The 122,400-nt window shown below is 44.0% G+C and overlaps 14 protein-coding genes across 14 annotated transcripts; 7 read left to right on the top strand and 7 right to left on the bottom strand.

The window, feature by feature from the left end:
- Nucleotides 1-28,987: 28,987 nt before the first annotated feature.
- LOC128718560 (histone H1-like) lies at nt 28,988-29,725 on the top strand. Its single transcript, XM_053812182.1, has one exon. It carries the CDS (start codon nt 28,988-28,990, stop codon nt 29,723-29,725), a length of 738 nt encoding a protein of 245 aa, XP_053668157.1.
- A 4,461-nt stretch (nt 29,726-34,186) lies between these two features.
- Nucleotides 34,187-34,924, top strand: LOC128718558 (histone H1-like). The gene has a single exon (XM_053812181.1). The coding sequence runs from the start codon at nt 34,187-34,189 to the stop codon at nt 34,922-34,924; it is 738 nt and encodes a 245-aa protein (XP_053668156.1).
- Nucleotides 34,925-40,059: 5,135 nt separating this feature from the next.
- LOC128718557 (histone H1-like) lies at nt 40,060-40,797 on the top strand. Its single transcript, XM_053812180.1, has one exon. It carries the CDS (start codon nt 40,060-40,062, stop codon nt 40,795-40,797), a length of 738 nt encoding a protein of 245 aa, XP_053668155.1.
- A 1,659-nt stretch (nt 40,798-42,456) lies between these two features.
- On the top strand, nt 42,457-43,037 carry LOC128718556 (uncharacterized). Its single transcript, XM_053812179.1, has 3 exons — nt 42,457-42,461; nt 42,526-42,643; nt 42,717-43,037. The coding sequence occupies exons 1-3, from the start codon at nt 42,457-42,459 to the stop codon at nt 43,035-43,037; spliced, it is 444 nt and encodes a 147-aa protein (XP_053668154.1).
- Nucleotides 43,038-44,683: 1,646 nt separating this feature from the next.
- Nucleotides 44,684-45,264, bottom strand: LOC128718555 (uncharacterized). Its single transcript, XM_053812178.1, has 3 exons — nt 45,260-45,264; nt 45,078-45,195; nt 44,684-45,004 (listed from the first exon to the last, which is right to left on the bottom strand). Exons 1-3 carry the CDS (start codon nt 45,262-45,264, stop codon nt 44,684-44,686), a joined length of 444 nt encoding a protein of 147 aa, XP_053668153.1.
- A 2,989-nt stretch (nt 45,265-48,253) lies between these two features.
- LOC128718554 (histone H1-like) lies at nt 48,254-48,991 on the bottom strand. Its single transcript, XM_053812177.1, has one exon. The coding sequence runs from the start codon at nt 48,989-48,991 to the stop codon at nt 48,254-48,256; it is 738 nt and encodes a 245-aa protein (XP_053668152.1).
- A 4,432-nt stretch (nt 48,992-53,423) lies between these two features.
- Nucleotides 53,424-54,161, bottom strand: LOC128718553 (histone H1-like). The gene has a single exon (XM_053812176.1). It carries the CDS (start codon nt 54,159-54,161, stop codon nt 53,424-53,426), a length of 738 nt encoding a protein of 245 aa, XP_053668151.1.
- Nucleotides 54,162-58,589: 4,428 nt separating this feature from the next.
- LOC128718552 (histone H1-like) lies at nt 58,590-59,327 on the bottom strand. The gene has a single exon (XM_053812175.1). It carries the CDS (start codon nt 59,325-59,327, stop codon nt 58,590-58,592), a length of 738 nt encoding a protein of 245 aa, XP_053668150.1.
- Nucleotides 59,328-63,755: 4,428 nt separating this feature from the next.
- On the bottom strand, nt 63,756-64,493 carry LOC128718551 (histone H1-like). The gene has a single exon (XM_053812173.1). The coding sequence runs from the start codon at nt 64,491-64,493 to the stop codon at nt 63,756-63,758; it is 738 nt and encodes a 245-aa protein (XP_053668148.1).
- Nucleotides 64,494-68,043: 3,550 nt separating this feature from the next.
- On the top strand, nt 68,044-68,781 carry LOC128718550 (histone H1-like). The gene has a single exon (XM_053812172.1). The coding sequence runs from the start codon at nt 68,044-68,046 to the stop codon at nt 68,779-68,781; it is 738 nt and encodes a 245-aa protein (XP_053668147.1).
- A 2,188-nt stretch (nt 68,782-70,969) lies between these two features.
- LOC128718549 (histone-lysine N-methyltransferase 2D-like) lies at nt 70,970-101,419 on the bottom strand. Its single transcript, XM_053812171.1, has 17 exons — nt 101,308-101,419; nt 99,510-100,176; nt 98,788-99,432; nt 98,458-98,701; nt 94,240-97,422; nt 93,421-94,139; nt 92,812-93,074; nt 92,498-92,700; nt 90,348-90,701; nt 86,977-87,118; nt 84,636-86,902; nt 84,203-84,309; nt 83,704-84,124; nt 82,148-82,258; nt 72,662-82,084; nt 71,329-72,048; nt 70,970-71,245 (listed from the first exon to the last, which is right to left on the bottom strand). The coding sequence occupies exons 1-17, from the start codon at nt 101,417-101,419 to the stop codon at nt 70,970-70,972; spliced, it is 19,857 nt and encodes a 6,618-aa protein (XP_053668146.1).
- Nucleotides 101,420-103,221: 1,802 nt separating this feature from the next.
- On the top strand, nt 103,222-104,736 carry LOC128709127 (serine/threonine-protein kinase haspin homolog). Its single transcript, XM_053804112.1, has one exon. It carries the CDS (start codon nt 103,222-103,224, stop codon nt 104,734-104,736), a length of 1,515 nt encoding a protein of 504 aa, XP_053660087.1.
- A 1,115-nt stretch (nt 104,737-105,851) lies between these two features.
- LOC128710246 (eukaryotic translation initiation factor 2 subunit 1) lies at nt 105,852-107,028 on the top strand. The gene is made up of 3 exons (XM_053805292.1): nt 105,852-106,315; nt 106,401-106,633; nt 106,703-107,028. Exons 1-3 carry the CDS (start codon nt 105,852-105,854, stop codon nt 107,026-107,028), a joined length of 1,023 nt encoding a protein of 340 aa, XP_053661267.1.
- Nucleotides 107,029-107,589: 561 nt separating this feature from the next.
- LOC128707832 (reticulon-4-interacting protein 1, mitochondrial-like) lies at nt 107,590-110,433 on the bottom strand. The gene is made up of 7 exons (XM_053802790.1): nt 110,386-110,433; nt 109,881-109,961; nt 109,636-109,789; nt 108,856-109,569; nt 108,747-108,755; nt 107,770-108,164; nt 107,590-107,676 (listed from the first exon to the last, which is right to left on the bottom strand). The coding sequence occupies exons 1-7, from the start codon at nt 110,431-110,433 to the stop codon at nt 107,590-107,592; spliced, it is 1,488 nt and encodes a 495-aa protein (XP_053658765.1).
- Nucleotides 110,434-122,400: the final 11,967 nt, after the last annotated feature.

Raw genomic sequence — 122,400 nt, 5'->3', positions numbered from 1 at the left:
CGCGCAAACGCGCACTATTTGCTATTTGCTGGCGTACGAACTGAACAGATTTTAAATTAAACGTCAATGCCTAGCCCAGCTGCCTTTGGCAGTTCACCTGTGCTGAAACGATTCCTGCGATTTTATGCGCCCGACGCTTGAGGAACGGAAGAATGGGAACCGAATGCATCGAGCATTCTCTGGAATGCATAAACATGTCTCGTGTCAATAGCAGCTGCCACGGTGCTGCAGTGGTTGAAATGCGCGAACAAAACGGTTTTGCAATATTTACACATGAATGGATATTTTACCATTTTAAGCACCATTTGTGTGTGTGTGTGTTTTTTTTTTCACCCTGGCTCATCGCATTGCTTCATAATTATGTTGCTCATTGTTTTGTTTTCCTTTTACTACAACGTGGCAAGCGTAACATTTCTATAGAACTCGTAAAAAACCTTTAATTAAATGTGTTTTTGCTACTAATTGTACGTGGAAATCCTTTCCAAGCAGCTTCGGTAATATTTTCTAAGAAAAATATTATCAACTTTAGGTATCTGCTTGTAACGATATTTTGACACGCTATTAAAGTTTAACTGTTTTAATTTTAAATATTCATGTTTTGTTTCATCAATCAAAACTGCATTGTCTCATTCCATCACTGGAATAATGCATGAACTGAAGAATTCACAGGACGTCGAAGTATTTGAGCATTATTTTTATTTGCATACTTTCCGGCGTTTTTACTTACCACAAATGCAGGCAACAGTGTAGTGTTAAACATTTATAACTAACTACAACTACAAATTACTACATCTTAAATCGTTATTGATTTTCATATGTATTAGTGTTGGGAGCTAGTTCTTGGTTCTGATTTTTACTGGATTAATTAAAAAAAACTCCAAAATCCACAGCCTGTTAGTTATAATTACAAATATATTGCATACTGTCAGGCGCAGACAGTTTAAACGCTTCCTGGAGACAATTATCGCAATTAAGGAGTAACATTTTGATAAAAAATTTTAAAAATAATGTTAATTTCTGTATCAACTTATCTGTTTCTCAATTTGAGTATACAGTTTCAAAACATGTCAAAGCGGCGATACATTTCTACTCCGTGAAGTTGTGCAGTAATCAAACGTCACTTCCACGGAATCTTGAAATGGGCTTAACGACTTGTAAAATCAACAGTACTTTTATCTTTGCCCGAAAATACTGCACACCGCTCTCGAACGATCACACCGACCGCCGAACATTTAAATCCTGCCCAAGGAAAAACTGTCAACCTGAACAAGTAGCGCGCTACGACGTACCGAAACCCATCATCATCATCCGCTGACGAGGTAATCTTCCTTAAGGCGAACGGGCAACCAACGGCGTACGCGCCACGCTTTACACCATCATTAATAACGACGCCCCGGGCGACATCTCATCGAGCATCTGCCTGACAGGCGCGTAAGCGCATGAGATGTTTTGCATCTGCATGCCGCAAAAGAAGATGAATGATCGGCGGTCTTCCGTGTGTAATTCCCCCCTGCACAGGTAGAATCACACACCGTTCGACGCAGCATCCAAGCACCACAGCGCACAAGAAACGAAAAGAAAGCGGTGTTTATGTGAAGCGTAGAAAGCAAACCATTCGATCGATAAACATTTAGCACAATATTTTTACAACCGTACCCTGTCATCGCACCGTTCCTCCGACGCTGGGCGTCCGTGAGAAGAAGTCATCGTTAGGGGAAATACCGCGCCGATAGATTATGTTTGCAGAGAACACAATAAGCCAACCCGTCAAACGGAAACCGAGCGACCGAGAAATGGAGAGCACCAAGACAACATCGAGGGACATCGAAAACAACCCAATCATTCGCCTGGTGACGTTACCAAATGACGTTTGCCGATATTTGCGTAAGAAGACGATCGGTTTTCGATGAAGTTTTCCATTTCCTCTCCAATGCGCCACGGCAAGAAAAGCTATCGGGCAACATGGCAGCACCAAACGCACATCATACATGCGATGGTGGTGAGATTTTTTCACCCATCCTTCCGTGCGGAATGTTCAAAAGGTTTCCATAACAGCTTCACGTACCCGCGCGCCCTTCGGTGGTGGTTTAGCGGAAAGATGCCCGGACACACGGAACGTGTGGGGTAAAGAGATAAAATTGTGTATCCTTCCGGCTGCTGCAGGATACGGTCGTGTCGCTAACAGTAGATTGACTTAGGCGTAACAACATCACTCATGGAAATCCCGCTATCCACTACAAAGACACCCACAAACATTGTTACCCACCCGTCGGGTGGTGGAAAGCAGCAGCAAAAAAAAAAGCAGGAAAACACAACATACAAGGGTAAATCAAGCGAAGGCATTCGTCATTGTACTTATGTCGTTCTGTTACCACTTTCTCGGAATGTGAATAGTGCCGCAGGAAGTGTTCACCATTTCTCCGTGTGGCATTCGGGAGTAAACTTTCGTAAAGACCTACATCGTTATCTTGTCGAACGATTAACGAACCGTGTTCGATACTGTGGCCAATTTAAAAACAGTTTTATTGACTGCTTCTCAAGTTGTCAGTGCCCGAAGAAATATGTTTTGCTAAATATCACTCGCCGGATAATTTTTATTTGGAGGTATGCAATTGAAGAATTTATAAAATTTGCCAAACATCTTTTACCTTTTGTGTTTGTATAGTAGTTATTTAAATGAAAATGTATTCGTAGTCGAGAATTTCTTTGGACCCGGTGGTATATTTAGCATTACCATTCGGACCTATTCAAACTCAAGGAAAGACATAGATGGCAGGCCCCTTTAGGTTGTTGTACCACTAAAGAAGATGAAGTTGACCATTTCGTTCGCCAAAAAATTGAGCCAAAAATTCGCCAAAAAACCCAAGTGAAGGACCATATCGCAAATGCAAGTAGTAAATATAGTAAATATAGTATTGATGCGAACAATAGCGATTTGCTGATTTTCCGTGTATTCTGAATAAGGAGAATAGTAAAGTTACTCCACTTCGATATTTTAGATTCGTCTCATTAAGAGTAATTTGCAAGAAGTCTCATAGAAGAATAACAAAACGATCAAATAAGATTGTATTATCAACGAATTTATAGTTTAATGTCTCAAGAACCACTTACTTACTGACGTACTTATCAACTCATAGCGTTCTTCAAAACGCTCACGTTCTGGAGCTATTCTTTTTGGCGAATGCGTCTACGACATCTTACTTACTTTCCCACTTACGCATCAGGCGCTACAACAACTTTGCTCAACAACATTACTCCACCTGAATTTGGGTCTAGTAAGCTTCCCCTGTCCATTTGTATAATAGCCCAATGAGTATAATAGTAGTTTTATACGATGTCAATAGTCAGTACTCACGGGGACAATAGTCAATAACCTGAAACCATACACGTATAATTCCAACTTCATCTGTCGTGAGAGTTATTTTGTGAGAAGTTTGTCTAAAACTGTCACACTGGCAACCAGTATCAACCACGTCTTCCAACCAACCAAGTAGTCAGCCGAAACCGACCCTAAAACCGTCAAGCTTAAACAGAATGGCACCCGGATTCGACTACGCGGTGACTACCTCGAACTTATAACAACGAGAAAAGAAAGAAAATTCTCTAATCCCACACCTTTTTATACACCCAAAAGAGAAGGGAAAAACTTTCAACAATTTTCCCATCTTTGGCACTGCGGTTGATACGGAAAAAGGCGATGCAATTACGCTGACCAACCGCAACCCATTATTTATCATTTCCCTACCAAAAGATGGGTACCATTCGAATTGTCTTCTGCGTACCAGTACCTGAGCAAGCAAAGCCATTGAGCACACACACAAATCGGTAAAAGTTCAAACACAAAGACTGCCCTAAAAACCCTCATCCGGCCATTGTAAGCCGGTAAAGAGCACGAGAAAAAGCTGCCAAGAAACGATGCAACTGCCAGCAAGCAATCGCCGGGGTACTTTGCAATCCACCGGGCGAAAATTGAAATGCATTGAAATCACAAACACACCGTGCAGCTGCCGGGTGGACGAAAGTGAATGCGCTTGTGCAATGAAATGTCGAAAACTTTCATCCATCAGCACACCGAGCTGAAACAATTACAATTAATTGGTACTTTTAAATTCTAGTAATAGCAAATACATACCATCCGCATTCACGGTACCGGGCACGGTTTCAATGTGCCTGCCGATGGATGGATGATGGTCGGGATGGCACTGATGACGAGGTTGGTCGTGTTCCAGCTGCCGCTGTTGCCAGTGTGTGTGTGTGGGGATGGGCGAAAGAGCGTCAAAGAAAGCGGAAATGGACCATAATGCCTCTACGGTGTGGTGTTGCGATGCATTCGAATGGATGCGGCAGCGTATTGGCGCTAACGAACAGCATTTCGATGTGGTGCAAGGGATGCAAATTATTCAATTAACTCTTAATTGCTCTTTGTAGCATGGCTTTGAAACTTCCCTACCATTCGCACAAACCATTTTAAAATCTTCGTACTGTTTTGTTTTTTTTTTATTTCTGCTCTCAATTGAATCCCGTACACCGTTCGGTGGCCGCCACTCCGTTCGGAATGTAATTTCTTTGCTGTTCACACGATAAAAGCAGCGCCATACAGTTGTATAATGTACGGTGTGCGATCGGTGGCTAACAAAAACCGAGCAAAGAAGTAGGGAAAATGGCGCAAAACCTCGAAAGCAAATCAATATTGACGGGGTACGATTTTATTTCATTCGTTACGTATTAGGAACGTAGAGAAAATAAATGCATTATTTTGTGCCATTTTATTTCGATAATGCTCACTTTTCGGTTTTGATATCTTTGAGCAGTGGTTACTGCTGTGCCAAATGACCAGAAGTCTGCTGGAAGAAAGTTTAAAAAACTGGGGCTTTCTTTTTTTCTTCGTGGCTAAAATCGATTAATGCAGGGTTTTCCACCAAACAATTTCTTTCGTCAACATCGACAAAAACAAATTGGATGTCTATATTGACAAAACTTGTTAAAAGGCCTCACTAAATTGTCATTATGTATAAAAAAGGATAACACCTAAATGACCATGACGGGCCAAGCAACGCCGATATTTTAAAATGTTCATCAGAAGGGCTAAATTTTTCCAGAGACTGACGTATACGTATACGCCTCGTCGATTGGCTGAATAATGCCCTTAAGAAACCCGATGGATCTGTACCCTTACGTTGTTAAGTGAGGCTCAAAGCACATCGCAAATAGTTCTCTTTACAGGACAATTTTTGTCTCCGTACAGTGGACGAAGGACTGTAAACGCTACACGTTTAGATAACGCCACTTTATTTATTATTTATTTATTTATTCCATAATGACGGCATTTGCCGTATTATCAACATAGTGTTGAGTTTTTACAAATATTTCAAATTTTACCATGCGCTTTCTCCTTGCGAATTGCCCTTTAGAAAACCCTTTAGCTCATCAGCCGTTTGACCGTTTTCAATGAAGAAAAACATGCGTGATACTGTTAAGCTTGTTTTAATCGGTTTAGTAAAATAATGTAAAATCCCTTATTAAGCTATATTCTCCGGAATTCTTCTACGTTTTTTTTTAACTGATTGTTCATTCAGAAGTATTCCTATTATTTTCCCAGTATCTTCCGGTTTGCTTCAGCATTGCTGTACAAAAATATTGATATGCACCGTGCACAGTGCCACTACCCATTCATACGATATACTTTCGGACAGTTTATTACTACCCAGCTACGTGTCGTATTACGAATCGAAAAACGTCTTCCGCAACGCCACCTTGGGCGGCATGCTTACATTTACAGTACGATAAAATAAACAACCCCCACTTGGAAATATAAAAAATCAACCTTTGAAAAACCTTTCCCCTCTCAACGAACACCGGAATACGACAGACTAAATAAAAAGCAGCAATAATTTCACCAAACAAAATGTTTTCGTTATTATTTTGGAAATTGAAAATATGGCTCAGCAAATCGTGGCACGTAAAACCTCACATCAAGGGGGTAGTTTTCAGGCTTTGGAATGCTGGTTTTTTTTTTTTTGCTAAAAGCAAAACAATTTTATTTTCCATAGTTAGTACTTACAGGTCCCATGGGATCGGTCGTTTTTTCGTTCGAATCGGAGTTTTTTTTTCCGCCCTACGTACAAAATTCTGCCGCCCGGTGTACTACCATTCGCAAAATGAGTTCCTCTTAACGGGGCATGAAACACATATTGCCCGAAGTCACCGGAATGATTCACCAAAGCGGCCAGGATGAGTGTCTTCGGTTCGAGCAGGCTGAAAGGAAGCAACAACGAGCAAAAAAAAAACATAAATAAAACCATCCTCACCCGAAAAACATCCGCCCACCCCCGGGGACATACACACGGCTGGCGCGCTGGCAAGGGTAGCTTCAGGCCAAATCCGAGCATAAATTGAATGAAAGCAGAGATTGATTACTTTAGATAATGAGACGCAATTTTCTTTTTCATTTGCTGTAACGAATCTTTCGCCCAGACATTCCATCCCAACCTGCCCACTTCCCACTGTTGTAACATCCTCTCCTGTTCGATGTAACCGCATAATTCGTACCGCGCTACCAAAAAGGGCCGCACGCACCGACGGCTTAACTTTCCAATCCCTCTTATTTTCACCCTTGCCTTTGTTTGAGCTCATTTAATTATCAAATCCGACGCACTGGGCTGTACCCGAATTGAGCCAACGTATATCCCGATAACGCTGCCAAACCGTCAGTGTTTCGAATGATTTCCGCTTCCCAGCTCCGTACACCACGCGGCCAGTGGGCGACGGAAAAGCATTAACACGTCGGAATTGTTCAGCCCAAACATTTATTTACGCTCAAGTGAAGGGGGGTTCCATTTTAAAAAATCGAAACTTCCTCCGCAAACGAGATGGGCTGTGTTAATACTTTTCATTGAACCTGCCGACCCTCGGGATTGTTGACAGCATTTGATTGGTGAGTACTAAATGAAATGGTGACAGCGGCGATGATGTGGCATCGGAATGGTTTAGGCCAGTTTTTGTCAATGGATGCAGTTGAACGATGCCACCAGTGTTATGTGTCACTTTGACGGGTAGGATTATTGAGCGAGAGCATTTCCCGCACGGTGGATGGCCTGACATGTGGATGATAACCTTTTCCAGGGGTGGATAAAGTGCATCACAAAGTGGAAGGTAATTTTTATTGCCTGTTCGGGGTTTAGAAATAAAAAAAAAATCCTCCTACGAAACACGAACACACCAAATAAAGTCAAAATTGCAATGCAACAAAAGGGGATAGAAAAGGAAAATCATATGGACGTATGAATTACAGATGAATCTCAGATCACTTGAGACATGGAAAAAACAAATGAATTCAACAAAGAGGTCATACGTCTATTAATGGGATTAAAGTCCGCTGACGATGCTAATGTCATCATTTGGCTCCGGTTTTTCGATGCCTTGGTCATCAATTATCTCATCGTTGTGGTCTCTATTTTATAGGATACGTTCCGGCATTTGATGTTTTCCAAAAAAAGTCACAGCTCAGTGACATTGAGAGAGATTGAAAGAATTCTTCGGTGTAACTATAGCCAGTCCATCTCATCAAATAATCAGTTGGAACGATGGTCCGAGGCACACCTTCCTATGCACTTCATATGATTCTTTGTAGAACAAAGATATCTTCTTCCAGAACATGATGCACTAGTTGCTAACGTTCTTTGTAGACGACATGCCACCTCTACCATGTCGTTGTCATCAACTGTCAAGAAGATCTCGTCGTCCATTACAACCGCGACATAGCGCTTCATCGGAATGTTTATTTTAAGCAGTAGCTTTAACCGTTCTTTTTGGATGACAATCACGAATCTTGTTGGGCTGTCCTTTATTGACACTTTCGTAAAAGAATGTCTATCTTGTCTAGGAACTTCTTCATAGTTCAAAGTCGGTAACTCCGACATCCCGATGGAAGAGGTTAAGATCTTCATTTTTCTGCTGCATACTTAGCCCTAGTCATCTCAAATTTGGAATTGATACGAGATTACCTGCAAAATTTCGTACATGGAATGAGGAGATGTAATAGAGAGCTACTAGGTTGAAATAGAAATTTAAGCTGATTGGGAGATACTAATTGAAACAACGATAATAGATTTTTTGGAGTTTTAGAAGGTTTCACACGCGGAGCAAGGTTTTTTCGTTGTTTATCGATTCTTCACTCTCCTCTGACAGTTACTCTGTCAGAGTTACTGGTTAAGGTATATGCGTTATTTTCTTTGACAAGATTTACAATTTTCAAAACGTATTCAATATTTAAATCTTAAAAATTTGCTAGCGATTTAAATTTGTTGTCTAAGAGTATTATGTAGAAGTAAAAAAAAAAAAATAAATGTCGTGAAAATTGTCCATCAGTTATAATATAAAAGTTTTGAAAAATGAATGTATAACACAAATATAATTAGTATATATAGTCTGCAAAAAAAACATATATAGTCTGCAAAACTGAGCTGCGGAAATAACTGATACTGATAATGCGGAACCATTTCACTGGACCTGAATGATGTCAAATAAATAATACGACTCCAAGAAGTTGAAGTAGGCATAGTCTGCGGGGTCTTTTTTTCGTTAGTACGGCCTTGGCCGTATCGACTTTATTTTACCACATAGCCGGATAGTCAGTCCTTGCTACGGGGGATTGGCCCGGATGGGATTTTGGTCCAGTCCGTTCGTGTGAAGACCGGCGCTGCTACCATCATGCCACCGGCCGCCCCTGAGTCTGCGGGGTCTAAAAATAAAAATAATGAATAACAGGCTGCATGCTATACTCATGTTATACGAACGGGAAGAATTAGTTTATTCAATTATCCCCTCAAAAAGTGATCTTGAAATAGCGTTCACAAACATGAAAACATGTTGTGATTGTTCAATCATAACAAAAATGCATCCAACTGGCAGTAGTTGTCTGAAGAACGGCTGTTTTTTTCCAAACAATCCAAAACTGAACCGAACAACATTACATGTGAGCCATGTAAAACGGATCTGCACTGGAGCTGGTATACGGTTGCTAAAGTTTAACATTGTCCGACAAACCAAAACAAAAACCGAATTGAACGTTGAACAACTCACTATTCACTCGGTTGTTCGGTTTGTTAAGAAACACTCACCATTCGTGTATGCACTTGTTGTTGCTGTACCACACCGCTGTCCTGTTCTTTCCTCGTGCTTGCAAACGAAAACATTTTCCTTCGAGCGCATTCTTTCATGTGAGAATTTTAAATATTTACCCAACAACGTGCATTGGAAGACACTTGGTATGAAGAAGTATTCCGGTTTTACTAGCCCTTCCATCGAGTGCTACCTTTTCGAGCCTTTCGCTTCTAGTGAGCGGCGATTGGTCTGTACAATGCTGGGTGCTGCATGAAGGACTCGACCTCGACCCAAGAAAGTCTGCCGGGTGTACGGTGTTACTACAAGTGTGACCTACCCGAACAACAGTAACCCTGCAAAGCGTACCAAGCCCAACATGGAATTGAATCCAATGGATCGGAAAATAAACCACCCGAACACCACCACCTTCCTTCGGTGCGATTCCCTTTAGGGCCCGGAAGTATGCGTTCTCCAACGCTTCGTCCCGCCAACCAGCACGGACCAGCCCTAGGGGACCCCATCGTGATGTGAAGGAATTTTGGTCGATTTACTATCAGTGTTTACATAAATATGAAGCATGTGTTGTTGTGGGTGCCGTCGTGCAGGAACGGATATTTGCATTTTTGCCGGCTTTTGCCGGGCATAGTCAAGAGCTGTCGAAACGAGCTGGTGAAGCAGTGGAAGGGGACTTCCTTCCTTCTGGGTTGGGTTGAATGAGTATTTAACCTATTCAACGATGAAGATAAGGAAAACCAACACACACGTTTTTGTTTCCCGGCAGCCACTCAGTAACTTCATCAGGGTTTGAATCGTTGCACAATCGCAAGAGAGTGAACCATTCAACGAGCATTATCTTCGAGATGCCGAACGATAGGATTGTTGCCGAGCAGAACAAACCGTAAGGCACACATAATGAAGCACAACATCCCTAATGCTGGCTCAATGTGGTAGGTGTGGTGGGTGGCATTGAATCGATAGGTTAAGTTTACTTTACCACTTCACTTTTCGATAAGAAAATCCTCCATACCACGGTTCCAATAGTTTCCATTTTAAAACATTTTTTTTATTTTAAAGCTTCTGCTACAGCTACGGGAAAAGTACCGCGTCACGACCGTAAAGCATGGCCCGAATGATGATTGGGCAAAGATCGGTTGACGGTAAAAATTGTGCAAAGTTATCGCTTTTTGCTTTCTCCCCCACAGCTCCACAGTTAAGTGACCGCTCGGTGGAAAAGTTTAACCAACTCCCTGGACGATGGAAGATCAGAAAAAATACACTCACACACACAAAAGGGGCACCGACCAGCGGACCGCTAACGAACACTTGTTTCCTTGTTGACGAACGGGAAGAAGACCAACTTTCTAACTTCGGCCGTACTGTGGCCGGACCTAATGAATATCTGTGACAGGACACAATTAGTGACTTTTTCCCCTTCCCGGGCCCGGAAGAAACTTTTGCTCAAAAAGGATATATTTCCTTACCGGGACGAGCTGGGTACCGCATGAACATACGTATTTATTGAGTAGAAAAATAAAGTTACGATTTGTTGGCAGGACAAATGTGCCGGGTTTCATTTTTAGACATATCAATAACCAACTAAGGAATATTTTTAATGAGAAAACTTGTTGGAAATTGTAGAAAATTTGACGGAAAAGCTAACATTACACATACCACATATTAAACCACTGGCATATTTTTTTCGACATCTCTTTCGATTGAAATCTGATCAGCAGAGTGTTTTGTAATAATCACTTTGAAATATAAAAAATTATTATTGTTTTCCACACAGAGTTTTTAAGTATTTTTTTTTTTTTCATTGCATAGTATTATATTGGTTTTGCTGTTGAATCGTACATTAATGATATTGATTATTTATGTGTCTTTATAATCATAAGCCGGGAGTCACAAAGGATCATTTTTCTTCATAGTAATTATAGCACTATGCAGCCATTACCGGCATTCATAGTAATATGTTGATCAGCGTTTGATACATAAATTGGCATAATGATTGGTTCGTATCAATCCTCGAACACTATGGGATGTCGGTGGTCATATATAAGAAAGTACATTAACAAAAACAAAAGCTTAAATATAATTTTAAATATTTAACAGACGTGTGAAGCGCATAGGTAAACGTAAAAGAAATCATTGAAAGCACTTATTATTATTATTTATTTTACGGTAAAAAATTAGCTATACTAAATTAGCAAAAAGTACAAAACAGTAAATTATTCCAACCACATAGAGCAGTTATAATTAAACCGAACAAAAAATACTGCACTTTCTCATTGTTTTATTTTTCGCTTCTTATTACGATCGATCGAATCGATCGATGGAGGCGCCCGGTAGCTCGTCAATCGAGAACCAATCGATGGAGACGCCCAGTAGTTGAGCAATCTTCAGCAAGTGAATGGAGGCGCCCGGTAGCTGCGAATTAGAATTAGAAATTATAATCACAACACTACTACAATATACAAACAATGCAAACTAAATTGCAATGAAATATAAAAAAAAGGTTTGTTCCTAGCAGACGCTTAGTGCGTTATCATTATTCATCATCGGTTAAAATAAGCCAAAATCAACCTTCTCTATCTCTCGTTCGCTCCCGCATCACCTTTTGTGTCATGTATTTTAATTTTATAAATGTTCTCGACATGCGGGATCATAATTACGCATGCATAATCAACTCGGAGCAGTTAATTTCCGCATCGGTTTTCTCCCCTAGATGGCGCAACGATGTCAATTGTTTATTAATATATTCTGTCGTAAATTCTCATACTATGTCGCACCCAGTACTGTGAGAAACCCGTCATATGTTGCATAGAGCATATTATCTCATTGTTGAAACTCTTCCCGTGGATAGGTCGGTCGGTGCAAAATTCACAACCTATTTAGCCTGTATCTGTTTAGCTGCACGGCAATTACTGAACACATCGGTAAAAAAGTAACGCATTCCTTACTGCTCGCATCCCGCCATACACGCCTAAAAACCAGTAACAATTCTGTGAATCCTCACAAATTGCGAACGTTTATTGCTTTTATTTACACCAAACAAGCAATCATCGTCGGAGGCCGGTGGTTAGTTATGAAGCGTACGAGTTGTTCTTTGTTACGAGTTGTACGAGTGTCTTTTTTTTTTGCTGATGTTTGCTTTCTCCCACACGGCGCGTACTGTTTTAATATTCAGTTTTCAACACAACCTCCACCCGGCACGATGGCTAGTTGGTCGTCCGATAATAATCACATTTACCTTCATTTGCTAAATGTAACATCAGTAAAAAAAAGGCACAAAACCACACCATATCGAACGACGGCGAAAACGATGTTTTGCAAACTAAATTGCTTGTTTTTGCTACAGATATCCTTTCATCTGAAACAGGACAGAACAAAAAACAAACATACTGGACGTTTCATTGACACCGCTGACATAATGTGCGATCCCTTTCCCCTTACTCTGCTCACACAGCCGTGTGAAAAACGATCGTTTCAGCGAACAGGCGCGTCGAAAACGAAATACAAAAGGATCGTTAGTGGTGTAATATGAGCAAAAAGACAAACACGCACACACACACACACACACACGCGTACACAAAAATGGACAAACAACGTATAATTTTTCGCATAGCCTCGCGATGAATGAAAAATCCGGAAAAGTGCCGTAAAAAGTGAGTGTGCAGTAAATTGGAAGTATTAAAGAAAAGGGAACGCTAAAGCTACTGTCGCATTCACGCAACCAGTGTGGACCCAGCACGGGCACTGGTGGCCGGTGGGTGACACTCATAAACTTAACAAATTTCCCGCTCTTATCTCGTCTGCCTGCAAAAGGTGGAGCCATTCGTTTTGTTTCCTCTTTCGCTTCCCTCCCTGTCACACCGCGGCCACCTGCGGCTACCTCACGTGCTCAGCTGCTTTCGCGTGAGAATGGTGTGCAACGTGCAGAGGCAAAGAATGGATCACACTTACAGCACGCATCAGTGCCATCTATGAACACCCGACTACCGGCTCGTGACGGGGATCGTGCACGTGCTGGGAAAAAGTCAACTTGTGCTTCCAACTTCCACTTTCTCGAAGCGCCATATTACTATGACCACGGCCATAGCCCCGATGTCAATATCAAGATTTACTACTTCGTGCTGGTTCCACTTTTACCATTTCATTCATGTACACTTCTGAAGGTGTGCGTGCCTCTGTAACGATCCGATGCTACAAACCTGCCAGCATGAACGGTCACTAACTATTCTCTCATGTATGCATGCTTTGCCGTATCCACCCGCTTCACACGAAGCGCCAATTCACGGGTATCCTTCGTTTAGAATACTTTGTGTTTTAACATCGACACAGAATGGAACCAGCTATCACCGCTATGACGTCCCACGCTCCAACGCGCAACTTGTAGCCATCATTGAAGCGTACAGTAGACTGCGCATTTTTTCTGCTTTCTCCTGAATGCCGTAAAATGCAGAAAATGCGGGAGTCATAAACTGTGTCAAAATTGAGAATCAATCTTACCGTGCAGCTCGATCACTGTTTGTGAAGAAATTCTTTATTCGTGCTCTTAAAAATGCATACCACGGCCAGAAGTGCACTGTGAAACTTTCCCAGGGTTTTACTTATGAGTGAGGACGATATTTCCACGTTTAGTTGCTTTAAAAAGGGCGATATAAAGTTGGAACGAAATAATAGAATAAATTAATAAATTGGTTTTGCGCATCTTTGCATAATTTCTTAAATCTTTTGATGATATTCAGGGTGTGTGTACACAGCAATGAACGAAGAAAATGGGATTAAAAAGGGATGGCCAATCAATAAATTATTTGCATTTTCAAGAGATTACTTCAAAATCAAGGCTGTAACTCAAAATGCGAATGATCTTATTTTAAACGTTACTTAAACGTGACAATTTACGAGTGCTTTCGAATCAAGTTGTTATGATGGCGATCAAAACACGTTTGTTTACATTGCAGGGTTAGTAATATAGAAATCTCCCTACGACAGTCTTGCTGTTGCAGGGTTTCAATAGCAGGATAATGGGTTAGATCACGTCCTAAGCCAGTTTTTTGTATGCGTTTTTACGTTTCCAGGCTTATCCGCTTACAGCTCGCCATACAAATGGCAAGCCAAGTTAAGCCTAGGAAAGAAGGATTAGATTGGTTTCTCAATGAAAGTACCCAAGTACCCAAAACCCAAACTCGACAAATGTCAAAACAAAGAATTTTGCTAGCTGGTCTGAGCCAGGTTAGGCCATGTTTCCCGAGTGCGAAAATGGTAAACAATTTTTTTTTAACGAAAACAACTAAAAAAAGATTATTTTAATAATCAGACTTGTATATTATTTCATTGCATTGAAATTAAAATTAAATTACTAAACTTAATTGACTCAAATTGTAGTTTACAAAAATGATCCCTTGTGTCATTCTTTATGTCAAAATGCTATGTCCTTTACGAATCTGTACAGAATGATACAGCCCGGTACCTGGAATATTTGGCAGATAGAGGCTTAAAGCTTAAGCTTTCTAACTTTTGGGATGATCTACCCCAATGTTAGGACAAGGTACACCATGATTGTTGCTATGGTCGCAAACATTATTATTGCATGGCAAATAAAGATGAGAAGTTCTGAACAGCACTGAAGAACGTTCCTTCAGCCTTTTTATTTAATTGCAAGCCGTTTAATAAATGCACTAATTTTGAGATCAATCCAATTTGAAAATTCAGACATTATTATATTCACTACGAGAAGCGAAAACAATTGGCTCATTGTGAGAAACAATTTAGCCGAGTGTGTGAAAGAATTTGACAGCTGCAACAAGATTTGTTGCTGACCAAATTTGATGTAATTTGTTTTAGCTCAATCTACTGACACCTACCATGACATAAGACATAAGACGTTTAAAGACGTTTCAGTACTGGTGTTTATTGAACTCTGGCATAATGTAATATTGTGGAGAAAAATATGTAACATATTTTATCCGAAAAAGCTCATTTAACCGGAAAACGTTGCTTTCCTTCTGCAATGGTTCCGCATTATGGATCGAATTTTATAAAAATACCACATTTTGTTTAGTTTTGAAACGTGCACCTTTTACCTTTTTTACAAACCCCATTTTTTACATGAGGAAAAACAAGTATCTCTGCAGTCTCTCTGCGATACAATTTTATTTTACTTCATTTTAACCAAATCAATCTTCTAATGGTGACAGAAATAAGGCACTCCGGTAATATTTCTCCAAACAATCGAAAACAGATAGGGGATATTCAACTGCAATAAAACACATGCAATTTGCATATCCTGTTTCTGCAAAACTTCAAATAAAAGGAAGATAAAAAAAAAAACAATTTACCACCCAGCAAAAACAGCAAGTGTCCCTCAAATATGAAAAACAAAAAAATTCTAAAACATCGGTAAACTGCACCAGCATAATAAATGGAACCGATAGGGTTGCTGCTTGTCTATTTGCCATCTTTTCGGAACGGTTTTGTCGAGCGATCGGGACCAAATCTCGTACCACCGGAGGCAAAACAAAAACGGGGTGACACTTTTGCTTCGCAAGTGTTTTGTCACCGGTACCCTCAAACCAATGCCCGACCAAACCGTACCAACCAAACGATTGACCGTACCGATTCGGTCGATTCGCTTCTGTTCGCACCCTGCCGAGCAAGGCGAATGCATTGCCGGCGTAGCGAGAAAACGGTCCGTGCTTTACGCCCGACAGAGACAAAGTGCACATGTAAATATCTTCAAATCAGAAGACAATCCACTGTGCTCCACTGCTTGCGATGGAAGATAGTGGTGGTCTCGGTGAAATTCCAAATGTGAATTGCCCATTGTGTGCTGTTCTGGGGGCCAATTCCAACAGTGTGCTCTACTCGGATTAAGCGACATGCCGATATCGTCTGCCCTGTGTGTGTGTGTGTGTTGGTACGATTTTAGAGCGTCTTAAAGGATTCCCGGGACTATCCCTTAAACACCACCACAAAAGGGTAGTCAAACTCGTACGCTCCGTTGCGCTATGCTTTGTGGCCTTGTTAAGGATTGTAAGAAGCAAACAGTGAGCACAAAAATAATGATGCTACCACGCTTGGAATGCACCGTACTATCGTAAATAGCTTGGTCAAGTGCAGGTACAGGCAGTTTTTAGCTTTGAATAGCAGTTGTTTAGTGTCTGACCCAGTCCATACTTGGGTTGGTATTCAACGTTGCCTTTTTTAAGTATTGCATAAAATAAAACTCGTAAGTTAAGAAAAATTTCTTACACAAATTTTTAAAATTCTCATAAAACCAAAATATAAAGACTTCTAACTCAATTACTACTTACTTCATTTTTCCAAACCCAAATGTTTCATGGCATATTCCGTCAAATTTTGAAAACACTCACCACGCTAACAACAACATTAACCTGCAACGAAACCGGTGTGCCCCTTGTATCAGCACGCCTGTACACCCTGATGCACTATGTATGAAGAGCCTCAATACGGCCATCACAACCCAAACCACACATGGAACAAAGGTTCTCCGTAGCAATATGGGGCACTCGGGCGAAGAAATTGAATCATATCCTACGGGCTACGGTAAAGAATATATCCTGATCTTATGGATCATTCCGTTACCGGGTCGGTATGTGATGCACCACCACCATCCGGACTCGATCCCATTGCCCCACCACTTTTCACAAACGTGGTCCAGGGTAATGGTCCGGTGTATCTTTTCCTATGTATGTCGACACCAACACAAGAACCAGCAGTAAGATAACTAAGCAAAGCGAAAGAACCCCGCAAAAAAAACCCCCGAACGAGCACCCAACAAAACACCCAACGAACACAGCAAGATAGTACTACGGACCCACCAATCGCTCCTCCTTTCTACCCGCTGCGCTGTGGTCGGTTCTGTGTGCGGTTTTGTCAATAAAATTTATCATCCACTGTAAAAATGACTTTTCTTCGCGTGGTTTTTGGCGTGGTGAAGACAACAGAAACACGAAAGTTCCTCTCCCTTGTTTTTTTTTACGTGCGTACACCGCGTGAGTGGAGGAAAATTTCTGGTCATAAGTACCTTGCTCCCGGTGAGGGTGGTATTTGTTGGTTGGATGCGCACGAAAGATGACACAAAACCCCCACGGTGCTAGTGATGAGAAAACTCCGTTTCATGTAGGGAGGGACCGACCGATTCGGATCCGGATCGTCGAGATCTGTTCTTCGAATCTGATCCGAATCTCTTTTCGGAAACAACTGAAAAATTGAAACTGGATTGTTGTTAAAGTTAATGGAAGCGAGACATATTTAATTTATTGTAGATTAATAATACATGTTATATTCGCTAAATGATTTTTTTTGTCCTATTATTTCTAAAAATTCTCCATAGTGTTTTTTATGTAAGCATAAGTTGCATAGATTTATATTGAAACGTCACAATTTAAACATAATAAATTTATTCAAATAATATATATTGTGGCTCACAATTAACATGTTGAACACCGTGTCCAAAGAAGTTACCAACAATAGTTACCATGGAGACACTTTCAAAGCTTACTCTTTAATAATCACATCACCCGATTTCGAGTATTCCGGCCAGGCGGTAACCATTGGTTACCAGGTTCCAATCAGGTCCGGATTCCGAAAAAAAATTGCATATGGATTCAACCTTTGGATTCCTATACCGGATTGGCATGCAGTATCTTGATCCTGGAAGATTCGAATCCGCACGCTTGGTTTTCATCCCAAATCCGGACTTGAAATCGAAACGAGCCTAGATTTAAGATTGAATCCGAACTGATCCGATCCGATCCGGATTCCATTGCCCAACACTACTACACGGTACCTCAACCCCTTGGTTTTACGACCTCCCGGATACCTTACACCCCAAACCCAATTCCTGCATCCCCCACCCCACCTTCTATCCTTCGCCCACTCCACCTCCTTAGACCTTTATTTCCACCATTGGTGAAAGCAAGGTGAAAGTAAAGTTTTATTGTTTTCTCGTAATTTTTATGCGTTTCTAGATAATTTCGCACATCATGGAAGCTGCGTACGGACCATCCGGACCACACGGTCAATAATTGATGCATTCGGTTCATGTTGCATGGTGTAGCTTGCCATTTTCTTTCCACGCGCTCTCGCCTACAACAAACCCCTATTTTCAGGAATCATCATCGCGCATAGTAAAGAGTCTTTGTTTACTACAAAAGCGCAAATGAGTTTCCCATTTTCCGGATTTATCCGTTTTTTTTTCTTCTTTTTCTTTCTGGCCAGCAAGTCCGGTACTGTGGTTTTGCGTGACGCCGATGCTTTCCCCTTTCCCGGCTATAAACCGCACCGGTCACGATCGGGATGAAACGTTCGTCGAAGGTGGGCCCCACTGTTTGGGTTGGGTACGTAAACCGCGAGGTTTTGTGAAAATCGTTTTCGTGACCGGAGTGTACTACAGGTATTCGCAGGCGGAATATGTGCCCAGGTACGGAAGAAACTCCAACCCAAACCGACCGACCGACACCGTGCACCCGAATACGATATTGTAAAGTATCGTTTACGACCGACCAGACTTCAATGTATTTTTGTGTCGTTTTTTGCTCTACCTTTTCCATGCAATTGCCGTTCTTTTTCCCGTGCATCATTTGCATTCGATGTCCATTCCGCTTTCGCAGTGTCTATTTCGCCGACGTTTTTCTCTGGCCCCTCATTCGCTATCACCACCATACATCGAAATGTATAAATGTTGAAATATTAAAAAAACAAAACCCCATTCCAGTAAAACAAAACAAAAAAAGAACACACGATCCGCATTCCACCAAGACCTGTACGGTGACAATTTATTTCGAACACGTAATGCACATAAACTCAATGTTGCATTGCAAAACCGCTCGATGGTGCCTTCCGCGTTTGAGGCGTGACGGTGGCAACCGAATGGGGAACCAGCGTTCCATAAATGCATTTCCATAAATGCAGTTCCATAAGTTCCATAAATGCATCGAAATAACTATCGGTCCAACACCTCTCGCTGTGCCACTGATTTTCTACTCTATTGTAATGAAATACGAGCATATCTTGGGTTATGCCAGAAGAAGGACCCTGACATGCCGATCTTTCTGATCTTAATCATCTTCACGATGTTTACTCCGTCAAACAGCTCAGCTAACTCGTGGTTCATTATCGTTCTCTACAAGCCCTGCTCACAAATATCACTAAAAATGTTCCATGGGACCCATTTGCTAGTGATTGGCATCCCGGAGAAGAACATCAGAGTGAAGTTTAAGTCTCAATTCATGTCTTGATCGAGTCTTCTATATCGAAGGAGTTTTGTGGAGTCCATGGTAACCGCGATTCACGATTCCATCACAATGCGCCTCCGGATTTCGTCGTTAAGATTGCTATCCGAGTTCGCGATCATGCCAAAGTAGAAGAAATCCTCTTCTTTCTCCAGATAATTGATATTCTGCTCCCATGGCGAGACTATTTAGTCTCCATCGCACTGATCATCCTCCCAATCCTTAAATTCTTAAGATACGCTTCACACACTGCCACAGATGTACGTCCGTCCGTGTCGAAGTTATCCATGAGAATAAATGATTTGTAGTGAATAGATCTAAATCGTGCCTCGGAAGTAGAAGTCTGCACTTCACATAATACCTTCCAGCACTAGGTACATTAACAAATAAGGGTGTAAAAAAAAGGAATCGAAAAGATTTAATTAGGGACGCTCACGCGAACCAAAAAATTAGTCCCTTTATTCCTTCTCGTATTTTACATGTGAATGCCGTTCTTGTTCGTTGTCGCCGTTTTTATAAGGTCGCTCTCTCTCTCCACATTTACTAACTCACCACGATTCTCACTTATGCCGATCGCAAACCCGACGACTATCAAGGTTCATACACATAATCCTTGACGGCCTGGTCGATCAGTCGATATAAGGAGCCGCAGTGACAGCGACGGTCGGTGTAAACACGTTTTGTTTACAACAAAGGGAGTACGTCTCCTTGTCTCGATCTTCGGTGAGATGCCTGTTCTCTCACCCTCTCTCACCCTGCTCTACACTCGTTCCAGCTACACAGGGAATCCATATTGCTGCACGTAATTCCATGGTACAGTCAAACGATGGTGAATACCCCAGCTTCTAGTATGTGTCATTAGAACTATAACGACCCAGCTTCCACTTAACAGATATTTCTTCCCGTTCCCAAATCTTTACAATCAGCCTGTGGCATGATAGTGGCAAAATGTGCCAGGCCCATCTTGAACAGATATATTATAGTAGTTATAGAACAAAGACTTATAAATGGTCTGTATTTATTTGCATTTGTAAAACATGGAAAGCATGAACGAACCAAACGAACAACGTTGAACATTGTTTTATTTAGCTACACCAATTTATTCGGAAGCTTGCAATGTTTTATCATCGATATTTTAAGTTTTAATACGAATAGAAACGTGGTTGAAGGTTTTATTAACGTGCATTTTAGTTATTTGCTCGTGATTCTTTGGATAACGAAAACATCACACTGGTCTTTATCCGTAGTGAGAACCATTTCCAAAAACTGATCATCAGCTAGTGCTGAAAATCTCCCTTCAAATCCGATTCGTTAGCCGGCTACACTATATATCAACGAGAACGATTCTATTTTTCATGAACTTTAATTAAATCAATGAAACCTGCAACGCCACAAAAAAACCCTCCAACGCTTCGTAACAGCGTAACGTCCACTGTTCCACGGATGGATGCAACATTCACTTCACTGTTCGGCACCTGGGCATCGGGCATGGTCGTACCGTGCCGCTATCGGCACGATTGCATCAGCACCTAGCCCACCCCGGCTATCCGGTCACTTGTTCATCTAAACAATCCGAAAAACATTGACCCACGTTGTCGAATCGAAACCGTTTGCTGCTAGATTTATGCGGCCCGCGCATCCCACCCATGGGATGTGCCCGGTGTGCCGTCCCGGGTGACAGTCGGCAACAATGCGAACGCCCGGTAATAAATTCAGCTCGATGAAGAAAACCCGGAAGTCTGTACGGCGTCTCGGGATGTATCACCGCGAGTTGCTTCGCGCCCATGCAAACCCAGGTCGCATAAAAAATGCGCATTTTCAGTGCGTCCTAGCGTCCTACTGATCCTTTCGGCGGGTAAATAAATGTAACAAGCGCAAGCGAACGGATGATCGGTAACGGACGGTGGGTGAAAAAATTTGCAATTCAATACTATGCCAACCCCACGAATGGAATCGCGAGCAGGCACGATCGCTCGGACACTGTTACGGACCGTAACGACAGCTAGACAACAGCGGTGAGTAGCGTTTTTTTTTTTTTGCTAGCCAATAGTGCCGAGACACCGCTGGGTTGTTTCGTCTAGCTCCCCGGGGAAATTGGGTACGCGCTGATCCTTGGGACAACCCCGGCCAGGAAACAGCACTGTCGATGCTGGGAACTACGATTCGTTACGTCCAATTGAGTGACGCTGGTCACCTTTGGGAAGGGAGTGGCGCAACTCGCAGCTGCACCGCGCCCGGGTGCTAACTCACCTTTTATTCTCCCCTATAAATGATGCTCTAGCTTTGCTTATGTGCACAGTCTAATGGCGGTCTAGACGACCCTTCGACCCGAGCGTATTTACAAGACTGCGAAGAATCGTAAACATGCAGCTAACGATGAAGCGATTAATGTTATCTATTTCCATTCTATGCTTTACGCCGCTGATTGCCTACCGAATGCCAATAAAAAGTTTGACAAACTACGACCTGCACATGCTCTGCAACACATCAATGTACAGTGCGCAATATTCATTGCTAACTCCACGCAACAAAACACACACATGACCCTAGCGTCCCGACCGAATGAGCTTCCAGCGAGCTGTTTGCCGACAACGATCTCCACAAGGAAACAAGCGCAACACAGTGGATCAGTGTCCATCCTTGAGCAGCCCTCTCATGGGTGGGGGAAAAAGGACCAACTTTCGATTAGAATGATGAGGAAACTTTGTCTGCAAACAGTACCGCTACACTACCACGCCACCGGTATCACTACAGGCAGTTTTTGGTAGCAAAATTTTCCTCCAACTGGACACGTCGAACGATAGCAAGTGAGCGTTCCGTTTGGTTTTAGTGCGCTTTTTGTTTGCAATTTATTTCATTATTATTACACCCAGCCACTACGGTGTAGGACCGAGCCGCAAGTAGCTTTAACGAAATTTCCCCGAACCCAGCCAATGCACTTCCGACCCCATCCCAGTAAGGAACCAGCGGAGGTGTATTCGATGTTGACAGGAAACTTTCTCCTCTACATCGCTCGTTTCAATTTCACAGACAAATAGAGCGCATAATGCTACCCTGTTTTGGAAGGTAATCGGAGATACATTTCTAATTGATTACTTTAAAAACATAAAAATAAAGCATGGGTTTGTTATGTTTATTTTTTCGCACACAAAAACATTCGATGGTAGTTTTACGTAACTCGAAACCCAGCAAAAAAAAACATGCCCAAAGAATCGTTAAGCTCGAAGCAACAAACCGCTTTGCCGAAGCTTTGCGCCTTCCCAGCGTTGCATGTACCGAGCAAACTAGTTTCCTGCGAAATACTTTCCACTCATTGCTTTGCATCATGAGGCCAAAAATCTTCCGGGACCCATAGCGAGTGGAATTCATTCATCATCATAACGAGTGTGTAAGAAGCATCAATGAAGTAGCCCGCCTTAAGCTTCTGCCCGGCTAGCGTTTTCTTAAGCAAGAGTCATAGCACGTGAATGCCGGGCAGGCACACCGGTGGGAATTTTCGACTGATAATATCCTCTGTTCGCTGTTGATGCCCTTACCGAACCGGGCAACCATTCCAACCGATTGCCTTCAACGCTAGCGATGAACGATTATTCCTATCGTGGTGCGATGAGTAACCATCTGCCTGATAGCAGCCTGCACCCGGACCGGTATCTCAATTCCCAGACTCGTTTAACGTCAAAGAAGCTTTCCGGGTGGTATCGCAGACGCCGATTGTGCAGCCGTATCTTCCGAAATTCCCGGTAGAGTTCCCGTTTATCGATGTTCGGTCGGTTGTACGTGGCAGGGATTTTAGGGTCAGAAATATCGAGGTAAAAGTAGCTCCAGTCTGCTAGAACTAGAATTGTTAAAATTTTCACTTAAAAAAGCGTTTTTTTTAATGCACAACAACAATTAAAGCAAGTAAAGTACTAATCCTTCTAACGCTTAGTACAAACAACAAAATGGTTTCATCCACTGAGTACCACAACCGGCTGCTAGGTGGTAAAGCTTTAAACGAACAAAACCACACATTAAAAAAGCAAACACAACCACTGTTCCAGCACAACAGTGCGCCAGCAACTGTGTCTACGGGAACCTGGTCAGCCAAATTAACTGTCAGAATTGGTTTCAATGGTATTCTATCTGCACGCCAGCGGTAACAGAGCTGGGATCAAAACGGGGATAGAAAATGCTAACCCAACCCCGTAAAGCCCGTTAGCCAGGGACGAACGTTAAGCAGAAACGAGGTCATGATGTGCTATGATGAGTTCTGGTTTTTGGGGAGATGATTTATTTTTCATGCAACATCAACGTTTCACGTGGACAGTTTAATTCACTTCAAGTTTGTGTGTTAAGAAATGCTTTACCCCAAAAAAAAAGGGGAGGAATAAATAACTTTCATTTTGGTACATTTCACTCTGTCGAGCAAATAACAATGGTAAAAGGAACCCGAAATCGTTTAAAATTGAAACATAACAATGGCTTAAAACCATGCCTTCCCGTCGGATCGGATAAAAAGAGAATCACCGGTACGGTACGTTCGACAGGCTCACGTTTCAGTGATTTAATTCTTTCGCTTCATGCCACCGCCGTACGCTCGGGTTGTTGCAGTGTTGCTGGCACACTGCATGCCAATGCCATCGATAAACTGCACATCATCTACGATGCGTTGATCTGTGATGAACTGCTGCGTACCGTGTCACTAGCACCGTCCGCTACGGTACGACATTGCGCTTAACCCAACCTGCATGCGATCTATTTTTGTTTCATTTGATTAAAATGTGTCCCAACGCCTTTTTTATGGCACGCGAAAGATGATTCGAACTTTCGCAACTTTTGTTTCTGTTTCACGAAAGGCTAAAACAAATGTGATAAATTGTTCTACTGGACTGAAATAATATTATATTCACTTTTTGTATTGTAATGTATTTAGTTATTTATTTATTCATTTATTTTTATAATTATTTATTTCCGGCTATTTATGCACGCATTGCAGAAAGTTTTTTTGCCTCCCTTGTACTAACCACTATTGGACGACTTTACCGACCTCCTGGACAAAAGCCTACACGAGAATGAATTCTATTCACTTTTTGCTTGGTCCTACAAGATTTCGATTCTCAGCTAAATCAATATTTTATTTCTAAAATAGAGTTATTTATTTATAAATTAAATCAATATTGTTTGCCTCGAGGGCTGTAGGTAATTAAGTACTTTATGGTTTAAATACATTTTACTTCATTTTATTCTCTTAATTAACACAAATCTCGTAAGAAATTCTAGCCATCTGTGTCGCGTTCGAGAAATGTTTGAAGCTCACAATAGTCTGCGAGTTTGCTAATACAAATTCTTTGAACGATCCTCTCAATCATAGCCTTTGATACCCCAAACATAAAAACAATAATTGCTAGTTTTTAATCATACAGGAAGTGCCCGGGATACACGGTATATCTTATCTATTGAACAAAATTCAAGCATATGACTTAAAAGTTGTTGATTGGGTCTTACCATTTGATGGAATGAATTTGTTTTAAATTTTGTTAATATTTGCTATAATAAAAGTCGATAGATCTGCTGAATATATTACAAGCGAAGCAGGAAGTCCACTTTATAACTTACAGGTATAAACGGTATTACACTCGGATTCGACATACGCGACGAAATAGGAGATATGCGGATCGCTCGTAGATTACATCAATCCCCAAAAAAAGTGCATCTAGGAGGCGCCATAATTCGCGAGAGTTCTATCGAAATGATGGCACGTGATGGCTTCTGTATGCATGTAGTGCTGCTGTTCAGTCGACTTTTTGAACGAAACCCATTTAACGAAATCGAAATCAAATTGATTACAGCGAATAAGAAGGCTTTATCAACCAATTTATAGACCTTTGAGCTTGAACGCTGTGCTATAAACTAACTCACTTGTCAAATTAAAAAAAAAAAGGTATCTCCGAACCCGCGTATAAGAGGTACCGCGTATCTCGCGAACTGCCTGTTTTGTAAATGCATCGGAATGTATTGAACACCCTAAGTACATCGCTATACATCCATCTAGCATGGGTAAACTTGCCACTTTCAGTGACCGTTTTATGGCAAAAGGGTTTTAATTAGAGAAAGAGGCAAAAACTCAAAATGAAACCAAAATGATTTCACCCAACTTGCAAGCAAAAATCTTTTCATCTTTTCAACGAAGTAAACCGCCGCTGATGTACATATTGCTGAAAGAACATATTGCTCGTGTATCATCATCCTCAGTCAGTAATCTATGGTGCACTGCAGTGTATAACACGAAATATTGGTTACCAATATGCTCTATCAAAGAGAAAACCATTTTTTTGGGTGTGAATGCAGCAAATGTAACAAATAAAAAAAATCACCCTAACATACAGTCGTAACATGCGGGAAGAATCATGAGAAATAAAAGTTTGTTTTTTATTTCTCGAATCTAAAAAATCTGAAGAAGATCCATCCACACATTCTGCAGTGTTTTGGTGTTATTTTTTCGTTTAATACCAGACTATGGTGAATATCTTCCTCCATTCTTTGAACTAAATAACAATCGCAATCAAATTGTTAATCCAACCAGAATATTATCCAACAGTAAAGAATACTGTCCGCCCAAACTTCCACATCGACCCTTCCCCGTGAATGGTTTAAATTATGCAAATCAATCCAAAACCACAGCGCACGTAAATGAGCAGAGATTTTGTGGCAACGGTTTGACCAACAGCAACTCCACCAATGTCCCACGGTAAAACCGCGTCCACCTCAGCTGCCGGATTAGGCAAGCGGTGCGGTGATAGTTACCCGGTTGTTCGGGCTGTAAATTAACTAAACCATCGAACATCATATATCCTTCGTGAATCGATGCTTTCGGATGGCGTGCCGCGGCATGCTCCATTTGACACCGTTAGCAAGCGTTACGATCACTGAATCAACCGTACGGATTTGAAAGAAAGCACCATGCTGCGAGTATGCCAAAGTAGTTGACGAAAAGTGCATGCGATATCACGCGTTCCACGCCCTCAACCAGCCCCATGCCAGCAATGGAATCAAACAAAACCACCCAACACATCAGTTGACACGCTCGTCTTCCTTTCGGTGAGTGCCTGCGCCCAACGTTTTGCCGCGCCCATCCCACACAGAAGGTTATAACGCTGTGCATTCACCGTAACGAGGGCGGAAAACATAAATATTTCAAGAGCTTATCCCAAAACATAATTACTAGCTATGAGTTTTCGAATATGGTTTTCGGCCACGCTGTGTGCTACCCCGCCGGTGCACTAACTAACTCCACTGCAGCTGGACCGCAACAACAAAAAAAAACGATCGCGGGGGAAATGGTTGGTTGAAGTGATACAAGGAATTGACCGCAATCCGGCAGATTCGCTCTTCATTTTAATTATTCGTTATTCTCGATGGCTCGACTCAGACGGTTGCTGCTCAGTGACCGCTACCACCCAGCGAGCTACCTGTGCTTCATGATCCGAAACGCTGGTTTCGCTTGTTGGAGATTACGCTACACTCTATGTACCGCCAGTAGTGTACCCCTGGTTCCCCTCGTGACAGGAAGCACACCTATGCTGCGATGAACTATTGCTGGGGCAATGGGTTCGATCGATTCCCAAATTTGCGTCTGGTTTAATCAAATCGATCGTTCGTTGAAAAATAAATTGGATACAAACATTGGCAATTACCGGTCGTTGTAATTAATTTACAATCGAATGAAATGAAATTATTACGCCGAGATCATGCGTTGAAAACCATCGATATGTTTTGATGGTGTTCTAAACAGGCAACGGCCAAAACAATGCGTTGACTATGTTTGGCCTCAGGTATTATAATAACATATAAACTAATCCGTTTTAAATGAACTTTATATCAATCAGGTCTGTATGTGCTCAACTAAAGATATAGTGATAATCAAACCATACTTGCTAATTATCAACATTATTCTGTAGGAAGCAATAGCTACGAAACAATTGTTCAATAAAGCCTTGAACATCTCATGATTATTATGTAAATCACATAGATAGAAATATAGATAGAGCGATAAACAAAAACAAAAGAAACGTTTCTGTGTGGAACGATTTACGTGAATACATGTGAGTATGTATAAAATATATAGAATAAGAAGAGAAAAAATTCCAAAAATTATGATAAAGCATAAACATTATAAAAACATTTTACAATATTCGCCTCCGGAGGTAACCACCTAAAGTGAAAGCTTAAGTACAGCAGCGCACTCTGTTGGATTGTCTGTGAACTACAAGAACTTTTTTCAAACGCACCAGTACACAATCTTTGCTTTGTACAAGGATCATGCCATGACACGGTCGCACATGCTGTGTAATATTCGTCCAGTGCTAATTTTACACACATAAGCTCCTTCCTCAATCATGATTACATTTTAATTTGACAAAATAGAATTGCTGTAGATTTTTGGGCTTCATATCAATCGAAATTTCGCCCCAGTTGACCACCCGAACAAAGGACACGCGTGCAGGATAACAGCAAAGGTTAAACGGAAAAGGACGATTAAATCGAATTAAACTTTACGAAACACTTTACTACACAAAGTTGATGGTTGAAATGTTTAGAAATCTTCTCCAAACTAAACTTGTATTTGCATGTCATTTACACAGACCACTCGTAATTCGAATGTTTTTCCAATAACTTGTGTCCAATTAGTTGTAGCGAAAGAATAAAGTGCTTGTTGGTGTGAGCATGGATTTTGCAATATCGGCTGCATTTTGAAAATTCCTTGATTGTGTTGTTCTACTTATCTAAATAAATTGCTATTTCGTAAAACCCTTTCATTCCAATAACTATCCCATTACCAAACGTTAAAGGCTTCTCGTCTGTCACAAGCCTCTCGTAGACTGTACGTCTTTCCCGCACAGCTGTCAGTCGGCTTGTAGAACAAACTTTCACAGGCCTGTACGATGCATTCTATCTCAATATACATTATTGGAATGTCGAAATCACTTAACTAACCTATTTTTAACTTAATGTTGCACATGTTCTGCACTAGAATGCATAACATTCTCCAAAATTATCATTACTTTTGCACACAAGACCAACCCAAACAATCAAATGTCATTCCGGTTTGGATCGATCTGACGCACCAGAGTTGCCTTTTGTTTTACGATTTTTATGTACTTTTCTCTTATCAATTATCGCTCGTAAGCCGCGATGAGTGAGAAAACATGTTAAACTAGTGATTTAATATCAAAAACATGCATTTACAACTGTCTGATATTAATTATGCCTCATAATGTCTCAATGCACATCATCAGCATCGCATACATTCGCACTTCCATCGCGATTATCTTTTTCCATAGAAACATTTCATAGACGATGAATACATTTTTGGATAGCTCAACATTTTTACTACGCGTTGCAATTATCATATCATGGGGTTCAGAACAAATTACCAGAGAATTCGGGCAAAAGTGGAACAGTATTTTTGCAACTCTCTTTGACATGAGCGTTGAAAACTTGACGTAAGCGCTTGGGGTAGTTTCCCGTCGGGATTTATAAAACGAGGGACCATAGAGCGAAAGCGAATGGTAGCATAAGCATAAACATAAACACAGTTGTGTCAGTGTGTGAGTGAAAGCATAGCAAAGAAGCGCGAAAGTAACACGATGGCCGATACCGTAACGACCGAAGTAGCTGCTGCAGCCGCCGCCCCAGCAACCGTGGCCAAGTCGCCGAAGAAGCCGAAGGCCGCCGCTGGTCCCAAGAAGCCGAAGCAACCGGCAGCGCATCCTCCAGTGAACGAGATGGTGCTGGCCGCTGTGAAGGCTCTGAACGAGCGCAACGGTTCGTCGCTGCAGGCGATCAAGAAGTACGTGGCGGCCAACTACAAGGCCGACGTGACCAAGCTGGCCACCTTCTTCAAGAAGGCGCTCAAGAGTGCGGTCGCCAGCGGCAAGCTGGTCCAGACCAAGGGAACCGGAGCGTCGGGTTCGTTCAAGCTGTCAGCCGCCGCCAAGAAGCCGGCCGTAGAGAAGAAGAAGGCAGCAGCCCCGAAGAAGTCCGCATCGGCCGCAGACAAGAAGAAGAAGGTCGCTGCCAAGAAGCCGGCCGGAGAGAAGAAGGCCGCCGCCAAGAAGTCCACCAAGAAGGCAGAGACTGGCAAGAAGCCGAAGACAGCCGCCACCAAGAAGCCGAAGGCCGCCGATGGTGCGAAGAAGGCCGCCAAGAAGCCAGCTGCACCCAAGCAGAAGTCCACGAAGCCATCCAAGGTCGCGGCTGCCAAGCCGAAGGCACCGAAGCCAAAGAAGGCCGCAGCTCCCGCCAAGAAGGCTGCAGCCCCGAAGAAAGCCGCCGCCCCAAAGAAGGCAGCCGCTCCGAAGAAGGCCGCAGCAGCCAAGAAGTAAAGGGCTTCTTCTTCCCACGACACATCCTCAAACAACAGTCCTTCTCAGGACTACAATTCGATTTGTAAAAGGATTCGTTTCTTGACTACCTTCTACTATCCCGAAGCTATCCACGTTTCGGAACAAATGGCACTCTTTTTCATTTTAGGTTATGGAATGGCATGCTGAATTTCAAACCCTCACCAAACCAATTACCACAAGACCTTCTGCTGATTAGGTCAGCGTCCCTGTTATCAACAAACACCTACAATAGATTGGGACCTTAAACACTAACTAAAAGCAGGAAAATGTTTCTTCACGTAACAGCCCAAGTGTACAGACGTATTTTTGAGCTCTTCTTTGCTTCGCGTGCTGCCAAAGTGCAAACTTTTGCCACTGTAACGGTTTTGTGTAAGCAATTCCCGTAATTTTAGTGGTGAAGTGGAGTGATTTGTCGCACAGTTTAAAAATAATTTATTTAACCACATTACATGCAATAACCGTTCAAATAGAATCTCACCTCCCAGCCTTCGTTCTTTGTTTGTATCAACCCCCTGGTCTTACATTTCCAGTTCTAAACAGGTAACTTACCCAGCTAATCCTCCAAATATCCAATCCTCCCATTATCCTTGGTGATCTTACTGCACAACATAGTTCCTGGGGCTGTTCTATAACGAACAATCGTGGCGACAACATAGGCAACATTTTTTAATTCTTTCTCCGTGAACTCCTTTTCGACCGAACTCCCACCCGCATGTCTCCCACAAATGGCACAGGCTCAATCAATAGGTACTGCACCATCTCATACTCTACTCTTTCTCAATTCCAGACCCAAATTATTAACGATACCCACAATAACGACCACTATCCCATATTCATCCCCAGTAGCTATCCTCCTCATCGACCACTTCGACCATCCCAAGGGCAAATATGACGTCGAGCCACAATTGTGTAACACCCATGTTAGCTGAACATTATCGTGAAGCTAACCGTCTTGGCAAGGAAGCTGTGCGTCTCCAAAGAGGACAGTTGGAAAAGAATCGATAACAACATCGATCCCAACCTCTACCTGTAAAGACATTTGGGAGAGAATGAGTGTCCTCTCAGATAGAAATCAACAAGCTGCTTCTCCGATTACCCCAAACTCGGCACCACCTTCCCTCTAAAATCCCTGAACCCTTCACTAAACACTTCGCCAACACCTCTGCAACTGAAAACATCCCCCACCTAATTTTTCGACTACCTTAACAAACTCAAAATCCATACCCAGTCCTTAAATTAACGCTACCCACCATAGCTACAATAGACTATTCTCAACAGAAGAACTAAACTGGGCCCTTTAACAAAGTAAAGGTTCCTCCTCCGGCCCAGACAATGTTGGTCCTCTGTTTGAAAACTTCCTTTCGCAAGCCAAACAAAACCACTATCAGAACAGCTATCCAGACGGGGCCTCGGTGGACGTCTCACAAACTTCATCGAGAGCTTTCTTACTGACCGCACCTTTAGAGTTCTCCTTGGTGCCGACATTTCCTATCTCCACACTTGAAAATGGCGTCCCACAATGGGCCATTCTCTCACTTACCCTCTTCCTTATCAGCATTGAATCATTATTCTGCTCCATTCTTACACAATCAAAATCTTTCGTATACGCAGGCGATTTATTTCTTCATTTTTATTTACTTAACAACAGTTCCATTATGTGAACGTTAGCCTATGTCTGGTTAGCATAGTTTTAGTTAGCCTATGTATAGTTAGTTTAGCTATATGTAAACCGTCTGGCCGATTTGACATTCATTAAATTTACTGGTACGCGATACCAAATCCACTTTTGCCAATTAAGTTCAGTTTTTCATGTTCCACTATTAATCAAGTCAGGTAATAAGCTTAGCCAAATACAGATGAACTACTTCGAGGATTTGATATCCTCTCCTTCTACCTGTTTAAACAGACGCTGCAAGGTGCAACTAGAGTCTACTGTTATCTTAATTATGAGTGTTGACTTTGAGTTTAAGTTCAGATCGCACACAAAGGGGCTGATCTTTAAATTGTATACCCCGCCCAATAGGTGCAGTTACCCACCATCTTACAAACAGTTTGGGTTCGATATGTTTACTGACTATGTTTAAGAAACTGGACTAATGGACTTCATGCAGAAATTGTCTAAGGTAGTGAGAAAATGGGAGCCATTCATGGAATTGAACAAGGTTATCCGAAGTTTGGGTAACAATTATTTGCCGTGAGCTTGATGGTTGTAGGAAAACAGCGATCGTATGAGACCTGATAGTTCAATTTGATCCAAAGCATACTTGCCCTAGGTACTGTCGCAAACGAGAGAATCATTAGATCTTAGGAACAATAGCAGGTGAGGGATTGGTTGTTGGAGCTGGATTTGGAGGTAATATTGGGACTTGAGGTCCCCCGAATGCTGCTATCTGTTGTGTTGGTTGATCATCACTTAAGTGGTTGAATATCGCAGAAGTATGTTTTCAAGTCAATTGTATTAGTAAGTATCAATTTATAGGTCGTACATATCCATAGAAACATCGATTACATACAACCAAACTGTAAGCTAAAATGCGAAATAAATCGTCTACATAAGGTGTAAGATGTTTTTCGTAATTACAAAAAAGGGATAACTGCACTGAAATAAGCACCAACATCGAAATTCATCTCTTAACCTCTCACATTGTGTTTAGGCGTTAACAAGCATAGCTGTAAAGAAATGTAACAATAGAACCACCAAGAATTTTAAGCGTTTTTCATTGTTGGTCACTTTGTAAACAATTTCGCTGTCCTGCATTACGTTTGAATACGTTTTTGAGTTCATACTACAGAAAAGATACGTAAAAGTCATGCATCAGCTATGGTGCAATTGTTTTATCTCATAAATTATTGTAATGAGAATGAAGCGTTCCACTCAAAATGATTGGTTCGGTAATTCCAGTGTTAAACAAATGTCTCTATGACCTCATCAAAAACAAACTGTACGGTTTAATTTCTAACCTGCAAGCACCTTGATTGATTTAAATGATTCGAATTTGCGATGTTTTGAGCTATTTTAAACTCAACGCAGCGCACTCTGTTGGCTTGTCTGTGAACTACAAGTCCTTTTTTCAAACGCACCAGTACACAATCTTTGCTTTGTACAAGGATCATGCCATGACACGGTCGCACATGCTGTGTAATATTCGTCCAGTGCTAATTTTACATACATAAGCTCCTTCCTCAGTCAGGATTACATTTTAATTTGACAAAATAGAATTGCTGTAGATTTGTGGGCTTCATATCAATCGAAATTTCGCCCTAGTTGACCACCCGAACAAAGGACACGCGAGCAGGATAACAGCAAAGGATAAACGGAAAAGGACGATTAAATCGAATTAAACTTTACGAAACACTTTACTACACAAAGTTGATGGTTGAAATGTTTAGAAATCTTCTCCAAACTAAACTTGTATTTGCATGTCATTTACACAGACCACTCGTAATTCGAATGTTTTTCCAATAACTTGTGTCCAATTAGTTGTAGCGGAAGAATAAAGTGCTTGTTGGTGTGAACATGGATTTTGCAATATCGGCTGCATTTTGAAAATTCCTTGATTGTTTTGTTCTTTTTATCTACATAAATTGCTATTTCATAAAACCTTTTCATTCCAATAACTATCTCATTACCAAACGTTAAAGACTTCTTGTCTGCCACAAGCCTCTCGTAGACTGTACGTCTTTCCCGCACAGCTGTCAGTCGGCTTGTAGAACAAACTTTCACAGGCCTGTACGATGCATTCTATCTCAATATACATTATTGGAATGTCGAAATCACTTAACTAACCTATTTTTAACTTAATGTTGCACATGTTCTGCACTAGAATGCATAACATTCTCCAAAATTATCATTACTTTTGCACACAAGACCAACCCAAACAATCAAATGTCATTCCGGTTTGGATCGATCTGACGCACCAGAGTTGCCTTTTGTTTTACGATTTTTATGTACTTTTCTCTTATCAATTATCACCCGTAAGCCGCGATGAGTGAGAAAACATGTTGAACTAGTGATTTAATATCAAAAACATGCATTTACAACTGTCTGATATTAATTATGCCTCATAATGTCTCAATGCACATCATCAGCATCGCATACATTCGCACTTCCATCGCGATTATCTTTTTCCACAGAAACATTTCATAGACGATGCATACATTTTTGGATAGCTCAACATTTTTAATACGCGTTGCAATTATCATATCATGGGGTTCAGAACAAATTACCAGAGAATTCGGTCAAAAGTGGAACAGTATTTTTGCAACTCTCTTTGACATGAGCGTTGAAAACTTGACGTAAGCGATTGGGGAAGTTCCCCGTCGGGACTTATAAATCGAGGGACCATAGAGCGAAAGCGAATGGTAGCATAAGCATAAACATAAACACAGTTGTGTCAGTGTGTGAGTGAAAGCATAGCAAAGAAGCGCGAAAGTAACACGATGGCCGATACCGTAACGACCGAAGTAGCTGCTGCAGCCGCCGCCCCAGCAACCGTGGCCAAGTCGCCGAAGAAGCCGAAGGCCGCCGCTGGTCCCAAGAAGCCGAAGCAACCGGCAGCGCATCCTCCAGTGAACGAGATGATGCTGGCCGCTGTGAAGGCTCTGAACGAGCGCAACGGTTCGTCGCTGCAGGCGATCAAGAAGTACGTGGCGGCCAACTACAAGGCCGACGTGACCAAGCTGGCCACCTTCTTCAAGAAGGCGCTCAAGAGTGCGGTCGCCAGCGGCAAGCTGGTCCAGACCAAGGGAACCGGAGCGTCGGGTTCGTTCAAGCTGTCAGCCGCCGCCAAGAAGCCGGCCGTAGAGAAGAAGAAGGCAGCAGCCCCGAAGAAGTCCGCATCGGCCGCAGACAAGAAGAAGAAGGTCGCTGCCAAGAAGCCGGCCGGAGAGAAGAAGGCCGCCGCCAAGAAGTCCACCAAGAAGGCAGAGACTGGCAAGAAGCCGAAGACAGCCGCCGCCAAGAAGCCGAAGGCCGCCGATGGTGCGAAGAAGGCCGCCAAGAAGCCAGCTGCACCCAAGCAGAAGTCCACGAAGCCATCCAAGGTCGCGGCCGCCAAGCCGAAGGCACCGAAGCCAAAGAAGGCCGCAGCTCCCGCCAAGAAGGCTGCAGCCCCGAAGAAAGCCGCCGCCCCAAAGAAGGCAGCCGCTCCGAAGAAGGCCGCAGCAGCCAAGAAGTAAAGGGCTTCTTCTTCCCACGACACATCCTCAAACAACAGTCCTTCTCAGGACTACAATTCGATTTGTAAAAGGATTCGTTTCTTGACTACCTTCTACTATCCCGAAGCTATCCACGTTTCGGAACAAATGGCACTCTTTTTCATTTTAGGTTATGGAATGGCATGCTGAATTTCAAACCCTCACCAAACCAATTACCACAAGACCTTCTGCTGATTAGGTCAGCGTCCCTGTTATCAACAAACACCTACAATAGATTGGGACCTTAAACACTAACTAAAAGCAGGAAAATGTTTCTTCACGTAACAGCCCAAGTGTACAGACGTATTTTTGAGCTCTTCTTTGCTTCGCGTGTTGCCAAAGTGCAAACTTTTGCCACTGTAACGGTTTTGTGTAAGCAATTCCCGTAATTTTAGTGGTGAAGTGGAGTGATTTGTTCCACAGTTTAAAAATAATTTATTTAACCACATTACATGCAATAGCCGTTAAAATTGAATCTCTTCTTCCAGCCACTGTTCAGTGAGCATCAGTGCGTGAATTGAGGTAAAATGGCCCCGAAAACCAGTGGAGAAGCTGCGGTTTAGCGAGAGACACTTGTCCAGTTAAAACTAACCTGTGCGCCTAAGAGCAACCTGTGCTGTGTAGTGCATTTCATTCAGAGAATTTTTCATTCATAAAGCGAGAGGAACTACTAACGTGTGAGAGTCAGTGATGAAGAAGAGGGGCAAAAAGAGAGAAAGAGGGCGTGGCCGCTCTCGTACCAACAGTTTGAGCTCTACGGAGTCTAAACGTACCAAAGCAAGCATTCCACCGCGAAGTGCCGTTATGGATGTTGCAAGTGTCAGTGATGAAAATGATTCTGAAGGTGGAAGCTTCATTGAAGTGCCTATCAAGAAAGCCGGGGGCAAAACCGGACAGAATGGAGTTGCCATGGCAACGGACAAAAAGCAGGTCCAACCTGCAATTAAAAGATTTCCACCGATTGTTGTGAAATCCATGCCGCTCTTCGTGCTCCGACCGGAGCTCCAAGCTAGAGGAGTATCAGTCGAATACCAACTAAGCGGTATCGGAACAAAAGTGTTTGTTCATTCGAGTACGGACAGGCAAACTGTGATCCAGTTTCTGGAAACGAAGAAGGTCGAGTTCTTCACACACGACCTAAAAGAAGATCGACCTTTTAAGGCAATCATTCGCGGTCTCCCACTGATGGAGACCATCGACATCTTAAACGAGCTGAAAGCATCGTATCAGCTAGATGTCCTTGAAGTGCATCGCATTAAGCGACGCAATGAAGAAAGTGTGAGCTATCACCAACAGCTCTACCTCGTGCACTTCAAACGAGGTTCATGCTCCTTGAGCAAACTAAATTCTGTTCTAACAATCCAACACATCATCATCCGTTGGGAAAACTATCGAGGAGGTAACAAAGGCCCAACTCAGTGTCTCCGATGCCAAGCCTTTGGCCACGGTACCCGCCACTGTCGAATCCAGCCTCGCTGCGCGGTTTGTGCGGAGCCGCATCTGACTGATGCGTGCAATTCAAACAGCTCTCAAGGAGCAACAGTTAAATGTGCAAATTGTGGCAGTAACCATCGTGCGCGAGACATTGAATGTCCACAACGTGCAAAATACAGTGAAATCCGCAAAATTGTGAATGAGCGCAATCGAAAGCCGCAAATGGGACGTAACACCACTGCACGAGTCCCGCCGCCGGCATTATCATCATTGGAGCACTTCCCTCCGCCTACCTCGGGCATGCCGTCCTCTGCTCCACGCAGTACCGCATGGCCAGCCAAACCCATTGCTCCAGTGATCCCTCCTGGCTTCGAACGCAATCTGGCTCAGCGTCTCATTAACGCCCAAGCCGAACCATCACCTCCAGCTTCCGATGAACTTCACGATGCGACTACCCTCTTGGGGATTTTCCGAGAAATGGCTGTCAAAATGCGAAATTGCCGCACCAAGGTAGACCAGATCACCGTACTTGGGGAATTATTAATCCAGTATGGATAAACTAAAAATATTGTTCTGGAATGCAAACTCCCTCAAGCCAAAGATCATCCTGCTAGCTGACTTCCTACAACAATACGATATTGATGTTGCCCTCATTGCGGAGACACATCTTAAGCCAGATGTCAACGTTTATTTACAAGGCTACGTCATCCACAGGCTTGATCGCTCTGGTTCTCGAAGACGTGGAGGAGTGGCCATAGCAATCAAGCTCAACATTAATCATTTGCTTCTCCCGCACTTCAATACTAACATCATTGAAGTTCTTGGTGTGAGTATACCATCTGCTTCTGGCCCTCTCCATCTTATAAGCGCCTACTGCCCAAACCAATGTCAAACGAAAAATCTGGCCATCATGTTCAAGCAAGACCTAGTAAAAATTACTAGTACCAAAAGCCGGCTGATAATTGGTGCAGATCTTAACGCTCGTCATAACTTGTGGGGAAATTCAAAAAATAACAAAAATGGCACTCTGCTGGCCCAACAACTCCTCAATGGCAGCGCGAAAATAGAATATCCCGATCAAGCCACCTTCATACCGCTTAATGGCAATCGACCAACGACACTGGATTTGTTCCTGACTAACATCTCTTTGAGCAAACCTCAAGTCATTGATGGCCTTACCTCGGACCACTTCCCAGTAATAACATCAGTCGATCTGAATACTAACCGTTTGCCTCCATCTAAACGCCGGAACTACAAGCTCGTAGATTGGGAAAAGTTCGGTCAAGTTGTCGATCTCAACATCACCAGCACAGAAGTCTACACAACATCGGACATTGACTGTGCAATAGACAATCTGGAGCATGCCATCAAAACAGCAGAATCCGAATGTGTACCAGAAGTAATTACAAGGAGACCCGTAATTACTCTCGACCCTCTCACCAAAAAACTCATCACAGATAGAAACACGTTCAGGCGCCAATTCCAACGTACCCGAGATTCAGCAACGAAGCATCGAGCTGCTATGTTGGGCCGAATCATCAGAGATCGAGTAAATATGATTCGCAACAACAATTTCTCAGACATGGTTGAGAAATTAGAACCCAGTTCTAATGCATTCTGGAAACTCTCCAAAGTTCTTCGAAAAAGACCCAGACCTATTCCACCTCTTAACGTCAACGGGAAAATCATCATAACAACGTCCGGAAAAGCTGCAACGATTGGTGAGCAATTTGCTCAAGCTCATCTCATTGGAAACAACATGCACAGCCGACATGAGTCTTCTGTAGCTGCCACCCTGCAGAAACTGGATGACCCAAGAAATCCGAACTCTTCTGATACCATCGTTACAGTAGAAGACATCAAAGCATCTTTAAAAACCATGGCCAACATGAAAGCTCCTGGATCCGACGCCATATTCAATCTGCTGATAAAACGTCTGTCTCCTCGTGCCCTCGAGTTGCTATCAAACATCTTCTCCAGATGTTTGCAATTGGGCTATTTCCCGAGCTGCTGGAAATGCGCCAAGGTCATCCCGATCTTGAAACCAGGGAAAGATCCAACACTGTCTTCAAGCTTCCGGCCGATCAGCCTACTTGCGGCATTAGGGAAGCTGTTTGAGAAACAAATACATAGGAGGCTAAGGGATGCAGTTCATGAGCTGAATCTTCTCCCTCCTGAGCAATTTGGCTTTCGAGTTGGTCACTCCACGACTCATCAACTGCTTCGACTGCACAACACCATCATGAGGAACAAACGAGTATCGAAGTCCACCGGAGTCATCATGTTGGACTTTGAAAAAGCGTTCGACAACGTCTGGCATGACGGCCTGCTGCACAAGATGTTCATCATGGGTCTACCCATCTCGCTCGTGCGTATCGTACGAAGTTATCTGCAACAACGATCATTTCGAGTTCACCTAGGAGAAACATCGTCCGACATCTTTAATATCCCGGCCGGAGTCCCACAAGGAAGCGTTCTCGGTCCCCTGCTTTTCACCATCTTCTTGGCAGACCTACCATCTCTACCGAATGGCTGCGATCTTTTTCTGTTTGCAGACGATACAGCTATAGCTGTAAAAGGAAGAACTCTTACTGAAATCAGGAACAGTGCCCAGCGATGTCTGGATATCATTTTAAGCTTCATTAAAGACTGGAAACTCAAGCTTAATGAGAGTAAAACTCAGGCCATCATCTTCCCCCATAAGAAGAAACAATCACTCCTCAACCCATCTGGGATCAGTGTTAAGGTAGGAGACACTACTATTACCTGGTTAAAAACAGTAAAATACTTAGGAGTCACTTTTGACCAAAAACTTCTTTTCAAAGATCAAATCAACTCTCTGGTACAGAAAAATATAATCTTAACAACAAGACTTTTTCCACTGATAAACAGAAGATCAAAGCTCTCAAGAAAAAACAAAATTATTATATTTAAAGCCATAATTTTTCCGGCAATCACTTATGGCATAAACATCTGGTGGAATTGCGCAACTGTTCACCGCAAAAAAATACAAGTTAGTCTAAATCGTACTTTAAGATTAATTCTCAATAGGCCCTACAAAACTAAAAGAACTGATCTCTATAGGTTAGCAAACACTATGTCACTCGATGACTTTGAATATACCTCTAGACAAGCACTAAAGGTTAAATGTAGTGCATCAGATGATCTCCTTATCAAACAGTTATTCATGGTATGAATACAAATCTTTTGTAAATATTAGTTATTAAGTTAGTTAAGTTTAGTTTTAAGATAGGTTAAGGTTTCATATAATTTTCACTTACAACCACTCCTTATATAGAAAAACAAAACATAACTGCCAAACAAAGGCAACAAAAACTTTCTACGTTGAAAAGCGACCTGTACGCTGTATCTCGTATTATAAAACTATCTCTGTACAAATAAATTGAAATAAACACACTTTGAAAAAAAAAAAAAAAAAAAATCATATCATGGGGTTCAGAACAAATTACCAGAGAATTCGGTCAAAAGTGGAACAGTATTTTTGCAACTCTCTTTGACATGAGCGTTGAAAACTTGACGTAAGCGCTTGGGGTAGTTTCCCGTCGGGACTTAACAATCGAGGGACCATAGAGCGAAACCGAATGGTAGCATAAGCATAAACATAAACACAGTTGTGTCAGTGTGTGAGTGAAAGCATAGCAAAGAAGCGCGAAAGTAACACGATGGCCGATACCGTAACGACCGAAGTAGCTGCTGCAGCCGCCGCCCCAGCAACCGTGGCCAAGTCGCCGAAGAAGCCGAAGGCCGCCGCTGGTCCCAAGAAGCCGAAGCAACCGGCAGCGCATCCTCCAGTGAACGAGATGGTGCTGGCCGCTGTGAAGGCTCTGAACGAGCGCAACGGTTCGTCGCTGCAGGCGATCAAGAAGTACGTGGCGGCCAACTACAAGGCCGACGTGACCAAGCTGGCCACCTTCTTCAAGAAGGCGCTCAAGAGTGCCGTCGCCAGCGGCAAGCTGGTCCAGACCAAGGGAACCGGAGCGTCGGGTTCGTTCAAGCTGTCAGCCGCCGCCAAGAAGCCGGCCGTAGAGAAGAAGAAGGCAGCAGCCCCGAAGAAGTCCGCATCGGCCGCAGACAAGAAGAAGAAGGTCGCTGCCAAGAAGCCGGCCGGAGAGAAGAAGGCCGCCGCCAAGAAGTCCACCAAGAAGGCAGAGACTGGCAAGAAGCCGAAGACAGCCGCCGCCAAGAAGCCGAAGGCCGCCGATGGTGCGAAGAAGGCCGCCAAGAAGCCAGCTGCACCCAAGCAGAAGTCCACGAAGCCATCCAAGGTCGCGGCTGCCAAGCCGAAGGCACCGAAGCCAAAGAAGGGCGCAGCTCCCGCCAAGAAGGCTGCAGCCCCGAAGAAAGCCGCCGCACCAAAGAAGGCAGCCGCTCCGAAGAAGGCCGCAGCAGCCAAGAAGTAAAGGGCTTCTTCTTCCCACGACACATCCTCAAACAACAGTCCTTCTCAGGACTACAATTCGATTTGTAAAAGGATTCGTTTCTTGACTACCTTCTGCTATACCGAAGCTATCCACGTTTCGGAACCAATGGCACTCTTTTTCATTTTAGGCTATGGAAAACATTGAGTTTTGCTGAAATTCCGAGCTCACGCGGTACAGATGATATCCTAAAGGGCGTCAAACGCGACATCTGGAATAAGTATTCTTATTTCAACACAACCACCATATTTTCAGCTTTTTTCTATACCGGTCCGCCGGATACCGAATGCACTCCGACCTCGTTATCAGTGCCATAAAATTTCCTAACAACACTCCATATTTTCCGCATAAGCAATAGTCATGCTTATCGCCGCCGACGAAAACCTTGGCAGTGATAAGCCATATTTCATTTTCATCAACAGCGCCGCCCATTACTAGCCGTCCAAGAACTTGGCGCTGTCCGAGTCCCACTCATGTAACTCCTTGATCAATTTCCCACAACACCTTAAATACACTTTCTGCTGAATTGCTGATCATTCAGGAATCTACGAAAACGAAAGAGCTGACCCTCTAGCCAACCAAGGTAGATTCCGACCTCCAGAATCCGGCAACCCCAAACCTTCCAGAGAATTCTTTCCCGACTCCGCCTTGGGCACACCAGACTAACTCATTCCAGCACTATGCAGCTTTTGTGGTGTCGACATCACCATTCCCCACATAATTACTAACCGCCACGGCTTCGCCAACCACTGAATTCCTTCCAGCCTGACGCAAACATCACGAACATCCTTTCACCGAACTCGAATCGTCGGAAATTCCTCCGCATTAGTTAGCTGTACAAAGAAATATAACCATCTATAGCCATGCAGACCACCACCACCTACAGCAAAGAGGCGAATGAATCTAGCTAGCTTAAAGTATCTATAAAAAAATAATCAGGAGCAGATAACTAAAGCGCGATAATATGTTGCGATGACGGTTCCTGTTTGATGTACACACTGATTTGCTTTTTAATGATGATGTGCTGCAGAAATTCTCGAGGCTATTCGGTGTTCCGGCTGAATTCGCTTCTGCTGTAATCTTACTGGGGATCGTTGCTGCCTGATGATTTTGCCTCTTAAACTTTAACCAACTTTTATTAAAACACAATACATTTCTTAACGCTAGTTAGATTACATTTTTAAAAAGTAATGTACGTAGCTCCATTAACCGTAGACATCGTTCCGTTACCCTTAAGAGATAAAACACGATTAACCCGGCAGCGTCATCGGGACAACTGGTCGCAATAATCGTACATTCTAGAGTTGTACTAATTGTTTTCTTTATCGTGATGAAGGTTTAGATTTTATTTATCGTTATCCAATTAATCCGCTCGGGGTGCGCGGGGTCTTCCTCCATCGAAAAATTATGTTAGATTAGAATTCGATTTATTATCCAGAACTGGTGTAAGTTCGTCGAACTCGTCCGTATCGTTAATCCCTTCCGAATTCAGCCAAAAATTGTCACTGGATTTACGAGACTCAGTTTGAACAATAATGACCAGCTAATGACCAGGTAGCTCTACTGTAGCGAATATAAGGAGTTGTACTTCCATAAGCAATTATTAATTGTCTTAGGCTCGGCAGAAGCACCACACCAAAGATGAGGTAAGTTAGAAGTAAAGCAACTGACATTTTCCGATTCCAATTCCAACACATTCATTTCTCGCAGTTACACCGCATTTCAATTGGCAGTTCTCGAACGCCACAACAAGCTACGTCCCAAGCACTCGGCCGCACCTTTGCAGCTCGATGCTGGTATGTGTCAATATGCACAACAATGGGCTAATGTAAGTGATCGTGCTTGTGTTTACAAGTCTCACTGTGATCATATTACATCTTTTATAATTGTATCATTCACAGTACATTGCAAGTCGGAATGTCATGCAACATCGCTCTAATAACAAATACGGAGAAAATATCTACGCTGCTTTTGGGAAAAGTAACGTCACTGGCACCGAAGTAGTGAACGCGTGGTATAACGAGATCAAGTATTACAGATTTGGAGCTCCAAACCCGTCAAACTTTATGCAGGTAGGCCACTTCACGCAGGTGGTGTGGAAGAAATCACGCAAAATAGGGGTTGGAATCGCTTTTCAGGGAAGAAACACTTACGTAGTTTGCAATTACGACCCTCCCGGCAACTATGGAGGCCAGTATCCCGCCAATGTAACTAGATCGTGATCGTGCTAGAAAGACCAAAGTGTCACAATAAATGTTTGTAAATCAATGTTTCGGAATGTATAAAATAATGTGGATGATTCACAGTCTTTCGAAACACCTTACACACTTTAGACCTGTTATCAATGAATGGTGTGTTAGGCGGAAAAGATATCAGAATTTATGATGGGCACAATAAGGTGCTATCTTTATAGTACTGATGCACCTACGAATGTTAATATGAGACTACAGTGAGTAACTTGAGGACAGACACGATATCACTAGGTTTAGAACTGAGCTGAACGTTTATTTAACTTCAGGAAGTGTTTTTGTTTTGTTTGTGTTCTTCATTAAGCGATAACGAGAGTATTGAGTCTAAAGTCGCAATTGAACGCGCTCCTCTTCACTTCAATAGAGAATTACACGTTTTTGCAAAACATCACAAAATACAATGCATTCCGATCGTGATTGTCGACCGCGCAGTGCTACTCGACTTTGCAACCAGATGACCCCATTACCCCTCGAAAAGTTTAGAATGCACTGGAGATCATCAGGATCATGAAGGTTTCTGGCTTTGGCGTACTCGTTTCCCTGTCACCTGATGTTTTTTTTTTTTTATTTCATTTAATTTATAATGTGTAATTCTCCATAAGTCAAAAACACACGTTTGCCAACCGAATCGTCGAAACAGTTTGATTTTATTTTTTTTACTTAACCATGACATTTCCATCGTGACATCCACGATAAATACAAACTGCAGTAAATATACATTGAAATCAAGGTCTACAAATTCACGATTTTAAGGTTACTACAAGTTCAATCAAAAATGAAATAATCTACATTTTTTTTCCTTTCGTTAGTACGGCCTGGCCGTATCGACTTATTTTACCACATAGCCGGATAGTCAGTTCTTGATACGGGGGGTTTGGCCCGGACGGGATTTTGGTCCGGTCCGTTCATGTGAAGACCGGCGCCGCTACCATCATGCCACCGGGCCGCCCCAAGTAATCTACAATTAAAACCATTTAAAAAATACCTGTAAAGGTGTTCTGGCGATAATTTTTCAACACTATATACAAATAATAAAGTTATGTACGCAAATATTTAAACGTTTAAAAGGCCGCAGCGGTTTTATTCTCTTGTACGACACACGATAAAAAGCGTCCATCGTGTGCGAGCGGTATTGTCCCATTTGGGCCATGCGGAAATATTGCAAAACCTGGGCCAATCATTTACCGATAACGGCAAGATGACGGTGAGTGCCCTGCCCTCGGTTTCAGGTGTGCACAACACAACAAATAATATTCAAATCAAGTTGATTTTAGGCAAAGAGGCAAGAACAGAGATTGAAACAACGACTATAACGCTGCACCGCACTAAATAATCAGTAAAGTTAGATAAACAAATCGACTTACAACTTAGTCGTAAGTATGACACACTGAGACTGATACACAGTCCATTCTCAAGTAACTTTTTTTGTTTCTGTGCACACCTGATGACACTTTACTGTGCTCATCATAAATTCTGATATCTTTTCCGCCCAACAACACACCAATCATTGATAACAGGTCTAAAGTGTGTAGGGTGCTTCGAAAGATTTTAAACGTTCTGAACCATTCATCCACAAACGTTTATTACGACAGTTTCGTCTTTCTAGCAGCCTTTGTTATTCACGATCTTGTCACATTGGCGGAATACTGGCCTCCATAGTTGCCGGGAGGGTCGTAGTTGCAAACGACGTAAATGTTTTTCCCCTGTGCAGCAATTCCAACCCCTATTTTGCGTGATTTCTTCCACACCACCTGCGTGAAGTGGCCCACTTGCGAGAAGTTTGACGGGTTCGCCGCCCCGAATGTATAATCCTTGATCTCGTTATACCACGCATCCACGGCTTCGGTGCCAGTGACATTACTTTTCCCAAAAGCAGCGTAGATATTTTCTCCGTATTTGTTATTAGAGCGATGTTGCATGACATTCCGACTTGCAATGTACTGTGAATGATACAATTATAAAAGATGTAATATGATCACAGTGAGACTTGTAAACACAAGCACGATCACTTACATTAGCCCATTGTTGTGCATATTGACACATACCAGCATCGAGCTGCAAAGGTGAGGCCGAGTGCTTGGGACGTAGCTGGTTGTGGCGTTCGAGAACTTCCAATTGAAATGCGGTGTAACTGCGAGAAATGAACGTGTTGGAATTGGAATCGGAAAATGTCAGTTGCTTTACTTCTAACTTACCTCATCTTTGGTGTGGTGCTTCTTCCGAGCCTAAGACAACTGATGATTGCATAGGGGAGCAAAGCTTCTTATATTCGTCACATTGAATCTGTTACAGTGCTATGATTGTGTTTATCATCGATTAAGTTTATGGGAATGGGTATCGTTTTGCGGAGAACCTACACATATGTAGCCGATTTATTTGCTATTCTAACGATTCATAAAATCGCACTCCAAAGAAGTGTGTAATGTAAAGCGCGGGGCTTAATAATCATGACGCTATTCGGGGACGCCATTTTCGAGTGTGTGTGTGTGTGGATTGGAGAGGTCGGTACCAATGAGGACTCGGAAGGTGCGGTCAGTAAGGAAGCTCTCGATGAAGTGTGTGAGACGTCCACCGAGGCCCCGAGTTAACCATGCGTTCTAGGACTTTCATTATACAGCTGAGAAGAGAAATGGGGCGGTAGCTATCTACATCAGTGCTAGGTTTGTTAGGCTTAGGGATGGGGATGGTGAGTGTTGATACAAATCAACGGTCCGATTAAAATTAGAACAGCTAGGAACCAGCGTCATAGATAAACGACATGTAGATGGCGTTGGCGTCGTCGCCCAGTACGAAGTGGAGTCGATCGGGCCGAAATGACGTTTCGATTAGGGGTCATTGGCTGGCCAGGACGAGAAAAAGGCATAAAGGGGACTGACGAAGGGAAAAAAGCGCTCATTTGTTAATTGCGAAACGATAGTGAATTTTTTAGCCCTCTCTCGAGGAAAATAAAGCTATTAAAAACTACACCGCGTTTTATGAGCCTTTCTGTTACGATAACGTTCGTAACAGTGAGGCTGGATTTCCATTCCTTAGGAATGTTACCTGTGGACCAGATGTCGTTATAAATGTTGAGGATTTTTTGTTTGGCTTGGTTTTTAAGGAGAGGATAACCAATATTTGGGTAGATCATCCCAAAAGTTACAAAGCTTAAGCTTTAAGCCTGTATCTGTCAAATAATCCAGGTACCGGGCTGTATCATTCTGTACAGATTCGTAAAGGACATAGCATTTTGACATAAAGAATAACACAAGGGATCATTTTTATAAACTACAATTTGAGGAAAATCGATTTAAGTTTAGTAATTTAATTTTAATTTCAATGCAATGAAATAATATACAAGTCTGATTATTAAAATAATCTTTTTTTAGTTGTTTTCGTTAAAAAAAATTTGTTTACCTTTTTTGCACACGGGAAACATGGCCTAACCTGGCTCAGACCAACTAGCAAAATTCTTTGTTTTGACATTTGTCGAGTTTGGGTTTTGGGTACTTTCATTGAGAAACCAATCTAATCCTTCTTTCCTAGGCTTAACTTGGCTTGCCATTTGTATGGCGAGCTGTAAGCGGATAAGCCTGGAAACGTCAAAACGCATAAAAAAAACTGGCTTAGAGCGTGATCTACCCCATTATCAGGACCGGAGGAGTAACCTTTACATTTTCTAAGAGCCCAGTTTAGTTCTTCTGTTGAGAATAGTCTATTGTATCTATGGTGGGTAGCGTTTGTTTTACGGACGGGTATGGATTCTGAGTTTGTTTTGTGTTTTAGAAAATTGGGCGGAAAATTTTCAGTTGCAGAGGTGTTGGCAAAGTGTCTGGCGAAGGTTTCAGGGATTTCGGAGGGAGGGACAGTTGTGCCGGAGAAGTGCAGGGAAATTGGAGAAGCTTGCGGTTTTCTACCCGAAAGGACACTCACCCTCCTCTAAATTTCTTTAGAGGTAGAGTTGGGATTGCTATCGCTAACGAATCTTTTCCATGTGTCCGCACAGCACAGCTCCCTTGGCAAGACGGTTATCTTCACGATATTGTTCAGCCAACACGGGTGTAAAAAAATTATCGGTGGTGTTGCTGGCTCGACGGAATTTCCGTAAGGCAATACGCCTGGCTTTAATAGTCTGAGCGACTGTTTCGTTCCACCAGGGTACTTTTCTTTTGGAACGAGTGCCTTTGGTACGGGGGATGCTAAGGGAAGCTGCATTTTCTATGGCGTGAAGGAATCGTGGGAAGTTCTTCTAAGGGAAGGTTGAAAGTGATTTCTGTTTGGTATTTTTCCCAATCGGCCTCTTCATATTTCCACTTGGGACGTTGAAGTGGTCGATAAGTGGGAAAACTGCTGGAGAAGAACATGGGATAATGGTCACCACTGTGGGTATCGTTACTGATTTGGATTTGGAATTGAGGTGCAATGGAGGATGAGATGGTGCTGTGGTCAATGATTGACCCTGAGCCATTTGTGGGAGGTATGCGGGTGGGGGTTTGGTTGAAAAGGACTTGACGAAGGATTCAAAAATGTTGCCAATATTGTTCCCTCGATTGTTCGTTATGGAACAGCCCCAGGAGCAATGTTGTGCGTTTAGGTCACCAAGGATAATGAGAGGATTGAGTAATTGGTGTATTAATTGGGTAAGTTCACTATTTATAATCGGAATTGTGAGAGTATGTGGTAGATAGAGACAAAGAACAGTGGCTGGAAGAAGAGATTCAATTTTAATGGCTATTGCATATAATGTGGTTAAATAAATTATTTTTAAACTGTGCGACAAATCACTCCACTTCACCACTAAAATTACGAGAATTGCTTACACAAAACCGTTACAGTGGCAAAAGTTTGCACTTTGGCAACACGCGAAGCAAAGAAGAGCTCAAAAATACGTCTGTACACTTCGGCTGTTACGTTAAGAAACATTTTCCTGCTTTTAGTTAGTGTTTAAGGTCCCAATCTATTGTAGGTGTATGTTGATAACAGGGACGCTGAACTAATGAGCAGAAGGTCTTGTGGTAATTGGTTTGGTGAGGGTTTGAAATTCAGCATGCCATTCCATAACCTAAAATGAAAAAGAGTGCCATTGGTTCCGAAACGTGGATAGCTTCGGTATAGCAGAAGGTAGTCAAGAAACGAATCCTTTTACAAATCGAATTGTAGTCCTGAGAAGGACTGTTGTTTGAGGATGTGTCGTGGGAAGAAGAAGCCCTTTACTTCTTGGCTGCTGCGGCCTTCTTCGGAGCGGCTGCCTTCTTCGGTGCGGCGGCTTTCTTCGGGGCTGCAGCCTTCTTGGCGGGAGCTGCGGCCTTCTTTGGCTTCGGTGCCTTCGGCTTGGCAGCCGCGACCTTGGATGGCTTCGTGGACTTCTGCTTGGGTGCAGTTGGCTTCTTGGCGGCCTTCTTCGCACCATCGGCGGCCTTCGGCTTCTTGGCGGCGGCTGTCTTCGGCTTCTTGCCAGTCTCTGCCTTCTTGGTGGACTTCTTGGCGGCGGCCTTCTTCTCTCCGGCCGGCTTCTTGGCAGCGACCTTCTTCTTCTTGTCTGCGGCCGATGCGGACTTCTTCGGGGCTGCTGCCTTCTTCTTCTCTACGGCCGGCTTCTTGGCGGCGGCTGACAGCTTGAACGAACCCGACGCTCCGGTTCCCTTGGTCTGGACCAGCTTGCCGCTGGCGACCGCACTCTTGAGCGCCTTCTTGAAGAAGGTGGCCAGCTTGGTCACGTCGGCCTTGTAGTTGGCCGCCACGTACTTCTTGATCGCCTGCAGCGACGAACCGTTGCGCTCGTTCAGAGCCTTCACAGCGGCCAGCACCATCTCGTTCACTGGAGGATGCGCTGCCGGTTGCTTCGGCTTCTTGGGACCAGCGGCGGCCTTCGGCTTCTTCGGCGACTTGGCCACGGTTGCTGGGGCGGCGGCTGCAGCAGCTACTTCGGTCGTTACGGTATCGGCCATCGTGTTACTTTCGCGCTTCTTTGCTATGCTTTCACTCACACACTGACACAGCTGTGTTTATGTTTATGCTTATGCTACCATTCGCTTTCGCTCTATGGTCCCTCGATTTATAAGTCCCGACGGGAAACTACCCCAAGCGCTTACGTCAAGTTTTCAACGCTCATGTCAAAGAGAGTTGCAAAAATACTGTTCCACTTTTGACCGAATTCTCTGGTAATTTGTTCTGAACCCCATGATATGATAATTGCAACGCGTAGTAAAAATGTTGAGCTATCCAAAAATGTATGCATCGTCTATGAAATGTTTCTGTGGAAAAAGATAATCGCGATGGAAGTGCGAATGTATGCGATGCTGATGATGTGCAGTGAGACATTATGAGGCATAATTAATATCAGACAGTTGTAAATGTATGTTTTTGATATTAAATCACTAGTTCAACATGTTTTCTCACTCATCGCGGCTTACGAGCGATAATTGATAAGAGAAAAGTACATTAAAATCGTAAAACAAAAGGCAACTCTGGTGCGTCAGATCGATCCAAACCGGAATGACATTTGATTGTTTGGGTTGGTCTTGTGTGCAAAAGTAATGATAATTTTGGAGAATGTTATGCATTCTAGTGCAGAACATGTGCAAAATTAAGTTAAAAATAGGTTAGTTAAGTGATTTCGACATTCCAATAATGTATATTGAGATAGAATGCATCGTACAGGCCTGTGAAAGTTTGTTCTACAAGCCGACTGACAGCTGTGCGGGAAAGACGTACAGTCTACGAGAGGCTTGTGGCAGACAAGAAGTCTTTAACGTTTGGTAATGAGATAGTTATTGGAATGAAAAGGTTTTATGAAATAGCAATTTATGTAGATAAAAAGAACAAAACAATCAAGGAATTTTCAAAATGCAGCCGATATTGCAAAATCCATGTTCACACCAACAAGCACTTTATTCTTCCGCTACAACTAATTGGACACAAGTTATTGGAAAAACATTCGAATTACGAGTGGTCTGTGTAAATGACATGCAAATACAAGTTTAGTTTGGAGAAGATTTCTAAACATTTCAACCATCAACTTTGTGTAGTAAAGTGTTTCGTAAAGTTTAATTCGATTTAATCGTCCTTTTCCGTTTATCCTTTGCTGTTATCCTGCTCGCGTGTCCTTTGTTCGGGTGGTCAACTAGGGCGAAATTTCGATTGATATGAAGCCCACAAATCTACAGCAATTCTATTTTGTCAAATTAAAATGTAATCCTGACTGAGGAAGGAGCTTATGTATGTAAAATTAGCACTGGACGAATATTACACAGCATGTGCGACCGTGTCATGGCATGATCCTTGTACAAAGCAAAGATTGTGTACTGGTGCGTTTGAAAAAAGGACTTGTAGTTCACAGACAAGCCAACAGAGTGCGCTGCGTTGAGTTTAAAATTGCTCAAAACATCGCAAATTCGAATCATTTAAATCAATCAAGGTGCTTGCAGGTTAGAAATTAAACCGCACAGTTTGTTTTTGATGAGATCATAGAGACATTTGTTTAACACCAGAATTACCAGACCAATCATTTTGAGTGGAACGCTTCATTCTCATTACAATAATTTATGAGATAAAACAATTGCACCATAGCTGATGCATGACTTTTACGTATCTTTTCTGTAGTATGAACTCAAAAACGTATTCAAACGTAATGCAGGACAGCGAAATTGTTTACAAAGTGACCAACAATGAAAAACGCTTAAAATTCTTGGTGGTTCTATTGTTACATTTCTTTACAGCTATGCTTGTTAACGCCTAAACACAATGTGAGAGGTTAAGAGATGAATTTCGATGTTGGTGCTTATTTCAGTGCAGTTATCCCTTTTTTGTAATTACGAAAAACATCTTACACCTTATGTAGACGATTTATTTCGCATTTTAGCTTACAGTTTGTATGTATGTAATCGATGTTTCTATGGATATGTACGACCTATAAATTGATACTTACTAATACAATTGACTTGAAAACATACTTCTGCGATATTCAACCACTTAAGTGATGATCAACCAACACAACAGATAGCAGCATTCGGGGGACCTCAAGTCCCAATATTACCTCCAAAACCAGCTCCAACAACCAATCCCTCACCTGCTATTGTTCCTAAGATCTAATGATTCTCTCGTTTGCGACAGTACCTAGGGCCAGAATGTTTTGGATCAAATTGAACTATCAGGTCTCATACGATCGCTGTTTTCCTACAACCATCAAGCTCACGGCAAATAATTGTTACTCAAACTTCGGATAACCTTGTTCAATTCCATGAATGGCTCCCATTTTCTCACAACCTTAGCCAATTTCTGCATGAAGTCCATTAGTCCAGTTTCTTAAACATAGTCAGTAAACATATCGAACCCAAACTGTTTGTAAGATGGTGGGTAACTGCACCTATTAGGCGGGGTATACAATTTGAAGATCAGCACCTTTGTGTGCGACCTGAACTCAAACTCAAAGTCAACACTCATAATTAAGATAACAGCAGACTCTAGTTGCACCTTGAAACGTCAGTTTAAACAGGTAGAGGGAGAAGATATCAGATCCTCGAACTAGTTCATCTGTATTTGGCTAACCTTATTACCTGACTTGATTAATAGTGGAACATGAAAAACTGAACTGAATTGGCAAAAGTGGATTTGGTATCGCGTACCAGTAAATTCAATGAATGTCAAATCGGCCAGACGGTTTACATATAGCTAAACTAACTATACATAGGCTAACTAAAACTATGCTAACCAGACATAGGCTAACGTTCACATAATGGAACTGTTGTTAAGTAAATAAAAATGAAGAAATAAATCGCCTGCGTATACGAAAGATTTTGATTGTGTAAGAATGGAGCAAAATAATGATTCAATGCTGATAAGGAAGAGGGTAAGTGAGAGAATAGTCCTTTGTGGGACGCCATTTTCAAGTGTGGAGATAGGAAATGTCGGCACCAAGGAGAACTCTAAAGGTGCTGTCAGAAAGAAAGCTCTCGATGAAGTTGGTGAGACGTCCACCGAGGCCCCGTCTGGATAGCTGTTCTGATAGTGGTTTTGTTTGGCTTGTGAAAGGAAGTTTTCAAACACCTTTACTTTGTTAAAGGACCCAGTTTAGTTCTTCTGTTTGAGAATAGTCTATTATAGCTATGGTGGGTAGCGTTAATTTTAGGGCTGGGTATGGATTTTGAGTTTGTTAAGGTAGTCGAAAAATTAGGTGGGGGATGTTTTCAGTTGCAGAGGTGTTGGCGAAGTGTTTAGTGAAGGGTTCAGGGATTTTAGAGGGAGGGTGGTGCCGAGTTTGGAGTAATCAGAGAAGCAGCTTGTTGATTTCTACCTGAGAGGACACTCATTCTCCCCCAAATTTCTTTGCAGGTAGAGGTTGGGATCGATGTTGTTACCGATTCTTTTCCAACTGTCCTCTTTGGAGAGACGCATAGCTTCCTTGGCAAGACGGTTAGCTTCACGATAATGTTCAGCTAACATGGGTGTTAGACAATTGTGGCTCAACGTCATATTTGCCTTTGGGATGGTAGAAGTGGTCGATGAGGAGGATAGCTACTGGGGATGAATATGGGATAGTGGTCGTTATTGTGGGTATCGTTACTAATTTGGGTTTGGAATTGAGGAAGAATAGAGTATGAGATGGTGCAGTACCTATTGATTGAGCCTGTGCCATTTGTGGGAGACATGCGGGTGGGAGTTCGGTCGAAAAGGAGTTCACGGAGAAAGAATTAAAAAATGTTGCCTATGTTGTCGCCACGATTGTTCGTTATAGAACAGCCCCAGGAACTATGTTTTGCAGTAAGATCACCAAGGATAATGGGAGGATTGGATATTTGGAGGATTAGCTGGGTAAGTTACCTGTTTAGAACTGGAAATGTAAGACCAGGGGGTTGATACAAACAAAGAACGAAGGCTGGGAGGTGTGATTCTATTTGAACGGCTATTGCATGTAATGTGGTTAAATAAATTATTTTTAAACTGTGGAACAAATCACTCCACTTCACCACTAAAATTACGGGAATTGCTTACACAAAACCGTTACAGTGGCAAAAGTTTGCACTTTGGCAGCACGCGAAGCAAAGAAGAGCTCAAAAATACGTCTGTACACTTCGGCTGTTACGTTAAGAAACATTTTCCTGCTTTTAGTTAGTGTTTAAGGTCCCAATCTATTGTAGGTGTATGTTGATAACAGGGACGCTGAACTAATGAGCAGAAGGTCTTGTGGTAATTGGTTTGGTGAGGGTTTGAAATTCAGCATGCCATTCCATAACCTAAAATGAAAAAGAGTGCCATTTGTTCCGAAACGTGGATAGCTTCGGGATAGTAGAAGGTAGTCAAGAAACGAATCCTTTTACAAATCGAATTGTAGTCCTGAGAAGGACTGTTGTTTGAGGATGTGTCGTGGGAAGAAGAAGCCCTTTACTTCTTGGCTGCTGCGGCCTTCTTCGGAGCGGCTGCCTTCTTTGGGGCGGCGGCTTTCTTCGGGGCTGCAGCCTTCTTGGCGGGAGCTGCGGCCTTCTTTGGCTTCGGTGCCTTCGGCTTGGCGGCCGCGACCTTGGATGGCTTCGTGGACTTCTGCTTGGGTGCAGCTGGCTTCTTGGCGGCCTTCTTCGCACCATCGGCGGCCTTCGGCTTCTTGGCGGCGGCTGTCTTCGGCTTCTTGCCAGTCTCTGCCTTCTTGGTGGACTTCTTGGCGGCGATCTTCTTCTCTCCGGCCGGCTTCTTGGCAGCGACCTTCTTCTTCTTGTCTGCGGCCGATGCGGACTTCTTCGGGGCTGCTGCCTTCTTCTTCTCTACGGCCGGCTTCTTGGCGGCGGCTGACAGCTTGAACGAACCCGACGCTCCGGTTCCCTTGGTCTGGACCAGCTTGCCGCTGGCGACCGCACTCTTGAGCGCCTTCTTGAAGAAGGTGGCCAGCTTGGTCACGTCGGCCTTGTAGTTGGCCGCCACGTACTTCTTGATCGCCTGCAGCGACGAACCGTTGCGCTCGTTCAGAGCCTTCACAGCGGCCAGCATCATCTCGTTCACTGGAGGATGCGCTGCCGGTTGCTTCGGCTTCTTGGGACCAGCGGCGGCCTTCGGCTTCTTCGGCGACTTGGCCACGGTTGCTGGGGCGGCGGCTGCAGCAGCTACTTCGGTCGTTACGGTATCGGCCATCGTGTTACTTTCGCGCTTCTTTGCTATGCTTTCACTCACACACTGACACAACTGTGTTTATGTTTATGCTTATGCTACCATTCGCTTTCGCTCTATGGTCCCTCGATTTATAAGTCCCGACGGGGAACTACCCCAAGCGCTTACGTCAAGTTTTCAACGCTCATGTCAAAGAGAGTTGCAAAAATACTGTTCCACTTTTGACCGAATTCTCTGGTAATTTGTTCTGAACCCCATGATATGATAATTGCAACGCGTAGTAAAAATGTTGAGCTATCCAAAAATGTATTCATCGTCTATGAAATGTTTCTGTGGAAAAAGATAATCGCGATGGAAGTGCGAATGTATGCGATGCTGATGATGTGCAGTGAGACATTATGAGGCATAATTAATACCAGACAGTTGTAAATGCATGTTTTTGATATTAAATCACTAGTTCAACATGTTTTCTCACTCATCGTGGCTTACGAGCGATAATTGATAAGAGAAAAGTACATAAAAATCGTAAAACAAAAGGCAACTCTGGTGCGTCAGATCGATCCAAACCGGAATGACATTTGATTGTTTGGGTTGGTCTTGTGTGCAAAAGTAATGATAATTTTGGAGAATGTTATGCATTCTAGTGCAGAACATGTGCAAAATTAAGTTAAAAATAGGTTAGTTAAGTGATTTCGACATTCCAATAATGTATATTGAGATAGAATGCATCGTACAGGCCTGTGAAAGTTTGTTCTACAAGCCGATTGACAGCTGTGCGGGAAAGACGTACAGTCTACGAGAGGCTTGTGACAGACGAGAAGCCTTTAATGTTTGGTAATGAGATAGTTATTGGAATGAAAAGGTTTTACGAAATAGCAATTTATTCAGATAAGTAGAACAACACAATCAAGGAATTTTCAAAATGCAGCCGATATTGCAAAATCCATGCTCACACCAACAAGCACTTTATTCTTTCGCTACAACTAATTGGGCACAAGTATTGGAAAAACATTCGGATGGTCTGTGTAAATGACATGCAAATACAAGTTTAGTTCGGAGAAGATCTCTAAACTTTTCAACCATCAACTTTGTGTAGTAAAGTGTTTCGTAAAGTTTAATTCGATTTAATCGTCCTTTTCCGTTTATCCTTTGCTGTTATCCTGCATGAGTGTCCTTCGTTTGGATGGTCAACTAGGGCGAAATTTCGATTGATATGAAGCCCACAAATCTACAGCAATTCTATTTTGTCAAATTAAAATGTAATCATGATTGAGGAAGGAGCTTATGAGTGTTTCATTGCTGCAAAATTAGCACTGGACGAATATTACACAGTATGTGCGACCGTGTCATGGCATGATCCTTGTACAAAGCAAAGATTGTGTACTGGTGCGTTTGAAAAAAGGACTTGTAGTTCACAGACAAGCCAACAGAGTGCGCTGCGTTGAGTTCAAAATTGCTGAAAACATCGCAAATTCGAATCATTTAAATCAATCAAGGTGCTTGCAGGTTAGAAATTAAACCGTACAGTTTGTTTTTGATGAGATCATAGAGACATTTTTTTAACAATGGAATTACCGAACCAATCATTTTGAGTGGAACGCTTCATTCTCATTACAATAATTTATGAGATAAAACAATTGCACCATAGCTGATGCATGACTTTTACGAATCTTTTCTGTAGTATGAACTCAAAAACGTATTCAAACATAATGCAGGACAGCGAAATTGTTTACAAAGTGACCAACAAAGCAAAACGCTTAAAATTCTTGGTGGTTCTATTGTTACATTTCTTTACAGCTATGCTTGTTAACGCCTAAACACAATGTGAGAGGTTAAGAGATGAATTTCGATGTTGGTGCTTATTTCAGTGCAGTTATCCCTTTTTTGTAATTACGAAAAACATCTTACACCTTATGTAGACGATTTATTTCGCATTTTAGCTTACAGTTTGTATGTATGTAATCGATGTTTCTATGGATATGTACGACCTATAAATTGATACTTACTAATACAATTGACTTGAAAACATACTTCTGCGATATTCAACCACTTAAGTGATGATCAACCAAAACAACAGATAGCAGCATTCGGGGGATCTCAAGTCCCAATTTTCCTCCAAAACCAGCTCCAACAACCAATCCCTCACCTGCTAATGTTCCTAAGATCTAATGATTCTCTCGTTTGGGACAGTACCTAGGGCCAGTATGCTTTGGATCAAATTGAACTATCAGGTCTCATACGATCCCTGTTTTCCCCCAACCATCAAGCTCACGACAAATAATTGTTACCCAAACTTCGGATAACCTTGTTCAATTCCATGAATGGCTCCCATTTTCTCACAACCTTAGCCAATTTCTGCATGAAGTCCATTAGTCCAGTTTCTTAAACATAGTCAGTAAACATATCGAACCCAAACTGTTTGTAAGATGGTGGGTAACTGCACCTATTGGGCGGGGTATACAATTTGAAGACCAGCCCCTTTGTGTGTGACCTGAACTCAAAGTCAACACTCATAATTAAGATAACAGCAGACTCTAGTTGCACCTTGAAGCGTCAGTTTAAACAGGTAGAGGGAGAAGATATCAGATCCTCGAACTAGTTCATCTGTATTTGGCTAAGCTTATTACCTGACTTGATTAATAGTGAAACATGAAAAACTGAACTGAATTGGCAAAAGTGGATTTGGTATCGCGTACCAGTAAATTCAATGAATGTCAAATCGGCCAGACGGTTTACATATAGCTAAACTAACTATACATAGGCTAACTAAAACTATGCTAACCAGACATAGGCTAACGTTCACATAATGGAACTGTTGTTAAGTAAATAAAAATGAAGAAATAAATCGCCTGCGTATACGAAAGATTTTGATTGTGTAAGAATGGAGCAAAATAATGATTCAATGCTGATAAGGAAGAGGGTAAGTGAGAGAATAGTCCTTTGTGGGACGCCATTTTCAAGTGTGGAGATAGGAAATGTCGGCACCAAGGAGAACTCTAAAGGTGCTGTCAGAAAGAAAGCTCTCGATGAAGTTGGTGAGACGTCCACCGAGGCCCCGTCTGGATAGCTGTTCTGATAGTGGTTTTGTTTGGCTTGTGAAAGGAAGTTTTCAAACACCTTTACTTTGTTAAAGGACCCAGTTTAGTTCTTCTGTTTGAGAATAGTCTATTATAGCTATGGTGGGTAGCGTTAATTTTAGGGCTGGGTATGGATTTTGAGTTTGTTAAGGTAGTCGAAAAATTAGGTGGGGGATGTTTTCAGTTGCAGAGGTGTTGGCGAAGTGTTTAGTGAAGGGTTCAGGGATTTTAGAGGGAGGGTGGTGCCGAGTTTGGGGTAATCGGAGAAGCAGCTTGTTGATTTCTACCTGAGAGGACACTCATTCTCCCCCAAATTTCTTTGCAGGTAGAGGTTGGGATCGATGTTGTTACCGATTCTTTTCCAACTGTCCTCTTTGGAGAGACGCATAGCTTCCTTGGCAAGACGGTTAGCTTCACGATAATGTTCAGCTAACATGGGTGTTACACAATTGTGGCTCAACGTCATATTTGCCTTTGGGATGGTAGAAGTGGTCGATGAGGAGGATAGCTACTGGGGATGAATATGGGATAGTGGTCGTTATTGTGGGTATCGTTACTAATTTGGGTTTGGAATTGAGGAAGAATAGAGTATGAGATGGTGCAGTACCTATTGATTGAGCCTGTGCCATTTGTGGGAGACATGCGGGTGGGAGTTCGGTCGAAAAGGAGTTCACGGAGAAAGAATTAAAAAATGTTGCCTATGTTGTCGCCACGATTGTTCGTTATAGAACAGCCCCAGGAACTATGTTGTGCAGTAAGATCACCAAGGATAATGGGAGGATTGGATATTTGGAGGATTAGCTGGGTAAGTTACCTTTTTAGAACTGGAAATGTAAGACCAGGGGGTAGATAGAAACAAAGAACGAAGGCTGGGAGGGAAAATTCTACTTGAACGGCTATTGCATGTAATGTGGTTAAATAAATTATTTTTAAACTGTGGAACAAATCACTCCACTTCACCACTAAAATTACGGGAATTGCTTACACAAAACCGTTACAGTGGCAAAAGTTTGCACTTTGGCAGCACGCGAAGCAAAGAAGAGCTCAAAAATACGTCTGTACACTTCGGCTGTTACGTTAAGAAACATTTTCCTGCTTTTAGTTAGTGTTTAAGGTCCCAATCTATTGTAGGTGTTTGTTGATAACAGGGACGCTGACCTAATCAGCAGAAGGTCTTGTGGTAATTGGTTTGGTGAGGGTTTGAAATTCAGCATGCCATTCCATAACCTAAAATGAAAAAGAGTGCCATTTGTTCCGAAACGTGGATAGCTTCGGGATAGTAGAAGGTAGTCAAGAAACGAATCCTTTTACAAATCGAATTGTAGTCCTGAGAAGGACTGTTGTTTGAGGATGTGTCGTGGGAAGAAGAAGCCCTTTACTTCTTGGCTGCTGCGGCCTTCTTCGGAGCGGCTGCCTTCTTTGGGGCGGCGGCTTTCTTCGGGGCTGCAGCCTTCTTGGCGGGAGCTGCGGCCTTCTTTGGTTTCGGTGCCTTCGGCTTGGCGGCCGCGACCTTGGATGGCTTCGTGGACTTCTGCTTGGGTGCAGCTGGCTTCTTGGCGGCCTTCTTCGCACCATCGGCGGCCTTCGGCTTCTTGGCGGCGGCTGTCTTCGGCTTCTTGCCAGTCTCTGCCTTCTTGGTGGACTTCTTGGCGGCGGCCTTCTTCTCTCCGGCCGGCTTCTTGGCAGCGACCTTCTTCTTCTTGTCTGCGGCCGATGCGGACTTCTTCGGGGCTGCTGCCTTCTTCTTCTCTACGGCCGGCTTCTTGGCGGCGGCTGACAGCTTGAACGAACCCGACGCTCCGGTTCCCTTGGTCTGGACCAGCTTGCCGCTGGCGACCGCACTCTTGAGCGCCTTCTTGAAGAAGGTGGCCAGCTTGGTCACGTCGGCCTTGTAGTTGGCCGCCACGTACTTCTTGATCGCCTGCAGCGACGAACCGTTGCGCTCGTTCAGAGCCTTCACAGCGGCCAGCACCATCTCGTTCACTGGAGGATGCGCTGCCGGTTGCTTCGGCTTCTTGGGACCAGCGGCGGCCTTCGGCTTCTTCGGCGACTTGGCCACGGTTGCTGGGGCGGCGGCTGCAGCAGCTACTTCGGTCGTTACGGTATCGGCCATCGTGTTACTTTCGCGCTTCTTTGCTATGCTTTCACTCACACACTGACACAACTGTGTTTATGTTTATGCTTATGCTACCATTCGCTTTCGCTCTATGGTCCCTCGATTGTTAAGTCCCGACGGGGAACTACCCCAAGCGCTTACGTCAAGTTTTCAACGCTCATGTCAAAGAGAGTTGCAAAAATACTGTTCCACTTTTTACCGAATTCTCTGGTAATTTGTTCTGAACCCCATGATATGATAATTGCAATGCGTAGTAAAAATGTTGAGCTATTCAAAAATGTATTCATCGTCTATGAAATATTTCTGTGGAAAAAGATAATCGCGATGGAAGTGCGAATGTATGCGATGCTGATGATGTGCATTGAGACATTATGAGGCATAATTAATATCAGACAGTTGTAAATGCATGTTTTTGATATTAAATCACTAGTTTAACATGTTTTCTCGCTCATCGCGGATTACGAGCGATAATTGATAAGAGAAAAGTACATTAAAATCGTAAAACAAAAGGCAACTCTGGTGCGTCAGATCGATCCAAACCGGAATGACATTTGATTGTTTGGGTTGGTCTTGTGTGCAAAAGTAATGATAATTTTGGAGAACGTTATACATTCTAGTGCACAACATGTGCAACATTAAGTTAAAAATAGGTTAGTTAAGTGATTTCGACATTCCAATAATGTATATTGAGATAGAATGCATCGTACAGGCCTGTGAAAGTTTGTTCTACAAGCCGATTGACAGCTGTGCGGGAAAGACGTACAGTCTACGAGAGGCTTGTGACAGACGAGAAGCCTTTAATGTTTGGTAATGAGATAGTTATTGGAATGAAAAGGTTTTACGAAATAGCAATTTATTCAGATAAGTAGAACAACACAATCAAGGAATTTTCAAAATGCAGCCGATATTGCAAAATCCATGCTCACACCAACAAGCACTTTATTCTTTCGCTACAACTAATTGGGCACAAGTATTGGAAAAACATTCGGATGGTCTGTGTAAATGACATGCAAATACAAGTTTAGTTCGGAGAAGATCTCTAAACTTTTCAACCATCAACTTTGTGTAGTAAAGTGTTTCGTAAAGTTTAATTCGATTTAATCGTCCTTTTCCGTTTATCCTTTGCTGTTATCCTGCATGAGTGTCCTTCGTTTGGATGGTCAACTAGGGCGAAATTTCGATTGATATGAAGCCCACAAATCTACAGCAATTCTATTTTGTCAAATTAAAATGTAATCATGATTGAGGAAGGAGCTTATGAGTGTTTCATTGCTGCAAAATTAGCACTGGACGAATATTACACAGTATGTGCGACCGTGTCATGGCATGATCCTTGTACAAAGCAAAGATTGTGTACTGGTGCGTTTGAAAAAAGGACTTGTAGTTCACAGACAAGCCAACAGAGTGCGCTGCGTTGAGTTCAAAATTGCTGAAAACATCGCAAATTCGAATCATTTAAATCAATCAAGGTGCTTGCAGGTTAGAAATTAAACCGTACAGTTTGTTTTTGATGAGATCATAGAGACATTTTTTTAACAATGGAATTACCGAACCAATCATTTTGAGTGGAACGCTTCATTCTCATTACAATAATTTATGAGATAAAACAATTGCACCATAGCTGATGCATGACTTTTACGAATCTTTTCTGTAGTATGAACTCAAAAACGTATTCAAACATAATGCAGGACAGCGAAATTGTTTACAAAGTGACCAACAAAGCAAAACGCTTAAAATTCTTGGTGGTTCTATTGTTACATTTCTTTACAGCTATGCTTGTTAACGCCTAAACACAATGTGAGAGGTTAAGAGATGAATTTCGATGTTGGTGCTTATTTCAGTGCAGTTATCCCTTTTTTGTAATTACGAAAAACATCTTACACCTTATGTAGACGATTTATTTCGCATTTTAGCTTACAGTTTGTATGTATGTAATCGATGTTTCTATGGATATGTACGACCTATAAATTGATACTTACTAATACAATTGACTTGAAAACATACTTCTGCGATATTCAACCACTTAAGTGATGATCAACCAAAACAACAGATAGCAGCATTCGGGGGATCTCAAGTCCCAATTTTCCTCCAAAACCAGCTCCAACAACCAATCCCTCACCTGCTAATGTTCCTAAGATCTAATGATTCTCTCGTTTGGGACAGTACCTAGGGCCAGTATGCTTTGGATCAAATTGAACTATCAGGTCTCATACGATCCCTGTTTTCCCCCAACCATCAAGCTCACGACAAATAATTGTTACCCAAACTTCGGATAACCTTGTTCAATTCCATGAATGGCTCCCATTTTCTCACAACCTTAGCCAATTTCTGCATGAAGTCCATTAGTCCAGTTTCTTAAACATAGTCAGTAAACATATCGAACCCAAACTGTTTGTAAGATGGTGGGTAACTGCACCTATTGGGCGGGGTATACAATTTGAAGACCAGCCCCTTTGTGTGTGACCTGAACTCAAAGTCAACACTCATAATTAAGATAACAGCAGACTCTAGTTGCACCTTGAAGCGTCAGTTTAAACAGGTAGAGGGAGAAGATATCAGATCCTCGAACTAGTTCATCTGTATTTGGCTAAGCTTATTACCTGACTTGATTAATAGTGAAACATGAAAAACTGAACTGAATTGGCAAAAGTGGATTTGGTATCGCGTACCAGTAAATTCAATGAATGTCAAATCGGCCAGACGGTTTACATATAGCTAAACTAACTATACATAGGCTAACTAAAACTATGCTAACCAGACATAGGCTAACGTTCACATAATGGAACTGTTGTTAAGTAAATAAAAATGAAGAAATAAATCGCCTGCGTATACGAAAGATTTTGATTGTGTAAGAATGGAGCAAAATAATGATTCAATGCTGATAAGGAAGAGGGTAAGTGAGAGAATAGTCCTTTGTGGGACGCCATTTTCAAGTGTGGAGATAGGAAATGTCGGCACCAAGGAGAACTCTAAAGGTGCTGTCAGAAAGAAAGCTCTCGATGAAGTTGGTGAGACGTCCACCGAGGCCCCGTCTGGATAGCTGTTCTGATAGTGGTTTTGTTTGGCTTGTGAAAGGAAGTTTTCAAACACCTTTACTTTGTTAAAGGACCCAGTTTAGTTCTTCTGTTTGAGAATAGTCTATTATAGCTATGGTGGGTAGCGTTAATTTTAGGGCTGGGTATGGATTTTGAGTTTGTTAAGGTAGTCGAAAAATTAGGTGGGGGATGTTTTCAGTTGCAGAGGTGTTGGCGAAGTGTTTAGTGAAGGGTTCAGGGATTTTAGAGGGAGGGTGGTGCCGAGTTTGGAGTAATCAGAGAAGCAGCTTGTTGATTTCTACCTGAGAGGACACTCATTCTCCCCCAAATTTCTTTGCAGGTAGAGGTTGGGATCGATGTTGTTACCGATTCTTTTCCAACTGTCCTCTTTGGAGAGACGCATAGCTTCCTTGGCAAGACGGTTAGCTTCACGATAATGTTCAGCTAACATGGGTGTTAGACAATTGTGGCTCAACGTCATATTTGCCTTTGGGATGGTAGAAGTGGTCGATGAGGAGGATAGCTACTGGGGATGAATATGGGATAGTGGTCGTTATTGTGGGTATCGTTACTAATTTGGGTTTGGAATTGAGGAAGAATAGAGTATGAGATGGTGCAGTACCTATTGATTGAGCCTGTGCCATTTGTGGGAGACATGCGGGTGGGAGTTCGGTCGAAAAGGAGTTCACGGAGAAAGAATTAAAAAATGTTGCCTATGTTGTCGCCACGATTGTTCGTTATAGAACAGCCCCAGGAACTATGTTTTGCAGTAAGATCACCAAGGATAATGGGAGGATTGGATATTTGGAGGATTAGCTGGGTAAGTTACCTGTTTAGAACTGGAAATGTAAGACCAGGGGGTTGATACAAACAAAGAACGAAGGCTGGGAGGTGTGATTCTATTTGAACGGCTATTGCATGTAATGTGGTTAAATAAATTATTTTTAAACTGTGGGACAAATCACTCCACTTCACCACTAAAATTACGGGAATTGCTTACACAAAACCGTTACAGTGGCAAAAGTTTGCACTTTGGCAACACGCGAAGCAAAGAAGAACTCAAAAATACGTCTGTACACTTCGGCTGTTACGTTAAGAAACATTTTCCTGCTTTTAGTTAGTGTTTAAGGTCCCAATCTATTGTAGGTGTATGTTGATAACAGGGACGCTGAACTAATGAGCAGAAGGTCTTGTGGTAATTGGTTTGGTGAGGGTTTGAAATTCAGCATGCCATTCCATAACCTAAAATGAAAAAGAGTGCCATTTGTTCCGAAACGTGGATAGCTTCGGGATAGTAGAAGGTAGTCAAGAAACGAATCCTTTTACAAATCGAATTGTAGTCCTGAGAAGGACTGTTGTTTGAGGATGTGTCGTGGGAAGAAGAAGCCCTTTACTTCTTGGCTGCTGCGGCCTTCTTCGGAGCGGCTGCCTTCTTTGGTGCGGCGGCTTTCTTCGGGGCTGCAGCCTTCTTGGCGGGAGCTGCGGCCTTCTTTGGCTTCGGTGCCTTCGGCTTGGCGGCCGCGACCTTGGATGGCTTCGTGGACTTCTGCTTGGGTGCAGCTGGCTTCTTGGCGGCTTTCTTCGCACCATCGGCGGCCTTCGGCTTCTTGGCGGCGGCTGTCTTCGGCTTCTTGCCAGTCTCTGCCTTCTTGGTGGACTTCTTGGCGGCGGCCTTCTTCTCTCCGGCCGGCTTCTTGGCAGCGACCTTCTTCTTCTTGTCTGCGGCCGATGCGGACTTCTTCGGGGCTGCTGCCTTCTTCTTCTCTACGGCCGGCTTCTTGGCGGCGGCTGACAGCTTGAACGAACCCGACGCTCCGGTTCCCTTGGTCTGGACCAGCTTGCCGCTGGCGACGGCACTCTTGAGCGCCTTCTTGAAGAAGGTGGCCAGCTTGGTCACGTCGGCCTTGTAGTTGGCCGCCACGTACTTCTTGATCGCCTGCAGCGACGAACCGTTGCGCTCGTTCAGAGCCTTCACAGCGGCCAGCACCATCTCGTTCACTGGAGGATGCGCTGCCGGTTGCTTCGGCTTCTTGGGACCAGCGGCGGCCTTCGGCTTCTTCGGCGACTTGGCCACGGTTGCTGGGGCGGCGGCTGCAGCAGCTACTTCGGTCGTTACGGTATCGGCCATCGTGTTACTTTCGCGCTTCTTTGCTATGCTTTCACTCACACACTGACACAGCTGTGTTTATGTTTATGCTTATGCTACCATTCGCTTTCGCTCTATGGTCCCTCGATTTATAAGTCCCGACGGGGAACTACCCCAAGCGCTTACGTCAAGTTTTCAACGCTCATGTCAAAGAGAGTTGCAAAAATACTGTTCCACTTTTGACCGAATTCTCTGGTAATTTGTTCTGAACCCCATGATATGATAATTGCAACGCGTAGTAAAAATGTTGAGCTATCCAAAAATGTATTCATCGTCTATGAAATGTTTCTGTGGAAAAAGATAATCGCGATGGAAGTGCGAATGTATGCGATGCTGATGATGTGCAGTGAGACATTATGAGGCATAATTAATACCAGACAGTTGTAAATGCATGTTTTTGATATTAAATCACTAGTTCAACATGTTTTCTCACTCATCGTGGCTTACGAGCGATAATTGATAAGAGAAAAGTACATAAAAATCGTAAAACAAAAGGCAACTCTGGTGCGTCAGATCGATCCAAACCGGAATGACATTTGATTGTTTGGGTTGGTCTTGTGTGCAAAAGTAATGATAATTTTGGAGAATGTTATGCATTCTAGTGCAGAACATGTGCAACATTAAGTTAAAAATAGGTTAGTTAAGTGATTTCGACATTCCAATAATGTATATTGAGATAGAATGCATCGTACAGGCCTGTGAAAGTTTGTTCTACAAGCCGACTGACAGCTGTCCGGGAAAGACGTACAGTCTACGAGAGGCTTGTGGCAGACGAGAAGCCTTTAACGTTTGGTAATGAGATAGTTATTGGAATGAAAAGGTTTTATGAAATAGCAATTTATGTAGATAAGTAGAACAACACAATCAAGGAATTTTCAAAATGCAGCCGATATTGCAAAATCCATGCTCACACCAACAAGCACTTTATTCTTTCGCTACAACTAATTGGACACAAGTTATTGGAAAAACATTCGAATTACGAGTGGTCTGTGTAAATGACATGCAAATACAAGTTTAGTTTGGAGAAGATTTCTAAACATTTCAACCATCAACTTTGTGTAGTAAAGTGTTTCGTAAAGTTTAATTCGATTTAATCGTCCTTTTCCGTTTATTCTTTGCTGTTATTCTGCACGCGTGTCCTTTGTTTGGATGGTCAACTAGGGCGAAATTTCGATTGATATTAAGCCCACAAATCTACAGCAATTCTATTTTGTCAAATTAAAATGTAATCATGATTGAGGAAGGAGCTTATGAGTGTTTCATTGCTGCAAAATTAGCACTGGACGAATATTACACAGCATGTGCGAGCGTGTCATGGCATGATCCTCGTACAAAGCAGAGATTGTGTACTGGTGCGTTTGAAAAAAGGACTTGTAGTTCACAGACAAGCCAACAGAGTGCGCTGCGTTGAGTTTAATATTGCTGAAAACATCGCAAATTCGAATCATTTAAATCAATCAAGGTGCTTGCAGGTTAGAAATTAAACCGTACAGTTTGTTTGTTTTTGATGAGATTATAGAGGCATTTTATAGACACAGATTTTAAGACATAGACGATTTATTTCGCATTTCAGCTTACAGTTTGTATAGATGTACGTACTGAGTTGTATAGATATGTATGTACTAGAGTCTTTGCACCTAAACCAATCACATTCAATTGTATAACCATACTCCATCAAACACAACATTACATCCAAAACTAGCAACCCACTGACCACTCAACAATACTGTAAACAGCTCTTATCTGACAAATATGCAGATCACAACCACCACATCTACGTGTCATGCGTCTACACAGATGGATCCGTACTCTCAACGGCCTCAGGTTGCAAAATCCACAGCAGATCTGTCAATTGCAGCATTAAACTTCCCGATTTCACTACACTTCCAGATTTCACTGGATATATTTCAATTTAAAGATATATTTGGTTTATTTTTTACAATTTATTGGAATTTACTACATCTGCATTACAAAACCTATTTGCTTACAAATACAGCAAATTCTTCATTTAATCTTAATCGTCACATCAATGAAAACCAATTTAATTTCTAACCTGCAAGCACCTTGTTTGATTTAAATGATTCGAATTTTCGATGTTTTCAGCAATATTAAACTCAACGCAGCGCACTCTGTTGGCTTGTCTGTGAACTACAAGTCCTTTTTTCAAACGCACCAGTACACAATCTTTGCTTTGTACAAGGATCATGCCATGACACGGTCGCACATGCTGTGTAATATTCGTCCAGTGCTAATTTTACATACATAAGCTCCTTCCTCAATCATGATTACATTTTAATTTGACAAAATAGAATTGCTGTAGATTTGTGGGCTTCATATCAATCGAAATTTCGCCCTAGTTGACCACCCGAACAAAGGACACGCGAGCAGGATAACAGCAAAGGATAAACGGAAAAGGACGATTAAATCGAATTAAACTTTACGAAACACTTTACTACACAAAGTTGATGGTTGAAATGTTTAGAAATCTTCTCCAAACTAAACTTGTATTTGCATGTCATTTACACAGACCACTCGTAATTCGAATGTTTTTCCAATAACTTGTGTCCAATTAGTTGTAGCGGAAGAATAAAGTGCTTGTTGGTGTGAACATGGATTTTGCAATATCGGCTGCATTTTGAAAATTCCTTGATTGTTTTGTTCTTTTTATCTACATAAATTGCTATTTCATAAAACCTTTTCATTCCAATAACTATCTCATTACCAAACGTTAAAGGCTTCTTGTCTGCCACAAGCCTCTCGTAGACTGTACGTCTTTCCCGCACAGCTGTCAGTCGGCTTGTAGAACAAACTTTCACAGGCCTGTACGATGCATTCTATCTCAATATACATTATTGGAATGTCGAAATCACTTAACTAACCTATTTTTAACTTAATTTTGCACATGTTCTGCACTAGAATGCATAACATTCTCCAAAATTATCATTACTTTTGCACACAAGACCAACCCAAACAATCAAATGTCATTCCGGTTTGGATCGATCTGACGCACCAGAGTTGCCTTTTGTTTTACGATTTTAATGTACTTTTCTCTTATCAATTATCGCTCGTAAGCCGCGATGAGTGAGAAAACATGTTAAACTAGTGATTTGATATCATAAACAAGCATTTACAACTGTCTGATATTAATTATGCCTCATAATGTCTCACTGCACATCATCAGCATCGCATACATTCGCACTTCCATCGCGATTATCTTTTTCCACAGAAACATTTCATAGACGATGCATACATTTTTGGATAGCTCAACATTTTTACTACGCGTTGCAATTATCATATCATGGGGTTCAGAACAAATTACCAGAGAATTCGGTAAAAAGTGGAACAGTATTTTTGCAACTCTCTTTGACATGAGCGTTGAAAACTTGACGTAAGCGCTTGGGGTAGTTCCCCGTCGGGACTTAACAATCGAGGGACCATAGAGCGAAAGCGAATGGTAGCATAAGCATAAACATAAACACAGTTGTGTCAGTGTGTGAGTGAAAGCATAGCAAAGAAGCGCGAAAGTAACACGATGGCCGATACCGTAACGACCGAAGTAGCTGCTGCAGCCGCCGCCCCAGCAACCGTGGCCAAGTCGCCGAAGAAGCCGAAGGCCGCCGCTGGTCCCAAGAAGCCGAAGCAACCGGCAGCGCATCCTCCAGTGAACGAGATGGTGCTGGCCGCTGTGAAGGCTCTGAACGAGCGCAACGGTTCGTCGCTGCAGGCGATCAAGAAGTACGTGGCGGCCAACTACAAGGCCGACGTGACCAAGCTGGCCACCTTCTTCAAGAAGGCGCTCAAGAGTGCGGTCGCCAGCGGCAAGCTGGTCCAGACCAAGGGAACCGGAGCGTCGGGTTCGTTCAAGCTGTCAGCCGCCGCCAAGAAGCCGGCCGTAGAGAAGAAGAAGGCAGCAGCCCCGAAGAAGTCCGCATCGGCCGCAGACAAGAAGAAGAAGGTCGCTGCCAAGAAGCCGGCCGGAGAGAAGAAGATCGCCGCCAAGAAGTCCACCAAGAAGGCAGAGACTGGCAAGAAGCCGAAGACAGCCGCCGCCAAGAAGCCGAAGGCCGCCGATGGTGCGAAGAAGGCCGCCAAGAAGCCAGCTGCACCCAAGCAGAAGTCCACGAAGCCATCCAAGGTCGCGGCCGCCAAGCCGAAGGCACCGAAGCCAAAGAAGGCCGCAGCTCCCGCCAAGAAGGCTGCAGCCCCGAAGAAAGCCGCCGCCCCAAAGAAGGCAGCCGCTCCGAAGAAGGCCGCAGCAGCCAAGAAGTAAAGGGCTTCTTCTTCCCACGACACATCCTCAAACAACAGTCCTTCTCAGGACTACAATTCGATTTGTAAAAGGATTCGTTTCTTGACTACCTTCTGCTATACCGAAGCTATCCATGTTTCGGAACAAATGGCACTCTTTTTCATTTTAGGTTATGGCAAGCATTGCGTTTGCTGAAATTCCGAGCTCACGCGGTGAATCAACCATCTCGCTTACGCTTTCAGGTCATAGGCGAAACATAATCCCAACCGTATTATGACTACCCAGTAGATCTCCACGTTTAATGGTATAACCGGTCTAGTTGTACCAGAGATTTTAATTCGAATAATCAAGTTATAACTTGTTCTTTTGACGCTTCCTGTCCCCTTGTGTTTTGACTAGATCAATTGTGTAACATTGGCTAGATCAATGCCAGAGAGACAATATCAGCAATTTGCTTACGAGGTCTATTAGGTTAACAGGGTTCCCATACAGCGTTCTGGTGTATGTGCAGATACGGTTACACTGAAATGTTCAAAACTGCACTTGATTTACCCTCAAAATCACTGTCTGAGAAGGTCACGAAACCATTAATGGCTGAGACCGCTATGAGGATATGAGTGATGTGGTCCTATAGTCTCGTATGTATCCGGTCCGGATAGTCACTGGCCAGAAGAGCTTATGCTTGCTTGTACTAACTAGAATCGTAGAATATACTGAGTCCACTTGTACTTGGCTCCGACGCGGTAGGTGTCCGTATCCGACACTCCGTGCAATAGACGCTTTTGTGTCGCTTTCAGTCATCAAATGTAAAGCCGTAGCAAACGGATCACCACTTCCTTTATGTTGCGATCGTAATATTAATTTGCATATATTAGTACACAATTCACCACATCGTGTATGCCAACCATTTGTTGTTTGCCTATTTATTTGCCTAGTCCTATAAAAGGGCTCCACTAAACTTATCCGCCTAGTAACATGTGTAGTACTGTGTATAAAAAGGAGATGATAAAGGAAAGCTCACGAATGGGTGTTGTGTGTCATAATCGAATCGAAGATAAGACCATCACTCAGTTTCGTGACCCTGTTTCACAGTTTTTAATGTCCATTTGAATTCTTATACCGTCTAGTAACATTTCTGAAATGGTTGCTCATGCAGCGTGGGTATGTTTTTTTTTTAACCAAAAGCTTAATCATAAGATAATTTGTTAGTTTTATGTCTCTGCCTGCACGGTACACTATTATTCTCTCTCTCTCTCTCTTTTTGTTCGACATAGTTTTTCTTGTATATAGCAAAATATGCTTGCTAAAATAATCGTCCGAAAATATATATTTATATATGTAGCTATATATATATATATATACTCTGCACAATCATATGCACGATTCTTATGTGTATATTTATATATATATTATGAGTGTATATACCTTTGATCCTAATGTTTGCTTGTCTTCATCAATTTAGGGGGAAGGTCAAGATGTATCCGTTAACGTGCGTGATGCTGTAACATGGTCATTAAAATAACTGTTTCCCTTTGCCTTTATTCACTATCACCTTATTGTTCTATTCACTTATCGTATCGTAAACTTTCGAGTAGTATTCCTACACTACTACCAACTGCACAGTATCTAGCATCGCTTTCTAAAAGCTAATTTTCTTCCTATTTCGTACCGTAATCCCACGCCAGCTCCTGACATAGATTAGAACGTACTGTTAACGCAAAAAAAAAATATCCAAAACAATACCACATTTTCATACACATACTCTCGCACAATTCTGACACACTAGCACACACATACACACACATTCTTCATTATAATATTGCTGTGGTCTATACGATTGCAGCTAAACGGTTCTATCTCTTAGCTAATTTAAGCCTGACGATGGGAAATGATATGCTAACTAAACGCTAATACTCAAATAAACAGCATCGAATTAAAAAGCGTTAACTAACAAAACAAAAAGTGATGCCTAAGCCAGATCCCAGCATAGATTCCGGGATAGTTTGCGCTACGGTTTCCCAATATTCTGCTCATACCCGCACAAAATTTACATACAACTGCAATGCTGACGAGGTAAATATGGTGTGTCAAAATGCAGACCCTGTGCGCACAGACGCACACGGTCGCGATTGCTCGTGCTACTCCAGGGGAGGGGGTTCCCAACTGAAGGTGGCACTCGTACAGCCATCAGGAGCGCTGTGGGGTGAATTTAGTTCATCCATTTCTTGCAGTTCGGTGCACCGCACATACACGATATTTTGTGTGCATCGTCCTCGATGTCGAACTTGTAGTCGTAGGACAGTTCTTCCCCACGGTTGATTCGCCGTTTCGCGAAGATGATGATGCGCAGTTCGCGATCCACCTCGACAATTTCCGTCACGCAGTTCGGGTTGCAGGAGTGATTGATATATCTCGCAAGACCGCCGCTAAGCGTCGCATCGACCACACGCTCCTCGTCCAATCGAAACATGTAGATGCCGCGATTCTACAGAAACATATGATCAGCGCATGAGTGAAATGGTCCACAGCATTCTCAACCTCTCTACCGCGTCCGTGTGTGATACTTACCCTCGCTTCGTACTGCTTCTCGCGCAATTCGGACACCTCGGTGCGTATTACCTCACCAATGTACTCAATCACCATGGTGTGCTTCTCGAGATCGCGTGCCGCATACAAACCAAGCCCCTGAATCTTCGAACGCGCAAGGAAAACGTTGTTGCGCCACTCCTGCTTCATCTTCTTGTACTGCGAACTCTTCGAATGCACGAACTGTTTGCTGTACGGGCAGGCAACCTCCCCGGCCGGCGAACTGGTCGGCACGAACGTTGGCCGTTGGCTGGCGGAACCGGTGCGCTGCGTGTGGGGCTTTTTCCACGAAAGCGAGTGCTTCAGCTTCGGTTCGGTTCGGGCAGCGCCCGATGGATTGATGGCTAGCGGGAGTTCCAACAGTGGATTGCGCCCATACTTGAACCGATAGTCGGTCAGTGTTTCGATGCCGGGCAAACTTTCCAAGATACGCACGACCGCCGGTTCGGTCAATCCGAACAAATCTTCGCCGGTGATGTATTTCGGAAAGAGTTGCACTATGTGGCAGCTCTTCCGTAGCTGGGCCATCGGTTCAAGAATGCGCTGCCAGACTGCTTTCGGTGTCGAATCGCGCAGTTCTATGTCATCCTCGGATGCTTCCTGCACAAGCACGCGGAACTCTGGATGTCCGCAAACATCTGCGATGGAGCATATGTACCGGCAGCGCTTGTTCGGACGACGCATCGACCAGTAGAATCGGATCTGCAGGAAAAGAAGGATAGCGATAAAGTACGGGGCGATTCTAACAATACACGTTATCTGCGTATGTAGCAAACCAACTTGTATTTCTTTTAGTTTTCAAGGCGTGAAAAGATTCATGAATCCATGACTCCAAAGACGAAAACAATGGTTCAACTCCGACAAAAATTCGGAGTCTACTTAGGATTATTCCGGAGTTATCTTTGGAGTCGAGTCCAGATTTGACTGCGGTATACTTCGAATTTAAATCTGGTGTTAGGTCCAGAGTATTCCGGAGTCAAATGCGGATTACTCCAGGCTATAATCCGGATTAGCGACGCGTAAATCGCAGGATGCCAGAAATGACAAACCTAGACCTTTTGAGGTTGTTGTGCTGATAAAAAAAGAAGATTTCAGCATTATTCTTTGGTGTTATTCTTAGTATTCGTACAGATTTGTACAGCCCACCAGCAATGGGTTGTCAACGAAAGGAAATGAGAGAGGCGTAGACCTCTTGAGGTTTTAATGAAGATATTCTGGAATGTCCTGAATGTGTCGCGGAGTTACTTCGAGATGACTCCACAAAAAAAAAATTGATTTTATCCAACACAATTTGAATACACACGCGGATACTTACTATTTTGTAGCCGATGGGATAGATGTAGTTTGGCGTGTGGAAACTTTGCAGCTGATGCGGTAATAGTTGTCCCACGTTCAGGAAGATCAAGCTGCCCACCCGCAGCAAATTGTTCGACTCCGAGTGATGCATGACCGACGCCACCTGGCGGCTTTCGTCCCGTTCGACGTATACCCGGCGCTGTACACTGAGCGTGGTTAGTTCCGAGTCCTTCTCCGTCTTGGGCGCATGCGTCTGGCACATGGTGGATTTGTTCTTGTAGAACACACAGCTATCCTTCATCGCGCAGCTCAGATGGTACACGTTGGCGCAACGCGTCTTGAAACATTTGACCGTGGCACCCAGGTTGTTGCAGAAGGCACACACCGAGGTCAAACTTTGTTGGAGCGCATTTTCCAGGTTCATCAGTGCACCGTTCACCGTTTCGTACACACCGTCCGACCACAGGGCACAGTTGAGATGTACCCATTTGTCCACATCGTAGTTGAGTAGGCGCGAGGGACCGTCAGCCACACCGTCGCCGACCGTATGGCAGAAGATGCAGCGCCGCGTATCGTCCGGCATCTTCGGTGCGGGCGTCACGGTGATGTTCATGCGAAACAGTGTTTCGGTTATTTCCTTTTCGCTCGGCTTCTTGAACCGCTGCACACCGAAACAGTTCGGCGTGTACACTTTGTACCGGATGCCCTTCATCTGCTTGGCCGGTGGCGCGCCGGACTGCACGTCTTTCTCTATTCCATCGTCCACATGTTTCTTCTTACGTTCTGCGCTACCGGGTTGCGAGTCTTTCGTACCGCCGGATGCGTCCTCCATTTCCACATCGTCTAACAGCTCCTGCTTGATTTCAACCATGCCGGCCTCTGGAAGGGTGTCTGCGGTTGGTACACTCTTGTCGGGTTTGTGGTTCAGCGTAACGATGTTTTCGCCTCCGGACGGTGATGCTGCGATGCTTCGTCCGCTCTCATCCAGTATGTTTGTTGGACAGCACTTAAACTGCCGATAGCACTGTTCGTCACAGAAGTAGAGCTCTTCCGATTGCAAATCGTGAACACTGTTGTCCCCGTTGCCGGCAAGCAATGGAAACTCGGCCGCACTTGCGATGATTATGTTGTTCAGTATCACCACATCACAATGTCGGCAAAACCGGGCCGATCCATTCAGGATGGTTTGAATGTCGATCGATGTACCTTCCTTACCATCCCTGCCCTTTGTACGGTACAGACCAAGCTTTTGGCCGGTTGGCGACGCGGTACGTTCCACTATTTGGTATGTAGTGGGTGGTGGAATCTCCAACATGTTGGCCAGATCGCGCAAAACACCGAAAATATCATCGACGGCCGATGAGGTGAGTGTTAGCGTGACCGTTACGTTGCTGGTGTCCTTCAACGGTGTTGGTGGTCCAAAGCGCGATTTCACACCAAGCGTATCCTTGAACCCTTCATTTTCCTTGTTGCTGTCCGTGACATTCAGTGTGCCGTTGGCGCGTACCGAGTCGGCGGACAGTGTGATGCCTTTGCGTAATCGTATTGGAATTGGCGCCAGTATTGGAATCACCGGTGACATCTGCCTGTACACGGTCATTTGATCGTCATCGCTCGGTTCCTCCTTGATCAACCGTAGCCCCGGGAACCCGATGGGAGAATCCCACCGTATACATTCCGGACTCGACGTGCTGATGATCGTATCTGGAGAATCGAGCTCACGATCGCGCACAAACTCATACCGCTGGCGGTCCTCCATTTCGAACTTGATCGGTGCAAACTCTTGATCGTAAAATCCACGCTGGATGGAAACAGGTGTCGGTTCCGGCGGTGGGTCCTTTATGCCGAACGGTTTCGTGTTGTAAAAGTCCGCCACCGAGGGGATGTGAGCATCGCCGTAACTACCGGCCAAATCGCCACACGCGATCGAATAACCCTTCAGGTTGGTGAACTTTAACAGATCGCCGGTGCCAAACACCGAACAGACACCGTAATTGCGTGGCAGCTCCGGTTCCAGTATCTGCATCGGCGGTAACTGGCGCAGCTGTCCCATCAAGTTATCGATGCACGTGTCGTAGTCTTCCTCCACTTTGACGGATTTTTTCTGCTTTTTCTTGGCCTGATTGTGCTGGTTGTCTTTGTTGGACTGAATTTGCATCTGACGGCGATTTTTCTGATACTCGCGACGCTTTTTCTTCTTGAGCTCGAGCGCAATTTCGGCGGCTCTTTTAGCCGCCAGCTCGGCGGAGTTACTGTCGATTGGTTCCTCCTTTACGACTGCTGTACTAACCGGTAGCGGACCACTTTCCGTTTTAACGACAACAGGTGAAACGCTTGCTGCCGCAACCGAATCATTGCTGCTCGGGGGCAGTGGCGATTTTATTGCTGCTGTTGTTTGAGCCGTCGCAGGTGCTGCGGATGGTGGCATCGATACCGGAGGACCCATCGTTGAGATTGGTAGTGTCGTAGCTGAGCTGGTTGTGCCAGTTGTGGTGGTGATGGTGGACACCGAAGTCGCACTACTGCATAAGGATAATTCCAATTCTTTCTTTACTTCAACCGGTGTATCTCCAGGTCCAGGAGCGACTGGAGATGGCTTGGATAGTTGTTGCATATTGCCGGCAGATGGCGTTGGAGTAGGAGTTCGAACCGCCGTTGTTTCTCCAACCTGCACTGGACTCGGTACGAACCGTTTCTGCTCCTCGGTCGGTACGTTTTTAGTCGTAACAGTCACACTAATGCCCGCCTGCAACGCCGGCGTAACGCTTGAGGTTGTTTGCGTGGTCTGAGGATCACGTTTCGTGATGGTTACATTTGTATCGCCAACATTTGATGCAGCGCTCACGGACACTACCACGGGAGCATTTGCAGCTTTGGCCTGCGATTGATTAGTTTGCTGTGGAAATGGTTGGGCGTTCGGTGGCTGATGCGGTTGCTGCTGCGGCATACTCGACTTTGCCGTTGTTTGTAGTTGTTGGGAAGTAACGATCGATGGTTGTGACGTTTGTATCTGCGTTACGGTGATCGAACCTGATTCAATTTTCACCGTACCCTGCGCGACCGTCGCGGCAGGAACTCCGGTCGGAAAAGTGCCCGCTGCCGCCGCTGCTGCGGCCTGTAGCATTTCCTCCTTTTTGATACTAGCAGCAAGCATATTGGCAGCTAGATTCGGTGTCGGATGGCTCGACGATATGCCGGATGGTTTGGAGACAAAAGAAGTTTCTCTTGAGATGAGTTTCGTTTTCGTTGTCTCCGCCGTGCTGTTACTACCCGCACCGGAGCTACTGGCCGTAGTCACTGCCATGGTTGTTGTCGTAGTTCCGGCCGACATGCTGGTGGATGAGTTTGTTAGCGCAGTCACAGTAGATGAGGCCGTCGAAGCCGCAGTCGTCGACGACATGGACGTGATTGCAGCAGCAATCGACGGTATGGCTTGGGTGCTGATGATTTGAATCGCTGGAGGATTTGCCGATGGTGGAATTACGGGGCGCGCCAGTTGCGCTTCGAGTGAACTGACCACACCCAAACTTGGGGCACGCTGGCTCGTGATAAGACTTGGCACGGTGCGACCGATCGGTGACGGTGTCGGAGACGATACCGACGCGTTAGTACCGCCACTATTTTGCAGAAGCTGCTTCAGCAGTACGTTTTGCGAATCCTCCGACTTGGATGCGGATCCCGACGACGTCATGGTGGAGAATTTGCATCCGCTACCGGTGCCAGATGTGTCTGCCTTCGCCTGATTACCAACGGCTGCGGTCGATGAAGCGGAAGTGGAGCTTACGCTTGCATCATCTGATGCACTGTCTACCGGTTCGCTTTTAACGACGTTCGTTGCCTCCAGACTAAGCCGCTTGCTCAATATCTGCGACGCAGTTTCACGCCCATGCACGTGTGCCGGTGCCTCATCGGTAGATTTGGAACGCCGGAAGGAAGCCGCATTCTGCAGCTGACTCTGGAGCAACGTGGTAATGGATGATGGTATGTGGCTGGTTTTTATTAGCGGTTGCGATAGTGTAGCACTCAAAATACTCGCAACGGGAGTCGTTGTAGTTGACGTGACGTTGATACTCGTTATAGTAGCGGCCCGTGAGGTGCTCATCACGATAGATTTGGTTTGGCTACCGGACGTACCGTCACCGGTTGCCACCACGGTGCCTAAGTTAAGTATCCTTGTCTGTCCCGTTGCTTGGTTGGTGCATATGATTTGCTGAGCTGCCGAACTCTGCATCGGTGATGCAAGCGGCTGAACCTGCTGAGATGCTTGCTGCTGTGTGGCTAGTGCTTTATGTTGCTGTTGGTTTGCGTTGCTGAGGATTGTCGCAATACCACCCGTACTGTTCGTATCCACCGTGGTCGTGCTAGTCGATTTGCTCGTGGAGTCACCCGTGGACACTACGGTTGGGGTGGCCGATATCTTCACAAAACTACCACCTCCGGTAGCGCTCGGTTGGCTCTGTATGATGACACTGTTGCCGGCCGCCAACTGTTGTGGTTGATGAGATTGTAGCTTAATTTGCTGTCCGCCTTGTGCCTGCTGCGTTAGTACCACAAGCTGCTTCTGTGTGTGGTTTTGACCCGCCTGCTTGTTCGGCGTGCGTAACTGTTTGACGACCAGAAAGTTACCACTGTTGCCAGCACCAATTGTTTGGCCCTGCAGTCGGCTCAGTTGGAGCTGTTGTGTGATCAGCTTCGTGCCGGGTATTTGTGTTATGGTGGTCGACGTTAGTGGCGTTCCAGCGCTCTGTTCGGAAGTTTTGATCAGGTTTGTATTGCTGGCGATGGCCGCCGCCGGTAGAATCGTTTTTCCCGACACCGTTTTCAGTATGCTAGCAATCGTTTCCGTTTTGCTCATGTTGTCACCCTTCGACGGAAGTATCGTATCGAACGTTATGGTGGATATGTTGCTAGCTGCCACCGTCGATGCGTTCGTGGTGGATACTCCGGTCGCCGTTGTCAGGATGGATGGTGCCACGGACAGTACAACGTTCGGTGTACCAGCACTGCTGACTGTTACATTCGCCGCGTTCGATACGCTTATCGAGGACATGATGGAACGCACCTGCTGGGACACATTCATAGCATTGAGCGTTAGCTCGTTCGGTTGCGACAACGGTGATAGCTGGGGCATCGACGACACGATTCGTTGTCCCGAGGCACCGGTCAGGATGGGACTGCGCGAATTCTCGCGCGATTTAGCTATTACATGTACCGGAATGATGTTCTGTTTGGTCTTAACGCCCGATTCAGTCGTTTGGTTCAGCTCCACATTACCCGCATTGTCCTGACTACTCTGTCCAGTGGGCTCAACCACGTGTTTTGCTGCACCATCTTCCACAGCAGCAGGAACTTCCGATTTGTCCAACGGTAGCTGCTCTGTGTCTTCCTGGCTGATCGAACTGTCCGGTGAGATGGAATCATCTTCAAAGATTTTGGTCGGTAGTGATGCATCCTGTGTCACGGTGAGCGACGATAACTTCGCATAACTAAGGCTCGGCGAGGAAGATACTTTCGGTTTCGTAACCGTTTTCACCACTATACCCTCGATTTGTTGCTGCGCGCTGGCGGAAGGTAGAACAGTGCTTTGCACCACGCCGAAACTCATGCTCGTTGCAACGGTGGAGGCGCTGGTTTGGTTCGAATTCGTACCAGAGGTGATAGCCGTTTGTTGTGTGGATTGTTGTTGAATTCCTGTTGTTGCGGCAACCATGGACGGTTGGCTCGTCTGAATTTTTATCTGTGACCCGACAGGAATTTGCTTCTGCTGCTGTATTGTTACCGCTCCACCAGGACGCACGAACGTTTTCGTTACGAACGGTGCCGATTGGTTTAAGTTCAGCGAAGAAAGCGTTACGATGCTGCTCGTGTTTATTTTCTGCCCAGCGACGGCAATCACGGTACCACCGGACGGATTCTTCGAAATGTTGCTGATCGACAGCCCGCCAGATGTGTTGATGATTTTCTTCGAATGTGTCGCAAGCGTTGCAGCTTTGCTCACCGCATTCTGTTCGGCGCCGGCCGTTTTAGGCGGTGCGGTGGCCGTCGGAAAGCTTTTCAGTATCGGCACCGAGATGGTGGTGTTGCCGATTGACAGCTTGGCGGTCGATTCGGTCGCATCCTTCACGAACCGCTGATGGCCGGCCGCAACAATCGGCCGGTTCTGCATTAATGCTTGCTGAATGGCAATCCGCGCTGGGTACGAGATTGACTTTGACTGCTGCTGTGGCAGTGCAACTACCGTCACTTCCTTCTTAGGAGTGGCTGCTTTATCAGCAACCTTCTCTTCCTTTCGCGTGCTTGCGGGTTCAGCTTTGGGCGCGGTGCTTTGCACTTCCGTGGTGACGACTGCCGGCGGTGTAGCTTCCTTAGGCCGGCTATCGATCATTGCTTCAAAATCTTCCGCTGTCGTACCGATACTGCTCTCGTCAATGCTCTCCACTATCTCTATTTCCGAGCTGCCCAACAATGGTTTGTCCTTGGAGCTGTTATCGACGGCATCGATCAGCAACTCCACCGCAACCGTCCGGGTGTCCTTCTTTGCTCCCGATACTGCCGAAACGCTCGATCCATCCTCGCTGTCCACGCACTCAACCACGTCATCCGAAAAGAGATTATACTCGCCGGCAGCAATCTGTGAATCCAGCGGACTACCAACGATTTCGTATCCCGCTGGGGTACCGGTACCGAACGGCTCCATAATTGCTTCATCCCCATCGACACCGTGCTGTGCGACCGAATTCAGTGACACTTCCGTACCCACCAGCGTCTTATCATTATCATCGTCATAATCTAACAGTCGCTGCTGTTTCTCATCCGGACTGCTGTCAATTACCACGATCTCTTCGACGTTGGAGCTGCTGTTGGTGTTGCTGCTAACCACCACATCCGTACCACCACCAACCCCTACCGGCTTCAGCGTCACACCTACGGCGTTCATTACGCCGGCCGCCGGTTTCTGCACGATGGTTATGCGATTTCGATGTTGAATAAACGAACCGGTGGCGTTAACGGTCGGCTTTCTTACCTCGGACGAAGCGGTAGCTTGTGGCGTTCGTGTTCCGGAAGATGTGCCCGCGTTAGCACTTGCACCAGACTGTTGCTGTTGTTTCTGCAATTGCTGCTGTTTCTGAAGTTGTTGTTGCTGAAACTGTGCGACAGGGTTCGTGCGCTTATTGCCCCGGGCATTGCCCCACATGGGGGACCCACCACGAAGACCGAGCTTGATGTAACCAAACTTGCCGAATGGCAGCGGTATAGGGTTGGACGGATGATTCATACCACCACCACCACCACCGGTATTGGAATAGCCTTCACAGTTCGGCATCGATTGTGGACGCATCAGTTGCTGCTGCATTTGTTGCCCTTGTTGCTGTTGTTGTTGTTGTTGTTGTTGTTGCAACTGTTGTTGTGGTTGCTGTTGGGTGTAGTACATCATCGGGCTTTGAGGCATCGGTGAAGATGAGGGTGTATTACCACCCCCATGACTCAAGAGTGGTGACGGTGGTTGCTGATGAATTGGACTTTGCTTTGCATAATTCATCTGTTGCTGCTGCTGTTGCTGCATTTGCTGTTGTTGCATTTGCTGCATTTGCAATTGTTGTTGTTGCTGTTGCTGCATTAACTGCATCTGTTGTTGATTAGGTTGCTGTTGTTGATGCATCATTGTTCCAGTACCAGCGGTACCACCGTGTTGCGGTGATTGTTGTTGCTGCTGTTGTTGCATCATCTGCTGACGTTGCTGCTGCTGTATTTGTTGCATACGCTGTTGCTGTAGAAACTGCATTGTGCGTGGATCCATCGTCTGTTGCGATTGTTGTTGTTGCTGTTGTTGGTTCATGTTGCCTCCCGGTGACATGATCGGCTGTGGGCTACCCAATGGAGAGTTATAACCAGTTCCGACAACAGCACCCGGTTGTACTTGGCGAATGTTTGGATTTTGAACCATCATTTGTTGTTGCTGCTGTTGCTGTTGTTGTTGCTGTTGCTGCATTTGAATACTGTTTACAACACGCATACGAACATTCGGATCGTTCGGTATGGTTTGGGGCCTTACGAAGCGTGTTTGCTGTAGCTGTTGCTGCTGTTGAAGCTGTTGTTGCGGCATTTGTGAGTTCATCATGGAGTTCTGCATCGTCATGCCCTGCTGGTTAAATTGATTGCCAGGGCTGGGCACCATGCGTCCAGCACCACCGATTACCAGTTGCTGTCCGGCCATACGATGCTGCGGTGAGGTCATACGAGGTGCCGGCGACGTCAACCGCCCTGGCAGTGATGGAGACGGTGAAGGACCACCGGGACCGGGGCTGAACGGATTTTCATCGATCTGTGAATGCGGTGTGCCGATACGGGGCGAAGGTTGCATCGTACTGTACGGTGACATTGCACTGTTCGAGTTCGTATGATTGCCACCCGGGCTTTGCAGTACGGATGAGTTTACGCTTGCCGGTCCTGGACTGTGGGACAGCAGCGGACTGGGCGAGTGCAGTGGACTTTGATTGGGCTGCAGAATGGGGTTGCTCAACGGTGACTGTACGGGTGGATGATACAGCGGTCCCGGTTGCGAGCTCGGTGAGGGTGACATGAGTGGTGACGGTGGCGCTATATGCGACTGTGCCGGTGAGCTCCCAGGTGCTCCGACCGGTGTTGTCGAACTGGATGTATGTGGTTTGTTTGACTGATGCTTCGTTTTGTACTCCTGCAGTATCACCGAATGTTGCCTCTGCTGGCGTCGAGCATTTTCTAGCTGCTTTTGAATGATCGTATGATCCGCGGTGATTCTTTGCAGCTCCTTCGCATCGTGCTCCGTTAGCTCGTTGCCCTGTTTGCGCACTTGCCGCTGTTTGGTGTTGAGCTGTTTTTTCACCTTCCGTAGCTTCACTATTTCAGTTTCGTAATATTTGAGTTGGTTCGATAGCACTGCATTCTGTTGATTAAGCCAGTTTTCGTAATTTATCTGCAGCAAGCGATCCTGTTCGGTAGTGATCGTTTCGGGTGGTTGTGGTGGTTGTGGCTGCAAGTTTGCCTGGAACAACGGGATCGTTTTGTTGGCCGTCGGATCAGTTTGCGGTGGGACTGGGGCGGTACCGGTCGACGAGGGCGAAGGAACGGTTGTCATAGAAACCGTCGTATTTTTTGGCAGCTGATTGATAAGCCCGCTACTGCCAGCAATTTGAGACTGTTGTTGTTGCCCCATTACATTAATACCCGAGTTTGGTGTTGATTGCGTCGATGTCATTGGGCGCCATTGTGTAGTCATTCGCTGTTGCTGCTGTTGTAGCATAAACTGACCACCGCTAGGTGATTGCATTTGTAGTTGCTGCTGGTGCATAACCGTGGGCGATTGAAGCTGCTGGGTTGGGTTTTGCTGTGTAGCTACCATACCCTGTTGTTGCTGTAAAGGTCGGCCGGCACCTTGCTGACTATTTATCAACCTATCGTAATCCTGCAAAGGGCAAATAATTCCAAATTAATCATTCTGAAAGTTCAACATTAACTTATGTTTTACCTGATCGTTCATCATCCCTTGATTGGGTGGCATTTCACCCGCATGCTGCAGTTGGTTGGCCTGTTCGCGCTTCTCTTGTTCCACCATGTCTTCCAGCAATAGACGCTGTTCCTGCGCAAATAGAATGACGCAAAAAATAAAAGAATTGATAAACACACATCATTACAAATAGTTCGCTTCTACTACTATACTTATCATTACTTTAAACGCTACATTACGCATCAAGACACGGTTTGAAAACATGTTTCAAGTGAAGACATCTAATAGCATCTAACAATAATTCCAATATAGCGTGAAGATTAAACCTAGCCCAACTACGGTACACTAAGTTGAAAGAAACAAATGGTTCTGTTCGTAACAATTTATCACACAACGTGTAATGGAATCTCCACAATCTGAGGCACATGGTCATATAGTCATAATACCTGAGCGTGAGCAGCACAGGTAAGAAAAAAAAACAAAAAAAAAACAGTAAGTATTGCGGTAGAGACCGAAGCGCTGCACTAGCAAAAAAAACCTAATTCCTATTCGCATTCCAATTAGACAATTACGCACAGAAGTAAAAAAAAAAACATAAGAAACAAACGCTGCGTACATATGATCGACATTGTTTCGTGAGCGTGTGTGTACAATAATCTACGCCGGTTAAGTTAATTCATAAAAAATAAATAAAACAAACAAACAAAAATGCATTTACGTCCCATTGCTTGCGTTAATTTATTTACTAAAACTAGGCGAGCGAGCGAACTAGCAGGTGTGATCAGTTGTGAAACTTCCACTTCAAACAGAGACGCTAAAGTGAAAAGTGTCCGATCTGCGAACGATTTGCTGAAGGACATGGGTGCAGATAGTCAAGTAATTGTACGGGTGTTAGCAAGAGTAAAAGGTGCGCATTGCCCGGGAACCGGTGGGTGTTCTTGGTGGGATCTCTCACCTTAAGCAATAGCGATCGGCGCGAAGAAGTATTAGGTACACAGTAGTGCGTGTAATATTTCGCGCAAGGTTGCTGCTGGCATTCACAGGAAAAAGAAAAGATAAATTCGTTGATCGAAAAGCCATTCAGATCAGTTCACAGATTATGATGTATACGGTGGACAGCGACAATGGGTCGGGGGTTTTTTTTTAAATTTTGTAGTGAAACCCACTTTACGGCATACCATTCACAATCCAAAACAAAACAAAAAATGCTGTATTGCATATCGCTGCAACGGGGTTGCCAAACAATCGTTAACAAAAAATCATTGGAATACATGTACAAAATTAAATGATTAACAAATAAACAAGCACATTAAAGAATTCCAAACCAAAAGCTTAACTGATTTGCGCGCTCAAATTGGGGGGTAAAGTATCCATTTTACGTATCGGATACGTTCAGGTTTGTCTGGTTCCACAAGACAACCATGCGTGATTTAGTTTGGTTAATCGTTCTAACTTATTTAAAACACGTTAGTTAAACTTTTCTGCACACACTGCGCCGGTATTCGATTCGTCAATCGACTTTTTCAGAAGGACTAGACACTGAAGAAGTTAAATAAATATCCAATAGTTACACTTACCTGCATTGGTTTGCCACTAAGTGGCATGTTTGGCCCAGATTGGTTGCCGGGATATGGTGGAGGCGGTTCTGGATAGGGTGGAGGAGGTGGCTGACCAACAGCTCCAGGCACATTTTGCTGTTGTTGTTGTTGTTGCAGCTGCTGCTGCTGCTGAACATCCTGTACCTGCGGTTGCAGTTGTTGTTGTTGTATCGCTATTTGTGATTGATTGCCAATGCCTGCGTTGAGCTGCTGTTGCTGATGTGACTGCTGCGCCTGAATTGGCAGGTTGGCCGACGTCTGTATCATTCTGTTACCCGCCATTTGATGTATAATTCTTGGTTGCGGTTGACCGGTAGGAATGATATTCTGCACCATGCCCCCACCACCATTCGGGCCAAGCTGTTTCAACTGCTGCATACGATGCTGTTGGTTCATGAATCTGTTGCAAAAGAGATCACGGCAAGTCAGTAAAGTTTGTTGAAGCAGAATGCAATGGAATGGGATCGTTTCAACATACCCAGCCTTCATGGTTGCAGTTCCGGCAACGCCAATAGTTCCATCCGCTGTCATCATTCTAGGCCCGCCAACTATCGTATTTTGTCCGACGACAACCCCCTGTTGTAGCTGCGAACATAACCAGAAGTTTCATTTAGTATCCGTTTTAGGTAGTGTTGGATGAATCTGATTCAGCTTCATGAGTCTGAAGGAATTTTTGCACTAAATGTTATGAATCTCTCCGGAAACATGATTTTGGGGGTTTTCTTATGAAATAGAATTCTCTGAGGGTTCATGAATCTTTAAAGAATCAACTACTGATTTGAATGACTCTCGATAGGTACATTACGCATTACGCAACATTGATTTTATGTTTGGAAAGAATGATTAGTAACTACAACTGGCTACGTAACGGCGAATGCTAACACGTAAAGTATTCTTTAAACTAAAATTACCTGTTGTTGTTGCATTTGTTGCATCGAAGGTTGCCCAATCATGTTCGGTCGGCCCGTTTTCATTTGGGTCGCCGTCGAGAGCTTCTGTTGCGGACCGGTAACGGAAGTTAGCATCTGCTGCTGTCCAAACTGTTGCTGCGGTTGTTGCTGTTGCATCATCTGACTCTGAACAGTGGCAAAGTTACTGTTCTGCATCGCATTTTGTCCAACTACACCCGAGTTTGAAAGGTCTTGCTGTACGATACCACCTGCCGCCATGTTTCTTGCCACCGTCGGTCCGACCGGTTTAGTTTGGGCTTCCATTTTCTCAAACGTGGAGTCAACATTCTCACCCTGCTTCTGTCTTGTTTTCGCTTCTGCCTCTTTCGCTTCGTCGTCCAGCTCTAAACTATCGAGCAAGTTGGACTTTTCACCATCCGTTGTATCCAGTTCGGGATCGGCATACTCCAGAATGTTGAAGTGATCACCCATTTCGGCTGTCAACGAATCAAGCAGCTCCGCATCATCGTCATCCAGCTCACCCAGCAGATCACCAACACCTTCGACCTCGCCCATGCCGGTATTGTCTTCCTGTTCCAGTTTTTCCAGCTCCGCGCTAACACTGTCCGGAATTTCGGACGATCCGTCCGACTGTGGACCCGCAGACGGTGTTTGTTGCGTATTTTGACCACTTTGTTGCTGTTGTGGCGTTTGGGGTCCACGGACAATGTTGTTCTGGGAAGGCACGTGAGCTTCACCTTCGCCCGCAAGCCGCTGGGCTAGAAGCGCTATGTTCTGCTGATCGGTTTGGGAAGAGGTAAGTACTTGTGATTGCTGTTGGTTCATTAGCTGTTGCTGCTGTTGGGAATGTAATAGTTGACCGTTGGGCGTTACAAATTGTGTTCCATCAGGGGCATTGGTTTGGCCCACAAACTGCATACGTTGACGTATTATTTGGCCGGTCTGTTGTTGCTGCTGGTGCTGCTGCTGTATCATACCTTGCTGTGTTATCACCATTTGATTAGTGCCGGCGGTGCGAACAATTTGCTGCCGTACTAATATTTGATTGTTCGTTCCTAGAACGATATTTCCAGATGGACGAAGCATTGTTCCAGGCATGCGGGGCCGTGCCATCATATTTGGTGGCAGCGGTTGTCTGAAAGTTCCCATATCCGTAGGACTAGAAGGCATTACTGTTCCTTGGGTTTGTACTATTCCTGTCTGTTGCTGTTGTTGTTGTAGCTGCGATTGTTGATGAAGCATTTGTGATGATTGTTGCTGTGTTTGCTGCTGTAATTGTTGCTGTTGTTGATGTTGTTGTTGTTGTTGTTGTTGCTGCTGCTGAAGCTGCTGTTGTTGCTGCTGGAGTTGTTGTGACTGTTGTTGCTGCTGCTGTTGGTGCTGTTGATCGTCCATAAATGCTCCTGGCGACTGTACCGATTGCGGTGACTGTTGGGTGGCGGTCTGTTGCATTAAGTTTGTTCCGCCGACTGTTGCCCCACTGACAGGATTGTTGGGAGCTGGTAGCTGCTGCCGTTGCAGCAGGTCACGAAGCTGTCTGTTTCCTTCCTGAGGCGATTGAGCAAAACCTTCCGAGCGCGGTGATGCAAACGGTGAGTTTTGCATAAGATTGTACAATTCGCTTGGGCGCGCGTACACCGTTGGCCTGGATGTACCGGTGGAAAATTGTGGCCTTGGTGTGCCTGGTGCTCCACCGGGATAAACCGAATCCATCGTGTTGATACGCATGCCCGTCGGTGTGCCGGCCGAATTCGTTCCCATTTGTGATCCCGTGTACGCCGGGCTTCTGTTCGTAGCCGCAACCGGACTTTGGTGTCCCATCGAACGGGGTGTCTGGGGAGAATGGTGCACTGCGTACGTATCGGCCATACCCTCGGATGGTGGCCGAACGAACGGATCCATGCCGGAATGCTGGCTGGCTGGCGATTCGGGCAGCATATCATGCGGTGATTGGGGCTGCTGTGATTGCGGCGAAAAGGGACTCAATGGCATTCGTACGGTTGGACCACCGACATGAGTCTGTATTTGCCGCTGTTGCTGCATCTGTACCGGCAGACCCCTCGCCGGCATACCCATACCGGGATGCTGAAAGCTGCCCGACACCGGACTGGATGGTGCATTCATTCCCATCGTTCCGACGGTCGGTGCCATGCGGTTCTTGCTGACTGGCGACACAAAGGGTCCGCGAGAATTGGGCGATGGGCTTGCCATCGGTCCAACACCGGCAGACCCAATATCAGTCGCCACCTGTAGCTGCATGGTGGGATCTACAAGCAAACAATAGATTTGTGATTATGATGTCAATGTGCTGCTGCTATGCTAACCAATAATATGTACGTACCACCTTGCATCCTTTGCTCAGGTAGTAACAAATGCTGTTGCGATTGTTGCTCTCGGGCGCGTTGCTGCTGCAACTGCTTCCATTGCCGCTCTTGTTCCGCTTCACGCATACTTTTCTGTTGTGCATTGATCTTATCTTGATCCTAAGGATACAGAAAAACAAACCAATTAGAAAATAACATTTATTTTTAAACCATTTTTCTTCTATACACTTTTTAGTGCCACGTATTGTACTTGAAAGGAAGCAAAAAAGTAACTAGCTATAATGAAGAAAACCATCAATAAGAGTTCATCAGCCGATAAATCATAAAGAAAAAAAAACAATGCCATCAATACAGTACATTAGGAGTTAAGGAAAAAGACAAAATCTATGTTCGGGAAAATTCAGCAAAAAGCAATGTTCGATTTACCACACGAAATCTTCAATGCACAGGAACCGATAAAAGGTATTTATATGAAATACCATAAAAGAGGTTTGATATTGCTCATTTAAATTTGGTTTTAATCGCAAGAGAGAATGCAAAAAAAAACTAAGAACCACCTAAATCTAAACATTACTAAAAACAACAAGATTTTAAATTCGATCACATCCAGTAGAGTGCAAGTTGTGCAAAATAAACTCATGAGAATGTATTCCAAACATTCCATCACAATACAAATCGATGAAAGGATATAACAAATAATGATTATTAAATATAAACAATAAAACAATGACAAGAAGCGAACTATGCAATAATGGAAAATGGAACAAATTACGGGAAATGTAGCAAAACGCACAACCAAACATGTGGCAAGAAGCAAAACAAAAACGACACATTAAAGCAAAAAGAGTTGTATGATTGCGAAAAACAATAAACATATAAAAGCCACCAAGAATAAATAATTTACAACATTTTCAAGCGGGCGGGTTAATTACAACTACTTATTTACATGCACACATACAAAATAGCAAATACATCATAATGGAACTATTTATAGAAGAATAAATAAATTACGCTTTAAGTAATATAAAATCGTTAAAACCAAAAAAGAAACAATACAACATTAATTCTCGGTTAAAGTAAGAAGAAAACTATTTCACAAAATTACATTTTTAACATGACAATGAATTGGAATAGAAAAATGATAACAAAAACACTACGTACAATTACCTCATAAATGGGAACAATTGAAAGAAACAAAAAACAAAATTGTTTAAAAGAAGGAAATAAAATAAATACATCCATTATGAGAAGATAAAAGTTATTCAAAAACAAGCCGATTCATCTAATTCCAGTACCAGTAATCTAACCACAATTATTAGCCAAAATCAAGTGACAAAATCAAAGGTAAGTTAAAGGAAAAGTCCAAAAACCAAAAAAAAAAAACATTAGTTTTACGTTTTCTATCGTTTAAAATTCTCACCATTTCGGGTGCGGTAGTAGTAGTAGTGGTAGTAGTAGGAGCAGAATGGATACTAGCATTACTAGTTGTGGTAGTACTTGTGATGGTGGTGGTAGTAGTAGTGGTGATGGAGGAAGTAGAAACAATAGCTGTCACAGTACTATTTGCAGTTAACATACAGGAAGTATTATTGGTGGTGGTAGTGGTGATGGTGGTGGTGTTGGTAGTGGTTGTTACATTGGTGGGATTGATGACATTCGTGTTATTGGCCCTATCTGACAGTGACGGTGTACCGCTAGTGGTATGAGCTCTATCGATTGCGCTATCGGGATTGATGCTGCTAATAACAATGCTGTCCTTTACATTCGTATCAACGGTTCTAGCAGATTGATCGGTTAGCATGTTTCCGGCTGGGACCGGCTGGGAGGAAAGCGTAACACCGGTGGAGCAGTGATTCGTTTCGGCCTGATTGCGTCCCGGCTCGCTGACAATCGGCGCCGATGCAAGCACCGTGTAGTGGGAAGGAGGTTGGGCGGTAGTAATACTTTTATTGGCAGTCGCGATTATTTCGTATCCCGCAGTGCCCCCATCTAGCGACGGTAAGGTGCGCATTATTTCACCAGGTGTCAGCACCCGTATTTGTTGATCGTTTATGTTCATCACCGTTACCGGGTTTGCACCGATGTGTGCCGTCGTCACTGCACCGGATGCACCCGGTGTTCGGGGCCGCTGTGGACTGCACACCGCTTGACGTCCCGGGCTTTGGGTTTGGCTGTGCTGGCCAACCTGAACTTGACCACCGCCGGTGGAAATGAGTATTTGCTGCTGTGATCCATCCGGGCACACATTGATCAGCTTGTTAATGTTGGCCGTGCGGGACTGAGCGATCACCTGCTGGGGGGCAGCAGTACCGGCACCATGTTGATGCTGCTGCTGCTGGGCAGCAATCTTGTTAATGGTCTGCAACGATGCAGCCAGTATTGGTGATTGAACGGAACCGGTGGAACCGGTCCCACCGCTAGTAACAATGTTAAACGTTTGCGGTACAAATGCCGGTCGTATATGGGCGTAGCCACCGGGACGCAAAATCGCACCCGAATTTACGTTAAAGTTCCCATTCGGGTTAACGGTCACATTGGGTGCCGGACCGTTCCGTAGCCCGAACTGATGGTGATGGTGGTGTACGGTAAAGTTGGATGATGCGATCGTGCCGGGCGACGCAATTACGTTCGGTACGAAAATGTTCGTCCTGCTGTTACCGATCGCTAGCGTTTTCATCACATGCGTCGGTGGCATTGCCGGGTTTACCAACACATTTACTGCGCCCGTTGTTTGCTGCTGTTCCGAAGGATTACCCGCGGGAAACGGTTGCCTTTGCGCAACGATTTGCTGATGAGCCGGGACGTGTTGTTGGGGTTGCTGCGACAGTGCCGGTCCGGCCGATTGTCCCATTGCTGTCAGGCTGGACAGATTGATGAACGTGTTCGCAATGTTGGCCGCCACTACCAAGTTTGCTTTGGATCCGCTACTCGCTGCAACGGTACTACCGAAGTTGCCGACCGTAGTCTGAACCGCGCCCGATGGGCCTTCGGCCGCGTTTGCCACCGGTTCCGGTGGGTTGGTGCTCGACGGGCGCACGATCAAGTTCGACGTTGCATTATCGCTGATCGAGAGCAATGGGTTTTGGGTGCGGTCGGACGAGATGCTACCATTCCCGGCCAATGAACTAGTGGATTGTGGTGTGGTGTTAATGATGGTGGTGGTGTTTTTGAATGGTGTTGTTTCGCTATGGGTTTTATGTGTGTACTGAGCTTTACTACCGTCACCATGAACTGAATCTAATGATGCATTCGTGTTAGTATCGTTAGAAGAGGAAGGAGGTGTGGTATTACAATCGCGTATGGCACTAAAAACATGAGTATTATTGGAAGCAGCGGCACCGAGCTCGTCTAAGCTATTATTGCCATCATCCAAAGAATTTCCTTGCACCTCTAGTAGTTGGGACTGTAGCGGCGCGTTCCCGTGCAGCAGCTGCTGCTGTCCGAGTGATGTCTGCTGCTGCATCGATTGATGAACACCGAGAGAATGCTGCTGCTGTTGCTGTTGTTGCTGCTGCTGCGGCTGCGAATGATGATGGTGTATGTTGATTTGATGCTGCTGAACCAAACCGCCAGCCGCCACCGTTTGGTCCGAACCGATTAAGATTGAACCCGATTCCGTGGTTAGCGATCCCGATATGTTCGATGATGAGGAACAAGAGGGAGAAGATGCGGACGATGGGCCAACAATGTTCATCGTACCAGAACTATTGCTATTGCCATCTTTGGGTGATAATTGTGGTACCTGAATCGATTCGGGATGGGGAAGTGTTGCAAATATATGATAACCATAACCATATTGTCTTAAGTGTGTGTATGTTTTTTTTTTGAGCAAACAAAAAATAAAACAATGAAGAAACAAAAACAAACAAAACGAACGACCGCGCAAACGAATGAACGAACGAACGAACAATTAAACAAACAAACAAACAACAAAGGAAACAAAAGTACATTGTGCTTTCGAGTAGACAGAGAGTGTGTAGTGGTGGTGGTACGGGATGTGTGTTGGTGGAGTTGGTGTAACTTTGGACGGTATTTGAGCTGGAAGGCTCAAACAAAACAATCTAAATGATGCCTTTTGTTTCCGCGCATTGGAACGATGGTGATCGTGAATCGATAACATTAGGTTAGATTGCGAAGAATACACACCGAAGGGGCCTCACTTATGCGATCTGACATACGCACAGGAGTGAAATGAAGAATTATATGTAACGCCGATAGCGCATCATTGGAAACAACCGGGGACCGGGTGTTAAGAAAAGCGCGATTTTGAGCCCCAGTAGGGAGGGTGATGAAATCAACAAGAAAACAGTGACAGTTATGCATCGCAAAGAGCTACCCTCTATGATGATTGATGCGCGAAACTAATGAGCGAGACATTTACAAAACTAGCTAACCTTCTAGTTGGGGGCGGGGTCGATGGGGTAAAACAAGTTCAATCGTATGTTAGTCACACAACACGTATGAAAAAGAGAGAGAGAGAGAAAGAGAGCGAGAGCCTATACTATGCATATGAAACGGTGTGCTAAAGATGAGAAGTATGAATTTTGCAATTAACTATGCACCTCACAAAAGAAACGATGAATGATGATAAAAAAAAACACACAAACATTTGGTATGTTCTTGTTGTGGGTGTAACTATAGCTTGCAGATAATGCAATCATTTCGTACGACTTTGTGTAGCGATCATACAAAAACAAAAAGAAGGTTACATAAAATCATTAAAAATAAAAAGAACAAAACAACTGATGGCAGAACGGAAATGGTTGAATAGTGTCTTATGGTGCATCGTTTTCTCTCGACTGGATATAAGGGCTTTACAAACTGAACAAAGGAGCACCCCCGGCGAAACGTCGGTTAGTGCGCAAGTGGTAAACTCTCTGAGCTGACTGAGCTTTTGCAAACGATTCTTACAATATTAAAATCTTTATATTAATTCGTGGCAGCTTACTACACGGTTAGCATTACTAACTTTTCTCTATATCTATTCGCCTAAAATCAAAGCAACCAGCAATTTAGGGCGGTAAGATCATTCAATAATGATCACAAAAAAAGAAATTAATGGCACATCATTCGCATAAAGCTGATGATTCGCAAATACTGGTCGTCTTTGAGAGACGCTCTTTATAACAGAAGATCGTGAGTATGTCTAGATTCGACGGCTGTCGAATCCGAGAATCCGCAATATCATTTATTAGCTCTTTCAAGCAATAAATCAATCAGTTTTTTTCTTTTTCTTTAGCTGCACAACATCCTCATTGAGGTCTGCCATTTCTGGCTTTTTTTGACTTTATTTACCCGCAGCCGGATAGTCAGTCATACTGGCTTTAGTTTTGTGTCTCAAACTCCTAACTCCTCCCGCGTCCGATACTGTGTATCTCGCGGACCAGTTGCATTCGTTTCTAATAACGCACGACCGGAAGTACTATGCCACGAACTATCATAATGATTAGACCTAATGATTAGACATTGTTGTTTGATTGTACGAATAATCAAAATTAACCATATAAATGAAAAATCATTTGCACGTGGAGTAAATACCTGTTGCGTTTTCTTCATCTTGCTAGCCGAACGATTATCGCGGGCCTGCTGCAGAAACGGTTGCTTTTCCTCGTTCGACAGCAGCCGCCACCGTTTGCTGATTTGCTTCCAACGGTCATTCCAGTTCGGGAACTCCGTTTTCAGCTCCGGATGGCGCATGTTGCAGTATAGTACGGACGAAATCGTTGCCATGTCTCCCAGCACTGAAACAGTGGAAAAGTGTAGCAATTTAGGCACGGTTGTCGTAAGTCATTGAGTATGGAGTTGAAATTAGGGATATCACTACACCGATGGCAGGTTTTGCAAAAACTCACTTTCGTCCTTGCGCATTTTTTCGGATAACTTTTGCGCACTTTTCACATTGGTTTCGTCTAATGTACCGATCATTTCAGCGCCCACACCAGCCGGTCCCGGTAACACTGGGGCCGATACCGGTGTAGTATCCATGGGCGTTGTACTCGGTACCGATTGTAGGTTTTGATTCGTCCACTGACCAGTCGGTTGCAATGGTGCCTGCGCCGTAATCGTCCCGGAGGATTGGTTTTGTCCAGGATCTTGATATCCACCAAGCATAGTGCTACATGGAAATATGTTACGAATAAAAAAAATAATCAATATAACAATATTTTATAATAAAATATGTTCATGCAATAAATCTAGCTTTATAGCTACTTTGTCAGGCTAGGAATGGAGGTGCGAATGGTTACTTGAGGATATTTCCAATCTTCGTACGTGCGTATGATGCGGAAAATGAAGCCGTGCATATTCTCGTTTTTTTTTGTTTCAAACACTGTGAAACGCGGTAGAAATAGATACTGCTACTATTTCCATCGCGATGTATAAGCCGTTAGTAACGAAAATAAATATATCGCCATATGGCAAGGTTTCGCAACGCATTGCTCACATATAATCTCCATTCCTACCTGTGTGAATGGAAGTCATTTGAAAAATACCCTCGAGATAGTTGCTGCTGATTTGTTGAATTTGTATCGACCACCGACCCGACCGGCAGTGACACCTGTTGCTGCGGTTGCTGCTGCTGCATCATGGTGAATGTATTGGGCATTCCCTGTGGTTGCTGCTGTTGGGCACCGCTAGAACCCATGCTCGATGTCTGCATGATGCCGGTCGTCATAATACCACCGATTCCGGGTTGGTGTTGAGATTGCTGTTGTTGCTGCTGCTGTTGCAGCAACATCTGTCCGCCCATGGGTGCTAGCTGTGTAATTCCGGTCTGCGATATGTGTGACTGAGGAATAACAGCCATGGAATTGGTAATCTGCTGCGTCGGCTGACCCGTGGCTTGCATTCCACCGATTATGGCACCGATGGACGGCTGATCCGATAGAACACCCTGCTGGTTGGGAGGTTGTATCGACGGCGTCAACACTACCTGCTGCTGTAGCGATCTTTGCGGCATTTGCTGTTGCTGATGCGGGGCTGACAGTGGCGGCTGCTGCTGGGATTGAAGCTGATCTTGCATTGAATGTTGCGGCTGAGGTGGTTGTACCATCGTCTGTCCGCCCGTCGCAATGTATCTTGTGTTCACAGCCTTTTTCGTAACATCGGCACTATGAGAGGGTGTCGATGTGTTGGAGGTGTAGGGAGTCATAGAGCTGGCAAGCATCGATTCCTGAGATTCCTGAAAATAAAAAAAAACATTAATTAATGATAATCTGTCGGAAGCCAACAAAAATGTTTCGTAGCGCTAGGAATTGTACAGCATTGTTTCTTCCGCTTACCTGTGATTCGTCTGTAAGAACGGTTTTGAAGATTTCCTCCACCACCTTACTATCCATCTGACCAATGTTGGTCAGATCAAAGTGGGGGCTCAACATGTCAACCAACTCATCTTTCGACGATTTTGCCAACGTATCGGATAGCTCCGGATCTGTCGCCAGCTCATCAAAAGCGCCCGAGTGTTTCATCAGCTCGTCCGCGGTCATGATTTGGCTTACGAAATCTTCCTCTATTAAATCGTTCGGCAAACCCAGCACATCGTTCAACGCTTCCGTGTCGCTATTGTCGTCCTCCTCCATCTTCGTGGTGGTGGTAGATGCCACATGCACACCGTTCGGTGTATCCTTCAAGGTAAAATTGCTAACCGCAGGGTTCGATCCGGTGGAAGACATTAAACCAGCGGCTGCTGAAGATGGTACATTGGTACCGGTGCCGCCCGTATGCTGCTGTGACTGGGGTACCGCTGTGGGTGGTCGTTGCTGTCCAACATTTTGCGGCAGTGCGGATATACTCGCTGGACTCTTAGCAGTCTGCCCTATCTGACTAGCAACAGCAGCGGCTGTAACGGCCGGATGGTCGGAATGATCTTTAGGCAGACTGCCCACTTCCTCCTCTTTACTCTTCACAGCCTCGAATAGCTTCAACTCTTCGGCCGACAGCTTGACCGTCTTGTCGTCCGAAACGTCACTACGCACACCGTCATCATCGCTTGCCGGTGCCTCAAACATCGGCATGGTCGAGCCGAGCAGTGTCCGACCAAAGAACGCATCCTGCAGAATGCTGGGATAGATTTCTATTAGCTTACTCTTCGGCTTGCGTCGGATTGGCTTCTTCTTTGGTTTTGTTCCACCCGCTCCCGCAGCATCCGTACCGTCCTCCGCCAGCCCATCCACCAGATCCTCGTCCTCCTTTCCGTCCTTTGTCCGTACGCCACGATTCCGCACGAAGAAACCACCGATGCCTAGTTTTTGCAGGTTTCGCTGCCGTTTCTTCCGCAACACGACCGTACCATTTTCCGTCGTGAACAGTGCAAACCCTTCCGGTGGTGTCGGATCGTTCCACACCATACCATCTTTGTAGATTTCTGCCTCTTCTTTCGGATCGAGCGGTTCTAGACGCATTTCCTCGAGTGAGTTATCGTGGCTGCTGCCCGCCACTACGGACTCGATCGCGGCCAGTATGCCGGCATCCTTTTCGGTGGGCGGTGGTTCGAGCGGAAGTTTGGGTTTCCGCTTGCCACGTTTACCGAACTCTGCCTGCAGTGCTTTGATCTGGTTTAAACCGTGTTCGCTCAGGCACACACCATCGAGATAGTGGTTACCCTCCAGCGCAAGCGGAATGCTCTTCTCTTCCAGCTTGGTGTTCGATTTCGAGATTGTGGCCGCATTTGTAACCAGCATGGGAGCAATGGTGGACGTTTTCCGTTTCGGTACGAGATGCGGCGGAGGTTGATCCGCCGGTCGGCAACCCATACAGATATAGCCATCCTCGGCGCATCGTTCCGCGTCGATTTCATTTTTGATCTGATCACAGGCACAGTGAAGCCACCGTTCGCACTGGTGACACTGAATGATCAGCTCACCCTCGGCATAACCTTCGTTACACGACGGGCAGTTCTGCTGACTAGCGCACGGACCACACTCTGTGTAGCTGTTCATCCAGGCACAGTTGTAGCCCGGACTGTTGGCGCCGCACTTAAGGCACATTGCACACCATTTACACTTCCACGTGCCCTGCGGCACCTGTTCCAGCGGTGGATCCATGCAGTAGATATGGTACGAGATGTCACAATCGTCGCACAGTATGAGGCGCGCTTCGTCATGCCGCTGGCCGCATCCTTCACAGATCGTACAATCCAAACAGCGCCAACCCTTTTGCAGGATCACCTTCGTCACTTTCACGTTCGTACAGTACGGATGGTAGCACTGACCGCACTGGGTGCACGAAATCAGGCAACCTTCCTGATCCGTTCCGATCGCACCACACATCACACAAATGTCCTGCGTCAGTACGAACTTATCCTTTGCCGAGCACAACACTAACCGATTCTCTCCACCCGGTTCCTCTTCGTTCGTCTTGACCGTTAACGCGAGATCGGCCGTTGGCCGTTGCAGACCCAACCCAGGCACACCGAATATTCCACGCATTTTCGCTTTTGAGCCGCGTTTTCGCGTAATATCCGCAAGGCGGGATTTTTTCTGAAATCCTTTACCAAGCCCTTTCGGGCGGTTTCCGGCGATACCAGGCGACAATCCGAGCCGTTTTTTCGCAATTTTACTCGCTACGTACGGTTTTCCTTTGCCGAGACCGACATCCAGTGAACCGCCCGTACGATCCAGTCGGTCTCGCATCGTACCGTCCCGACCATCCGGTCCATCCACATCCATCGCATCATCGTTCAGACTTTCCTGGGACAGTGACATATTGTCCTCGTCCACATTACTGCTCCGGCGCAGCGCCGCAGCTAAACGTCCGCTGTGAATCACCATTTTGCACGGACTGCACAGATACTCGTAGTCAGGGTTCGCTTCCTTGCGCGCATTGTACACCGACAGCTCCGCATCGGGATCGCACGTACTGTGCACGAACTTGAAGCACACGCTACACTTCACCATTTCGCGGTGGGCTGCCGCTCGGTACGCCCGATGACAGATCGGGCACGAGAAGCCCTTGTTGCGTTGCTGATAGCACGAGTCACACACGGTGTAGTGTGAGTGCCACCGGGACGATGCACCAGCACCGGGTGTGCGGGCACCGCAGTCCGAACACACCCGACAGCAGCGACACTTCCAGCCGAGCTTCGGTATGGATGTCATGATCGGTCGAAGGCAGCTGGCATGGTAGATCTTATCGCACAGCTCGCACGCCACCGAGCGACCCTCGGACGAGTCAGGTACACGACAGATTTGGCACTTTTTGCAGGAGTTGCACTGCCAGCCGGTCCGTACGCCGGGTAGCTGGGCTAGGCCCACGCACGTACCATGGTAGTGATCGCCACAGATGGAGCACATGATCAGATTACCGACATCCCCCAGGGCCGAACACTGCCGACAGTTGATGTCCTCCGTACACACTAAAGGCACTTGTCCCAGATGCTCCTTGCAGAAGATGCTGTACGTCTGAATGACCTGGAATCCGCCGGAGGCAGCCACGCACGGAAAGTGATACCACTTAGGGCAAGACATCTGAGCGGGAAAACGGTAAAGTAACGCATTAAAATAGTATCGATTACTGGAGCAAATCAAGGTTTCTCGAGTTGATGTGATAAAATTTGAGCCATTTCTGGGTATGCAAGGAGCCTTCTTGTTGTTTTTCTTGCTGGATTTCGTTAAAATGAAATTGTTTCTTTACATAGCTTTCGCAACTGAGACTGAGACTAGGCCTATCCACTGTCAGCATTCCATACAAACTGATAAGTTAAGGTAGCTTGTGAATTCAAGGTGAAGGAGAAGGTAAATTGAAAATGTTAATTTTGAAATGTTTAAATTATATTTTGCATGAAATTGTCGTGAAAATTCTTCAAGAAATTCCTCCTGTATGCTCCTTAAAGATAACAGCAGATTTAAAGCATAGAGCAGCACGAGAACTTGATTTCAACGGCTTCAGAGTATCTGCTGGATTGTTCTACTAATACCGTCTTAATACTTAAGCTTAAGGAGTGCGCTTAAGTGGGGTCTATGATCCACATTGTAACAAAAAGTGTTTTGCTTAATGAATATTTTAAGAAGAATCATTCGTATTAATCCTTAGTGAGGAGTCATTTAAATCAGGAATTGATTCTCCAATAATTCATCTCTTTAACTTTTTCTGATACTCTCAAAAAAATATTTCCCTTTTAGATATTGTACGGGGTATATGGAATTTATTCTATCAGAGACAAAAATAATAAAAAGAAGCATAAAATCTTGAAGCCGGAGAGAATTTGGAGCGAATGAGAAATCATTAATCTTTTAGAAGTCATGAATCTTTGAGGATTCGTGAGGATGAATTTTTGGAATATAGATTCCATTACATTTTTTCAGTTCAATAATTCATTTATGAATCTAAATCAAATTCACCCAACAGCAGTAAGAACTGTGGAAAAGCTTAGCAACTATTTTTTTCCGCCAAATCAATTTCATCCTGCATAGGCTCGCGAAAAAAGCGGAAAGATCCCATAACTATCTTTGCATACTCAACTTTATGGAAGTTTTATGGAAATTGAGATCGATTTGTCTTACCTTACACGATAAACTGGCACCAAAATGTGAGCAAAAGTGACACCTTCTGCTAAGACTTTGTACAACCACCACCTCCAGGTTGCTAAGCGTTCCACTGACCGGATCGCGACCGACCCCGTACGACCAAAGTGCACACGACCGGTGAATGTAGAAATATCCTCCGTCATTTATCGAGCTATCGAGCACCTCCAGATGGCCGATCTTCTCCAGCTCGTCCGTATACTCTGCGTTTAGTATTGGATTTCTGTAGATTGAAAATTTGAACAAGAAAAGAATTATATTCAACCCTTTAATAATACAATACCAGTGGGGTTAGTGGGCACTACTTACTTGCACTTGTTCGAACCTTTCTGGCGCTTGCTGCTACCTAGTTGCGGCGGTCCCAACAAACTGGACGCTCGCGGACTTTTGTCACCGAAGCTATCGCTCGACGCGGTAGAACCACCCGACGCTTGTGCTTTTTCTTCCTGCGACAAAGCGGATGCAATCTGATCCGCCGCTAGTGTCATCTCGATGCGCAACATTTCGCCCTGTCCTAGCTGGCTGCGTTCGCCGAGATTGCACAGAATGCACAGTTTGCCGGGGTACTTCTCGGGAAAGTATGGCATATCGTCGGGAGCTGGCATCAGGAGTGCCGGATCGGCTTCCATCTCACCGGTCGGAGTCGATGCGACGGAACTGTTTGCTGTACTGGCACCACCTGTAGGACCATCATCATTCGGCGATGATAGCAGTGAACCGAATCCACCGCCAGACGTTGGTGAAGATAATGGCGCCGGCAGGGTCGTACCACCCGATGGGCTTCTAATTCCGGCAGTGGTGACAGTGCTGCTTGCGGCAATGGAAGTAATGCCGGCAGCGCCGGCTTTATCGTGCATTGCAATGGCAGCTAGTTCCACTTTCCTTTTAGGGATACCACCACGAACAACATTAGTACTCTTATATCTAAAAAGCAGTGGAAACGGGGTTCTTGGACTAGTTAGGAGATACAGATTGAAAGTTACGGCGACAGGTTATGCGACCGGGATGGGATGCTTCGCTATGTACATTACCTTTTAACGATCTTGCTCTCGGACGAGGGTGAGGTACTGCCACCGGTCAGCGATGTTGCGGCCGCGATCGTCGCACCGCTCAGCTTGATCATCGTTGACGTACCGACGAACCCGGACGCTCCGCTCGGTGCGGAGGAGTTTGTGCTACCGCCACCGGATGATGACATCTTCAGCAGGGGAATGAAATCTTTTTTCGGCCGTCCGGGACCACGGCGTAGTGCCGCTGCCGATGGCTTGCCACCGCCAAGACCGAACCGTACCGTGGCGGTGGAACCACCGATCGACGGTGCCGGCGAGGATACGGATGATGGGGAGGATGACGCCGGTGACGAAGCGTTCGAAGAGGAAGACGATGCTGTCCCACTGTTGAGCGAAACCAGGGACGTGCCGGATCCGCTGCCAACGATCGCTGATGATGTCCCGGACGCACTAAGGATGATCGTTTTGATTGTTAGCTTCTGATGCTGCGGTCGGTTCGGTTGTCCTTGTTGCGCGACAGTACGGATCGTGGTTTCCCTGTTGGTGGTGTTGTTGCTGCTGCTGTTGCTATTGCTGCTGCCAGTGTCACCAACGATCTGTTCATCCAAGCTTTGCGCGATCGCCAGAGAATCTTCGTTCGGAGACGATTGACACGAGACTGGTGCAGTTGACGGGTCCAGAATGTTTTCTGCGCGTTGTTTAGTGTTGATCGTGTTTCACGGTGAAGTTAACGATCGCGGTATGTGTCGTGTGTTTGTAGATGTGAAGGAAGCCGGAAGTTAAAATGATGACGATGATCATATATGGCGAAAGAATGCGAGATAGTGTAGGGAATTGTTCAACATCAGCACACGCACACACCGTCTATACTCTATATAGATCTATTCAATAGATAACGAACCAAAAACACTACGGAACCTTCTCCTCACGTGCCGACGGGGCTTGAGCTCTTGATCGTACGCCGGAAATGCCCGGAATGTCAGGCCTACTAAGAGCTATGTATGCTTCAGAAATGCGATAGGGAGCAAGATTACCGTTGGCATACGGAAAAGATTGTAGCAAAGTGTTGTGAATTGCCCAATAGGGATAGAGGCGACAGAAGGTGTGTCTGTAAGGTTCCCTCCCTGTATGCCAGTATTTATTCTGCGAGTGTGCGTATGCGTAAAAGTGGATCGCGACAGGATAAAGGATACTATTTTTCTACACACTAAAAAAAAAAGATAACAATACGTAGCGCAGAGTAGCGGGTAGCGCACCTCTAGTGTGTTTGTTTTTTTTCTGGGGCTCTACTGGTGTTCTGTAAAAATTAGGCAGAAAAGCGTTTTGTAAATTAAGAAATTATAAGATAAAATTAACAAAGACGCACATAAATGATAAAAGTGACCGTACATTTTAGTTAGTACAAGAATGGAAAATGAAATTTCGCACAGAACAAGAATGAATTAGTGTTGAAACTTATATTAAAGTATTGAAGAAACGAAACAGTATGAACAAGTTTATTTTATGTTGGAAAACACAAAAAATGAATGATAACATATAGTAAACAATAATATAAATATTTGAAGAAATAGTATTTTAGTCTTGTGTAAAAAAGCTATAAAAATGGCAAACAAATAAGTTAACATTTGCAGGAAAGAACGCTTTATTTAGTGTTAGAAATGATCTGTAAATTAAAATAATTCTACCGAACCCATTACCATTAACCCAAGATGAGTTTAGCTACTGCTACTAGTTTTCAAATCTTCCTTGGAAACCCCCTTTGTTGTTGTCCAAACCATTACACCAACATACTTGGATGGAAAGGATTGAATTTACTTACCGAGCGGAGCATTCAACGACAGTGCATCCTGGTCCTGTATGAACTCGTAATCACCGTAATCCGAACCATCCTCGAAATCATTGGTGTCGAGAAGAATTTGTTCCGGATCCATGCTCGCTTCCAGTCGTGATTTGAACAGGACCCGTTTTGCTAATAGGGAAGCTTGCCAAACATAACCTCCACTCTTTGTTTTTTTTCCGATCAACACTATGTGTGCGCACTTGTGTGTTACAAATATGATTCACTTTAATTGCTTATGTAAAACAACGGAAAAAACGCACAGAAAACATTTAACGCAAGTGTTTCTCTCTTTTGTTGTTGTATTGCAATGCACTTTTTTCACACTTTTCTTATGCTTTACTGTACACATTCACTTTCACCATCACCGGTTCTGGAGCTGCCATTCGTGTTACTTTTTTCCGTCTTCTTTTCCATGAATACATGCGTCAGATTCTAGGCAGCTGCGGGATTACACGACACTAACACAATTCCTAAACACACCAGCCCCGGCGTGGCTGAAAGATAGGAAAATGTTGCTGTAATGTGAGGTGCTGCAATACCTGCTGTGTTGCCATAAAGTTGAGGTGAAAAACAAGGATGTCAAATAAAAATGCAACCCAGAAGGCATCATCACAGCATTTGACATTACCAGAGCATCATGTAGGAAACGCAAGGTTGAAAAAAAAAGGGTTGATGCGTGAGCCAGATAAGGCTTGGGTCCACCCAATTCGATACTGATAGTTTCTTTTAACCGTAGAACTATTCTGAATAGTTGTTAATAATAAAGTGTAGCTTGCGAAGCAAAAAAGTAAAAAAAAAGGCACGACGGGTTGGCTTTTTGAAAACATTCCGTCCCGTCAACCGAGCAGCCAACATTCCTCACTACACCACCCAAAAGCGGTTGTTGAAGAGCGAGGGAGGGGTACGCAACTAATTGCCGTGGTGTAGCATCCATTTGATGGTGCTAACAACCTGGTGCTGGCTCGGAAGGTCTGTCTGTCCTTTACCGTGTTCCAGCTTTATCCAACCATTTTTCCAACGTCTTACACACTTCCTGAACTGATTGCACTCATCGGAGTGGTCCTTTCCTGATGCGGACCCACTGCTGCTCGTCATCGCTCGCGGTCGCCATTGTTGGGAAAGCCAACGGGTCGATTTTTGGACGCCGCCTCCGTACCGTTCCGGACAACCCTGCCCCACACTATAACCAGCCAGTCACGATCACTTTCTGCCCACGTACCGTTTTGCGGGTTGCTTCCGTACAGCCTCGTTGTTGCTACATAATTTTGGACTATCGGTCAGCTTTTTTCCACGCAGAAAATCGGCTGGAAAAATGCTTGATGACAACACGAGCTGATTACACTTTTTGCAGCTTTTGCTGTTTCTCAATACCGCACAACGGAGGCGCTAGTGTGCAGGGGTGTGCGTTTGACATTTGGTGCAAGCAAGTAACTGTAGTCCAGACTATTTCAAGTAAAGTACATCGAATCCGGGCGATGTTTATGTGTTGCAACAGCGGTTTATAAACTTCGCCATTTGATATAATGCTAAAATGGGCTCAAAAAAGTCCAAATATTGTATTATTTCACGTTAAAAAGGAGCAACAATATTTTTTACACTTACTTATACAACATAAAGCACAATTCGATCCAACGTAAGGTGTAATATTTCTCGGAAAAGGCATTCGGTAACAACAGGTCGGTCAAATAACATCGCATATTTGATTATTTGACAGTATCAAAAAATAACGAACTTTGCACGAGCACTTTGTTTACGTTGGATTCCATTTTTTGCTGTACGTTTTACGACTGATTTTCCGCCCCAAAATAGTGAGTTGTTTTGTTTGCTAGTAAGCATTTCCACAGCGAAGTTGTATTGATTAAGCATTCATTTACCATAGTTGTCCCGAGAACGATGAGCACGCAGAGGAGATCAAGAGCAAAGTCCCGGAACATGGCCCTGTCTTCAATAGTTCCCATCGATCAATCTCTCGCAGTAGTGGAAGAAACAACCGTACCGACAGCGAAAGATAAAAAAGTGTCCACCAAAACACTTTCACACAGCATTGTTCACATCGACAATGAAACTACTATCGGCGAGAAAGTACAATTCAAACCAGGCAAATGGCGTAAATCACTGTCCATTTTACGATCCTCAATATGCCGCCGAGAAGGTTCCTGCTCCGTCGCAGGAGAACGTCGAATAACCGTGTATCTGAACGATCACCAGGTATTACAACTAACGAACGAAACGAGTTCGAGCGATACAATTCACTCTTCTACCAGCAAACAACCGGATGATACGAACGATGTGTCTGTAAATCAGTTTGTCGCACCACTGAGCTGGAAAACTGTGGCCGATCAGCGCTATCTGTGCCCAAAAAGTCCCAGAAATGAAATCCTGGCGCGCTGTGGACAACAGGAACCGATCACCTTCGAAAAGGCGCTTGCCAGTTTGGACGCGGTGATTGAGCGTAAGATAGGCGAGGGCGTGTACGGCGAGGTGTTCATGTGCACTAAAACCAACGGCGTACAGTCCGTTCTGAAGGTGATTCCCATCGAGGGTAACCATCTGATCAACGGTGAAAAGCAGAAAACGTTCGACGAAATCCTATCCGAAATAATCATATCGGTTGAGCTAAGTAACTTGAGGCAACACAATGTGCAATTCTGCACAGATGGGTTTGTCGAGCTACGAAGTGTCCGTTGCCTTGTTGGTCGATACCCGGAACGGCTTGTTAATCTTTGGGAGGAGTACGAAAATAAGCACGGTACGGAAAACGACAGTCCGGCAGAGTTTCCAAACGAGCAGCTTTACATTGCCTTCGAAACAGCGTTTGGAGGTGCCGATCTGGATGGATATCGGTTCAAGAACGCACAGCAAGCATTCTCGATATACGCACAGATAGTGCTAATGCTGGCCGTAGCAGAAAAACGGTATGATTTCGAGCACCGAGATCTACACACGGGTAACATATTGATCGAACCGACGAAGGAACGGGAACGGACGTACTATCTTTTGGGTGAAGAAATTATAATCGAGACCCATGGTTTGAAGGCAACCATTATCGATTACACGCTTTCCCGCATCGTTTACAATGGGCTGTGTCTGTTCAACGATCTATCCGCCGACGAGGAACTGTTCACCGCGGAAGGAGACTATCAGTTTGAGGTCTATCGTAACATGAAGACGGTGCTACAAAATCAGTGGAACATACATGCTCCTAAAACGAATGTTTATTGGTTACATTATTTGCTGGACAAACTAACATCCGTGCGGAACTATCGCGACAAAACCAGCAGAGCACATAAATCAGCAATGAAAACGATGAAGGGTATCAGTGAGGTACTGCTTCAGTTTAATAGTGTGCATGAAATTGTATCGCACTATTTCGCACCACAGCTGAACGAAAGTAATAAGGAAAATTAAATAGCTTGCAGGGGTATGTTTCTTTTTTATCGCAAATATAATAATAGTTTTTTATTTTTTCTCATCTAACAATAAACATTCTTTTAATTTCACGTTCATATTAAGTTGTTAGTGAATGAGTGTACGACCTCAAAGAACTTCACAGAATGGGTCGTTCGGTGACATTCTCATGACATGACCAGATCCCCGAAGCCTAGTGAGTTGCTCCTACAGCTCGCAAAGGTCCTTCAGCAATAGCAACTTCAGCCATTGCCCTTTCACACATACGGGGGGCCAAAAATACTTCTGAGCATCTTTCTCTCGAAAACACCTCCAATGTTGAACAGTTTGGTTAATATTCCGTGTGTTCCTTTCTATTCGTTCCTGGGGCCTATTCGTCAATGCTAGGACGAAGTAACATGATGTTCTCTGCTAGTGGAGTCTGCTGTTCGTTGCTGCTCGCAGTCAGGCTGTCCTATAATTCATTAACATTCAGAGCTCATCGCGAGAAGCCACTGGCTGGTAACTGACCAGATCTGCATCTTTATTTCACCAACAGATCACGTAAAGGTCTGAAGTTGTTCCGGTCCGATCACCTTTTCTCCGACCGACATTATGGACCTCACAATACGATATAGACAAAAAACGAATCAATTTGAATGAAACACAGGGTGGCACGGTTGCGTTGTTCGAAACAACGGGTGACCCGTCCGCATGTTTTCGAAGCTCACGTTCGAAATGTGTTGTTTTCTCTCCTTCTGTCACTGTCATTCAAGGCGTTTGCCACATGTGAAATTGCATCAGCGCTTTTAAGATAGTTTTTCGTGGTAAAAAGTGAGTATTTCTAACTGAAAATAAGCAGAACGTGATCTTTAAGCGCTGGCAAGATGTTGCAAAATTGTGTTGCAAGCTATTGGCACGGCCTGTTCGTTTTATTCGCATTCCAAAAGAGTTCCATGCCAGTTGGTTGCGCTGGTTGGCAGAAAGCGCCCACCAATACTATCAAACGTTAGAGCCTCTGACCGGCATTCCTTCCGGCATGCGAATCGTCGGTTTTGTTTCTTTTTCGCACGGTATGGCTCACAGTTGATCGTGATGTGATTTTATTTGCAGGACTCGAAAGCAACGGCAGCAACATGACGTTATCGTGTCGGTTTTATAAACAAAAGTACCCGGAGGTGGAGGATGTGGTGATGGTAAACGTGCGTTCAATCGCCGAGATGGGTGCTTACGTCTATCTGCTCGAGTACAACAACATCGAGGGCATGATACTGCTGTCCGAGCTGTCCCGTCGCCGTATTCGCTCCATCAACAAACTGATCCGCGTCGGCAAAACGGAGCCGGTGGTAGTGATACGTGTGGACAAAAACAAAGGCTACATCGATCTGTCCAAGCGGCGCGTTTCGCCAGAGGACGTGGAAAAGTGCACGGAACGGTTTTCGAAGGCGAAAGCGGTCAACTCGATCCTGCGCCATGTGGCCGACATTATGGGGTTCGATAATCAGAAACTGGAGGAGCTGTACGAGAAGACGGCGTGGTATTTTGAGGAAAAGCACAACTTCAAAGTGACCGCATTCGATGTGTTCAAGCAGTGCGCTGTGTACGTGTGGCTGATTTTTATAATCCATTCGTTGCGAATTGAATGAATACTGACGTGAAAACATACTTCTTTAATGCCATTTTAGTGATCCAACGTTGCTGGACGAGTGTGGCCTCGAGCCGGAAGTGAAAGAATCGCTGCTCAGCAATATTCAGCGCAAGTTGGTATCGCAGGCGGTGAAAATTCGGGCCGACATCGAGTGCGCTTGCTACGGATACGAAGGTATCGATGCGGTAAAAACGGCACTACGAGCCGGGCTCGAAATGTCCACTGAAGAGCTGCCGATTAAAATTAACCTCATTGCTCCCCCGCTGTATGGTAAGTTTTAACAAAACATAAGTAAGTCGCCCCTGTTACTGTTTTGATGTTACATACCTTTTCCCACAGTAATGACCACATCGACGCCGGAAAAAGCGGACGGTCTGAAAGCGCTTGAGACGGCCATTGAAAAGATTAAGGAAACAATCGAAGGGCTCGGTGGTGTTTTTAAGGTGCAAATGGCACCGAAGGTCGTGACAGCGACCGATGAAGCGGATCTCGCCCGAAAGATGGAACGGGCCGAGGCAGAAAACGCGGAAGTGTCCGGGGATGAGGAGGATGATAATGAGGTTGGTATCCGGTATAAGATGGATGACGATGGTGCGGATAAGGACGACAAGGATATCCAGTTCGAGGGCAGCGGCGATGAGGAAGATGACAAACAGGAGGAATAAGCACCAATAAATAAGCAAAGCAAGATGACTGTCGGTGGTGTGCTACTACTACTACTACTACTGGCCACTGCATGGAATTTAAAGATTCCGCTAAATCGTCGGGCGTGGAAAACTGTTCGCCGGAAAAAGAGAGAGAGAGGAAAGCAGTGCCCCGCATTGGTTATCGCTCCGGTAGTGCTAAGTTTCCTCCTTTATACTATAACATTATGTGGATGATTTGTATTAAACGGTATAATAACGTTCGCTAAACTCCCGAATCCGTATGTTTTGCTGCAATTATTTATATTATTTTTTTATTCTGTTCCCGCACGGAGCGATCGAAAGCGTCAAACAAACTTGTGTGTATGTGTATCATTTTGGGCCAATAGGCCAATGAACGCACGCCCGTCCGACAAACGTAAAGTCAGTGTTAAAAGTAAACAAAAACAAAAAAAAAACTATCTATTCGGAAAACGGTTTAAAAATCGCTATCTAGTAGTCCAGCCGGAAGAAAGTGTGTCCAGTGGCAACACAGCTAGTAGATGGCAGTGACGTAGATCGTAAGATTGCTGTTAGCTCCATCTACCGGAAAGTGATAATCGTACTGCCGATGCTTTTCTCGCTGCATATGTGTTCTAGTGCCCGTTCCACCTCGTTCGGTGTGTACACCTGTAATTGTGGAGGGGGGGAAAGAACAAGCGAACATTAAACCCACATGGCGGAAATAAAAATGATGTGTTATTCGCGCCGCAAAAGTGTTACCCGATCGACGACGGTTTTAAGCGTTTCATCATTCACGAAACCGGCCAAACGTTCCAGCACCAGATGGCATAGATGTGGCCCACCCCAATCGACGTTGGTGCGAAACAGCAGCGCAAACACCTTTCGGCAGCGTACGTAAGTGCCGAGAAAGAACCGCCCGATCACACCGTAATCGTCCGTGGACAGTTCCGGTTCGACCGCGTCCACTATCACACCATCTTTGGTAAGGAACTTTTCCAGAAATTTGTAATCGTACCCAAGGCGGGTGGTGAGAAAGATAAAGTGAAACTTTTCCCTCGACGTTAGCTCGTTGATGAAGTTGGATTTATCCACGTTAACGTCGATAAAGTTCGATCGGAAGTGTTCGTTGGCGAAGGTGATTATATCCGCTGCACCTACGGGAAATTAGAGGGAATGCGATGCGATTCAGATACGTTTAGCGCAGAAAAACACACGAGAGGTGTTAAAATATATTCTAAAGAATCTGTTGTTTTCCATGCAGCGGTCATAAATTTGGTAATATTATAATCTTTAGACCGTAAATGTTGAGTGATCACGCACGCCGTGGATAACACAGAAAACATGCTTCTTTGCATGCCGTTGTTACAAAATGATAGCCGGGGCAAGAGCAACGACGTAATTTGTTCCGAAGAAACGTTCAATCTAACGGCTTCGAGAAGAAGTTTAAAGGTTGTAATATTTTTAGGTCGTCCCTTATCACGAGAAGAATGAAACGTATGCTAAATTGTGGATATACTTTTAGTCCAATGCGCTCTTCATATGGCTATTTAATTGGAAGTAGCTCTAACTATTTATCGTTGAATCACACGAGGAGAGTTGCTGTGGTAAGTCATCCACAGTCAACGAAGCCATTCAAGACATCAAAGATATTTGCGCACGTTAGAAAATAGGACTTTGTTAGGCTATCATTTTGCGACACAGTGTACTAACAATCTTTGTATAAAAATAACATTTACCTCTTTCCTCTTGCGGAGCGTTACGAATTGAATTGAAACAAGAACATTAGCTTCTACACTATAGTGAAGATGATTAGAAAATATTGCGATACACACAACGCATACTTACCGAGATTATTAATCACCGGAACCGATCGGGTATGGCAAGTGGCAGCAACTTGTGCGCCCCATTTGTGAACGAGCTGCGTAATAACGCACCCGACCGGTGAGCAAGCGTCCTGTACCAGTATTCTACGGCCCTTGCTGGTGTGTTCGTTCAGGTTGTGTGAATCGAGCAGGTTGAGTGCGATCGAGCCACTGTATGGTAAGCTGGCCGCACCTTCGAAGCCGATCAGGAACGGTTTGCGCGACACGCGCATTTCCGGCACGACCACAAACTCGGAAGCAACGCCGGGTTCGTACCAGTGCGTAGCAAACCACACTTCATCACCTATTTCTAGCCCACTCTGCGAACCGGTGCCAACCGCTTCCACGATCCCGGCACACGATCGCCCGAGCACTAGAGGGAGTTCCGGATCGTATGTACTGTTGTACGTCCGTATCATGCGCCGCAACGTTCGTCCATACCCGAACGCGATCCGTCGATCGATTCGGTTCAGTGAGGCCGCCCGCACGCGCACCATTATGTCCGAGGCGGATTGAAAATGTGGTACCGCCGTTTGGCAAACGACCACATTGTCCGGATCGCGGAACGATGTGGAAGCAATCGATTTCATGATCGGCGTCGGTAGATGGGGCCTGGCCAGCCACATTCCCAGCATGAAGCCACCGGTCGTACCGAACCCGAGCCCGATCAGTATCGCGAACGCATTGTTGCGGGCAACTGTGTGGATGATGGTAAGGTAAGTAAGTGACCATTTTATTGTTATAAATTAAACAATATACTTACTTTCATCGCGGAAAAATATGCGCAACTCTTCGTACAGTACGGATGGGTCTAGGACATCACGAGCCGATGTTTTTAGCCGCTGTACCAGCTGTATTAAACTCGTCCAAGCATTTCTGAGCACCGTTCCAGCCTCACTGTTGGCCTCGTTAAGAGTCTAGCAGCACAAAATAAACAAAACAAACATCAATTTGTATAAGCAACGATTGTTCATATGCTACTACTGCTACAACGGGAAGCATCCTTACTCGCAGCGCTAAGGTACGTCCCTCGTCGGAGTATTGGCGCACCACGCGTAGACCGCTTTCGGTTGCCATGGTTACGTTATTCTTTGATTCAACGAAATAGCAGAACGGGACGTTTTAGATACAGCAGCGACTACACACACACACATACACTACGAGTCGGATTATCGTTTTTATGAGGTTTTAAATTTTCGATGGGTTAGTTTTTTGGCGTTATCGTATATTTACATGAAGATCTAGAGAGTAGCGTGTACACCATGTCCGTGCAAGCAGGGTTAGAGATGAGAATATAAAAAAAAACACAAACAAGAAACGATCATTGTGACAAACATTCATACACCGATTACATAAGATATCTATTGAGTTTTCCGGTGGGAAAGCCGGTCGGGAAGCCAACAAGCATCCATTGTAAGCTTTAAGGGTTAGTTAGGGATGGGTGGGCAGGTTGATGCGCTTACGGATATGAAACATCCATGGCACACAGGGAAACAGTTTAAAGGTTCATTACCTTTACGGCACCAACTACTTCTCCCACACGTTGTTTGGCGGCATCCATTTGTAAGGGAAGTTATTGCACCTCTGTTTTGTAGCCTCTCTGTATGTGTGTGTATGTGTGTGTGTCTTCTGAGGCCACACTGTCTAAATCTATCGAAATTTATCTCTTCCTGCGAGGGTTACTCATGTAGCTACGGAATCCTGTGGCAGCCATGCATTGCGTTCGGCCAGTGACACAAACAACTTTTTCCTTCGATAATGTTATCACACGCGCCAGGCTTCCATTGTTTGCTAAAAGTACATTCAAACGACAAGATTTAAGTTTATGTATTGCATGTTACAGCGTAGCAAATGGATAAATGAATTGTGAAATGGAATTAGACACACTTTCACTCTTTTCGTTGCCTGGTTTGCCTTTTTGTTGGTGGTGCTTTGAACGAAGAATCGCACGAACAAAGCGAACTAATCAAAACAAACCAACTAACAGTGGGAAGCGCACTGGACAACACATTTTTGACAGCTTTAGAAGTTGAGAGTTCTATTGTAGCTTTCAAACGTTACAAATCGAACGAGAATTGACTTTGACTTTTCCCAATGGCACTACAATACTAATGTTACTTTTGAATTCACTATCTCTTAAAAGTGCTTTAACATACAATTAAACCTTTTTTTTATTTTAATTTCTATTTCGTTACACACCAGCTAACTTAAGCAACGGCGTTAATTGCAAATGAGAGTTGAAATCCTCGGTTTACTATATTGGGCATCAAGGCACGAGAGGATAATGTTAAAAAAATGAAATCGTTTAGATCGTGCAGTAGTACCGGTACCCTTTTTCTTATACGACAGAACCGTAACGTGATTCTTTCGGAACGGGTTATCCAGCTCGGTACAAAGAACAAAGAACAGTTAAGGATAGTTGAGGATGGCAAGCCAACAATTCTGAGATTGTAATGGGAAAGCGAAAAATAAGTAATCAATATTTATGAAATGGAATTTTAGAAGTATTGCTCGTGTTTTGATACTACGGAATAGTTTTCCAATTTAGAGGTTTAAAGGTGTTTAATATTGTCAAAAACTCTACGTAAACATTACTAACGATCCATGTGAGTATGATATATTATTAGTAAAGTAGTTTAAATGTCTTTCGTAGTTTGTTTTTAGTTGACAAATCATTCACAATCACAAAATTGTCTGAACGTATCAACGTTTGATAGTTAAGTGGAATTTTGCATTCATATTTGTTTTCAATAGATTTGAAAATAGCATGTCTTGACGAAAAATATCAAACCTCAAAAAACGAACACCTTTGCTTGTAATGAATTGTAAGCTCTACGATTCGAACAAACTTTCGGAAACCTTCGAAAGAGCTTAGCGGCTTGAAAAAAGGCTACATTCACAAAACTGGGTAATAAGTAACTGAACTTGCGTGTTTAGGAATTCCTACTCACACGGGCTAAATTAGTGATTATTCAGAAATATCCATCCATTAAAATGATTAAATACATAAAAGTGTTTAATTTCCATTGTTTATTTATAATGAAACACTTTTGGTGTCAATGAGTGTGAGATGGTTTCTATCAGTGTGTGGTATAAAAAACATGAATTTAACCACATAATGTAGAACCGTTTCCTGGCGATGGAAGTTAAATACGCCATACACAAATAGTTTGGTGCAGTTTGCTTCATTATTGTTGACGAACTGCACATGAAAAAGTCGATACGACAGGCTTCACCGGACGCGGATGATGAACGGTCATGCACAACATAATGATTTTTATTCGTTTGTTGTATTTTTTGTGCCCCGTGTGTGTTACATTTTACTGTTTACATGCACTGTACTGACAAGTGGGCGCGGGTCGGTGTGCCCTTATGCGCGTGGAGTGCTTGTGCTTGTAAGCGTTATTAATTATAAATTTATTGACACCGACAAAACCGCCGCGTGAGGTACATATTCAGACCACTATAGTGCGGAGAGTGTGAATAAATTATTTCTTTGCCAGACGAAATCGATCGTGTCCGGTCATGCTGACTGGACCGTTTTGTTTGTGTCGTATCGGGTTTGACGTTGTTGGGGGACAAAAAAAAACAAATGAAATTTGCAAACTACAGTTGCAACATCGGCGTACAGAAGCAGGTTGGTTATTTGTTTGTGAAAACAGTGATATGCGGGCTGGTATAATTTATAGCTTAATTGTGTCGTTTGTATCAAGGTCGGTGAAAGGGATGTGATTCAAAGGGTAGTTTTGTGTGTCGATTTTCGGTAAAAGAACATTAAAACTGAAAATAATTAAATGACAGAAGGCACAGTTGTCAGTTCAATACACCATTGTGAAAAGGAAAATATTGTTCTTTTTTAGATCATTTTGAACGTACCTAAGTATTCGAATGTTAACACCGTGGCGTTTTTTAATACAGATAAAACACATTTTAGTGAATTCGTTTTTTATCTCGCTTTTCAACTTCATTTGTCCCCAACGTTGCATAGTGCTGTTTCGCGTTGAAGAGGAAAAAAGTAGGAGGAGCTAAACCGGCTGCTTCCACGAATGAACGCAACAAAACGGAATTGAAAAGCGAAAAAAAACACGAGTTGATTTGCTTGGCTTGTAAAGTCAGGCAAACTTTTTCTTGACTCACTTGTGCAGTGGAGATAATTTGTCTTCGCGCCGCGTTACCATAGCAACGGTGTTTGTTTATTTCGTTGTCGCCAATATCCCAAGCAGTCTTTTTGCAGCCATTTCGGAATAAAACAGGACCGTTTTAGGACGTCCTAAATAGGTCCCGTTTATACTCCAAAGGAAGCAAATTGGACCTGTCGCGAAATTTGTCAGGGGGAGTGGCACAAATTTTTGGAAGCTTTTCGGTGCGATTGTGGTAGTGCAATAAAAAGCTGCAACTATTTTCCAGTTGGAAAATTTAAAAATTAATTTCTCTCCGGTTTATGCTCTCTATCTTCGCTCTGTTCTATCTAGTGCCTTTCGCCTATCTGTGCTAGCGCTCGTTTGTACTGCTTTTTCTTGCACGTTTCGGCGCAGGTGGAAGTGCGTGTGGAGTGTAGAGGAGTGTGGCAGATGTTTTATTCCTTCGTGATCAGCTGTTGGGAGAACGAGTAGAGAACTTATGTTTACAATTTACCTCAAGTCGCCGTCGAATCGATGTTGCCGCGGAATCCTAGTCAGAGGGTACACAACCGCGTCGAGTTTTGTTTTATGCAGTCAGTGCGTCGAGTGTTGTGTGTGTATGCAATTTTGGTGAACATACATTTCGGTCATTTGACCAAATGTGTCATGATGCGCAATTGGCTTTAACGCGCTAAGCAAAAAACAAGTATGATGCGCATTGAAGATGTAAATATTCCAATGATGCAATGATTTTAGAAGGATATGTTCAGTAAAGTTTGGGTCAGTGTTTGAGAACAATCCCTTGGATTTGTTATTGTTCTACGGTTGAAGCAATGACAATCGAACATTCGTATTCCCTCTTATAAAATGTTGATACAATAGACAGTACTAGAAACATGTTTTGAATGTCATCATGCAGATAGGTACTGCAGTTGCATTACGATGCAAGGAAGTAAACTATTGATGATATTTGATGATTGATGTCGAAACATCATTCAGGAAAAAGAGACTACTGCAGGTTTAACATGGTTTCTTTCCATTTTACTCCGAATAATATTCGATGACCGATCTGGCTGGAAGCAATTTGCGTACCGTGTTAGTCGTTATTGGTTGAGTCTGAAACAAACGTGTGAAGATGTATATGCGTGCGCACGCAGATAACGGTACTTATGCGCATAAGGTACAGTACCGCACAAAGAAGGTCAAGACGGCTTATGGAGTTAGTTTTCGTAGATGTTAACAAATCGTATATCGAGAGTAAACTATTACTGCTAGTTTGTTCGGATTCCTATCAGATAGCATAGCTGAGGAAAAAGCGTGTATGTTCGGTCTTACTAGAAGCAATGTTTTTTGTTTGTTCTCATGAAGCCTTTAGGTGTATGGTGACATACCATGTTCGTTATCTTTCCTTTCGTGAAATCATAACAGGAGGTGAATGTGGGTGAGGGGCATAGACAGGAGCATGTTGGTGTACCTTTCATTGGCACATGTTGTTTTAAACATGTTGTTATATTTGTGTACATAACTCGATGGATCTGTTCTGCATAGAATAAGATTAAGCTAAATAGTGATCCTATCAATCCATCAGTAACGTCCTAACGATGAAAAATTGACTGATTTAAAAAGGACGACCTCACCGTACTGCTAGAAAGCGTAATGTATACAAAAGCCCCATAGCTTTTCATGTAGCGCTACAAGTCTATGAACCATTTTTACGCCGTCTTGCTAGCAATGCAAAGTCCGATTAAAAAGTCAGTATCAGTCTACGGATAGTCTTTTGCCTTGGCGATCAACTGTCTCTACGTGTTGGATAAATCATCCGTCAGAGGTTAGGGAGTAAAAAGTTATGCTCATCGCTTTTGAGCGCTGTTTGGAGGAATCTTTTTTCTCTATGAAATGTTATCCTTTAACAGACCCAAACCTGCAGCTCAGTCATTGCTTGAGAGAGCTAACTATTTGCGCACATCCGATTGGCCTCAGCAGAACCTGACGCATAATAAAGTTTACAAACAAGATGAGTCCTTCAACTAGTGATGAGAAGTTAGAGGGCCGATCCAGGCTTGAAAAATCTGATCCAATCCTATTATATGGGATCACTGTTGAATAGCGCTTTTGATCGCTAGCCATCCGGGATCATCGTTGCATGGAAAAGGTGATGCCTTGTATGGGGATTGTGATCCACAGCGATCCGGGAACATCGTTGCACGGAAATAGCTCTCCCCCCCTTCTCCCCCTCCACCCCGCCAACCATTCCACAAGAGATCAGGGATCATTCGATCCCATCCTATTCCGGTATCGAGTAAATTTACACGATCCGATCCCAACTTTGGGATCATTTCCCATCACTTCCTTCAACCAACAGAAAGAACGGAGGGATCACTTTGATTTCGATTGCCATCTTTAACTTTTGCTATCTGTTCTAACATAACTTCGATAGCATTTGCCTAACAAATTAGCTGATAACGTGAACAAAATCTTAATCTGAGCTACAACAGAAGAAACATGACTGGAATCAAACACATGTGGCAAGGAACTCTTACGTTGGCTATCCTGTTGTTCGATCCTGTTGTAGCATTTACCGTTACAATTGCACGGATGACATATTTATACTCATGACAAACAAAACTAGTTCGTCATAACATATGACCAGACAAACAACAAACCACAAAACATCATACGTGAATCTACAATAGATTTCAGTAACTATAATTGTACTAGTGGAATGACCGGTAAAGTACCCAACATCCTCTGGGATAGTGTTATGGATATTAAAATGTGTAGAGAATCTTACTATGAACGAAATACATGCGTGCATTGAGCGAACCAAACAGCTCTGCAATGTTTCAAATCAGTTTTTTGCCATGAATCCCTCTGCGCAAAGTGAATTCACATTCAAAAAGTGAGGTTAAAAACGAAGGATTTTTGCAACAGTGGACTGTGTGTGTACGTTTGTTGACGTTTGTGTATGCCTGCAACGGGCGCAACCGAGAACGAACGACTTCGAAGAAACGAACAGCAAGAGAAATTTCGCTCCGATAGAGAGAGCTTTCGAGGGGGGGCTCGATTCGACGAGAGTGCAAGCAGGAGCGAAGTAGCTGTTAGAGCGAGCACTTTCTGATTTTGTATGGAGAAGGTCCAATTGCTCTCCTTGGGTATGTTGTTAAAAAGGTTACGGTACTAATTAAATTGAATAAGTTTCTATTGCTTATCAAGTTTTTGTTAGTTTAGAAATAAATTTGATTTTTAAAACAATTGCTATTATAGAAACCATCTCACCGAAAGAGGCACAATTGATAAGAAACTAGCTGCATGATTTAAAGGCATCTTCCGGACTCTATCATCCCATTTTTTTTAAACTCCACTCAATGCGACCGTCCACAACTAAACAACTCTTAATACACACATCGCTGGTTCAGCTTCACTTAATCATGTGCCGTCGTCTTATCGCATCGATTCGAATGTTTGTGTCCTTCAAACACCTCCCCACCTCCAGTTTGTAGCGTGACTGGGGCTGGTTGATGATCTTGCCGAACCGTACACTACCCCCGTTGTCCAACCGGGATTGCCAGAAAAACCGGGAAAATATCTCAATTTTGCATCATTAATTAGTACATTCCCATCGAAAGGGAGTCATTCGGTGGAGTGTGGTGTGGAAAAGCTGTCGCTGAAGAATATTAGTGGCCTTCGATTGTTTATGAGCCTGGCTGAGCTGCTGACTCATGATATGGTGGCTTAATTTCTGCAAGGCTCTCTCTGCAAGGCGGCTCCGTGGAAGGGTTGTCTTTTTGGGGGAGGTAGCTAAGAAGTCGCCACATACCTCCTTCCGGGGGTTAGAGTACGCTGTTTCAGCTAATTTTTCAAATCTGGACATGTTTGATACTGTGTCTGGGGCCGACCTAAATATATAGAGAACTCACGCCAACCGTCACCTGCAAACCTTCGAAACTGTGCAGCATAATGCAATGTTAAGTATGACAAATATCCACAGCCAGTGACCGAACCGTGCACCAACACTGCTCATTCCAGCTGTCCGCAATGGGTTGAGATTGTTTCGGTTGACATCGGTGGTTGGTTGTTTTTCTAGGGATCGGGGATTTGACCGTTTTGCTCCGACCAGCTGTGACACCGAGTTTGGCTCTTTGCACAATACGCCCAATCCATCCCTCGAGATCCCTCCACCGCCTGGCCTGGAACTCGTTGCAGGTTCGATTCGCCACTCGAACGGCAAGTGAAAATTTGTAAATATATTTATCCTAATCAAGTATGCATACATTATAGATGGCCGCGGTAGTGGTAGGAACCGACAACCGATCTGGACACTCGCGACATCCGTTCGTGGGCAGTGGAAAAGGACACGAAATAGGAGCGGAGAGAGGGACGAGCGTAGATCAACAACAGTGGAATTGTACGCCAGAAAATCGATGGACGAATGGAGGAATAATTTCCACAGCCTGGTCAACATAAGGCAGTGTCCGCTTAAGCTTCGGTGTCCACTTTACCGACTGCTCCGCAAACTAACCTGCCATACAGTGCCTTGCTGATATAAGTAATTTAGTGTTTTTAGCATTTTTTTTTTTGATAAATTTAGATTGGTTCTTTCCACAACTGACGTAAAGAAAAGTTACGTTTGGTTTAGATATGTTGAGATAAATTTTTAGACGTGTAAACCAGTGATTGGATTATTTTCGGGTCTTCTTGTTAATGTCCGTTGTAATCCCCGGAGCAACGCCTGGGATGACTGGACATTGGTACGAACGCTCACAAAAACCGTCCCATTGCCGGTCGTGGTGGATGCTATCATTACGCCATCAATCTTATTACCACAGTTTGACATCTTTATTTACATTAAATCAATACTCTGGCCCCGGGACCGAACACAGTCGACTGTTTGCCGTGCTCAACGGGCCGGCAAGTGAACGACTTGGTGTAAGCGCTCGATTGCAGCTTCCGGTTACGGTCCGTGCCGCTGCGGTTGCCCTTGTTTATCGACCGCATGCAATGCCGCCATCGCAACATTGACCAACAACAGTGGATGGATGGATATGTCGCTGCCAGTCTACCAAAAATTGTTAATTAATGTGTAATATTTTTTCATATACCCGTAACGACCCGGCACCGATTTAATATCGTAAAAATGAAGTTACCCACCGGAACCGACCACAGGGCGGGTGTGACGGTTGATTTCTGGCAAATATTAGCATAAGTTTTTAGTGGGCTTTCGGCGCAGCTTGCCGATTAAGCGTTGATTGAGCTTAAAAAAAAAACACTCACACACACGCCTACACTTTTGCAGTATGTTTTCTACTTTGTTGTTACATTTTATGTGATGTAACATTGTTCCTGCCGTTGGTGAATTATTGTTCAATAAATGGCAAGGCGTTGATATGATATTTGAAATATTAAATTCTGATTGATTTTCTGATTTTTTTTTGATTTTCTGTTAACTCATAATTTGTGTTATTAATGTTGCATTTAAAAACTAAAATTTAAGATACTGATAACAATAATTAACAAAAAGACAATACAATATATGAATAGTTTATACTAGAATGAATTTACAAATGAAATGAACAAACTAAAGATTATTAGATTTGAAATTTAATGAAATTAATTTGCAAGGAGGAAATGCCCTGTAAAATTTGTAAAACTTGTATAAAATTCAACACATCGTTGATAACACGATAAAAACCGTCAAATTGGATCAAATAAATAAGTACATAAGTTGACCAGAATAAAAAAAATTACGGTTTTGAAAAGAAACGGTTAAGAAAAATCTATAGACAATTTAGAATATAGAAATTCTAAATTGAAAGAGAGCTAAATAAGCTTAGTTAGGTTGAAGTTAGCTTTAAAGAAACAGTTTTTGCTATTAAATAAAAAAAAATTAAATAGAAGAAAACAAAATGGAGAAAAAACTTTGAATGAATTATCAAAGCAGTGAATTTGATGATTTAATTAAACTGTAGCGAAAGGATTACTAAAAGTAAAATTAAACCCGATAAATACAAAGTTAAGTTAAGAGTAAATGTGAAAATGAAAAGCAGAAAAAGGACAAAGGAAACATTGTAAAGAAAAAATGAAAAACGAAGCGAAACGAATAATATTTCACAAGATTTGTAAGAAGTTTCAAGATGAAACTAACAAAGTAAAGGAAAAATGTCTACAGAGGTTGGCTACAGCATCAAGTTTATTACTAAACTTCAGTACTTTTAAATTTTCATAAACATTATTCCGTTTTTTCCTACACGATTACAATCTTATAAGGCCATCTTCTTTATTCTTTACAGGGACAATAACGTCAAGAGGTCTAGGCCTGCCATTTCTGGCTTTCTGTGACTTAAATAACACGTAGCTGGATAGTCAGTCTCCTGCGTACGGGTGATTTTTTCGGCAGGGGTTTTCGGTCCAGTCCGTTCGTGTGAAGACCGGCGCCGCTACCATCATGCCACCCCATAAGACCGTCCAAACGTGTCAAATAAAGCTAATTTTCCACCTTTTCCCCAGCAAAGATGTTGCTAGCAGAATGAAGAGGACACTCAAAATTAGGCCAATTCCAGTTCACCTGCGAGTGGTCGCCAAGCTCTGGTGAAGAAGCCAATTAGTCGGCACGTTAGCCATAAAACCGTGTTAGCGTTTCATCTTTGGTAGTTGAAGAATTCGCTTCGTTTTGTATGTTTCCCAGTACGTTGGAACGCATCAGAGTTTGCTGTTCTAGCCGACTCTTCATTGGATGTGTGTGTGTGTTTTCCACGCTCGATCCGAGGTGGCAGTGCGGGCATACGTTCCGTTCGTTCCGAGCGTGATTCTTCAAAGCGAGACAAACGCACGCAGGACAAACCAACCGTCGTAATACCACCATCGGAAGGGGCAACATCAATAAAAATTCCCCATTTCCTATGCCCGGGTTCGTCCTGGTGGAAAGATGCTTATCGTGGTGAGCTGTCGTCGTCGTATAAACGGGCACACGGGTTTCCCATGGTGTGTACCGGGGCGTGTTGATATGTTTTGGCGTAGGTCGTTTTTCATTACGGGTAACGCTTAAGGGATGTGTCCTGCTGTGTCTAAGGAATGGGGTTTTTTTTTGTGGCAAAATGCTCCGTCTGGTTCTGGCCACTGGTATTGCCAATTTTTGCAAATCGACAAGGCATATTAAAACATTAAAATTAATATTAGCCGTCCGGGTACTGCACACGCCCGTGGGCGGAGTTGGTCGTTTGCCGATTGGGCAATAGTTTTGCAATATTAGGGCCGGTTTGTGTACGATGTTCACACCGGAAGGGAGCCGTTCGTATTGAATTTGCATAACTCCCTGGCCGGAAAATTGAATGGAAAGCCCTTGTTTGTGGTCGACATCAATATCTCGGTTGAAGTTTACATTAAATATATAAAACATCGTAAATGGAAACTCATAGTTGGTATGATTTCTCATGTTCTTTTTAACACAATTTTGAAATAGTCCACTTTGATGCGCACCAGTCCTGACTGTCCACGTAGACTTAATCCAATTATAAGGGTCAACATCTCCGACCAAGCGTGTTTGAGGCCATCGGGATATTGGCGAGGTGTCGTCTGGCGTTCAGCTGGTTTCTCCGGGCTCAGTCAAACGAACCGTACCGTGCTAATCTGTGATGCATGAATTGTTTTTATCTGATGCTTCTTTCTTTTTTTAATTTAATTCTTTTTTTTTTGCTCTCCTACAAACGCAGTGTGAAGTGTAGCGAAGTCATCACTTCAGATGCTCCCAGAGCATATCTTTCATCTGTAGGATGTTTTTCATTCTTTTTAAATGTGTTGTTCTCACTAAACTAGGCTGCGTGAGAAAGATTTAATTAACTCTATATACATCTTGTAATAAAATCGTGTTTGTTTATTCTTTTATACAATGAACATTTGCCCTCTTTGTCCTTACTATTTTTTCTTCGAAGAAATCCTTGAATTGAATTGAATTTTCTGATTAATTTTATAAAATTTACTTTTTAAAGATTAAATGTGTAAAAGTTGCTGATGTGATTTGAGTCTCTTTGAAAACTTATTCGACAAAAAAACACAAAATGAAAAGATGATGAAATAAAATCTCCATGGCCTAAAACTACTCAAGAGACTCTCCGTGTCGTATATCAACGAGCATCTTATCATTTTAATTACTTTCCTTTTTTCCTGCTCGAAGCAACAACGTAGCCAAGAAGGTGAAGTTACACAAAAAAAAAACGACACAGAATTTCAAGTTGTTTCAACTGTTCGTTAATTAAATTATGTGACAAGTTAAAATCCGTCCGAACCACGCCGTGGTTTCCCCGTCACAGCTTTGCACCGGCCCGAAAAGATGTGTAAAAAATGAAATCACAATCGGAAAATGGTGTGAAAAAAAAAAATGGTATATTTAATAAGCACACCAAACCAAACATTCCAAAGAAAGGGAAATAAAGCGAGGAATTCAACGCTTTCTTCGCGAGTGGTGCAATTTTTTTTTATTTCTGACCTGGCCACCCTTCGACCGGATATCGGTTTTCTTTTCCTTTATTTTTTTTTCTATTAAACGCAAGGAACGGTTCTGGCCCACCGAAAACGGAAGGTGGAAATTAATTAAGCGCTTGTCTCACTGTGTCAAGCGTGTATCCGGTGAAAAGACGGAAGAGAACCAAAAAAAAGTCGTTTAAAAATGCCAAAATAAAGGAGACCCAAAAAAAAAAACAAAAATGCCGGAATGAAAGCAGCACCACGAAATTAAGCAATATATTTGAAAGTATTTAAGAGATTCGAAACATTTTGGGAAAAGAGCACCTGTGTGCGTTGTGTTTTTTTTTTGTTGTTGTTGCTGTTGGCTCTTTCTATTAAATGCTATTTGAGTGAAAAGAAAATGTTGAAGTATCGCGCGATTATATGTCTAACAGCCGGACAGATGAGCCGGAATCGAAGTCATGAACTGCCCGGTGTCGTTTTGTTTCGTAGATGAATGTTGTTTGCCGTTGTGATTAACTAAAACCCCTCTCCCTTACCACTTCTTCCCGCCCCTATCTTTCGACGGATCCATGTTTGCCGTAAAGATGGAACATTCAGCGTCATGTTTGTGACGCTCGTGTCGCCGCAGTAGCACACTGCACTTTCAGTGCCACGTTGAACACGGAACGCTTTGCTGCATTTACCGCAAAATGCAAAGCGGTGCATCACTTCCCCCCTTCATTTCCTTTCCACCCATCGCCCCCTCCCCCCCCCCATCCCTCCGCCATAAAACTTATTGCCCCTAGCAGCTAACCAAACCAAACCCGATACCCGATCCCGGTCATCTTTGCAGTAACAATATAATTTGCATTGAATGGATTCATTCATTCGACAATATATAAACGTGTATAAATATTGCATTGGCAAAATATTTTCCTCGCTCGCTCGATCGCATCCCTCCCGCTGCT

The sequence above is a fragment of the Anopheles marshallii genome, chromosome 2 (genome assembly GCF_943734725.1).
Source record: "Anopheles marshallii chromosome 2, idAnoMarsDA_429_01, whole genome shotgun sequence".
In the NCBI taxonomy this organism is placed as follows: domain Eukaryota; kingdom Metazoa; phylum Arthropoda; class Insecta; order Diptera; family Culicidae; genus Anopheles; species Anopheles marshallii.
The sequence above is the reverse complement of the archived record's forward strand: the minus strand, read 5'-3'. Positions and strand labels throughout refer to the sequence as shown.

What these genes read in the sequence shown, in the direction of transcription:
- LOC128707832 (XM_053802790.1), bottom strand. Translation starts at nt 110,433, where the DNA reads ATGGATGCCGCCAAACAACGTGTGGGAGAAGTAGTTGGTGCCGTAAAG. An exon ending in AAGTAGTTGGTGCCGTAAAG is followed by an intron (nt 109,962 to 110,385) that starts GTAATGAACCTT and finishes GTTGAATCAAAG; the next exon opens with AATAACGTAACCATGGCAAC. An exon ending in CATATTTTTCCGCGATGAAA is followed by an intron (nt 109,570 to 109,635) that starts GTAAGTATATTG and finishes TCATCCACACAG; the next exon opens with TTGCCCGCAACAATGCGTTC.
- LOC128718553 (XM_053812176.1), bottom strand. Translation starts at nt 54,161, where the DNA reads ATGGCCGATACCGTAACGACCGAAGTAGCTGCTGCAGCCGCCGCCCCA.
- LOC128718552 (XM_053812175.1), bottom strand. Translation starts at nt 59,327, where the DNA reads ATGGCCGATACCGTAACGACCGAAGTAGCTGCTGCAGCCGCCGCCCCA.
- LOC128718551 (XM_053812173.1), bottom strand. Translation starts at nt 64,493, where the DNA reads ATGGCCGATACCGTAACGACCGAAGTAGCTGCTGCAGCCGCCGCCCCA.
- LOC128709127 (XM_053804112.1), top strand. Translation starts at nt 103,222, where the DNA reads ATGAGCACGCAGAGGAGATCAAGAGCAAAGTCCCGGAACATGGCCCTG.
- LOC128718549 (XM_053812171.1), bottom strand. Translation starts at nt 101,419, where the DNA reads ATGGATCCGGAACAAATTCTTCTCGACACCAATGATTTCGAGGATGGT. An exon ending in GAGAGCAAGATCGTTAAAAG is followed by an intron (nt 99,433 to 99,509) that starts GTAATGTACATA and finishes TCTCCTAACTAG; the next exon opens with TCCAAGAACCCCGTTTCCAC. An exon ending in TTCTTACAGACGAATCACAG is followed by an intron (nt 94,140 to 94,239) that starts GTAAGCGGAAGA and finishes TTTTATTTTCAG; the next exon opens with GAATCTCAGGAATCGATGCT.
- LOC128710246 (XM_053805292.1), top strand. Translation starts at nt 105,852, where the DNA reads ATGACGTTATCGTGTCGGTTTTATAAACAAAAGTACCCGGAGGTGGAG. An exon ending in GTGTTCAAGCAGTGCGCTGT is followed by an intron (nt 106,316 to 106,400) that starts GTACGTGTGGCT and finishes ATGCCATTTTAG; the next exon opens with TGATCCAACGTTGCTGGACG. An exon ending in CATTGCTCCCCCGCTGTATG is followed by an intron (nt 106,634 to 106,702) that starts GTAAGTTTTAAC and finishes CTTTTCCCACAG; the next exon opens with TAATGACCACATCGACGCCG.
- LOC128718554 (XM_053812177.1), bottom strand. Translation starts at nt 48,991, where the DNA reads ATGGCCGATACCGTAACGACCGAAGTAGCTGCTGCAGCCGCCGCCCCA.
- LOC128718550 (XM_053812172.1), top strand. Translation starts at nt 68,044, where the DNA reads ATGGCCGATACCGTAACGACCGAAGTAGCTGCTGCAGCCGCCGCCCCA.
- LOC128718557 (XM_053812180.1), top strand. Translation starts at nt 40,060, where the DNA reads ATGGCCGATACCGTAACGACCGAAGTAGCTGCTGCAGCCGCCGCCCCA.
- LOC128718556 (XM_053812179.1), top strand. An exon ending in ATGCACAACAATGGGCTAAT is followed by an intron (nt 42,644 to 42,716) that starts GTAAGTGATCGT and finishes TATCATTCACAG; the next exon opens with TACATTGCAAGTCGGAATGT.
- LOC128718560 (XM_053812182.1), top strand. Translation starts at nt 28,988, where the DNA reads ATGGCCGATACCGTAACGACCGAAGTAGCTGCTGCAGCCGCCGCCCCA.
- LOC128718558 (XM_053812181.1), top strand. Translation starts at nt 34,187, where the DNA reads ATGGCCGATACCGTAACGACCGAAGTAGCTGCTGCAGCCGCCGCCCCA.
- LOC128718555 (XM_053812178.1), bottom strand. An exon ending in ATGCACAACAATGGGCTAAT is followed by an intron (nt 45,005 to 45,077) that starts GTAAGTGATCGT and finishes TATCATTCACAG; the next exon opens with TACATTGCAAGTCGGAATGT.